We start from the raw sequence: 144179 nt of genomic DNA on the forward strand, positions 1-144179 counted from the left end.
TAGATTCAAAGAACTGCAACATATCTTTGAACACTGACTCTATTTCAATTGTTATGAGCTCTCTTGCAGGAACATGTAGTTTATTCATTCCTGGGCCTCTGCTCTTTGTCCTCCTTACCTGTTATCTTCTGTTATTATTATCTTTTCTCTTTATCCTCTATTTTGTGGTGGTGGGAGATGTTCAATAAAATCCTTGAGTATGGTTCATCTCTTCTAGTTTTATTGAATCATATTAGATACAGAACAGATATGGGTGAAAGAGATTCTCACAGGCAATATTCAAAATAATAGTATATTTTTATGCTTTATGTCCTCCAGCTGAGAGAAAAATAAATAAAAGGAAAACAAAACAAAACAAACAAAAAACCAGCCCAACAACAGTAGCAGTCTAGAGCAACAATGGAAGACAGTGTGCCACATACAAGCTGGAGAGCCAGCCCAAATTTCCTTTTCCTTCTTTTCTAAGAGTTGTGACTGGTTTCATATTTTGTATGGTTCTATTTCATTAATTTCCTGTCTCGGAATATCATGTATACTTTTTTGTTTAATTCTTTCAGCGGTTGCCACAGGATTTACAATATATATTATTAAATAATCTAAGTGTACCTTCAAAGTACACTCCACAGTTTCTTGTTTGGTACGGTTACCTTAAAACAGAGTATTCCGGAATCTTCCCTCCTGTCTCTTGTGATACTACTTTTGTTTGCTTCACTCATCCACATGATTTAATCCCCCAAGGCACTGTTACCAGTGTCATTGTGAACAAACTGCTATATTTTAGACCAATTAAGAAGAATAAAAATATTTTTAACCTTCATCAATTCCTTCTTTGATGCCCTTCCTCTTTTTTTAAATAGTCAAGTTTCCAAGCTATATTATTTATCTCCTGCCTGAAGAACTTCTTTTAACATTTCTCATAAGGTTGGTTTCCTAGTAATGAATTTGTTTGCCAGAGAAACCCTTTATTTATCCTTTACTTTTTAAAGACAGTATCACTGGGCATAGATTTCTAGGTTGGCAAGTTTTTTGTTTTTTTCTTTCAACACTTTAAAGATTTTACTCCACTCTTCTCTCGCTTGCATGGTTTCTGATGAGAAGTCTGCTGTAATCCTTACCCTTGTTCTCTATAGAGAAGGTATTTTTTCCCCTTTTGCTTCCTTCAAGACTTTATCTTTGATTCTCTACAATTTGAACCTGATATGCCAAGGTGGGGATTTTTCTTTTGTGTTTACCTTGCTTATTGTTCTCTGAGCTTCCTGGATTTGTGGTTTTATGTGTGTCATTAATTTGTAAAGTTCTCAGTTTTTATTACCTCAAATATTTCTTTGCCCAATTTCTCTTTTTTCTCCTGTTGGTATCCCAATTAGGTGTATTTCATATACATATACCTGATAATGTCCCACTATTCTTAAATGTTTTGTTCTGGGATTTTTTCCTTCTCTTTTTCTCTTTGCATTTCACAGTTTGAGAAGTTTCCATTGACCTATTTTCAATCCTTTCCTGAGTCTACTGATAATTCGAACATCTATCTAGGTCTGTTTGATTTCTTTTTCTCTTCAGATTGTATTTTTTTCTTGCCTTTTGAAATCCTTTGTAATTTTCTGTTGAAAGCAGGACATTTGTGTCTTTAATAGCTACTGAGGTTAAACAGGCCTTTTGTGTGAGGATTTCGTTAATCTGGCCAGGAATTGGGCTGTGTTTGATGTTTGTTTGACTATAGGCTTGAAATTCCTCTAATGACCTTGTTTTTTTCTCCCACATTGGCTGTGGGGCTTCCCTTCATTCTGCTCCTCTGAGAGAGCCTTTGTCTTGCAGCTCTTTCAGCTAGACTCCACTGTTATTACACTGGAGACTGGTTTGCATGGTGGTGGAGTGTAACAGAAGGGAAGCTTTCTATAATCTGATTAAGTCTCAGTATTTAAGTGGGCCTGTGTCTCCGAGTGAGGCCTTTCCAAGTGTTTCTGTCCCTCTCTAGAACTATACCTCTTTCCTGCTGACCTGCTTCTCCATTCCCTGGTTACCACTGCTCCAAATCTATTTCTTTGAAATCCTGTACCCTGTTGATGTTTGTAACCACTTAGGTGAGGCAAGAAGTCTGGAACCACCTCCAGCAGGGCAGTAATCTCTTCCCTTATACACTCCCCGAGCTGGGATAAAGTATCGGTATTGCCCTCTGGTGAATTAGTTTTCCCTATAGAATAAGCCTTGGTTATGGAGAAGAAACGGGGAAGATTACACAGTGGCTACTTTTCCTTTCCTTGTGCCAAGATGGTGAGGGGATTTTTTCTTGAATCCTCAGCCTGAGAACCTGGTAGCCTTCATGGTGAAAAAGCACATCAAAGTATGAGATCCCCCCAGGATTTTCTTCAGTGGTGCCTCACTTTCCAAGAAGTCCACACTCAGCCTCCAGCAGTTCTCCAAATAACTACTGGTTCTACCATTTATAACAAGGAGGATCACCTGTTGCTCAAGGGAAACAGATGTGTCTCACTGGATATGCCTGTCCCTCCAGATTTCAGGGTGGTGGTTTGTCCTGCAAATTCACTTCTCTGATGGGTCCAAGAACAGGCACTGACTGTCCATTTTTCCAGCTTTCCTTTGTTGTGAGGATGGGCGTGATGAACTCCAAGATCTCTACCTGTTGGAGCCGAAACTGGTAATGGAATGATTGGTTTCATATCATTTGGCTAATTTTACAGCTTTATTTCACTTTTTCTAGGATTGCAGGCTTCCCAGCAACAGTAAACAGTACAATGAAGTACAATCTGGAAATATGAATGTTCCACAAAACATTTGACTACCAAAAAGTATCAAAATTGTCCAGAAAATTAAGCTGTGTCAACCATTTTAAGAACTGATAAGAGAAAGGGAATTTTGATTTTATTTTTTATGGATCATACATACTGGAAGTAATGCTTGAAAACACAGTATTTAGTTAAGAAAGTTGATTCCATTTTAGCACTGTAGATTCTGTAAGAAATTGTCAACTTCCATCATTAATTCAACTTTTTGCAGAAATTAGGCTCCTAATTGACTGAAATAAGGGTTTAAATTCCAGTTTGAGGTTTTAGTTTTCATTTTGATACTTCTTTATTTCAACCAACTCATTTTCAAATCTTCATTCATTTTCTTCTTTCACATCGTGAAGGACACCAGTCTTCTGAAATGCTTCCTTATCCCTTCATCCTTCATTAGATCCTTCTTAGGAGTATATTCTTCTTGAGTTTTCCAGATGGTATTCCCAGATTCTTTGGTTGCACTCTTTTGTTTGCTTCATAGTCTCTATGTTTCTTTCTTTGTTTTTGCTATTGTTTTCTTTAATTAGCCTCAAACAAAGCAAGATTCATTTAGATACAGAGGGCACTTATTCCACAGAGGGTTTTGGAACACTTTGGCTTTGCCCTCTGCCCAGTTATAGAATAGTAGGATCATTGTTTCACACCTCAGCTCTGAGAACATGTCTGGGGTCAGACTGCGTGGATCTGAGTCCTAGATGCTGTAGTGTGTCCTGGGTAAGTTCCATAATGCAGGTGTGCCTCACTTTCCTCAACTGTAAAAGGAAGATAATAATTGGCCCTATACCTAAGGTTGTTTACAGGATGATATGAGATAATGTATGCTAAACACTTAGAACCATGCCTGGCACACAGTAAGTACTCAAAAAATGTTAGCTATTATTATTATCTAGCAACCAAAGCCAGGACTGTTGGAGCAGACTGTGCCAGATATGCAGGTGATAAGAGGTGTCTGCACCCTGTGCTGACCACCCCTACTCCTGGTGTGACCCACTCATGCAGGAAATGGATAGAGGGATGAGTCTAATCCTCTTTTTCTAACAAGCTTTCACCTTCTACATCTGTGTTGCACTAAGGGGGTACGCCTCCTTCCCCGTTACCTGGCTTTGACTGATACTCCCCACATATAGAATAACTAAAAAACTGGTATTTTCACATTTACATCTACCAAAAATATTGCTATCTCTGTCTCATGTATGAAGGTTTTACTGTGCAGGCTATAACTGTCTACCTTCTCCCAATTTTCCCACTTCTATGATTTTAAAAGTAGTTTCCTTTCTTCCTTTCCTCAGATGTTCTCAGACTTGTCATTTTTTTCTCAAGTCAGTTCAGTTCAGATCTATCTGCTTCATAGCAAGTAGGAATTTTGCCCATATTCTGCAATAAACTTATACTTGGGCCCTTGATCTAGGTGTGGTTATGTGTTTTCACTTCGTTGTTATGGTTATTCATTTGGAGATATTTTAGTGGAAGTTGGAAAAGCCTGCACTGCCATATGCCTTTAAAAGCAGAATTTTAACTTATATTTTTTAAAAACAGTATAAAGAAAATATAAAAATTTAAAGTAATTTCTCTGTACATGCTCTTAATATATTTCAATAATTCAGGTATTGGAAATGAAAGAATTTTTTCCAGAACTTTTACGTGATCTGTTAAAAAATAATTCCTAGAACTCAATCAGTTACGGCACTAAGACTACTCCTATACATTTTTCATTGTGTTATAAGGGTTTCCAGTGTTTATTTGTATCTTTTTAAGCCTAAAATTAGACTTTGTATTTTATTCTCAAATTATCCTACAGATGAGAAATATAGGAGGTTAAGTAACCTTTCCAAAGGTTACACATAACCAGTTAAAGGCAAAGTCAGAACTAAAACCCAGGTCTCCTTGAGTCACTTTTATTAGAACTTGCTGAAATCCAATTATATATACTAATTTTAATTTAATATTTTCTTTTGATCTTATATCACTCTATGAGTCCCATAAAAGGAAAATTAGCATTTGTTCTATGTACTTTGAATTCTCAGCTTCTTTATGCTCAATCTTAAATTCTGATTTCACACTGGAAGACCTAATTTGTGCTAATATAGTTCTGTTTGCAGGACAAGCTAACCTAACCCGTGGAAACCATCTGGTTCTAATGGTATCACCTGCCTCGTTTATCCCAGATAAGATTCAGGATTCCCAGCTATCAAGTGTAGACCCTCTACCCCCACCTTCCTCTCAGATGAGAACCTGAAGGCCAGTACCAGTCTCGACATGACTGGTATGGAATGAAATTTCTGCTCATTATATTTTATTTCTCCCCTCATTTTAATGTAAATTACCCTGCATTCAGAATGAACTCCCAAAAGATGCTTCCTTGTGACTGTCTATATTCGTATAATGGATCCTAAGTTATCATCCACTAACGCATTGAGCTTTGAAGATGGAGACAAGAGTGCATATATCCAATAATAAGTTGGAAAAAAATTCTATTGCCCTTCTGTGAGATAAGTTTAAAGCTCACAAGTGCAAGAGTAAGAATATACAAAGGTAAAATATGTCCTCCCACTAGCTAGATGAAACGCAAGGGCCCATTAAACTCAGAGCCATAAGAAGGAAAATGCAAAGGGTCCTTTCTGTCTTCTTTTATTTTGGCAGCTTCAGCAACATGATGTTTGCTGGCATATTTAGTACCAGCTGACTCACTCTCATTCGAACTTCCTCTTTATATCTTACTTTTAACTGACACCTACTCCAGTTTCCTAGTAAGAAATGTTTTGGTGTGTTTAGAGTAAATTAATAAGATGATTAACTTACTAATGAAATAAAACTACAAATATCAGTAGTTTCTGAGATCGGGCTTTGAAATCACGTTTTTGAGGGATTAGACTGCTCTAATAGAGTATGAAATGGAATAAAAATAATGTGTGTCATAAAAAGTGTTAGCATACACCGTAGAAAGAGGCTGTTGGATTGATTTGTTGGGGCTGTAGTTACCTCAAGCTGGGAAATAAAACCAAATGGGTCAATACCACTCAAGCACACTGGGCCAAACAACTGGCAATGACAAAAACAGGTCCTTCATATTCAGAGAGCCATTTAAATCAGGTAACCCATCGTGTGAAATATTCCATGTTATTGGGTTGGCCAAAAAGTACCTTCAGTTTTTAAGTAAAATAAAAGACACATTTTTCTTTTTCACCAAGAACTTTATTGAAAAACGTATTCACCCTTTTGTTCCACTACCTTCTGCCATTTTTCAGGCAACTTCGTAATTCCACCTTCCCAAAACTTTTTATCTTTTTTGAGCAAAGAACTGTTCTAGGTGCCTTTTACCGTCTTCCAGGAATTGAAATTTTTTCCATTAAGAGAATTTTGTAAAGACCCAAATAAATGGAAATCTGAAGATGCAATGTCTGGTGAATACGGCAGATGAATCAGAACTTCCCAGACAGGCTGTAACAGTTTTTGCCTGGCCATCAAAGAAACATGCAGTCTTGCATTACCCTGATGGAAGAGTATGCATTTTCTGTTGACTAATTCTGGACGCTTTTCGCCGAGTGCTGCTTTCAGTTGGTCTAATTGGGAGCAGTACTTGCTGGAATTAATAGTTTCGTTTTCCGGAAGGAGCTCATAATAGAGGACTCCCTTCTAATCCCACCATATACACAACATCACCTTCTTTGGATGACGACTGGCCTTTGGTGTGTTTGGTGGTGGTTCATTTCACTTGCCCCATGACCTCTTCCATTCCACATTATTGTACAGTATCCACTTTTTACCACGTATCACAATTTGTTTTAAAAACGTAACTTTTTCACTATGTTTAAGTAGAGAATCACAGGTGGAAATACGGTCAAGAAGGTTTTTTCCCCTTATGTGTAACCCAAACATCAAAGCGATTAACATAACCAAGATGGTGCAAATGATTTTCAACGCTTGATTTGGATATTTTAAGTATGTAGGCTATCTCCTGCGTGGTATTACATTGACTGTTCTCAGTTAATGTCTTGATTTGATCTCTATCAACTTCAACTGGTCTACCAGACTGTGGAGCAACGTCCAGCAAGAAATCTCCAACACAAAACTTCGCAAACAACTTTTGACACATTCAATCAGTCACAGCACCTTCTCCATCCACTGCACAAACCTTTTTGTGTGTTTCAGTTGCATTTTTACCTTTCTTGAAATAATAAAGTATAATATGCCAAAAATGTTGCTTTTTTTCTTCCATCTTCAATACTAAAATGGCTACACAATTCACCAATTTTGATGTCTTTTTAAAAACGCACCCTGATATGACAGCTGTCACATACAGTCTAACAAAATTGCTTTGAATGAAGTTAAAGACAACTGAATGCTACTAGAGCCATCTTACGGAAAAAAATGAACAAAACTTTTGGCCAACCCAATAGTATTTTATCTAACTGAAAGAAAATTTCTTGACCCTAAAAAGTACTATCAATAGGTGTAATATTCATTGCACAAGCAATATCTATCCCCTCCTCTCCCTTCCAGCAAACCCCAGACTGTTGCTTTGGAAAGTCATCTCTCTCCATAGGAACTACAACTATGTGGTCTGACAGGATATTTACCCTACGTACCCCTTTCTCCAGGTGTGAACGAATCCTCCTTGTCACAGTGATAGGATCAGAGACAGGAACTTAACCAGGCCTGGGTTAATTAGCACAATGCATTTATCCTAGGTTAACAGACACAAAAATCTCTTGTCCCATGTTTGGAAGAAGAAAATATTTCTTTTTCTCTTGCTTTTATAGATTAGTATATATAAGGTAGGGACATTTTGCTACCAAGAGGGTAAAGCCGTCACATGGAGAAAGTAACTGATAAACTACAGCAGAAAAATGGAACTGAAGTCCTTATCAAACTATCCTTGAAGCCTGTCCTTCCAGTGGAGTCCTTCCAATTACATTTCCATATAATTTAAGGTAGTTTGTATTTGGTTTTCTCTTATTTGTAACTAAAAACTTCTTACCTGATACAATGAGGCAAATAAAAATGAAAAAAATAAAGAATGAAGTTAAATACATGAGATCTGTTTTTTTAGTGTCTCTTTGTACCATGATTATAAAGGAAAGTTATCTGGTGTCTAATAGCATTTTCAATGTAAACCATTACATTTGAAGTGAAGAGTATTTTGTTAATGCAGAGAAAATCCACTATAAAATTAAGTTTAAGAAAACAATAAGGGAGTAAGAAAACTTGCAATTTCTAAGCTCACTGAAGGGAAAGTAATATCCATTTCCATTTTCTCAATTTTTCCTCATTATATTTGATTTGTTAGCAATGGAGGAGGCTCCATTTTTCAACCGCTGTGCAAGCTTTATGCCACTACATGGCGTATATGGAAGTTAGTATTCTGATGTTGGTAATAAAATGTTTGCAACCCACAAGAACACCTATGTAATAGTTAAATTGCCCTGACATTATGAAATTTCTTTTCTGCTGGGTGCTAAGTTCAGATATCACATTCGTCAAATGGCATAATCATCTTCTCGCCTGAAGACAAGAGCCCAGGGAACTTCACAAATGCCATCCAGCACTTAGCCAGCAAAACCTGCTGAAGGTTAAGGTGGCCAAAAGTCAGGCCCCGTGGAAGAAATATGAGCAATCATTCTTTTTTTAAATTAGCTGAAAAACTCAAATGTTTTGGTTCATCAGCATAAAGAGACAGTTGGATTTATAGCCTAATTTGAAAACTTCCTCAAAATGAAGAAAGCAGAGTCTTGGATTGAAATGTGTAAGCCTTTCAAACTTGAGCAAGTAGTTAATCTCCTTAGACCTCTTTTTTTTTTTTTAATCTGTAAAACTGGGATATTAGTATCTACCCCATAGAGTAGTTATGAGGATAAAATAAAATCTTATAATGTGTTTCTAAAATAAGGAAAGCTTATCTGAAACTTCAATATAGATCTATGGTTAAAACATTTCACATGAACAGGAAACTACATTTATTACAACTCTTCTAGATAGAACATAATGTTCTAGGAAGAAGGTAGATTGTTCATTGTTTATTCTCAGTATTGTCAAGACTCTTGGGTTTTTTGTTTGTTTGCTTTTTGAGGTCCATCTTTTGCATCTTTTGGACATTTTGTTGCCTGTGAGAAGGAAGTTCAGAGAGAGAAGTTAAGGCAGCAACAGCTACCTCTATCCAAGCCCCAGGCCCCTGGCTGAGGCCTGATATGTGCTGAATGTCATCTCTGTTGCTGACAACCTGAGCTCCTAAGTCTATGAACATTAGGCCTATATTTCTAGTAATCAGCTCTGTCGACCTGTGCTGGAGAACCACTTGGGATTATCCACAGCTAAACCCCAAATCACCTCTGAATACAGACTGACTGACTCACCAAGTTTTCCTTTTTCCCACAGGTCCTTCAGACTCAGCCAATAATCCTTTCCTCTTTCATGCTTCCAGTACTCACTCTACTCCTTGGAGCTTGTGAAAGATATGGCAGCGCTCACCAAAGATTCCTCCACTGTCCTACATTCCCAGGCCTTGTGGCTGGGTAGCCACATGTGACTAGTTCTGATCACTGGCTCAGGGGAGGTGATGACACGTGTCACTTCCAGTTCAGAGCACTGAACTGATGGTACATGACTCCTACATTCCCATTCCTCCACTGTGGCTGCCAGCTACATTCCAGATGGTACAATCTCCACCAGCCTGGGCTCCTAAGTAATTACATAGAGCAGAGCCCCCAACAAACTTACAACGGGCATGCAGCCTAAGTGAGGAAAAAATGTTTATGTTTTAGATGAGTGGCATATTGAGATTTGTTATTCCAGCATAATCTAACCTATTGTAATTAATTCAGGGCTTTTCATTTGAAATGTGAGAAACTATTATCCAAGACATCCTCTTCTTAACTGCTCCCAAAAGCAGATACAGAGGCTATTTTCATTTTAGGGAATATAATACTAATCATTATATAAGTAATAATTAAATATTGGTTAAGTTGAACTACAGAGATAGAAAAGCACTGGATGAATATAGGAAATCTAAAATAATAGATATAATTTGCAAGAAGAGGAATAAATGTTTCTCTCTGGGGTTCAACGAAGAGAACCACAAAAAAGGGAGGGAAGTTGGAAGAAACAGGGAAGTGCTGGAGGAGATAACTAAACTAAGACCAGATTATGATTAGCCTTGAGTGTCAGAGTAAAGAGCTAGCCTTGGTAATACATTCATGCATTATGAGGCCATTTGACATTAAGCAACAGAAGGCTGAGGCTACAATGGATTAACGAAATAGGAATGTATTATTTTTCATATGATAAGAATTCTTCAAGCAGTTAGTTCACGTCTTGTGCAGTTAGTTCATGTCTAGCTTCTCAAAGACATCAGTAAGGACCCAGGCTCCTTTTGTTTTTCTGTTCTGTCATCCTGACCATGTATCTTTTGTCCTCATGCTCTCAAGACAGCTGCTACTCTCCAGACAGCCAATCCTCAAGCCAGCCTGAGACTTTATTGTTTTTGTTTTATAAATCAATATTCACTTGTATTTACCTAAATATTTATATTTTCTGTGGCTCTTCATCATTTCCTGCATTTCTGTGGATTCATCAGCGTACAGTCATCCTGAATGAAAGATTCCTTTTAGTATTTCTTTTAGTATAGGTCTCTTTACAATGATTTCTCTCAATTTTGGTCTGTCTAAAGATTTCAACTAAATTTTTAAAGGCTATTTTTTTTCTAGGTAGAAAATTCTTAGTTGCCATAATTTTCCTTTAGTACTTTAAATATTTAATTCCATTTTCTTCTGGCTTCCACAGTTTCTGCTGAAAAATCAACTATCAATCTTACTTTTGTTTCATCAAAGTTTTGTTTTTTTTTAATCTCCAACTGCCTTGTCTACTTATAAGACTTTTTTCTTTGTTTTTGGTTTTCAGCAGTTTGACTATGATATGCCTAAGTGTGACGGCATTCTTTGCGTTTCTCTTGTTTGAGGTTTGCAGCACTTCTTGAATCTATAATCTCAGCCATTTCTAATATTACTTCTGTCACATTTTTTTCCTCTCTTCTGAGACTCCACTAACTGTGTTAGATCTTTTTACAGTGTCTCATAAAACTCTTACACATTTTCTGTATTGTTCATCCTTTTTGTTCTCCATATTTCTATTAACCTGCCTTCGGGTTCACTTATCCCATCTTATTCTGTGTCAAAGTCTGATCATAAACCCGTATGTTGAGTTCTTGAGTTATTGCATTATTCATTTCTAAAATTTCAAACTGATTTTTTAAAAAAATACCAATTCTTTGGTGAATTCTTCATCCTCACCTCTCTACATATTTCCCCACAAATTAATCATAAGAATTTTAAAATCCTTCTCTCTTTGATGAGCTATTCTAACACTATAAAAACTGAACACTAAATATATCTTCATATAATATCAAATTTCTACCATGTAATAACAAATTCATATTTCTTAAGAATCAGAAATAAGAGATCATTTTTCTTGAAAATCTCCATTGTTAAACCCATATCTAATAGGTTATATTTCTTTTTTAATGCTTACATCAATATTTTTCCTTTCCTTTTATTCTTTTTACAAAGAAGATAACTTTTATTAAACTATAAGAGGCTCTGCAGCAACAGGGAAGAATAAAAAGCAGTAGTTTAGAGGATCATTTAACAAAAGCATTCCAACTTTTAAAATAATCCATATAAAACTGACATAAATGTCAAGGAAGCTGACATTAGTTCTTTTAAGGCAGACTTAGAGCATTTAAACTAAACCTTAATATATACAATTTTATTTTCTCTGTTAATACAATGTTTAAGTATCTATGACACAATTTGTGGTTTTCATACTGCAATCTGTATATTTTACAACTTTTCTGAGTGTAGAAAAAGCTCAAATACTAAAAAATAAGGAAGAAAATAAAGGTCCCGGTAAAGATTGACTTGGTTTTTGAAAGAAAGATTGTAGTTTCTTTATTACTTCCAATAATTTTTTAACTGATTAGTAAAAATGAATCATTTTCACATTTCAAGTAACTGAAAATGAATCATCAACTAAAAGGAGAACAGCAAAGATTTTCCTTTCCATCATGACTTCAAGGACACAAGCTCCTGTCCACTGAGATTCTAGTGAGACCTCCGAAGATCTGGGAGGGGGGCTCATCAATGTTAATGACTACTCTGCAACCAAATAATACATGCACAAGGCACGAATAAGCTATTCTATTAGTGTAATTTGGCACTCAGCCCTATAATCAGTTTAGCACAAACAAGTAGTTCTTTTAAGTCAGTCATACAGTCAGATTCCCTGGGACAGTAATAAGAAAGAATAGTTCTAATTCCAAATGACCACTGGGTAATCAAAAAAGAAATAACAAGCCCAAGTGGAGTCATCTGTCCCCCACAACAGCACAACAAGACTTAATTGCAGTTTCAATCTCTCCCAGAAATGTGACCTTTGAAACAGTCAATCAGAAATATCCTGATCCACACTAATGAGGTAATTTGTATGATAAAGACCGCCCCCCAACACCTTTCCCTCAGACGATGGCCTGGCCTGAAACAACCCTTTCTTTTGCTGATACCTTCTTGCCCTACCCTTTTTTTTTTTTTTTTTTTTTTAGGTATGCAAGCCTCTCACTGTTGTGACCTCTCCCGTTGTGGAGCACAGGCTCCGGACATCCAAGCTCAGTGGCCATGGCTCACGGGCCCAGCCGCTCCGCGGCATGTGAGATCTTCCCGGACCGGGGGCACGAACCTGTGTCCCCTGCATCGGCAGGCGGACTCTCAACCACTGTGCCACCAGGGAAGCCCGCCCTACCCTTTTACTGCCTATAAAACCCTTCCATTTTGTACAACCCCTCAGAGTGCCCTTCTAGTAGCTAGATCAGACACTGCCTTAATCATGAATCTTTCAATAAACCAATTAGATCTTCAAATTTCCTCCACTGAATTTTGTTTTTTAACATAACTTACCATCCTCTCTATTGCTTCATCTACAGAAATCTTTGGTAACTAGAATAAATAATTGTGTTATTATTTATGATGTTTTAAAATGCTTTTAAAATGACTATGAATCAAAAGAAATGTGATTTTGAAATGTTTCACTAAACTCTTTTCAAAGTGTTTTCCATTGTGTTACTGCTAAACAGAGACCATGAAATGATTCAATATTATCTCACAGGGGATTCTGTGTATTATTGAAAAACGTAACTTGAAACCTGTTCAGTATAAGAAAACAAAAATTAACACAATTACTTTAATTGTATATAATGTCTTCTCAGGTTCAGTCTCACAATTATAATATTTATGTATTTTGAGTTCTACTTTATTTTACTTAACAATTTATCATAATTACTTCCACTGTCATCATAATCATTCCTTTTAGTGAATGGGTAACTCCATTGAATTGATGTACCAGATTGACATTAGCAGTTCCCTTTGTTGGAATCAAAATTATTCACATATTTGTATAAATGTTCTTCCGATGCTTATTTTCATGTACAGAGCTTCCCTCAAACCTGTAGGGTAGAGCTCCCAAAGGATCAGTCTTTAGTTCTTTTCTCTTTCCTATTTACATTTACTCCCTTGATGAGCTCATCTCATCTCACGCCTTTTAACGCCAATGTGTGTCAATAACTTCCAAATTTGCATCACCAGCCAAAGATCCAACTCCCAAACTCCATGCTTTTATACCCAACTGCCTATTCATGTCTCCATTTAGATATCTAAAAAAATCTCAAACCCAGTGTATCCAAAACAGAACTCCTGGCTGCCGCTTGAGAAAACTTCTCCACATGCAAATTTTTTCATCTCAGCTGGTGCAAAATCATTTCAGACAACAATTTTGGAGCTATCCTTGACTCTTTCCTTTATTTCACATCCCACTTTTGATCTGACTGAAAATCCTATTTATTCTACATTTTAAAACATATTCAAAAATGCAGTTCTTCTTACCATCTCCATTTTATCATTCTTATGTGAACTAACATCATCTCTTTCCTGGATAACAGCAATAGCTTCCTATACTAGTTTCCTCTGTCTGCTGTAACAAATTACCACAAACTTGGTGGCTTAGAACAACAGAAGTGTATGTGAGGCAGCAGACAGATGGGGCCCCAGGGCAAATGGTTTGAGTTCATTCCTTGTGGACTGATACTCTGAGACAAAAATAATGAGACAGTTGAGAGAGGAGGTTGGGTCCTGCCCAGATAGAAGCTAAGAGACAACATATTCCTCATTCTCGAAGTCAGGAGACCTTCCCGACTACACATGTGCAGAAAGGCTTCTTGGAGGTCAAAAGGGGAGTGACGCCAAGTGGCCAAACCTACCCATAGGCCTCTTCAGTAGAATCCATGTTGGCTAAGACATGCGCGCACACATGGGAAAATCCTGAGATACACCAAATATGGACTCTGAACCAGGCAAATCAAAATGATTGGTCAAAGGAAACACAGAAGAAATGCCCCATATAAGTGATTTAAACTGCCAGAGGGCACGATTGTCTCTCTGAGCCCGCCCATGTGTCTATCCACACGTACTGTACTACTTTTTTCTCCTAATAAATACTTGTTTCACTACTTTCTGTCTTTGTGGGATTTCTTTTTCTGCAAAGCTGTAGGGCCAGGACCTTGTCACCGACCACTGATGTAGTGGCTAGGATTCAGTGCTCTCACCGCCGCAACCCGACCTCAATCACTGGCCGGGAACCAAAACCCTGCTTCAAGCCGCTGCAGGCTGAGGCCACCCGAGATCACATTCTCTTATAGTTCTGGAGCCCATTCATCCAAAATCAGTATCATTTAGCCAAAATCAAGGCATTGGCAGGGCCATACTCTCCAGCGGCTGTAGGGAAGAACCCATTTCCTTATCTTTCCTGTTTCCTTGCCATTTCCAGCAACTAGAGCTGCACTCCTTGTATTCCTTAGCCCATGGCTTCTTCTTCCATCTTCGAAACCAGTGTTGTAGCATCTTTCTCTGACTCTCTTTCCATCACATGGACTTCTTCTTGTCTGTGGTCAAGTCTCTCCCTGCCTGCCTCTCAGAAGAATATATGTGGTTGCATTTAAAGGTCCCACCAGAATAATCCAGACAATCTCCCCATCACAAGATGTGTAATTTCATCACATCTGCAGTATGTTTTTGCCATACAAGGCAACACTTGCAGGTTTCAGGGATTAGGATCTTTGAGGGAGTCATTATTCAGCCCACCACTCTTCCTAACTGGTCACTTGACCTCAATCATTTCCTCCTTATGGGCTATTCTCAACACAGCAACAAGAATGATCCTTTTAAATGTCAGATCATTCCATAATTTTTTTCTCAGAACCTTGCAATGGATCTTCATTTCATTCAGCATAAGAGCCAAATTCCTTACAAGGTCATCACAGCTCTACATGATCTGGCCTCCCATTTCTGCCAAATTTCACCTTCCACTCTTTTCTTCTTTGCTCACTCCACTGCCTCCAACTGGCCTCTCAGCTCTTTCCAGAACATGCTAAGCACTTCCCTACCTTAGGACTATTGCATATGCTGTTCTATCATCCTCTCACAGATAATCGTGTGGTAACCCTCTCTCTTCAATGCTTATACAGGACGTTCTCAATAAAGTCTACCCCAAAGCCCCATTTAAATTTTTTTACCTGAATTCCATATTCTTAATCCTTACTGTTCTTCTTTATTTTTCCAAAGCACTCATACACCTAATATCCTGTATAATTTAATCATTTATAATTACTATATTTATTATTAATCTGTCACTCTCTTTTAGAAAAGAAGTCCCATTTTGTTCAGTGATATAGGTCAAGCATCTACATCAGTGCCTGGCATATAGAAAGTACCCAATAACTGTTCGTTGAATAAACGAATGGCATTTTCTGTTGAGAAACTATTTTCTTAGAATAAAACTTTTATTAGTATAGTGGTAAGGCCAGAAAGCTTAAATACTTTTATGGATCCTGAAAGATCTTCATTTCACTCAGCATAAGAGCCAAATTCCTTACAAAGAGCCATATTGCTGTAAATGAGAGAACAAAATGTTCACATTACCTTATATTTTCCCTAGTAATATGAGTTTACCTGTTTCACCATCATCTCATCAGAACTAAATCTGTATTACTTCTCTTTGAAACAAATTACAAATGCAATGCTTTGGACCAATATGGTACAGATCTACTTCCAAGATAGTCAACAGACATATACTGAGCATCTACTAATATGACGGATTAGTCTATGTATTCATAAGGGAGGTATAGGATAATAATATTTTTAAAAGCATCATCTCTGTCTTCAACAAGGTCACAATTAATCCAGAAGAGAGGGGACACATAAATGAGTAACTAACTGGCATGGCAAAGGGTGAATAAACATTATCAAAAATTTCACAGAGGGTACTATTAAAGTTCAAGTTGAATTACTGTATGTTGTAATTTGATACACTTAGATAAAGCTCAACTGAGAAAAGAGGTCCTTCTTCTTATTCTGTTTCTACAGGGGCATTTTATTCTGCTATTAATTTCCTGACATAAGACACAAGTGGTGCTTCAAGGAACCTCTCTCTAGTCCCTAAGGGTATAATTAAATAACAGAGTAATGTGTAGCAACTGCACTTTTATTCAAAAGAGAAATATTTTTTTAACTGCAAAGGCTCATGCACTATTTCTCCAAGATTTCAAATTCAATAAAAACAGACCCAGAGTTTGAACTGAGCATGGGAAGATCCCAATCAGACTTGTCTAGCTTTGCCACGACTCCAGCCAAGTCTTCCTGGGAGAAAATCGGGTCTGTAACCAGCAAATAGAGTTCATTAGGGTGACAATTCCCTGACGAGCTGAACTAGAGTCACTTTAAAAAAGACAATTTTTGAGAATTTTACTTTAAAGAAAACATGGAGCATTTTAAAGCAATCCTCTCTTTCCTATCATTCTACTCCATTAATTTCTAAATTTCACATTTATACGTAAGAAACTTGAAAGAACACACTGCTTATTGCTCATCTCTTAAAAACTACAAAAATGTAAAATATACTGTGAGTCTTTGAAGCATACTTGTAGTAGTTAAAAATGTATAAGTATCTTGGCAAAAACCTTGAAGTTGGAGTCAGAAAGCTCGAGTTTGTGTCCAAGACACTCATGCTTTGTATAACTCTGAAAACACTTAATTTCTTAAAAATAAAGGGTTTAAATAGTAGCTACTTCAATATTTATTATAGAGATTAAGCAAGATCGTATATGCAAATAGGTTTTGCAACTATAAACAGCCATTCACAGATAAGGAACTGCCATTATTGATAGCTTACCTTATTCATTTATTTAGTTTAGTTAGTTTATTACATAACTAAATAAATAAGTAGCAGCCATCTAACAAACTATTTCAAATCTTCGGTCGTATGTTAAGACTGTTCTGGTTTTCAAAGACAAAATCCAATTCAAGCTTAAGCAGAAAAAAGAAAACATAACGGCTGGCATAGTCTGAAAAGCTCAAGGGACAGAGGGATGCTTTCTGATGGCTTAATCAAGGCATTAAGATATACCTCGCACCCACGTGCTCTGACTGTGCATGGAAGCCCCATGTAGGCTTTACTCTCAGTCTAGCCACCCTGTTGTAGAAAGACAGCTCAGCACGTCCAGCCTCACTCCACGCTCAATACAGAAGAAGTGAAAGCTTCCTGTGGTAGTTAATGGGGTTGTGTGTTTCCCACAGGGAAAAGAAGTCACTGAGACGACAGAAGAGTAGAAACGCTGACTGTCATAAGATCCCAGAGCTGGGGATGGGAGTCAGTGCTGCCCAAATCACATGGATAAACCTGCGGGAGAGTTGATACCCCAGCGGGGCGCTGGGGATGCAGTTACTACGAGAAGGGTAAATGAATACTAGATGCCCAAAACAGTGACCACTGACAGTCCTCTTCAAATTTTTTGTTTCATCAAGCAAGTTGAATGACAGGCATCCTTGTTGGACCCTAAGAAAATATGGCAGTACCTAGTACGTCTCAGGATTCCTATAGGACCTGCCGACCATGTTTCCCCTGAAGGGGGAAAATGTATCTGGTTTTTATCTCACCGTCCTTTGTCCTCAGTTCTCTAAGCTCCTACGATCTTATGTTTCAATCCTCTTCTATATATGTTCAATGTTATTTGCATTCTTAAACTGCTTTTCTTTATTTGTTGAAGCAATATTCCTTCCTGAATATTCACCGCTCTTCAATGCCCACTGTAACTAAATGTTGATGAGCAGCATCCTCTATATGAAATCCTCCTTTAGACTAGAAAACAAGGAAAAGGAAAACGATATATACCAAGAGCCCTTTAAATACAAGTACAGGAGGAGTATTAATCTGTGGCACATCGATCTTCCTATGTGCCCATTTTTCCAGCCTCCTTTCCTGCCACTGACCCCACGCCGTGTCACACATGGCAACACCGAACTGCCTGGAGTCCCCACGCTCACCAAGTGTGGGGTGAGGCCAAGGACTCCTCTCCTACCTTTCTTTACCTGGCTAAATATTCTTGCTTCTTCCACTTGACTCAGGTTCCAGTACCTCAAGGTAGCTTATCTTGAACTCATCTCTTTGCTTCCCTGCCCCCTTATGCAAATCTCTCTCAGCAATTACCTATTCTGTTGACATTTTTGGTTCGTAGGTCAGTCTCTACTACTGGTCCACACAATCCTTGAGAACAGAAACTGTCATATGTATCTCTTAGCACAATGACTGACAGGGAGTAAGCAGTTATTAGTGTCACTGGTTGAAATATGTATTTATTGATTAATTTGCTGTTGCCATTTTAGCCTATAAACTTCGTGAAGGTACATTCTCCCTGAGTCTAGCATTGCAGACTATATCTATAACCTATCAATGTACAGTAAATAACTGCTGGTGATGTTTTCTTCTTCGAAAACACATTCATGAGTGATTTACAGAGAGAAGATTTAATAATAAACATAGGCTTTTTAATATTCAGCCTTATCTTTAAAATATATTAAGGGAAAGAAGAAAACAGTGAGATAGAGGAAGATGCAACCAGAGAAAGAGGAAATAAGGGAAAGGGGGAGAAAGGATGAAAAAAGAAATGATATGAGAGGAGACAAAAAAATCTGAGATAGGATTATTTGAAAAATTGATTTTTAGAATGGCTGTACACATTTTTAATGCTGTTTACTTGAAAGAAAAACTGAAATGAAATTATCTCAAAAATGACAAATGAGAACCATAAATTATCAACATTTCCAACAGTCAGAACATCATCCTGAGTGTCTGCAAGTGATTTGTATGCCGTATGGCAAGCACGCTCCATTGGGTACAATTATATGATTGTTTATTGAATAATTGCTTTCCTTGTCAAATGTTTGATTGAATATTTGCCTGCTCCCTGTAATATTTTCACTGAGTAATTGTCTGCTGTGGGTAATACCTTCACTCAGTAATTGCTTGTTCTAAATAATACTTTCACTGAATCATCTCCCATTCAGCATATTTTATCAAATGATTTTCTTGTTGTGAGTCATGTTACTATAAGTTCACTGAGAATTACTTGCTGAATTACATATTTCCTTTGCATTACTTGGCAATTACATCTGAGTCCTTGTCCTGCACCTTCCCCAGGCTGTTGAGAGATTTTATAACAACTTTCTAAGTTGTTTTCCTGTAGTGCGGAACTCTGGAACTCAACTCTGTGCCTCAAGTCAAATACAATAAAAGTCCTGCTTTTATGGGAGCAAATAACTTATTTTAGGGAAAAAAGAGAGAAAGTTAATGAATCTTAGTGAGATAGGTAAAGATTGATATGAAATATGGGTAAGCTGTCTCAGAGACTCATGTGGAGGTTTCTGGAATCAATTTTAATGAGACTGTAATAGTGACCAATTTAACAAAGTACCAATAGATCTATATAACTCCAAATTCAATGTTTTTTGTACTAAACCCTGCTTTCTCATGTCAGTTATACTTATTTCTAGTTAACATTCAGTCATATAGATATTTTTCCTATTGGTACCATCTTTGGATTTTTTAAAACACATTCTTGTATCTTTACCTTTTACTATGCATGAATTCAAGATTATATGGGTGGAGCACATCATCACTGATTCTTCTTTTAAGTAGATTAAAATACAGATGGTCCCACCAAGATAGCCATACATTTTGATGGTATAGAAACCCAAACTTATGCCCTCAAGAGTATCATAATTCCTCTAGTTTAGATTGGTGCCTGGGTTTGGTTCAACATGAAGCTCATCCTAGACTTCCATTAACTACTGCAGTGTGGTAGTCACGAGTGCTATTTACCAAATACTTCTGATTCTCCTTCAAGGCAGATAGTAGTGTTCCTCTTTGAAGACAGGTGTGGCCATTTGACTGTCCAATAAAATATGAATAGAAGTAACGTGAATTTTTCTGGGTAAAAGCTTTAAGAGCCAGTATCAGATCCAGTAGCAGGTAAGATGGAGTAAGCATGCTGCCCCCAGCTCTCATACCTGATACAATCATAAAACCAGACAGAAATCATGGAGCAGCTATTTGAGGTCTCTGCAAAGTTAACTGCACCAGGAACATTGGGGTAAAACACAAGAATCTGAAGTACCATCAAACTAGCAATGAACCTACCATTTTTTTCCTCCAATACCAGCCAGCCTAGATAAGACAGAAGTAAGCACCGTGGCACAAAGAGAGCTCCAGGAGAAAACCTCTAGTTCTGGCTTGAAGAACAGAAAGGGGGAACTCCTAAAACTCAGAGACAACAAAGAAATCCCCCTTTTACTCCTCTCTCCCTTTTTCCATTCTTTCACAGTCCATCCCTCTCCCCACCACCAAACAGGCAATCCCCCTGCGGTGGCGGCAGTGACCAGTAAGGGGACCAGCAGGAGCCAGATCAGCATAACCTAACCTATCTTAGCCGGTAGAGCTAAGTATTCTGAAGTTTATGACATAATAATATCCTTTATGTGTTTGCACCCTGGAAGTGGAAAATTGGGACCAAGATTTACTCCTTGTTAAATCTTCAGATAAATTCCATAACTCTTCCAAGATAATCATCTAATTGCTGATCAAGCCTCTCCTTAAGAGATACCTCCAATACATACTGCTTCTAGATCTCTTATTTAAGTAGATAACTTTTTCCTTTGGTGGTGTCTACAGTGAAAGCAAACCAAGAGTTGTCTGAATTTCCAGCTTTAGTAATCATAATGATGTGCCAACCAAGATTATTTTGAACCTTGGTAAAGAATCCGTAAAAAAAATTATGTAATACTATACATTTAAAATAAATTCAATTAACTACAGTTTAATGTAATGCACTCTCTCCTTGCCAGGTAAAATTGCACTTTTTGTTTTTATACACCTGAGAAATATATTATTTTAAAGCCATTAATGAACCTTTCCTGTTAGACATTCACCCAAAAAATTGACTTAAAGGGTGGTTATCACTGCAAGAAAGCAGTAACAAGGTAGACTACATGAGAAACAGCAGATAAAATATTTTTGCATACTGTTTTCCAGGTTCTAGAAACATGTACTCTATAAAACAAAGTGGAGTTTTAACCTAACTGAACTTACATTGTACTTACATAATAAACTCAAAGCATAATCTTACTTGCTTTAATTGAGTTTTAAAAAGACTTGGGTATGATATTTAACCTAATTATCCATGTTCACTTATTTACTTAAATACTGTTTCTAAAAATTCTGAAAATTCAATGGCCAAGAGTTGCTACAACCCAGCTTATGTAATGTCTGGAATGACTGCTTTCAAGCATGTCAATGCAATGTCTATTTTAAGTCACATGATAACCAGGTTAGAGTTATGTTTTAAAATTAGTGGCCCGATTATTCATCCCTTTGTCATTTATTTTAATAACTTGATAGAATGAAGTTGACTCATGAATTACTTAAACCAAAAGAGTATAATGTAATTGTCATGCACCATCAGTAAGTTCTATTTTCCCTCTCAGGCAGATTAGGCTTTATTTATGAATTCTCCCTCTTAAGCAGGGAAGACAAATTATTCTTTCTCCACCCTCCACATCCTCTACTTATGTTTCCAATACTTATTCCAATAAGATTTACATGGGGATATTAACAATGGGAAGTCTTATAAGAGTTCTTTTAAAAATTCCTCACTCCATTATTATCATGAATAGGTAGGAAAATAGAGCTGTTTGGGACATTACTCACTACACTTCACATCTTTAAGTTGTTTACGCCAGAAGTAGGTATCATCATCGCATCTCTCAGTAACCTTTATTTTAATCCATACAGCTTAAATCAGGTTGAACAAAAGCTTTCATTTTATAATATTCATCAGTAAAAATAATCATAATTTTTCAAAAATAGTTTTATCAATGGAAGTCACATGCTGTTAGGGAGTTACGAAGGAAAATCATGGTTTGCAAATGGAATTTATTCAGTTATCTGATAAAAGTCACCATGATTTCTTCCCCTCTCTGTGCTTCCTGGTCTGTAAGTAAGGTGTTACTGAAGAAGATGCGAGGAATTTTGAAAGACTCCTTAAAAAGAAAATGGATTGGTGCAAAAAGCAAGGAGTTATTCAACCAGAAAGAAACCTTCTAGGATTGAAACGAACTGGTCACATGGAATTATGTCTGAGAGTAGAGACAAGGTTCTAAGACCAAGTCTATCTATTCCAACCAAATGCACAAAACCGTCAGGGAAGACAGAAGTACCTAATAAGAAGATTAGAAGGAACAATTAATGCTATCATAATTACCGTGAAATGGAGTTTAGGCATATAAAAGGAATAAATAGTAAACTATTGGGAACCAAACCAGGGAGGGATAATTCCCATCTGACTTGCAATACCAGATCCTGGGCATTTAGATGAGCCCACCTTGAAGAGGACGCTTCTATAAACTCGAAGATCCCACAGAAGAACAAAGCCAGGCACCCCAGCTATTCCAAACAATTGATAGATTTAAAATGGATATTTTTCACTCAGTGATTTTTTATGTTCGGTAAATTTCATGTGCCATAAAATGGTCTCTGAACTTTGTTTACAGTTTTAAGAAACTTCATGGTTTTTTTTCCAAAAACTCTATTACTTTGTTATTTGAATATTTGTGTACTCTTTTTTTTCACTTTTCAGACAGTTTTTTTAAATTTATAACTTGTTCGTCAACAGTTATGCATGCTCCACTCATTTGGCAATGACTTCATGAATTTTAATTATTTTTCTTCACATTTTAGTCAATGTTAATGTATTGGTAACTCTCTGGACTTTGGATTGCTTTTATAATTTATAAAACATTTTTAGAATGTAGTTTACTTTCTATTTTACATTTTCATTTTAAATTCATTTTCATCCAGTAATGCCAAATTTAACTATTTAGCAATGTTTTTGCCATTTTTAGTATGTTTCATTTGTATCTAAACAGCATTCCTCATAAAAAAGCTACCACTTGTAGTAAGGAAAATGGTTATTTTTACTGGATTTTCCTAAAAAGGTAATAAGATTTTAAATGCTACTATTTTACATGAGAATGTTAAATAAAATGATGAGAATCTGTCCAGATCCTCAAAATTCTTCTACTCAGATGCATCATTATATCTTACATCTTATTTACACTAACATGTTGTCAGTGTTATTTCCAAAATTTGACAGAGAATACTTTATGAAGTGAACAAGGGATCACAGACTGAGAGGATGCAAAATGAGTGACTTAAAATACTACCCATGTGTTATCAATTGAATTTTTACAAATCTACTTTTTAACCTTTCAGCAATTTTCTTCAGACTGCCATTGTCCCATAATCAGCAATGTCCATACAGGGTTTAATGATTTTAAAAAACTGCAGAAAGAAGAAGCTTGCATGATCACAGCAGTGAAGCCACAATGACCAGACAGCATGTTATAAACAAAAAGTATTATTAAAAAAATGTATAAAGGCTTTATATTAGACAGCTTTGGGTCTGATCTCTGCTCTGTTCCATACCAGCTACATGGCCTTGGATAAATTTCCTTCCTCTATAAAATGAGAGAAAAGGATATCTGTTAGCACTGATTAAATAATATGTGTAAAAATACTAATACACAATATCCTATTAAGGCCAATTTCTTTTCCTTCTCTTACTCACATTCAAGAAATACATATATTAAGCACTACACAATTAAAACACCGTGGTTGGTACCCTGAGAGATACAAATGTGAATAAGATGTGATTGAAAGAAGTTTACAGGCCAAATGAGGAAGTTAAAAATATACACCATCTTTTTAAAAGACAAATAAACCATTTGGTTTAAAGACATGCAATAAATGCTTGTTCCCTGCTGAATTGGTCAAGTTGGCCAGCTAGTTAATGGAAAGGTCTTACTTTCCACTTTACAACAGCTCTGCCCTGTAGGTGGAAGGCAGGCTAGGACTGGGCCTGGCAGGGGGCAGGGATGGGAGTGAAAGGCAAAAGAGACCTGGTGGGATCACCTAGGTGAAGGAGGTGAGGGAAGCTGAACATCAAGTCTCTGTGAACAAATGTACACAAAACCAGAAATTAAAAGGAAGGATTGGTACCAGAAAGCTAGCCCCAAGGAACTAGCTCTGAGGGGATCCTGGAAGAAATTCAAGGACAAAGGAGTCCCTCAAGGAAGACTAATGAGCCCATGGTTCAGGAGTAGCTGCCCTTACAGGTGCAAGGATCTTTGGATGAATTCATTCATGAGTTGCAGCAAAGCAATTCCCCAAATTAACTAGAAGTGATTGACTCTGAGAACCCTGATGTGTTACTGCTGTTCAGCTTGTTCCATTTTGTAAGAGGATTTACTCACTGATAGAAAAGAGAGGTCTGACAAAAGCTCTAAAATACATCCCCACCAACTTACACGCTGATGTCACTGGAGGACGGGGTTGGGCAAAGTTTTACTCAGAAGAGCCCAATTTTCAAATCTACTCATAAATACTAGGGCTGGCATGATATTAGCAAGACATAACCGGGAGAAAGCTCCTTTATCCAAGCTAAACACTGTTCCCACCTGAATACATTAAAGCTTGCTTGCCCTTAATCATAGCTCTATTCCAGATAGATAGCGTTAGTGTTCAGCATAGCTGAAACAGACAAAGCTACATTAGCTTTTCTATATGTCTACCTTTCCTCCAAGATACAAGGATACAGCAGGTGAGGGAGGTGCCAAATATAACCAAAAAAAAAAAAAACTGATGGAGATTATATAAATTTTATATGCTAAGGGGATGAACACAGTTGTCTTCCTAAAATCAAATATGGTTTATAATTTCTATCCATTGGAGATTCCAGTGTACACAAAATCCATTAACTACTAGATCAGGCTGACCTGAGATGTGAGAAACGAGAAGCGAGCTTCAGAATCCACATGAAAAAGAACACGGTACAAGATTGCTAAAGGAAAGAATGTCAGTAGATGAAGAGATGGTTTCTCCTACTTTCGTGTTTGCCCTGCAACACTACAAGAAAGAAAAACATAGACACTACAAACTGTGTGTCCCCGAAGTGCTGGGCAATCAACATTAATTAATTGATTCCCTGGTCATTTAAATGAGGAAAATAGAGGGCTTCAAAGGCTAAATAATTTCCTCCTAAATTACAGACCTTACACATAGCACATTGTGTGCTGAAACCCTGATTTTTCAAACTCCAAAACTTCCATTTTTCATCATTTTACCAATCTTCTTTTCCCATTTCCCTACTTCTTACTGGTCCCTTTCACTACCTCTCCTAGTATTTGTTAGACAGTACGTAGGAATGCCATGTACCTAGAACAATTCACAGAGGGTAAACAGGAATGTCACATACCTAGAACCTTTAAAACCACAAAACTCAGTTCACAAATGTGGAGGTCTTCTTCTACATAAATTCCCAATTATTTAAGTTCTTATTTTTGAGCGTAAAGATGAGCCACTGGCTTTCAACTGGACAGAGGATAGGAACAAGAGAGGTGATTACATTAAGATCTCCTAAGGAATATGGTCAAATGTTTCAAAATCCAAGGCGCAGTGCCAAGTTACTGGGTGGGCACAGTGGGCAGGGAGTATGTTTATGAGAGTAATTTTAAGAGATCCTGTATTCATTACATATTGCTATATATCTCAGTTACTTAACAAAACATGCATTTATTATCCTATAATTTATGCAGGTTATGTATTGGGGCACAGCTTACCTGAGTTCTCTGCTTCAGGGTTTCTCTCAGGACTGTGATTAAGGTGCCAGCCAGGGCTGGTCCAGATCGCATCCAAGCAGAGGGGTTCACAGAGATGTAGGTACCAGGAGGTGGGAATCACTGTGAGCCACACCAGAAGCTGCCTATCACATCCCCCAAGGACCCTCTTTCTGGTCCCCTTCCTTATCTTTGGTTTCTTTTCTTTCTAAATGACAGGCTGGTTCATTGCCTGCTGAAAACTTGACTGAAACTACTTGGGAATACCTGTATGCAGAAAACTATAGGACACTGATGAAAGAAATCAAAGAAGACACAAACAGATGGAGAGATATACCATGTTCTTGGATTGGAAGAACCAATATTGTGAAAATGACTATACTACCCAAAGCTATCTACAGATTCAATGCAGTCCCTATCAAATTACCAGTGGCATTTTTCAGAGAACTAGAACAGAAAATTTTACAATTTGTATGGAAACACAAAAGACCCCAAATAGCCAAAGCAATCTTAAGAAAAACGGAGCTGGAGGAATCAGGTTCCCTGACTTCAGACTATACTACAAAGCTTCAGTAATCAAAACACTATGGTACTGGCACAAAAACAGAAATATAGACCAATGGAACAGGATAGAAAACCCAGAGATAAATCCACGCACCTATGGTCACCTAATCTATGACAAAGGAGGCAAGAATATACAATGGAGAAAAGACAGCTTCTTCAATAACTGGTGCTGGGAAAACTGGACAGCTACATGTAAAAAAATGAAATTAGAACACTCCCTAACACCATACACAAAAATAAACTAAAAATGGATTAAAGACCTAAATGTAAGACCAGACAATATAAAACTCTAGAGGAAAACATAGGGAGAACACTCTATGACATAAATCACAGCAAGATCCTTTTTGACCCACCTCCTAGTGAAATGGAAATAAAATCAAAAGGAAACAAATGGGACCTAATGAAATTTAAAAGCTTTTGCACAGCAAAGGAGACCATAAACACGACGAAAAGACAACCCTCAGAATGGGAGAAAATATTTGCAAATGAAGCAACTTACAAAGGATTAATCACAAAAATATACAAACAGCTCATGCAGCTCAATATCAAAAAAACAAACAACACAATCCAAAAATGGGCAGAAGACCTAAACAGACATTTCTCCAAAGAAGACATACAGATGGCCAACAAACACATCAAAGGATGCTCAGCATCACTAATTATTAGACAAATGCAAATAAAAACTACAATGAGGTATCACCTCACATGGGTCAGAATGGCTATCATTAAAAAATCTACAAATAATAAATGCTGGAGAGGGTGTGGAGAAAAGGGAACCCTCTTGCACTGTTGGTGGGAATGTAAATTGATACAGCCACCATGGAGAATAGTACGGAGGTTCCTTAAAAAACTAAAAATAAAACTACCATATGAACCAGCAATCCCACTACTGGGCATATACCCTGAGAAAACCATAATTCAAAAAGACACATACACCCCAATGTTCCTCGCAGCACTATTTACAATAGCCAGGACATGGAAGCAACCTAAATGTCCATCAACAGATGAATGGATAAAGAAGATTTGCTACATATATACAATGGAATATTACTCAGCCATGAAAAGGAACGAAATTAGGTCATTTGCAGAGACGTGGATGAGACTGTCATACAGAGTAAAGTAAGTCAGAAAGAAAAAACAAATATTGTATATTAAAGCATATATGTAGAATCTAGAAAAATGGTATAGATGATCTTACTTGCAAAGCAGAAATAGAGACACAGACGTAGATAACAAATGTATGGACACCAAGTTGGGAAAGGGGAACAGGATGTGAATTGGGAGACTGGAATTGACATATATACACTATTGATACTATGTGTGAAATAGATAACTAATGAGAACCTACTGTATAGCTCAGGGAACTCTACTCAATGCTCTGTGGTGACCTAAATGGGAAGGAAATCCAAAAAAAGAGGGGATATATGTATACGTATAGCTGATTCACTTTGCTGTACAGTAGAAACTAATACAACATTGTAAAGCAACTAAAATTAATTTAAAAAAAAAAAAAAGAAAACTTGAATCAGCCAGTCTAGGATTGGTTTGTGCAGCAGGCAAAAGGTTTGGTGGTTTTGCTTATGTTCTTTGTTCTGAGGACGGGAAGAAATAACAGGAGGGAAGGGAATTTGAATGAGAGTGAAGATGTGGTTTTAATTCATTTATCCATGCCATTCCATTTGTCTACTGACAGAGTTTATTAAGAGCTGGACATGTACTAAATAAATCTGAATATACCTGGTCATTAACAGAAACTCGTGGTCATTCTGTTCGATTGACCTTTCATCAGAGACTATAAAAAGCCATAGTGTCCTGGCCAGTTAGACTGTGTGTAAACCACCTGAAGTCAGTATGAATAATACCTGAGTTACTCTTTTAAAATGCCCACTAATTATTTTTGTATTTTGGTTTCCATAGTTACAAATCTTTACTTGAGCTGTTCATAATAAACTGATGCATAAGGGAGTTTTTGCACTGGTGTATACATTGTGAGCAATTCTGGAATCTGGATGATTATGAAAAAGAAATGCCTTTCTTCAGGGTTAGCAGGTCGTGGCTGCTGCCATTGTTCCCAAACCACCTTTAATATCTGAGTAATTTTTAATGAAAAATCTCAACAGAAATGTGTAGCAAATCAGATGTTAACACGGAAGAAATACTTTTCACAAACACCAGAATAATTTTTAACACCATTTGACTCAGCACCCAGCTCTTATCAATGTTGCTTTGCTTATAGTGACACTACAGATTCTGAAGGAGAAATTCCACAATATGTTAAAGTTTTTATATATTCTTTGCTGGAACCAAATGAATGAAGTTCCTTCTTTGATCTCCATGCCCAGCAGGGAGTAGCAGAGGGCACTGGACTCAAGCTCACAGAATTCTGTGGTGGCAGAGGACTGGAGACCTCACTCGGCCAGGCAACCCAGCTAAGGATTCTGCAAACTCAGAAAGCCCCAGGCACTTGAGGAGAGCCTGGGCCAGCCCAGTGTCAGTTCCTGGAACTTGCTGGGCTTCTGGGAGCTCACCTCAGGCTATAATCCACACCACGATTCTAAGTATCGTACAAGTGCTTCCACAGATTCAACCACACTTGAAACCCAATGTCTTACCCCAGCTCAGAGGGCTCTGCCTGCGTCTCAAGCCCCCTCCCTGCCACTCCCAGTAAGTACCTGACCTGTTGGCTTTTTTTTGTTCTCTGGATGCCAGCCCTTGCCTGACTCAAAGTCTCACACTGCCGTTCTCTCCACCCGGAATCTCTTTCCTAGAACTTTTGACATTCCTTCTTTCAGGCCCCAACTTAACTGCCACCCACTTAAGGGGAAGTTCCCTGAACACCCAATATCAAACTCCTTATTTTCTATTACAGAAGCTAGCTTATTTCATTCATAACTCTAAATCTATTCTTTAAATTATTTGCTCATTTAGTGTCTGACTTCTCCAGTAGAACATAAGCTCGAGGACAGCGGCACATCTGTCTTGTTCATTATTTTCTATCCGCATTGCCCAGCACAGAGCCTGGTGCATAGGAGTCACTCAGTAACTATGTACTGAATCTTGGGTCATTCTAACATTCACAGTGATTCTAACTCATTTTGGAAGTTCAATATAGTCTGAGTGTGTGTATTTTATATGAAAATTTCAAAGACAGAAAGTACTGAGGTTGAATCTGAAAAGGACTATATTTATGTAATCATGAAAAGGTTTAAAGTGTATTAAATGACAATGTGTACACAGTATAGTCTTATTTATTTGTTCAAACTGGCATGAATAGACCTACCATGTAGGAGGACAGTATGGATAAGGAAGGGGCTTGTTTGTGTTTTAATGGTGTGTGTATGAAAGTCTGTGTAAATTACAAAACATATTTTAAGGAAATATCATTACTGCTATGAGTGTAATCCAAGGCTGGCATCTAGGTGATATTGCTGGAATTCCAGTACAGGGAGCACACAGAAATGCAATTTCACTTCCAGTAAATCCCTGAATCCTATTAAATGGGATATATACTAATGAAGTAGAAACAGTTTCATGTACTGCTAATATTGATATTTATCATTTATTTCTCCTTTTATCTAGCACTTCCTGAGAACAAAAAAAGGATCTATGGGGAGGGCAGGGGGACAGTGAATCAAACTTAAAATGTTCTGAGTTCAAATTCTGGCTTAGCCACTTAGTAGCCATATGAACTTTTCTGGACTCACAGTTTCCTTACACACAAAACGTTTTGGTAAAGACCATATAAGATAAAGAATAGAAAGAGTTTTGTAAATTACACAGTGATGTAGAGAAATAAGGTGTTTTGTTCTTTGGGGACAATGGAAAAAACCTTTGCCACTTTTATTAAAGGTCTTGTCAAAAATGTTCATTTGTTTGGCCCTTTTAGATTTAACAAATTCCATTTGCTTCAGCACTGTATCTATTCTTTCTCCATATATAGGATTTATGAGGTGCTATTTAGATTTAGATCTGCCTGTCGTGGCTCACTCTGAAACAGAACACTTACATTTCAGAATCTTCTTGGTTCATTTTATGTAGCTGAAACTTATATTTGGCTTTGTACTAAATACTGTTTAGAATCTTACAAATTCATCATGGATGTTGTCCTTTTTTCCCCAAATTTAGCATCATCTCAGTCTATCCAGGAACATTTATTTTGTCATAAACTTTTGTTTATCATGGCTTTCACATAGTACAGAATAGAAGAGCATGTAAACTTCAATTCTCGGAGTTGTCTTTTAGTTCTTATTTCTAGAATGCATAAAATTTTTTAAAAGGCTCTGTTCAGAGATTTTTCTGGAAGAAAGAAAGATGTGCAAAAACTCAACCAAATTACTTAGCAACCAAACCCTATCAAGTCTTCTTTATAATGTTTCTCATACATATCACTTTGAAACCACTTGCCTGGTGGGCTGCCACTGCCATCTCATGTATGGGTTTTTGGAACCTTTGGTCAACATCCCGTCAGCCTTCCAGCTGCTACTGTCTTGTCTTCTGCTCCTCTTTTAATGTATTAGAGGAATCCAGTATGACTCTTAATGTCTGCTACCTTCACTGTCCTTGGTAAGGGGAATCACCAATCACCAAGTAATCCAATCCAATCACCAAGACCACCGCTGGCTTGACCAGTGATGGCATCTGACCTAAGAACAGCTAGGTTATCGACCCATTGAGTGTATTTACCAGACAGTCCTGCCAACTTTCTATAATATTGACTGTGCGAACTGGAGTCTTTCATAGACATTCAGAAGAGCTAAGAAGCAACCCTTCCTGAGGCAACAACTATTACAGTTCTTATTGAGTGCCTAGTATTGCTGTCAGCTTAGTAAACGTATGGCTGTATTCCTGTTTTCCTTTCCATCTATCCTTAAAAGAAGGCTCCCATTGCCAGAGGTTACCGAATGTGTCTCCTTCCTTGCACTGGATAAAAACAAACTTTCCAATCTAATGTCGTCTATTACTATGATCACACTCACACCTTGTAAACTGATTTCGGTAACTGACCCCCTGTCTTGGTGCTTTACACAGTATTAGAGTCTTAGAGTACTACACTCCTATCTTGTTCTCTCCAGTATCCCAAGGACAGAATTCTATCTCCTAAATCCTGATATTATGGCTGGCTTCTCACTACTTTTGCCAGATTTTTCTACTGCCAGTGGTTTGCTGGACTCTACCTATTATCTGCTTCCAAGTTCTCTGAATTCTTGTTTTCCATCCACTTGAAATCAGGCCTCCCAGATGGTGACGTGTAGGATAGCCTGTAGGTGGATCACCACAAGATGATGCATTTATCACATGTCACCTATTCGTTACCTTCCCAGATCGCCTGCTGCACCCTGCCATCTTCCATTTCTGACCCACCCTGGGTTTGACCTACCTAGATAATCAGCGTAACCCTACACTGTCTGTCTGTGATACTGTCTGTTACACTGCTTATTTGAGGTGAGTTCTCTTCCACCTTATGCCAAGTAACTGTAATAACTGCTTAACTGGTCTGATATCCTGGATCACTCATCCCTTCAATACACCCTATAAATCACCTTTTTAGTCTTTAAATGAAATTTTGGGGATTTACCCATATAATAAAATCACTAACTAAAATACTAAGTGTGGATTTCTTTTCCAGGTGTTCAAGATCCTTTCCAATCTGGCAATCATCTAACTCCCCGTCAGCCTATGTGAACCCTCTGGCCTAGCTAGGAGTCTTGCTAACCACTTTCTAAAATTGCTTTAGATATTCCTTTTGCTTTGCCCTTGAGTATTACATTCTGCTAAATTACATTATCCCCTGAATCCTTTCTAACAATTGGAATCCTACCTAAGTATCATGTAATTCATTAATGCAACCAACAGACAGTTTTGAGTGGCTGCCACTTGCTAGACACAATATCAGTTGATAGTTATTCAAAGAGATACATGACTGCTTGCTCTTAACGAGTTTAGAGTCTGAGCGGGAGGGTCAAACATGAAGCAGAGAAATTATTGGAGCATATACAATAGGGAGACCACCAAAAGGTCTACCCAGCATCAGGACGAAAGTAAGCAGGAATATCTTTAAGGGCAAACACTTCATCTAAATGTTTATTTAATGATAAATAAATGTTTGAAAATTCATAGGGATGGAGAAGACATTGTAGGCAAAAGAAGCTACAGGAGCAAAAGTGTAGATGTTAAAAAGCATGTTGTGTGAATACAGAAAAGCAAATGTCAGAAAGGAAGTCACAGTGCAACGTGGAGATGGAAGGACAAAAATCATGTCATTGTGTCTTATAAATAGAAAATGAGTCTGGAGCACTGGAAGGGTTGCCCAAGTCCCTCCTATCTGTCTCCTTGTTGCTACAATTCTTGCTTCTTCCTCTGATGTCAATTACGTGGATATCAGAAAATTCAAACTCTTCCATATTATCGTCAAGCTGCTTCCTCATCCTTATCCCTATTTTCCAACCACATTTTTTAGTATTTCATTATGTCTTGTCCCTGTTTTGTTGGAAGCAACTCTCTTTAAAAATTGTAACAGTTAAGGGCTTCCCTGGTGGCACAGTGGTTAAAAATCTGCCTGCCAATGCAGGGGATAAGGGTTTAAGCCCTGGTCCAGGAAGATCCCACATGCCGCGGAGCAACTAAGCCAGTGCGCCACAACTACTGAGCCTGCGCTTTAGAGTCCGTGAGCCACAACTACTGAGCCCACGGGCCATAACTACTGAAGCCCGTGCGCCTGGAGCCCATGCTCCGCAACAAGAGAAGCCACCGCAATGAGAAGCCTGCGCACCGGAACAAAGACTAGCCTCCAATCGCCGCAACTAGAGAAAGCCCACGCACAGCAATGAAGACCCACTGCAAACATTAATTAATTAATTTAAAAAAATTGTAACAGTTAATACATTCAACAAATGTTTATTTGTAGTGGATGCTGTGGTACAAATGTTCAGTTGCGGTAGATAGTGTAGTGTGCCACCTAGGCACCATTCCCTTAGCTTCCAGAAATGCTGGCAGCTGAGGACTCACAACTATTACCAGAAATCTAATTCTGCAGAAGGAAGCTGCCTTTCCCAACATTTGCTTCCTTTCCAGGAGCAGTTGGCATCACTGTTTGTCTGCACTCAGGACAAGGCTGAAGACCCATGCCAGCTCCAGAGCAGCCTGGAGAATCAGTTAAGATGCAGTTTACTGAAGCACCTCAGTTCACCTTCTCCTGCCCAAACAAACTCCCAAATAAACTTCCTGAATGCAACTCTCTGAATCTCAGAGGCTATTTCGCAGAGAATCCAACCAACAACATTATTCAATGTCAACCATCGTTCCGGAAGGAGAGCTCTGAAGAAATTGTATTTATTATTAAGATCTACTAGGCACATCCAATATGTCAAGAGCAGTATCATGTCTGGAGATGTTGCAACAAACAGGACATGACCTGGGTAAGGGCAGCTCATCCTCCCAGTTCTGGAGGGAGGAGAGCCTGCCAAGGAGGAGGTCTGCTGGTTCTCCATTCTGCTGAACCACTGTCCCCAGGATTAAGATGGAATGATCTTGTTTTACCCAGTCCAGTAATTTATAGATTCAGAAAATTGTAAAATCTCTTTTTCTCTGATGCTTTAAAAACAAAATTAATTTCCTGATACCAAAGTGGTGACTGTGATCCTTTATAGAAGTAAAAGAACAGACTAGATGATGTCTCAAAGTTCTTTCCAGGCAAAAATTAATGTCAATATTAAAATTGATGCACAGTTTGAAATAGACGCCATTTCAGTCTTGATCAAGAATGCATTAAGGTCCTAAAAATTTGCTTGGGGTACTTCTCACTATGAGGACTATTTATTGTGGGCAGGCGTCGTCTCCCATATATCTTAAACCTACATCTTGGCACTATTTTTAATACTGTGTTCTGTCTAATTAGACCGTGTAGTGCAATAATCAATTATAACCCTGTGTTGAAGCTACAGATCTGTTACTTAAGAAGAAGAGTTACTTAGAAATGGCCATCAGTATTTTTATTAAAAGAGATGATAATGGTTTTTCCCCTGACAAAAAAGCCTGCTGTATCATCCTGGACTACTTTTAAATGGATGTGGGTTTGCAGCTCCAAGGGATAAAATTAAAACATTCACATTCTCTTGCACCAGCATTATTTATCAAAATGACAGTGTGGCCATTTTTCGTACTGTTTAAAATGGCACATGATAATTACTTTAATCTATTTTTTAGTACAGCATAAGATGCTTAAATTGCTGATGTAATTTTGAAGTCAATCTTTATTTATAGCCATAAGTATTCCACAGTGTAAGGATTGGTCATTCATAAAAAGTCATGTAGAATATCTATTCATAGACTGTGCCAATGAGGAGAAAACAGTCAATTTAGAAGGTAGAAGTGAAATAGGAAATAGAATTTGTTAATTCCTTCTCAAGCTTCTCATGCTATGTCTTAGATTAACCTTCATGTAAATAGAGTCATTCTTTCTATTAGCCTAGAAGAATAAGTAAGTCTCCAGACTTACTAACTCTATCTGGGTACAAGAAAAAGTCATTCAATTCGGTCAACAAATATTTATCTTGTATGTTTTATGAGCCAGCATTGCTGCAAAGACTATAAAAAATATAAAGAACATGAAAGTAAAGAACCTACAGTATAGATTCCATTTGAGCAATGACCTCGGCTGCTCTCTTCATTGCTCTATGCCAGTGATAGGAAAGTAGTCATTCTACAATTACTTATTGAGTGAATAAGCAAGACGTCGTCTCTGACTTCAGCAAATTTATGACCTGATAGGAAAGTTACCACTTACTGCGTTTTTAATATGTGAAGGAGCCTGATTTCCAAGTTGTCACTTAGAAGGTGACACAAGACTCCTGTGTGATCTTAGATCAATAACCTATGTTTGAGTTCTCTCATTCTCTCCAACTCCACCCAAGGTGGGGTGAGAGCAGATCCCCTTCTCTGGGACACTGACCAGTGTCCACTTAAAAGTCTACCTCTCTGACTTTCCTCTGTTTTTTTTCTAAGCCAGGAAATGGGTAACTATCCTGAACAAGAGTAGAGAATATTGGCTCAGAAAATTTCTTTCAAAGCTATTGTAAATTCAGGGACCACTGCCTGAATGGACTCTTTTCTCTCTTTCTTTGCATTTTTGCTGTAACAACTCTACTCTGAGGCACTGGAAGCCTAATATCTAGGAGGAAGAATGATGTGATTTAAAAAATGAATTTGTATTTGCACAGGAATAAAAAACAAATCCTTTATTACTTCAAGTGCTAATCCAGACACTGTACTATTTCTATTTCATAGATGAGAACACTGAGTCCTACTGAGGCTAAGCAACTTGTTCATATTTACACAGTTCATTAAGAGTAGATTCAGTACTCTAATCTATGTTTACCTTCCCCAAATTCTTGCTCTTAATTACCACATTTATCCCCATTTTTAGAGATAAGAAACCTTAGCTTAAAGAGAGAAACTGACTTATTCAAAATCACACCATTAACATACTGCAGAACCAGGATTACAACCCAGATTTTCTACACTACAGTGTACTTTATACTCCACTGGTATTTCCACACTGCCTACACATTGTTTCACACCTTAGACTTCCCATTCACCTAAAGAAAATGGCAGTCTTGGAACTGAGTCATGGAATCAATGGAGTTACTATTTCCAGTTAGAGAAAACTTTCATTATTTGACATTGCCATGAAACAGTAATTGTATTTCCACAGAAATCACACATATTCAGTTACAATTTTCTCCTACCAGTTTCAAAACAGATTTAAGGGCTAGGCATTAATAATACAATAACAATAGTGATTATATAACATAATCTCGAACAATGCTACATGTAGATTTGAAGGTTAATGAATATTTCTATGGCTATCACAATAGAAAAACAATGTATCAACATAGAAAATGTCCTAACACTGATATTATGAAAGAGCTAGCAAACCTCCCAAAGTGCTTACCAGTTTTCTGGGAATATTTCTCTCCGTAGCTGGGTCTGGCCCCTGGAGCTGCCAGAGAAAATCCCTTGTGGATTTTCTGTATGAAAATAATTAACCTAAGGAGAGTAAACAAGGAAAAGGGAGATTTCCCTTGGCAGACACAAACATTCACATTTGACTCATGGTAACGAGGTAGTAGCAATAGTCTAACTCTATTGAAAGAAAATCTTTTATATTTGCAGCTCATACGCACCTGCTGCTTATTTCCCAACCCCATTCAAAATTCACCGTTTAGTTTTGAAAAAAAAAAAACCCAGAAATCTCCATAGCAACAACCATAGTATCAAAACAACATTATAGCTTTGAGTTTGGGAATTTGTAGGGTGAGCTCTCCAGTTTTCTTGGGCTTTAGTTTCGTGTGAAAATACTGTGTGGGCAATATTATATAAGCCTAATCGTGGCTGAAAACTACATGTTAAATCTTTTTTTGATGACCCATAAATAAATGTGTATACAAATAATATTTTAACTCGAATAATTTCTCATATTAAAAAAAAAAAAAAAACTAAAAGCAGCAAAGGGTGCAGTTCCACAAACCAGACTGAGCAATTTGTATTGAGGCTATGACCTTCTGGTCAGTGTCAGCACTTCACTCTTGCAGTCTTATAATGTGCTCCTTTAGGGTGTTTTTGCTCCAATTAAATAAAAATCTATAACACTACTGAATTGATTTTCAAGAATATCAGCCAATAAGTTAATGCTTTGTCTTCACCCTCTTATGGGATATCAGAGTGGTATCTAAGGCACTTAGTCAAAGAATATTCTCTCAGAGACTTCAGAAAAGAAATTTCAATTCCAGTGACAAACAGCCCATATGCCCAAAATATAAAAATAACTTAACATGCTTAATAATATATTGAAAACATATTTTTAAGTGACTTCCTGGGAGAACAAGAAAGTAAAGAATATTCAGAAGCTGAAAACAGAGAAACAAGACACTTGGGAAATTTATAAAGGCCTGAAGCCAGCTTTTTCCAGGAAGCATCTGCTTAACCATGATAATTTCAGTTTCTGTTTTGACAGCAGCAGAGACCATGGGAAGTAGGTAACAAAATCAAGGACTATCCAAAGTGAATGGTCTAATAGAAGATCCCCACATAAAATTGAGTTTCAGAGGGTAACCGGGAATAAATCTACCAAAGTGAAGGGTCAGCAAGTAAGCCTGCTTCTCTAAGGTTCCCTGATAATCTGTAAGGACAATTTTGCTCTAAAAATCTACATTTTTCAGCCTGGATTCATGCTATCTATATGGTCAACAAAGATTTTCAAGTAGTCCCAAATTGGCAATGATATCAGGTAACTAGAAGCCAACAAAAATGCTCTCCAGAGGAATGCAATCACATCCAGGCTTCAAAGAATTCCCACAGCTGAAGTTCTAAGGACTATGAACTCAACATGAACAGCCATGAACTATGTGAACAAATAAGGTGAAATTAGTGACAGCCAGCAAAAACAAGATGCTAGCAAATATTTCAGGCATTGGAATTTATCAGAAAGAGAATATGAAATGAGTACTTTTCATATGTTTGAATAAATAAAGCATTTCTTAAAGTTATAAGCAAAGGACAAGAGAGTATATAAATTAAACAGCAAGAATTGAAATAAATGAAACATATTTTCAAATGAAAAATAAAATAAAATTTAAAAATTGGTTGATAGATTGAAGGGAAAATTAGATGCAGCTGAAGAAAAATTTAGTAAACTAGAAGATAGATACAAAGATGTTATCCTGAAAGAAGCCCAAAGATACAAAATACAGAAAATAGAAAAGAGGTTAGGAAGGAGTAAGAAGGTCTAACATGTGTCTAATCAGAGAACCAAAAAGATACTGATACAAAAATCACAATAAGGCAATAATTAAAGGAATAAAAACAAATAATTTTACTGAATTATAAAAAGACACAAAACTTCAGATCCTCAAAACCCACTAGTTATCTTAAATAACAAATACATATATAATCTATACTTATATAATTAGTCATCAGTATTTTTGATGAAACTGTAGAACACTAAATGCAAGTGTGATATATAAAGAAGCCTGAATTAAACTGAAAGCTATAATAGAAAACAGAAGCAATGGAAGATTATTGAATGTCTTCTGTTCAATAAGTATTAATAAGTATTAGGAAAAAAAGTATTAATCTAGAATTTTAAACAAGCAAAGCTATATTTCAAGTATAATAATAAAATTTTGTTTTCAGCTAAACAAAAACTGAAAGTTTACTACAGACTTTCACTAAAGAAAATTCTAAAAGTTCTGCTTCTCTCAAAAAGAAAACTATCATAGAGCTTGAGATGCAAATAAGAAACGGTGGGCAGTGGTCTTGGTAAATCTATAAAACATTGTTTTTAAAATAGTAATAATGATAATGTCTAATATATGGCATTAAAACATAGAGTAGGTAAAAGCAATAGCCAAAAATAGATTTTAATTTATTGGAGGAGTTGTAATTAGAGTTAAAGCATCTTAAGGTCCAATATATTTCAAGTAGTGGATAAAGATATTAACCAACTTCAGACATTGTTTAAATATGCCTTTGAAACTATCTAGGATAGTCATTTAAAAAAAAAATAAAGAGTAATTTCCACAACAGTAGGGTATAATAATGAAGAGCCTATGAGAAAAATAAATCAACAAAAATGCAACACATTTTTTAAAAAGCAAATAAAACAAACCAATGAAGACAAGAAAGGAAGCAAAACATGAAACCAAAAAAGTCAAAAAACGGAAAGTAAAAATTAAGATGTACTTTAAGATCCAAATATATCTAAAGTAATTATAAAAGAGATAAACTTTTCTGTTAAAAAACAAGATGTTTCACCACGTTTTTTAAAAATCTAGCTATCGGTCATTTACAAAGGACACTGTTAAACACATATATATAGACACAGAAAGTTTATATAAAAAAGGATGGAAAATATATGTACCAGGTTCAAACCAAAAGAACCTGGTGTCACATTATAAATATTGTATAAAATAGATTTTGATATAAAGTATTACTAGATCTAAGAAAAATAACTGCTTAAAGTTCAATTTATTAGAAAAAATTTTAAAACAATTCTAAATCTTTATGCATTTAATAACAAAACCTCAAATTATATCATTCCAAATGGAAAGCTCTGCAAGAGAGAGACAAATTCCAATGTCATAATGGAAAATAGTTACACACGTCTCAGGAATTGCTAGATTAGGCTGACCAAAAAATAGCAGTAAAATCTGTAACAGTTGAACACTATAACTGAAGTTACAAGCAAGGGACAGTGTTACTCTAACGTTACTCTAAGAAACATATAGTACATTACATACAACAAATAGAGAGTACAATTCTTTTCTTTTTAATTTATTTTGGCTGTGCCAGGTCTTATTTGAGGCATGTGGGATCTTCAGTTGCAACATGCGGACTTCTTAGTTGCAGCATGCATGTGGGATCTATTTCCCTAACCGGGGATCGAACCCCGGGCCCCCTGCATTGGGAGCTCAGTGTCTTACCCACTGGACCACCAGGGAAGTCCCTGAGACTACAATTCTTTTCTAAGCACACAACAATTATTTATTAAAATTTACCCAATGCCAGGCCAGAAAACAAACCTCAACAAATTAGTGATAGGCACCATCACAATACAATTAAATTAGAAATCAATAAAAAAGAAAAAAAAACTAGAAAATTTTCTTACGTATGAATTTTCAAAGCTTACTTTTATAAATTAATGTGCCAAAACATACCATAACTATTAGCAAACTGAAACAAACAATGTATAAAAAATATCCAATAAAGCATGAATAACTTAAGTTTGTCTAGAAATGCAAAGTTGGTTTAACATGAAAAATTCAACTAATGAATATCACCACGATAGTCAATTCCAGATTAGAAAGTCAATTATAATCTCAACAGATACAAGAAATGCATCCTATAAAATTCAATAGCAATTCATGATACTAAACAAATCTAATGATTTAAGAATAGAAGGAAACTTCCTTAGCATAACAAATCCTCAGCAAACATTATCTTAAACGGAGACACTGGAAGCATTTCCATTATAATGCAGAACCCTGGAAGAATGCATACCATCACCATTTGTTTTCAATAGCTACTGACATTTCTACACTGCAGTAGAACAAGAAAAGAAATGAGGTGTAAGGATTTAAAAGGAAGAAATCAGGCTGTGATTTTAGCAGGAAACAAGAGTGTCTACTATCCAAAAGACTATCCAATAGGATCTACAGATTATCATTACAACAGTTATGCACAAATTTTTACATTTATGACACATTTGGCATTATAAAGAGTGCTGCAGGATGCAAAAGCCTGGTCGTTTAATCAAATCAATGAAAGCAGAGGAGGCACTGGGGGATATTAGTTTCATCTCTTTAAATAGTGTAATGGTCCCCATGTATATATACCCTTCTACAAATGTTCCAAATACTTTTCCTGGAACATCACCTTTGCATCATAGTCCTCAGATCTCCCTTCCTAAAATCCCTATAAACATCAGAAATATTGGTGTTATTCTGCTCAGCCCTTTATCCTTTCAGTCATTCATTCAAACCCTGTGACAGATAACATGGAAAGCATCAATGAATAAGATGAAGCCCTTGCCTTCACAAGGTTCACAGTCTAGTGGGACAGTCAGTAACATAAATAAAGCAATGAGATGATAAAAATGTCCCTGAATATCCCAAGGTTATTGGTCTATATGTATTAGTGATATGAAATGATAAGAGACATATCACAAATGCTACAAATACATGTGTTATGAAACAAACCCCCAATGCCTCTAGAATCCCAGCCATTTAATAACACTAAAATGTTCTTTAAAATGTTGCCTTACTTCCCTTATTCTAATTTGTGCATTCTAATAAATGTGGAATTTTAATTTTTTACTAGACTTGCTTTAATATATTATTTTTAAAAATACAAGCATTTTTAAGAAATAACAGGGGGAGTACACATCTTCTAGCTTACCATTCAACTAATACTGCCTGTGGGCTCAGACCTCTATGAACATGACTCTCCTTTCTTTAGAATGAGAAAAGGTGGATGATAACTCACCAGAACACGGTGTGTGAAATGGCTGATTGGATAATCTTCAGTCTCAGGATGCTGGTGCTCATAAACTCTTGTGGGAATTTTCCAGAAGCTTCCCCGGACACTAAGGGCAGGTTGCCATTATGCAGAACCATAGTTCTGTGCTTTTCCTGGCTTCTGAAACCTGGACGCTCAGCATAGCCAAGATTGTCTCAGCCTGGTCATCATTCCTGTGGTCCCTGCAGCTTTTGCTCCCAGTGTCTCTTAACAGAAGCTCAGCTAGATCCACCTCAAGGAGACGTGATACCCCTGTCTCACAGCATTGTAGACAGAACAGCCCTGAGCACATCCTAAGTGGCTTCTTGGTATCCAGGATAGGCCCAAGTACATCGTAATTGCCATATACAAAAATAAGAGAAGGTAGAAATAGGCTTCTTCAAGGTCAGTTACCTTGTGAATGGTCAGTGTAAGAACTAGAATATTCAGCCTTATTTCCACCATTCTCTACCCGAAGAGCTCAGGGATGGGTGAGGTATAAGGACAGAGGTGGAAGAGGGCAGTCAGCCACATGGGAATGAAAAGCATCACAGGCTAGTGCTTGAGGCCTTGGCCACAGAAGCCAGACTGCCTGAGTTCAGAATCCTGGTTTTTGCCACTAATAGCCCTGTGACCTTTGACAAGTTACTTATTCTTTCTGGGCCTTGGCATCCTCATCTGTCAAATGGGGAGAACCTTACCTCACAGGGTTGTGGAAACTGCAGTTCTTGAGACAATGGTAGAACTTTAATAAATATTAGCCATTTGCTAGATTTCCTAAATACAGTCAGCCCTCCATAGCTGTGGGTTCTGCATCCACAGATTTGACCAACCTCAGATGGAAAACATTTGGGAAAAAAATTCCAGAAAGTTTCCAAAAGCAAAACTTGAATTTGCCGTGCACACGCAGCTATCTACATACCATTTATGTTTACAACCCTTTACATAGCACTTACATTGTATTAGGTATTATAAGTAATCTAGAGATGATTTAAATTATACAGGAGGATGTGTGTAGCTTATATGCAAATACTACACCATTTTATATAAAGGACTTGAGCACCCATTTTAGTATCACAGGGGTCCTGGAACAAATCTCCCTCAGGTACCAAGAGATGACTGTATCTAACATTTTCAAGAGTACTATTGTACCTCTGTCTGAAATAAATACAATTCCCAAAAAAAAAGTTCTAAGTTCTACATAACAAAAGAAGTGGAAACATGAAAAGTTCTGTCAACCAACTATTTTAACCACATGCTTTTTCCAGAGAACAGATGGACTTCTCTAAGACCAACTTGAAGGTGAATAAATAGACTCACTATTTTGGCAAGAGGCAATTAAGTCGTGGACACAAAAGGGTCTTATGCTCCTTTTTCGTTTGTTTTAAGGATTGTTATTTATATTATCCATGGAGTAATCTCTGCCATAAAAAAACGAATTGCTGTCTCAACTTGAAGACAATTTATGCTGTCTCAACTTGAAGACATTTATGATGAGCATCTTTCTAGCTCTGCACCGTACAATACAGTAGCCAGTAAGCTATTTAAATGTGGCTACTTAAATTTAAATTAATTAAAATTAAATAAATTTAAAATTCTGTTCCTAGTCACACTGATCACACATCAAGTGCTCAATAGCCATATGTGACTAATGGATGGAGAACATTTATTTCACCACAGAAGTTTCTATTGGATAGTACTGCAGATTATAAACTGGAGTGTCTGGTACCACTTCCCAGCTAATCTTATCTGATTAGTATAGACCATTATAAAGTCACTGGTGAAATCAATCTTCAATTTAGAGTCTAGTGTAATAATTAAGAAACCTTATTTTACAATTATTTATATTCATTTTTCCCAGGCACATCTGTATTTTTCAATTCTAATATCAGGAAATTACATAGTACCGTATGTTCTAAGGACAGTTGGTAATTTGAAATGCACAGAGGAGATTTCCCAAGCCATCATTTCTTAGCATAATCATTTATTAACTGTGCAAATGACACTGTCCAGACTCCCCAAGTAAAGTCTACACAGCAAAAATGGCATTAAGTCAAACTGTTGTTCAGGAGATTTCTGCTGTGAACGCAGCTAATCTAAACTGGTAAAACTGTAAAACCGATACCTTATTCTAGATTTTTAATATATTTTCCTGATGTCTAAATGTATTACTTTAACATATAATTCTTTCCTTGACTTCAGCTCATTGTACCTGAGTTACCTGCTCTTTCAATATTTTAGTTTCATTACAAATATCCTGGCTGCAAATCAGGCAGCTGTAGGTGACACACATCTCCCAGGTCTGGTCCCCTGGAGGACTTGCTGGATTAGCACATCAGCTTTCACAGCCTCTAAGGAACCCAACTTGCTCCCAGGATCTGCCCTAACACTATTTATATCTCCTAATTTCATTGTGAATTCCTTGGAGATGGGGAGGTGGTCACATGAGTTATAATGAGCCCTATGTAATTTGGCATGGAAAAGAATATCAAGAAAATTAAAATGTCTCCTGTTAAAAAGAACGGGGATGGGAAGGAAGGATGGTGGTCATTTTTAGGGTTTGAGATATCCTAAGGGGTATTGTGGGGTAGTGGTGGGGAAGTTGGAAGAAATTTAAGAATTAGAATTTGGAGTTGAAAGAAGCTGTTTAGAGATTGTCTAGATCAGCTTTCCATTTAACAGATGAATAAAATGAAGCTCAGAGAGGGCATGTGACAGTACAGGATAGTGATTAAGACCATGGACTTTTGAAGTCAGATGATCAAATGCTGGCTCTGCTACTTAGTGGTTAAGTGAAGTTGAACCAGTTATTCAATTTGAGTCTCAATTTCCTCATTTATAAAACAGAGATTATAATACCGATAACTACCACATAGTCATTTGCAAAAATTAAATGAAATAATATGTTTCAAGTGTAAAAGCAGAGACTGACAAACCTACGTTCTCGATTCATGGGGCAACGATGACGATGGTGATGATGATGATCATGATAATGTGGTTGCCCAAAGCCTACCTGCAAGGTAATAGAAACAAGAAAATGAATGCAAGTTTGTGACTTCTAGTCTGATGCTCTAATCAATGTTTCCTGCACTAGTTTAACAATAAATACAACTTGCTACCAGTTTACTTTTTAGATCAGTAGACATGAGTCTCATCAAAGACTCCAGAAATGAACTTCTCTAAGACTGTCAGAAGGTACACAGGATGATGTCACCAAACTTCATAATTTCTCCTTGCTATGGATCTATTATTGTGTACTAATTTATCAACAGCTTGTTTTCAAGATGAGGTTATAAAGAACATGGTTCTTTATTCTGGATGAAGCTGAAGTCCCCAAAGGCTACTTGGCTTGTGCCAGGGGCACACACTTTGTTTTTCTGTTCGAAGCTATTATTTCCTTGTTTTATTTGGTTTTGAGTTCTGCTATACTACGTCCATGTGTTGCTTCCTCTGCCCTCTCAGAGTCCTGCCATCCCAGCTCACCAGACAGCAGCTGCTTGTCTCCTGCAGGTATTCATTTTGGCATGTGCTCAAACTAGTGTCACAGTAACTCATTTCCATGTAGGATACTGGCTATTTCCCAGGGCTTCATTGTTTTAAGTGTCCTTCAATGTCTGGACTTTCTACCTCAAGAGATCCCAGTTTCTAGCCTGGAGAATTTGCAGTGAATATCCTGAAGTGCCAATGTGAAAAAAGCAAGGACATCTCTTCCCACTTTTATAGTCATTCCACATATAAGGTCATCAACCTAATGTATCCACTAAATGGAACTTATGCCTCCGTTCACACTTATGTGGAAATTTACACTTTTCTTGAATTTTGAGATATTCTCTTGGAAAGCTTCCTCTTTTAAACAAAACAAAACAAACAAAAAAAAACTATCCATTTCTCTATTCCCCATTCTTGTTCAGGAATCTGGATTTACAATGTCACATGCAATATTGGAAAAGTATTCTACTAACTGATCATATGCCATATGCTTATGAACAGTAATTAGCAGCTCCCTTTTCCACCCCAAGAACATCTGTCTCAGCTTACTGCCAGTCTATTTAGAGCCATAGCATCATTATTACCTAGATCTTGATCCTCTCTTTCACCATTAACATTTATTTAAAATCTACAATTTAAAATGTATAGATAAAGCTCTGAACATTTCTGCAGAGACAGCTCAGAAGAAAAGTCTAGATGCCCATGCTGATTCTAGATTATTTTACTGGTCAGTCTACCCAAATATCAAATTGCTAAATTTTCACACTGTCCTTCCCATGGCAACTTGATTCACAGAAAGCTCCTAGCTTGCAAGAAGCTAGGAGCATCAGCATCTTAAAAAAAACACACTTTCTATTCAAGAGAGAATTAGTAAAACGAAAGCAGAATTGGCGTTATTTTTGCCAGTTTATCTACCTTTGATGTCAAAGGAGGAATGTCCATTTTCCCTAGAAGTCATGGGGCATGTCTTCTTATCATGATTCTTGTGAACAGAAGCAGGCCATTTTGGAACAGTGGAGCTAATTCTTCACCCTGATGATGTTAAAATAAATAAAACTTTTTTGTGCTTTTCAGATTATAAAGACCTCAGCAAACTTAAAGGATTCACGTAGACTCTGAACATGAAAGGTAAAAATGCTATAGAATTCAAGAAATTATGTTTCACAAATTGGAAACTGGATAGAAATTGTCAATTGCCAAAAACAAGTTTTGCTTCAAGAAAGACAGTAAGTAATACATTGGTTCATGCTTATACTTAGTACATCCTTGGACAAGAAAGAGACAATTTGTTGTTTATACCAATAAAAATGTTTCAACAACAAGCTCCCTTCACCTCTGTAACATCTATGCATCCGAGGTCATTCCTCATGCACCACTAATTATTTAGAATTACTAATTATTCAGAATGCTCTGAATTTAGCCATGTATCTATTACCTATGATATGTTTTTGTTTTTTCAAATCATTCAAGGAATTGTATACCTACATAAAATTTTTACTGCCACTTGGCACTCCTGTGAAACTCAGTCAACTATTATTAGAATTCATTTCCTAAAAGATCCATGGAAGCCTTGGAGTGAATAGTACTTTGAAATAAGAAAGAAAAACTCATTTGTGCGACCTCTAACTTATTACATGATCCTTAATGAAGACCATGGCATAATTTATCACTAGTGATCAAGATTGTTTTCTACCATATATCATGACAAAATTACTTTCCTATATAGTATTCACTGTATAGTATTTTCACACACAAATCTATACAAAATGCAGAGTGAGAAATGGAAAATAATGAGTGGTAAGATAGCATCAGAGTGGTACATGTCTATCCCACCTGCCAACAGCTGCAACTTCAATATCTATTCCACTCCATTGTCCTGCAATTTTCACTCTTTTTCACATCATATGATTTGTTGTAGTTATGTGAGAATAGAAAAATTAATCATGAACATTTCTAATTTTTTATTAGAAAGAGAAAATATCATTGAAATAAATATTTCCTGACTTAGAGCCCAAGCTCTCCTATACTATTGGATTCAATATTTATACTGGCTGCTAGGTTGTGAAGTTTACCAACTGAAGTTCCTACTTACCAAGCAACTGGGTAAAGGCAAGTCCAATAGGTTAATTTCTGTGTTCATAAAGCAAGTCAACTACGCTGATTTCTAATTTGTTTTCAAAAGTATCAACCACGTGAAAGTATAGGAACATCAAAGCAAATAGAAATTCAACGCAACACATGAACTGTCCATGAATCGATGCTTAAATCTGAAGACTAGAAAGGACTGTATAAGGTAATGGTTTTCCAGTTTGGTTCAAGGAGCGGTAGGGATTCTAAAGAAGTGTCTCGGGGACTGCCTTTGCTGTGTGCAGTGGTAAGTGAAACATTTCAACCAGATTCAGGCACAATCTCTCAGCTCTAATCTGAGCTACATATTAGGCTTCAGTGAATTCATTAAAGAAAGGTGTTTTGCAGATATTTCACTCTGGACCTACATCGTGCATCAGTTTAGACTGGTCAGAGCTTAAGGCAAAAGGCAGGAAGGCAAAGGTTTGGGTCTTGCTCTTCAGCTCGTGGTTATTAAAATGTACGCTTTAAGGGTCTTCTCAGGGGAGTACCATCCATCCTTCAGAGAAGACTACTGGTTGGCATATCTGCTAAACATTTTCACCACTTCCTTGAAAACACCACAGTGTGTAAGAGACTATGATTTATGAAATGTCAATACATATGCCAGTCAGTGACAATAAACTTAAAATAAACTTACATTGACAATAAACGTAAAAGGTAGATATTATTACCCTGGGATTCAGAGAGGTCGAGTAACCTCCCCATATGCTCAGAAACAGATTCAGGCCTTATGTGGCTTCCAAGCCATATTCACTCTAAAATGCTGCTTTCCATAAAGCATGCATTTTTAACAGAATCATTATCTCCCCCAATGGGGCAAAAATTGGTTTGGGAGGCAAAAATATCCTAGCTATTACAGTAGTTTGTGGCCCTGCAAAGGGTCACAGTACATGAACAGAATATAGTATATCTGTGGTTTTATGACTTCAAGGGGAGTGAGGACAAATAGAAAAAAAAGTCTAAAAAGGCTCCTTGGTTGGGTTTGGAGGGTAATAATAAAAAAGAGGCTGAGCTATATTTACGTAAAGACACTACATTTAATATTTCCCTTTTAGCCCATTTGGATTTTATTTACTAATGCCATTGTCTACATTCATCAATCTCTATTGAACTATCAAGGATACAACAGTGACCTAAAGGAATATAATCTCTGCCTCACAGCACTATATCCTAGTACTCACCTGTCTGACTTTTTTCTGTATTTGGTTTATTTAATTATATTCTCCCTCTAGCAATTTCATGTCATGTTTAATTTCATTAATTAGAATTTTTCTTACCCCCTATCTTTTTCCTACTAATTTTATTGCCTTTTGTTACTTTATTTGCCTTTTTTCTTATCAGAGGAACAAATTGAAACTCATAGATTTTTATCACTATGCTTAAGCAAGGTAGGCCAAGGTCAATGTTTAAATTGGGAAAAATTCAGAATCACATACATATCACCTACTTAATTACCTTTTATTCAGGAATCCTACTGGCTTGGTCTTTTGAGACACAGTCCATATAAATATATTTGGAAGTGGCTTCTTTTTGTGTTCCAAATAAGGTAAATGAAAGATATAAGTAGATTTCCTTATTGATACACAGCCTTCCCTTGGGGAATATCCCCCATCCTTTGTCTTAAAAGTATCTCAACAGCCTTCACAGAGGTTTGGCTCAAGGGTATGAACAAAACCCTTCTATTTGCCTTTTAATCCATGAAAAAAGCAATGCCAGCTCTGGAGCCCATATCAGGCATAAGGAAGGCTAGAAGCTTTAGAGATAATAACTACAATGGGAGTGGAAAGGATATTACACTTAACAGGAACTATAAGTTTTGCAAAACTCTTTTTATTATTATTATTATTTATATCTTTATTGGAGTATAATTGCTTTACAATGTTGTGTTAGTTTCTGCTGTACAACAAAGTGAATCAGCTATATGTATACATATATCCCCATATCCCCTCCCTCTTGAGCCTCCATCCCACCCTCCCTATCCCACCCCTCTAGGTCATCACAAAGGATCGAGCTGATCTCACCATGCTATTGGTAGTGTATATATGTCAATGCTACTCTCTCACTTCGTCCCAGCTTCCCCATCCCCACTGTGTCCTCAAGTCCGTTCTCTGCGTCTGCGTCTTTATTCCTGCCCGGACTCTAGGTTCATCGGTACCATGCAAAACTCTTTTAACTGTTTCGGTCTCTAAATATCCTAAAATGTCAGTCTCTTTGCAATTAAGAAATTCAAAACATGTTCTAGCCAAAACATGGGATTGAAAGTATTGGCAGACTCAGGAATTGACAAACTGTAAAATATTATTATGCCATCAATTTATCCATCTATGAAGTATATACACCCTTTTTAATTTGCCTTCGCAGAACAGAACAGGTAGTGTTTGGCCATCCCTTGGGAAGATAACCCATGGCCTAATCAGGCAAGGATTTTCCCTCCGTTTGTTCTACAAAGATCCTCCATTTACTCAGAAGATGATTTCCTGATACTTACACAATCCAGTGGTACCACAGGCCAAAGTTCTCCTGAAGAGTAACAGTAAATTCACTTTTTGCATCAATCGATTTGAATTATTGGAATGATGCTATTATCTCATCCCTCATGCATTATATCTATTTATCATAACCAAGTCAGTCACTTCTTTCAACAAAACATTACTGAAGGCCTACTGCATAGGCTATGTGAACAGCCCCCTACAACACAAGATACAGAAGACGATCTCCTTCAAATATTTAACTTTAACAATTGCTCATGAATTTTCCAAACGCCCTCAGTGAGAATTCTTAGGAGACACAATGGCTGGTCCTTAATTGGGCAAATGAAGTCTATTTTCTCAAGACTATTTGCTAAAAAAAGAAAATCAAAAAAAAAATCAAAAAAAAAAATCAAAAAAAAATCAAAAAAAATAAAAATAAAAAAAGAAAATCCTTTTAATGTAAAGACAGGATTTTAGGAGCACTCTGTTTAGACAGCAGGTCTTTCTATCTCTTTTCTCAGATAATAAGCCCAAGTTTAGGTTGACTGGGCTCACCTCAAGAATGAGTCTCAGACTGGAAGTTACTCTTCGTTTGTTGAATGGCAGAACCTTATTCATCAGCTCTGGTCTATCTAATATTTCAGAGCTGAATTTAAAAAAGAAAGAAAGAAAGAAAGAAAAAAAGGCAAAAGCCTCATTCTTGGATTTTACAGAGAGAAATCCAGCAAAGGAATTTTCTACTGTACTGAAGATCGCTAATCCCTGCTTCCCTTCTGTAAAGGCTTGGGTCTTTGTAGTGAAATCTAAATAGCACAGAAGAGGCTAGCTCACCAATAAACTGAAGGTAGGATTCATGGAGTATGCAAATCCCTCTTCCAGAGAGAGCCTGGGGAATGCACTTCTGCTCTATTGTGACAGCCTTCTGCCCTCCTACAGTCTGGGTGCCTCACAATTAGTCCTAATGACCCAACTGCCTGGTGTGGTAATGGTCTTGTCACAGATTTAGCTACAGACAACGTGGTCAGGAAGAAGTCTTTCCCCACAGACCAGTTTTCTAGGACTTTCTGTGTGAAACCAAGAAGAAAACATTTTGTCAAACTTATGTGCATATATAATCGAGTAATGCTGAATGCCCATGGGATGTATCTGATTTATAAATACCTGAAGCATTTCCATGAAACCTGGGTCTCGTTTTGGATCTATAATGAAAACCCAAATCACATGCTTTCAAATTCTCCAGGAATTCTTTTTATGTCCTAGATTTTAGGATGCCAAAAAAAAAAAACAAAAACAGATTTGTGTTATTTTATTTCAATTGTCCTTCAACTGATCCTGATACATATTTTCAATATATTCTTTTAAAAAGAGTATCTAGCATAATTTTCAGGATGAGAAGACATACAACATTTGTCTCACTTTCATTTTATAGACTTTTTAAAAAAATTTATTTATGGCTGCGTTGGGTCTTCGTTGCTGTGCGCAGGCTTTCTCTAGTTACGGCGAGCGGGGGCTACTCTGTTGTGGTGCACAGGCTTCTCATCGCGGTGGCTTCTCTTGTTGCGGAGCACGGGCTCTAGACATGCGGGCTTCAGTAGCTGTGGCTCACAGGCTTTAGAGCGCAGGCTCAGTAGTTGTGGCTCCCAGGCTCTAGAGCGCAGGCTCAGTAGTTGTGGCGCATGGGCTTAGTTGCTCCGCAGCATGTGGGATCTTCCAGACCAGGGATTGAACCCGTGTCCCCTGCATTGCAAGTGGATTCTTAACCACTGAGCCACCAGGGAAGTCCCTGTAGCCTTAATAAGTATATTTATCATTATAATAAAACTAAAATATATCAACAGTGTATATGACAATGCGAGTACAATTTGAGGAACTAATGAATTCATTTCACCTTTCATATAGCACTAGCTACATAATTCAAAGCATCTGAGAAGATAAAAATAAAGGGTTTTTTCCCCCTCTAAGTGACATTGAGTTCATTTAGGAGAAAAAGAGTTAAATTCTTTGCCTACATAAGCAGCAGCAATTTAGGTGCATTTAGAATCTAAAGAAGAAAACACTTTATAGCTATTAACTTAACAATGATAAACTTGTTCCTAAAACTGATTGAATAGAAATCACTGGCCCATAGGAAATAAAGAAACAGCCGACCTTGGTTGCCTTCCCACTTCCTCCTTCCTCATAGACCCAGTCACCTGTAGCTCTTCAGCCTTCCCTTTTCCCCAGAAACCCCACATGCCTGGAGAAGCCTCCTCTCCCCCAGCTCTTGAGTGGGTTTAGTAGCTACAGGTAATCCCAGACCTCTTGCCAATAATCTAGTCAGGAATGGGGATGTGACTCACATTGAACAAGTGGTACCTGAGGAGTGGCTTAAAGGGATCTGCTAGGAAAATTCTGACCCTTCAAGACATTTTCTAAAACAACCTCTGCTCTCTCTTCCTGACCACTGCTATGCATAGATGGGAAGCCATGATGTCTACAGACATTTTACCAGCCTGAGGAGGAACGCATGGAGGAGAATTGAGAAAAAAGACTTCCAGGAAACAGAAATGAAGCCAAGATTATGGGAAGCCTGATCAATACCCTATACCCAGACATCCCATTAAGTGAGCTAATACTTTTTGTATTATTTGAGTTGGGTTTCTATTACAACTGAAAGAATGCTATCAGATATGAAAGTCTAAGGCAAGGTACATTTTCTCACAACTACTGAAATACGCACTATTAAAATCATTGATTTTTGTTAAAATATTGACTTCAAAGAGCTCATGCTTAAATTGAATACTTAGGCATATTAAGGCCTATCTCTTAGACTAAAATCTTAGTATGTTATCACTGGCACCTACTAGCAAGAACTCACTTATCAGATTAGTTAGTTATCGCCTAGAGAAAGGGATAATTTCATTACTTAAACATAAATATATTGAGTGCCTACAGTGTGCCAATACTACTCCAGGCAATGGAGATACAGTAGTGAACCACACAGACAAAAATTTCTGCACTCATGGAGCTTATATTCTGGAGGGGGAAACAAATGATAAAGCAATACATTTGTAAAATATGTAATATGCCAGATGGTGCTAAGTGTTAAGAAGTAAAATCATACAGGCACAGAAATAGAGTCTGAGCATGAAAAAGATGTTATAATTTTGAAAAGAAAGTAGGGAAAGCCTCACTTCTCATTAACATTTGAACAGAAACCTAACTAAGTAAGGGAGCAATAGGGTGGCCAGGGGAGGTGAGGAGGGAGACAGCTACAAGCAAAGGAAAGAGTGTGTACAAAATCCTGGAGGTGGAAACCTTCCTGCCTTTCCGTGTTCCAGGAATAGTAAGGAATGCAACATGGCTAGGCTGCAGTGAGGAGGGGAGGGGAGAAAGCAGATCAGAGAGGGAACGTGAGGCCACTTGTACTTGCAAGAGTCTAAGCCAGGGTCAAGAGCAGTAATATGAAAGTTGTTAGGAGAAGTCTGGTTATAGGTATATTTAGAATGCCAACAAGATAGTTGATGGATTGGATGTGAGTAGGAGTCAAAGATAGCTCTCAGGTCTTTGGCCTGAGCAGCTAGGACAGAGGTGGCATTAACTGAGATGAAGATTATGGCAGAACAAACTTCTCTGGAGGGGTGGGGGAGTTAGAGTTGGTTTGGGACTTACTGAATGTGAGCTGCCTATTAGAAGCCCAAGTGGAGACGTCAGGAAATCAGCTGATTCTAGGAGACAGGATCTGGAATTCATCTCCAGGCTGGAGATGTAAATTTAGAAATTGTCAGTGTATAGTTAGTATTTAGAGTCATGAAATTATCTGGAGAGTAGCAGTAGATTGTAAAAATAAGAGATCCAGGAACTGAGCCCTGAGAAGATGTGACAAGTATATTAGAAAAGAGAAGCTTAGATAAAGCTGTTGTGACAGAGAAAGGACCCCAATTTCCAACCAGCCCAAAGACTTGGAAACAGGGATAAAGGAGATCGGACACATGCCTAAATGATTGTCTTTATGACTTTAATTCTCCCACCCATAGAGCATCTTAACACAGGATGAAGATTCAATGAGATTTTGATTTTTGTGGATGGAGCCATTAGCCACAAGTATCAGAAAGCCTAGATTCAAATTGGAATAAATGGTAAGAGGACTATCCCATATGACAATAAACCTACAGGAAGAGCAGACCCAGGGCAGGGAACAGGGCTCACCGCAGCCTCCCTATGGTTCTCTTCCCTCTGCTCTCTCTCCCCAGCATTGATTTAGACTTCGGGAAACTACCAAGATGGTCGCAGCTTCTCCTGACCTCACAGCCAGACTATATTCAGGGACAGAAAAACAGATCACCTCTTCTAGTGTCTCAGAATATAAAATAGCGAGGAGCCAGAGAGATTTATTTCAGTGAATGGGTGACACAGAAATTGATAACATAATCAAGAAGGAAGTGATTCAGAAGAGATGTCCAGTGATGCCCTTGAGCTCTTAAACAAAGAAAAATTTTCAAGTACTTCCTAATTGCCTTCTTTTTTCTTCTACTGTTTGCCTTAATACAACCAATCTTTCAAGGACATTACCAAATTCCTTCAAATCTTTTTTCTTAGTTTCCTCCCTATGGACTTCCATCGCTTGCTCAAATTTATACCAATCATTTTCTGAGCCTACTGCAGAGCTACCATTATGGGAATGAACTTTATTATTCCCCTGGGCATATTTTCTGGATCCCATAAGGAGCTCTTTCCTAGAAAGCTCCAATAAGACATCCCTTCTTATTTCATTGGCCAAAACTAGATCCTATGCTCACTCCAAAACCAACCAATGGCAAACAGATAGTAAAATCATCACTAGACTAATAAGGTTTATTTATGATCTAGAGATAGGATGCCTCTCTGAGGAGCTAATGTTTGAGAAAATCAATATCTGGTTGTCAGAAAGAAGGAGAGAATTGGATGCTAGGTAGGCAGTCAACAGTATCTGATATGATAAGGATTAAAAAGCCCTATTTAAAGCCAAAAAAAGGATTAATGAATTATATAAAGAAGAAAGTATAATTGCAAAAATTAAACAGCCATCTATTTTATTCCAAAAGTTCTAACCTCGTGAAATATGAAATGACTGAAAGATTGATTTGGATTTTTAAAATCACTTCTAGCACTAACGTTTTCCCTTCAATAGTATTTTGATAAAAGAAAAAAAAAACAACCTTGTGAATTATATAAAACACCATAAAATATAACTGCTCTACTTTAGAGAAATCTTAGTATTTAATGGTAATAATTTTAGGACATAAGCTGACTGAAGTACTATTTTAAACATTACACCGCTGATTCCAGGTAAATGTAAGATCAAGTTTCAACTGATAGCAATCTGATAGGTTTCAGGCCATAAATTACTTTATTACTAAATTACTTTTTAGATTTATACCAGAAAACAGTGACCACCTGACTCTTAAAATGCAATTTAATGGAGCTACTGTTGAAGTTAGAGTACAGACAAAGCCAGATTAATAGTAGATTAGATAAATGTTGGTGATGTCATTCCCAAAAGTTTGCAATTTATCTTGCCTATTTTTCTCTCTTTCAGTGTGATAACTCTAAATTGGTGCTTATAAAAGCCATAACTCATCCTTCAAAATCTCTTCTATTTTCTCATCAACCATGTATCCTAGGTCCTGTAGATTCTGACCTTCACTTTACTTCATTTGCTTCTAATTGGGTCTCTGTCACATTAATTGCATTTAAGAAGGTTATTTGAAGAAGGTGAAAAAACACCACATTATACATGTGCAGAATTGTCATCCGAACAGAAAAACTCTTTTCTCATAGAAAAGTCGTATTTCTAAAAAGAAATATATGGAACAATTTACTTTTTCTGTCTCTGGCTAAATGATGACTAAATATGATCCCTCATCCTTTTATAACTGATAGACATTCGGCCTAAATATATCACTGCCATCAATTTTCTTTTGTACAAGGGTAATAGTGTGTTTGTTCTTATGTGCTTTCGATTTCTATATGGTGTTTATTTCTCTGTTTTTTATTAGTGTTGTTTCTGTTAATGAAAAGTCATTCAGTAAATAAGATTATCACTATTTATGCCAGCTATCAGGTTTCTCTAGTAACGAGGCTATCAGGTAATACAGGAGAGTTCTTTCTCTCATACAAAATATTTCTCACTCATTTTAACTTAGACTTGAAACATTAATCTTTTCTCAATTCTTTAAAGATAATTCCAAATTAATTATTAGACTGCACCAAGTAGAAGTAATGCAAATACTTTAAAGGGAGAAAAATGGATAAACTAATTGATACTTCATGAACTAGTCACCTGAACCTTTTCTTTCAGATTTAAAATAGCCTTCTCAAAGTCAGAGTTGATATACTTCATAAGAATTATTATATCATTTTTCTTTGGAAGTTTAAGATATAGAGAATGAAACCAGTATCTGAGAGAAGGTGTTATCACCTGACAAAATAACTTAGGGGGCAATGATGAAGAAAATACTAATTAAAGTTCCCAGATTATGCATATCTAGCCATCTTTCCTGAACCTTCCTGACTTCAAACAGGTTATATGTTATTGATTGTCTGATAATGGAGGAGTCATCATTAGACCCTATGATGTTCCCATGTGGAGAGCTCCACTTATGGCATCCCACACTGAATGTGTTCTTTGATATGATGATTCACTTTCCATTTATGAAGAAATACTTTATCATTATTTAGAGCCCAAATCCACTGGCACACACATAGTCCAAAATTTTTAGCTTAATGAAAATTTAATCAAACTACAGGTTTAAAATAATGCATGCGGCTAACAAGATCACAGTGTGATAGTGGAAGTGTGTGCTGGTTGCAGGAGATACGGTATCCTGTCTAGACACAGCACATGCAAAAACACTCGTCTAAAAAAAGACTCACCTCATTATGATGACAGATTCTGCCCTTTGCGATGCAAACAGTTGTCTGGTGTGGGTTAGAAAAGTTGCTCCTTCCTGAACAAACATTAACCAGTTTGTCACTGGTAACTGCCTGTTAACTGGCATTTCTCTTCACCACCCCGTCAGTTTTGTTTCATCTTAGCTCTCACGCTGTCGGCTGCTGCAGCTGTTACACAGTGACCTTGGCCCATCTCAGTTTGAGTGCAGGGCAAGGAACATAGATATGAACAACGCACCCCCAGCCCATTCCCAGAGTGCACAAAAGTGAAGAGCTGGAGAGCTTTATTTCAGAGAATGTGCCAGAGAGAAGTTGACAACATAATCAAGAGAGAACTGATAGACAAGAAAAAGACCCAGTGTTGGCCTTGGACCAACAGGGCACTGAGTATGTTTTTCAAGTTTTTCCTAATTGCCTTTCCTTTTTCCTTATATCATCTGCCTTAACACATCCAGTCTCTCAAGAGCATTACCAAACTTCTCTAAACTCTTTTTCTTAGTTTCTTCCCTTCTGGTCCTCTGTCCTCTTGCTCAGCCTGAACTGATGGCTCTCGGGGTCTACAGCCCCGCTGTCACCATGGGACTGTGCTTCATTACCCTCCTGAGCGAGATCAACTGGCTGCCATAAGTTGTTCTTGATTTGCTCCTTATTTTGCTCTTATCCATCTTTAAATAACTTCTTAAGTACAACTTAGGATGTATGGAAGGTAAACTTTCTAAGTCTTTAACTACCTGAAAATATTGTTATCTTATTACAGACATATCTCATTTTATTGTGCTTTGCTTCATTGTTCTTTGCAGATATTGAATTTTTTTAATAAACTGAAGGTTTGTGGCAACCTGCATTGAGCAAGTCTGTCGGCGCCATTTTTTCAACAGCATCTGCTCACTTCATATCCCTGTGCCACATTTTGGTAATTCTCACAATATTTTAGACTTTTTCATTATTATTATATTTGTTGGGGATCTTTGATGTTACTACTATGACTCGCTAAAGGCTCAGATGATGGTTAGCATCTTTTGCCAATAAAGTATTTTTTAATTAAGGTAGGTACATTGTTTTTTAAGACACCATGCTAGTGCACACTCCATAAACTACTATAGTGTAAACATAAACTTTATATGGCCTGGGAACCAAAAAATTTGTGTGACTTCACTTTATTGCAATGTTCACTTTATTGTGGTGCTCTGGAATGGAACCTGCGGTATCTCTAAGGTACAGGTCTGCCTGTACAGAGCTTGATTTAAAATTTAACTGGGCATAGAATTCTACTTACCTCCTCCTTGCATAAGAATCACAAGCTGGGATGAAAAACTAACTTCAAACAATCCTAACAATTTCTAATCCCCTTTCCAAGATTGTATTAGAATGAGTTAGCTTCTGATTTACACAATGACACCATCACAGAAACTTATCATGGCATCTCCTTGGCACTAAAGAAATTCAAGAAATTGCTGAATTGCATTCTCAAAATAATGTGTTGTGAGCAAAAGTGTTGTTCACCCAAGTATCTGGCTTTATATGGTGTTTCCTAAAACAAGTATCAAACACTTACATAACACTCACTGTATATTAAAAAGTGTTCTAAAGGCTTTACAAATATTCACACATGGGATCCTCATAAGAAGCCTGTGAGAACGGTACTATTATTATCTTCATTGTAAAGATGAGAAGACTGAGACATAGAGGCATTAACCTATCCATGAAGAACACACACTGGTAAGTGGCTGATTCGGGATTTCAGGATTTGCACACCCAGGAACTCTTGTTCGGGAGATCATGAGCACTAAGCTATGTTGCCTCTCAAGAGCCAAACATGTCAGACTCCTTAAACATTCCCTTGCACTGTGGATATACAATTAGCCTTTGAACATTACAGACGAATAAAGAGCCCTACAGGAAAATGTGATACTGTTTATACTCCCTCCCGGCTCAAACTGTTCCTTCCTAAATTGTCTAAGTTCTTACCTACTTACCATTCGATACATTTGGAGCCTTCAATAAGTGTTAAGTGGATGCTGTGCTGCTGACACTGCTATAATCCTTGAAGAGTAATGAGGCCCTCAGAAGAAAACGAACCACTTATTTCATTAGTTAACTCAAAACATCTCTCCCTCTGTTTTACAAATAGATCAAATAAGTATAAATGCTCAAAACTATAAAATTTCCAAAATTTCAAGATGCTGGGTGCCCTTTTCAATCATAATAGTGTATGGATTGACTAATATTTTATTCTGAACCTTGCCCCTTTTTACTGGATTTTCGTTTTAAATAATGAAAAACAAACTTAACCGAGGGAATACTCTGAAGTATCACTTTTTAAATCTTCATGTCCACTTTCACTGTCATTCAACGCAGTTGCACCTTTTTTTTAAATTAAATTATTACTACAAATTTATTTTATTTATTTATTTTTAGCTGCGTTGGGTCTTCATTGCTGTGCACGGGCTTTCTCTAGTTGCATCGAGCTGGGGCTACTCTTAATTGTGGCGTGCGGGCTTCTCATTGCAGTGGCTTCTCTTGTTGTGGAGCACGGGCTGTAGGCGTGCGGGCTCCAGTAGTTGCAGCATGTGGGCTCAGTAGTTGTGGCGCACAGGCTTAGGTGCGCGGCAGGTGGGATCTTCCCGGACCAGGGCTTGAACCTGTGTCCCCTGCCTTGGCAGGCGGATTCTTAACCACTGTGCCACTGGGGAAGCCCTGCAGTTGCACCTTTTATTTTTTGTCTGCTCCATCCCAGAGCCAATGCCTACCCTAGACCTATGTGGTGGTGACTTTAGCCCATATGACCTAAGTTCCAATCCTACTTCTGACACTTAGTAGCCAGGAGACCTGACACTAATGTCCACCCTCTCTGAAACTCAGTTTCCTCATTTATAAAGGAGTAATAATAATTCCACCCTTGCAATTTTGCTATGAAAATAAGAAGCAACACACATGAAGAATTTGATCCGTAATATGTATCCAATAAATAGAACTTGTCTTAAGAAAAAGAAAGCGTAAGGTGTCTTTAAATGCAAATGGCCTAAGTGCAATTTTGCAATAAAGTACTTCTTCCAAAGTTTGAAAAAAATTAAGAGATGATTCCTGGAGTAATGGTTTTATTTTCCAAGCTATGAAAATGAGTTTAACTTTTCAAAAATGAGATTTGTTAAATTGCTCATTTGGGATAAAATCGAGCAAAGTGTAATATTAAGCAAATTTTAAAGATTTCTTCCCAAAAGCAGATCTCTCATCATAATTATTGACCATGTCCTTTTCTTGCCTTGTCCATACTAACAACCACATCTTAGAAAATTCCCTCAAACCCTTGCTAGTCAACTATACACGTTCAGAATTCTCTTTTTAGAAAGACCTTCAGGGCTTCAGTCATTCTATGAACAGTTAAACTATTCTGAAGGTCTCTGGGTGATGGGCATTCTCCAAGTTGTTAATTAAGAAAATGTATAAGATATACCAAAAACTAGGGCTTCCCTGGTGGTGCAGTGGTTGAGAGTCCGCCTGTCAGTGCAGGGGACGCGGGTTTGTGCCCCGGTCCGGGAGGATCCCACATGCTGCAGAGCGGCTGGGCCTGTGAGTCATGGCTGCTGGGCCTGCGAGTCCGGAACCTGTGCTCCACAGTGGGAGAGGCCACAACGGTGAGAGGCCCGAGTACCGCAAAAAAAAAAAAAAAAAAAAGATATACCAAAAACTATTTAAGTATACTACTGTGAAAGATCTGATTTTTCTAAGTTTGGTCTTGCTTTCAAGTATCTTAAGAGAGAGAGTCTGAATTGTTATAAATGAGGTGTTCTGGGCTTTGAGATTCTTCACGCAATCAACATGAAGCTAATGGCACCTATAGGTCTGAATTCAAGACAGAAAAATGGTGTCTTCTCACATGGTAAAAACAATGCCCAGCAAATGAGTCTTTTTCCCCTACACAGTCATACACTTGTGTCCCATGCTTTCTGCAGCATTACTGGTAAGCCACCATTCCCAGTTAGGTCAATGGGACCAAATACTAAGGAACTGAACGTATTCAAGTCTTCCTACCAATGAACCCTCCCTACTCCTGTGCACACACATAAATGCATTCCGTAATTTCTTTCACATGAAAGAAAGAAATGTCTGATTTAATGCTAACATCAAAAAGGAATATTAGCAGACAGCATTTAGGCCTCAATACACATGTTATGAAAGGTAGTGATGCTAGAAGTGTCTGTTGCGTGTCATCTTTTTTTCTGTGTGTGTGTGTGTGGTGGTAGTGTTGGTATTGTGGTGTTATAAGACAAATTTATAAACACTAATACTCTAAACTAGCCTTTATATATGTGTACATACAGCTGATTCACTTCATTGTACAGCAGAAACTAACACAACACTGTAAAGCAATTATACTCTAATAAAAAAATAATAAAAAATAAAGTAGCCTTTAAAAATTGCCTGTATAAACTCTTTTAGTTTCACAACATATTGCCTAATTTAGAGTTTGCTTTAGATTTAGTTTTACTAAATACTCTCAATTGTAAAATTATCTAAACATAAACATATATGTGAGATACATAATATTGAATCATCAAAATATAAAACCTCTGACCAAATATTTCTTTTTGTAACAATTACACTAAGGGATTAATCCAAACTGAGCCCAAACAAATAAAAACACAATGTAAATTGATACAGCCACTATGGAGAACAATATGGAGGTTCCTTAAAAAAGTACAAATAGAACTACCATACGACCCAGCAATCCCACTACTGGGCATATACCCTGAGAAAGCCATAATTCAAAAAGAGTCATGTACCAAAATGTTCATTGCAGCTGTATTTACAATAGCCAGGACATGGAATCAACCTAAGTGTCCATCAACAGATGAATGGATAAAGAAGATGTGGTACATATATACAATGGAATATTACTCAGCCATAAAAAGAAACGAAATTGAGTTATTTGTAGTGAGGTGGATGGACCTAGAGCCTGTCATACAGAGTGAAGTAAGTCAGAAAGAGAAAAACAAATAGCATTATGCTAACATATACATATGGAATCTAAGAAAAAAGAAAAAAAAGGTCATGAAGAACCCTAGGGGTAAGACGGGAATAAAGACACAGACCTACTAGAGCATGGACCTGAGGATATGGGGAGGGGGAAGGGTAACCTGTGACAAAGTGAGAGAGTGGCATGGACATATATACACTAACAAACGTAAACTAGATAGCTAGTGGGAAGTAGCCACATAGCACAGGGAGATCAGCTAGGTGGTTTGTAACCACCTAGAGGGGTGGGATAGGGAGGGTGGGAGGGAGGGAGATGCAAGAGGGAAGAGATATGGGAACCTATGTATATGTATAACTGATTCACTTTGTTATAAAGCAGAAACTAACACACCATTGTAAAGCAATTATACTCCAATAAAGATGTTAAAAAATAAATAAATAAAAAATAAAAACACAATGTTCATCATCACATAAAATATAATATTGAAAACTCAGGTATATTTACTTATGCATATCATTTAAATTAGTCAAGGTAAACCTTTGATATGATGGAATATTATATAGCAATAAAAATTTTTATACTGTTTCCAAAAAATATTATTGCTATAAGGAAATGTTAATAACAAGTAATATATATATATATAACAATATTATAGCATGGTTCAAATTATATATTTTATGTGTGTATTTGTACATATCTACAGTATACAATATATATATTTATTCATTTATGTATATAAGGGCATAAATACATGTGAAATTCCAAAAGGATATATACCAATGTCAGTAGTGTTACTTCTGGACAGTGCAATTAGAGAACATGTTTAATGTCCTTATTTTTATGTCACTGTACATTCCATGAGCTGTACAATGAATCTGTATATTTTTAATACAAAAATATTGTTTCATTTACGAAAAAACCCTCAATTGGACATGGAAATCATAAATCCTCAGAAGCACTTGTGCCAGTGGCTTTGGTAGTTATGATAAAGATAGCTACTTGCCTTCTGACCTCCTTTCTCTGTCTTTGCTAGCAGCAGAGTAGTAGAGGGTCCTGCCTGCTGCCTGGAATTAAGTTCTGCATCTCCTAGCTCCCCTTGTTGCTGGGCGGAGCCATGTGGCTAAGTCTATGCCAATGAAATGTGAGTAGAAACGCTGTATGCAGCCTCTTGGAAACCTCTTTAATGGAAGCCAATGGGATAGGAGAAGCCTATTTTGGTCTTTCTGCATTTCCTCCTGCTCATGGCCCACAACAACATGACCTTGAAGATGGAGGCCGACTAAAATGACAGAGCTTAGCCCCAGAGGAAAATTAGATCCCTATTGGCCATGAAGCCACTGTACCAGCCCTAGATTACTTCTATGAGAGAGAGAAATAAACCTGTATCTTGTTTCAGCTTTCTTATTTGGGGATTTTTCTCTTCTGTGTACCTGCTATAAACTCAACCCACCAACACTGACCCAGGGAGACATCAGCAATTACACCAAAGGGCAGTAGCAGCAGTAAAAATTTCTTTAGCAAACATCAGAAAAATCGATGTCTTATTTGGCCGTAAAGAACTAGAGCAGAAAAGAAAAAAAGCAGCAGGCCCCGCATTGCAGCAAGACCTGGAGCTACTTGTAAGAAATTTGAAGGCAGCTGGCATTCCCACCTAGCAGGTAGCCATTATTAACTGGTAATATTCTTCCTACAGCTCACTAAACCTTTAATGGCATGGTTCCATCCATCAGTTTATTCTTCCTGACAGATAAGTAAAAATCCATAAGGATTCTTTTCCTTCAAACTTTCTGCATAACTGTAATATAAAATTAATAGTTTTTGTGACCTGAGCATTTCTTGGCAGATTTCAGTTTCCTTCTTGCAAGCTATACTATTTCATGTTTAATTACTGCTTTACAGTATTTTTAAATTACAAAAATTTTATTAAGCCCTAATGAAATTTCAGAAGTGAAATCTATACTAGATTTAATTTTTGATTATTTAATTGTATGACTACTTCCTCTGGGGTTTTGGGTTTCATTTGTCTGATAGTTTGAGTCTAAAGTTTTTAAAACACAATGCAACATTTTTAGTATCTTCTTCCAAATGACAGCACAATTCAGCATTTCCTCCTATTTCCATTCTATCAAACTTTGCCCCTCTGTCCCAAACTTACCATATTTATCAAGTTTTATCAAAGACCTGACTTTGATTTCTTTTTCAAAGCCATAAGATGAAAATTCCAGGTCAATAAGAGGAAGAAATAATCCAAAGTTTTCTCAGTCCCTTTTCTCCTACCAAATAAAATGTTAAGCAATATCCAGGCATTTGTTTGAACATGGTTATCTTTAATTGTACAAATCATGCCCAGAATTGTTCACTTGATACCTTGGAGGAGAATGACAGAGGAGTGTTCCCACACATACTTACACACAAGCCCACAGCTTAAAACTTCAGGGAGCACTAAGTGAATGTTCCAGGAGTGTTCTGATCTTTTTTATTATTTTCTCTGGGTCAAAGTTTGGGGCCCATAGTAAAATCCAATTATAGGATTCACTTGTCTAAGAATCAAAGGGACAAATTCCACTCCTCTGATCAATCTACTTAGAGACATTGGATTCCCAAAAACTCATTAGAATAAGCAAGTAGAATTTCTAAACAGAAGGCCTTTGAGTAAAGAATATGCAGATGTTACTCCTTCTCCTTCCATGTAGGTGTGCATTTTTGTATACTAGAAAAGGGCACATTGATCTTGCCACACTTTGCTTAAGAAAACTGGTTAAAATCTATCGTAATCTTGGGTTCCTATAAGAGTAAAAAATTGCTACAGTGTGGTTCCAAAAGTGTCAAATCCATCTGAGGAATTTGCTAAGGATTTCCCGCAACAGTAGTTAAGTATATTTTTTGGAAGTGCCAGGAAGAGGTTCAAGCCAATGAACCATAATCATTGCCTGCTTCTTTATTCATCAGATAAAATGTCCCAGTGGTGCCAGAGGAATTTGTCATACTAGGACAACACTTACACCGCATAAAATTAGCCAGAATCGTGAACATCTCTGTAGTTTTTTCTTTACGGTGCCAAATAAGCAGATAATTTACTTTTGTCTTAAACATTTCTATTGCTTGGGTAAGTATTTCACAGTATAAAAAGAAGTGACTGCAAAGTAATGAAATATATTTCTGTGCCAGGATAACACATGGAAGATCACAAAGAAATAAGGAAAAGTTTTGCTGCTGTTGTTGTTTCCGCTTAGTTTTCTCTTTCGATTGTAGGAAATAATCTATTCTCAAATTTTAGTCCATTCTCATTCCTAATATCTTAGATTACTCATTTACACCTTTGTAGCTGTTCTCAAACCTTCAACACTTCTTCCCCCATTCTCACTCTCACATGATATCTGGTTACCTCAGGCACTCAGAATATGAAAGCAAATCACAAAAGAACCTCCACAAGTTCCCACCATCACATCTTCCAGTATCAGTGCCTCTACACTCTGCTTTCCCTCCTGTTTCTAGAGATAAATTCTCCATGCTCCAAGCGAAGGCCAGTCCCTTCACATGAGCACTAGATCCCAACCCTTTGGCTCCTTACTGGGAAAAGTCCTCAAGAGTTATCTAAACTCACAGCCTCCAACTTCTCTTCTCCCTTCTTTCTCTCTTGAACCCACTCCCCAGTCAAGCATTGGCCACCATTATTCCAATGAAACTGCACTTCTTGAGTCACCAATGACACCATGTGGAAAATCCAATGGTGAATTTCTACAGGACTTTCTTTCTTCTAAGACTATATAGGAAGGTAGGAAACCCTAATGTACGTGAAGAGACTATGGACAGCCAAATCAGATAGAGAAAGTCACAAGACAGCATTGCTCACACACGCCAACAATAAGGAAAAGCTGGATAATCTATAAAATCATTAACTTTACTGCAGCCCATTAGAGAGCTGACGTTGCAGGGCAAACGAGGTGAACTGAGTTCCAGAGTGAAGAGCCTCTGTGAGGAGAGATGAGATTATGAAGTGGTGCACAAGAGGAGAGCCGCCATCATCAGAGCAGGCTAGAAGAAAAAGCTAAAATTATAGCAAATTCTTAAAGACTGAGCACAGGCTAGCATCACTCATATCCTCAGGCACAAGTTGAGACCGCACTCACTGCAAGCTCTTTTATTCTGGCCTCCACTGATGCTCACAAGAAAAATTAGAGGCAGAGAGGTTTTCTGGTGATGCACAGAAAAAAAACCCACCTTCTTTCCTAGACCTTTCTTTCTTAGGTGCTAATAGCTTTAAATTGCTGGAGGAAGGGCAGAAAACTCTCCCACTCCAAGGGCCCACGCAAAGGTAAACTGCAATTAGTCAAGGAATGGAAACAAAAACTATCTGCCTCTTGTGGGGGAAAGAGGGTGGAAATCCCCCAGCTCTTCACCCACCACCTGCCATGCACCTGGTCACAAGCAAAAGCAGTGGGGAAACAGAAAGCTCTTTAGCCACCTGTCCCAAGCAAAGGTACATTGCTTCTGAGGGAAGAGTAGAAGCAAAGCACATTATTCCTAAGGAAGAGGCGGGAAATCTGCTTGGGCCCAGGTTCTTGCAGAGGTCTGCTCGAGCTCTTTCCTGCCTAAGACCAAGAACCACCCCCTCCAACCCCATAGATACAAGCAGGGTGTCATTGTCATGGTGAGGAAGCACAGAAATACTGAGAAACTTTCACGTGTGAAGCAAAGGAGCATATAGCCTGCCTAAGGGTAATGCTGGAACAAGGGAATCAAAAGCATCTATTTGCTTCCATGACAAGCCCAATACTGAGCAGCATGCAAATCAGGATACTGCTGGGCAAAGGGCAAAGGGCAAGAGTGTAGAGAGTCCTCCTCTGCTTCTCAGGAATTTAACAACTACTGAAACAATGGAGCTGAAAGAACACTGAGAAAATCCATCCAGCACCTTAGGCTGTTCTTCTCACACACCATATCCAGTAGCCAATCAAAATGTAGGAACACACAAAAAAGAAGAGAAAATGACCCACTGTCAAGACATAAGGTAGTCAACAGAAATGGACACAGAGGTGACCTCTATGTTGGAACTGGAAGACAGAAACGTTAAAATGGTGATGATAAGTATGTCAAAGGATCTAGTGGAAAAGACGGACAATGTGTGTGAACAGAGGGGAAACACGGAAATTATTAAACAGAATCAAATTTAAAACTAAAAAAACCCCATCATAATAGAGATGAAGAATTTGTTGGATGAACTTATCAGTAGACTAGACACAGCAGAAGCAAGACTCAGTTAACTTAAATAGTAATACAAAATAAAAACCTGAAGGATTAAGTGAGAAAAAGAATGAAGAAAGCAGAATAGAATATACAACTGCCATGAGACTATCAAATACTCTAACATATTATAATTTAAAACTCATAAACAGAAAAAAGAGAAAAGAGAGAAGCAGAAATAAGTGAAAGATAATAGCAGAGAAAATTAACTACAAATTTGGGATAAGCTTATCAAATGATGATAAGCTGGATAAATAATAATGTACACAGAGCAAGCACAAACACACTTTCCAAGACACATCATAATCAAACTGTTGAAAACAAAGAGAAAATCTTGAAAAGAGCCATGGGGTGAGGGACAACAGTACATGCAAGGAAACAAACACAAGTTTTAGAAAATACTTTTCTACAGAAATTATACAAGCTAAAAGACAAATCACTGACACCTTAAAAGACTAAAAGAAGATTTTCAGACTAGAATTCTACACCAAGCAAAAATATATTTCAAAAATGAAGGTTAAAAATACAGACCAGCAAAAGCTTAGATCTGCAATAAAAGGAAGTTTAAAGGAATTTCTTCAGACAGGAGTATAACCTTAGATGAAAATTTTGATCTACACAAAGAAATAAAGAGGGCCACAATACTAAAAGTGGGAGTGAACACAAAAGATTTATTTTTCTTTTTTTAAAAATCTCTTTATAAGGTAGTTGACAATTGAGAGCAAAAAAACTAAAAGTTCATTTCAGGATTAATAATGTATGTGGAGGTAAAGTATATGACAATGATAATACAAAGGATAGAAGGAAGGAAATGGAAATATACAACTATAAGTTTCCCACACTAACTGTGAGGTAGTAGAATATTATTTGAAGGTAGACTATTAAAAGTTGAAGATGTATATCAAAACTCGAGAGCAACTGTTAAATAAAATAAAAAGAAGGGATGGCTAATAAGCTAGCAATGGAGATAAACTGGAATCATAGAAATCCACAAACATAAAAGAATTCAGTATTCCTCTTTCAGTAAGTGATAGAACAAATAGGAGAAACACTCAGTATGAATGTAGATCTGAGCAATATTATCATCCAACTTTACCTAACAATCTCCTAATCAACAGCAGAGTATACATTGTTTGCAAGTACACACACCAATATAAACCATACTTTGAGCCATAAAACAAATTTCAACAAATTTTAAAAATCTAAAGTTATACAAAGTAGGCTCACTGAAAGCATGGAATTAAAAAACTTGAAATCAATAACAGAATAATATCTCAAAACTCCATAAATGTTTGGAAACATGCTTTTAACTAAGCCATGGATCTAAGAAAACAATCACAAGGAAAATATAAAATGTTTTGAAAGAATTTAAAATGATAATATAGCATATCAAGATATGATGACTCGAACTAAGCTAGTGCTTAGAAAGAAATGTTCATATATATAAAAAAAAAGGTCTTAAATCAATGATCTAAGCTTCCTAAGAAACTGTAAAAAGAAGAGCAAACTAAACCTAAAGCAAGAAGAATAAATAAAAATAAATCAGAAGTCACTTAAATAGAAAATAGAGGACTCCGGAGAAAAATCAAAGAAAATAAAAGCTAATTCTTTGATATAAATATAATTGATAAATCTATAGTAAGACTGTTCAAGTTAAACAAAGGACACTAATTACCAACATATGTAGTGGAAAAATGAATAACACTACAGATAAAACAGATATTAAAAGAATAATAAGGAATTTTACAAATAATTCCATGCCAATAAATTTTATAAATTAGATTAAATGGACTAATTCACTGAAATATGCAAACTACCAAAACGTGAACAAAAAACAGATTACCTCGACATTCCTGTATCTGTTAAAAAATTTACTTCATAGTTTAAATCTTTCCACAAAGAAAACACTAAGATGGCTTTGCTGGTGAATTCTAATAGACAGTTAAAGATGATATGACAAAATATTAATTCTACATGTATAGTTTCAGAAAAAAGAAGAGGACAAAATACTTCCCAACTTATCTACTGAGGTAAGCAATAACCTGACACTAAACCCAAACAAATACATTACTAATGAACAAATGAAAGAAAGAAAGGGAGGGAGGGGGAAGGGAGAAAGGGAGGAAGGGAGGAAGGAAGGAAGGAAGGAAGGAAGGAAAGGAGAAAGAGAGAAAGAAAGAGGAAACAAAGGAGGGAGGAAGGAAGGAAGGGAAAGAAATAAAGAAAAGAAATCTACAGACCATCTGTCATGAAAATAGATGCAAACATCTCAACTAATTACTGCATATAATACAACAATATACAAAAAGTATAATACATAGTCACCGGGTAATTTTATCCTAAGATGCAAGGTTCAACATTAAAAAATCAATGTGGTACACCATGTCAACAGAATAAAAAATTAAAAACTATACGATCGTCTCAGTAGATGCAGAAGAAGGTTTTGAAAAAATACAACACTTATTCATGATAAAATCTCTTGGCAAGCTAGAAATAAAAGAGAACTGCCTCAACCTGATAAGGACATCTTTGAATAAACTACAGCTAACATAATACTTAATGATATAATCCGAATACTCCCACCCTGTACAAAGTTAGGAATAAGACAAGGATATCTGACAAAGATATTCTGTTCTAACCATTTCTATTCAACATAGGACTGGAGGTCCTAGTCAGTGTAATTAGGAAAGAAAGAGGAATTGAAAGGCATACAAATTGGAAAGAACAAAACAAAATCATCTTTTTCACAGACTATAATATTGTCTACTTAGAAAATCTCAAAGTTAACAAAAAATAACATATATAGCAACAAGCAATTGGAAGTTGAAAAAGTACACTATTCATAATACCTTCAGAAACATGAAATAATTAGGTATAAATCTGACAAAATATGTGTAAGATCTGTATTCTGAAAACTAGAAAACGCTGCTGAAAGAAATAAAAATATATCTAAATAAATGGTGAAATATACCATGTTCATGGTGTGATATACTCAATAAAATTAAGATGTCAGTTCTCTCCTAACTTATCTAGAGATAAAATACAATTCTACTCCAAATCTGAGCAGATTTCTAGAAGAAAATTAAAAGCTAATTGTATTACATATTTGAAAGAGCAAAAGAGCTGAAAGAGACAAGCAATTTTGAAAAAAAATAAAGTTGGAGGACTCATACTAATTGATTTTAAGACTAAGTAAAAAGGAGTAATCAAAAGCAATATGGTATAGAAAAAAGATAAATATATAGATCAATGCAACAGAAGAGAGAGTCCAGAAATATATATCACACTTAACTTGCTTTCCCTCCTCACCTCCCACTGGTTATTGCTAATCTTCTTTGCTGGTTTTATCACCAACCTCTTAATATTGAAGTGTTCCCAGAGCACAGTCCTGGGACTTTTCTATTAATAACCATTTCTTTAGTGATCTCACTCTATCTCATGTTTTAAATACCCGCTGCGTGCTTCTGATTCTCAAATTTATAACTCAATCCTGGATCTCTCCCCTGAACTTTAGAATTCTATATTCAATGACCTATCCAACATCTCCACTTGGTTATCTAATAGTTATCTCAAACTTAGTATCTCCTAAAACAAATGACTGATCTCCCCAAAACCTGCATGACTTCCCCATTTCAGTTAATAGAAGCTTCTTTCTTCCACTTGCCAATATCAATTAATTTAGAGTAATCCCTTATTCTTCTCTTATTCTCACAGGCCACATGCAATCTACCAAGCTGTTCTATTGAGTCCACCTTGAAAATACAAAACCCACAATCCAGCTCCTTCTCACATCCTCTACTGCTATTGCATCTCAAAAGGGCCCTCATTCCGGTTCCCTTTTTTTCTCTCTTGCTCCAACCCTGTTCATATGTTCCCTACACGGAGCTAGAATCATCCTGTTAAAACATAATTCAGAGCATTTCTTTCTGCCGATCATTACCCTCCAATGACTGTTCATCCCATTCAGCGCAAAAGACAAGGTCCTTAATATGACCTTCCATTTCCTACCCAAGTTAGCTGGCTATTTACCTCCTTGAACTTATTTATTAGTACTCTTGTGCCGGCACTCACTGCTCCAGTCATTCTGACTTGCTGTTCTGGGAACAAGTCAAGCACCTTCTCTCCCCAGGCCTTCATATTGTGGTTCCCTATGCATGGAATACTCTGCTCCAAGATATGGTTCACTCCCTCAACTCCTAATGTCTATTTAAATATTATCTTTGCAGTGAAGTCTTCGCAGACCTCCACACATTTCCCACTCCCATTCTGTCTTAGTCCATCCAGGCTGCTAAAACAAAATACTACAGACTGGATGGCACAAAAACAGAAATTTACTTCTAATGGTTCTGGAGATGGAGAAGTCCAAGATCAAGGTGCTGACTGACTCAGTTCCTGGGGAGAACCTCTTACTGGCTTGAAGCCACCCACCTTCTTCTTGCTGTGTCCTCCTGTAACCAAGAGAGATGTCGGGGGGTGGGAGCTCTGGTCTATCTTCCTCTTCCTATAAGGACACTAATCTCTTCATGGGGACCCCATCCTCATGACCTCATGTAAACATAACAACCTCCCAAAGGCTATTTGGGAGTTAGAGCTTCAACATATGAATTTTGGGGGACACAAACATTCCCTCCTTTTTTATGCTCATAATACTCTGTTTCATTTATAAATAAACATATAATAAATTATATGGTTCTTTTATAAATAAATATACATGTACACACATACATGCAATACACACACATGCATGTTTATTTATTGTTCTCACCTCAATCAGTATGCTGTGTAAGTACTGTGTACACTCTATGTGGGCAGGGATATTTTATCTATTTTATTTATTGTATATCTCCAACCACTAGAAAAGTGATTGGTTGTGAAAAAATATTTGTAGAATAGATGACTAAATGATTCGAACACTTTTTTCTCTATTTGTTCTGAAAGCATTTGTGGAGACACACCAAATGGAGTAGAAAACATAGTCTTCTACTTAAGTATGTAAGAAACATCTACTGTTTTAAAACTCAGTTTGTTTCTACAATACAAATGTGACTGATTTTTCCCTCACCTTCTCCCTCACAAGTTTCTAATTCAAAGAAACAAGTCCCTAATTGTTACTTTTCCTCCAACATAACACAACATGTATACAAATTTGACTGAATCAAGTTTTCTTTCACAATTTTTGGCAATACTAAATTCATACTAGCTCTGGGGGTGGGGGAAGCACTTCCTTCAAACAACTAAGAAAGCCTCAAGGTTTCACTGTCATCTGTTTTGGTTAGTTTATATTAAAAGATGATACAATTTGAGAGGAAAATACATAATTAATGTCATAGTGAAATATGGGGAACTGCTCATATGTAGCATGCCACAGATTTGTTGATAATTTACACTTTTATTTCTATTCATCATCTCATTTCACTTCTCTTATTGGAAATGTAATCCTCCTGCCTTTATTTTTATAAGGTTATCTTTAATGTTAAAGGACTAAAACTGCCATTTAAAATCTACAGTTTAAAAATCAAATAATAAAACCCATGAGGATTTATGCTTATAAGAGACTTTTATCAATTTTATCATTCCTCAAAGAGTTGAGCTGGATCTATAATAGGCCAGAAATCTTATTAATTCTGTCAGATTTTTTTCTTGTCAACAGGAATAATATAAAAATGAATCTTTATGCTTGAGGTTACTAACCAGAACTTACTAAAATGTACCTCATGTGTGACAGTGAGGCCATCTAAATTAGGCTAGGTCACAATTACGTATCCAGTTATCTCATCCTGAATTCTGGATTTACAGCATAATAATTCATTAAAACATTCTAAATGTGTGCTCATACAGGATGATCTTGAAATTTAAAAGAGCAACTTATAAATACAAAAGGTAAAAGAAAACAACTGGAACCTATACCCCCCAAAAAAGTACATTTTTAAACCCTAAAACGACTTTCTATTTTAACTTACTTTTAAAGAAGAAGAGAATTTTTAAAACGTTCGACTTTCAAGTAACTGGTAGCTTTAAGCACAATTTAACAATAAAAAGGTATATTAAAAGATACCACTATTTTGAGAATTTATCTAAATACTATCCATCCTTATGAATTCTGATCAGGAAAATGTTTTTGGAAAATTTATTAGGTAATTTTAAAGTTTATTTTAATGGAAAAATGACAAATTACTTTTTTAACATCTTTATTGGAGTAGAATTCCTTTACAGTGGAATTGTGTTAGTTTCTGCTGTATAACAAAGTGAATCAGCTATGTGCATACGTATATCCCCATATCCCTTCCCTCCTGCAGCTCCCTCGCACCCTCCTTACCAACCCATCTAGGTGGTCACAAAGCACCGAGCTGATCTCCCTGTGCTATGCGGCTGATTCCCACTAGCTATCTATTTTACATCTGGTAGTGTATATATGTCAGTACTACTCTCTCACTTCGTCCCAGCTTACCCTTCTCCCTCTCCAAGTCCTCAAGTCCATCCTCTATGTCTGTGTCTTTACTCCTGTCCTGCCCTTAGGTTCGTTAGAACCACTTTTATTTTTAGATTCCATATGTATGTGTTACCATACGGTATTTGTTTTTCTCTTTCTGGCTTACTTCACTCAGTATGACAGACTCTAGATCCATCCACCTCACTACAAATAACGCAATTCCGTTTCTTTTTATGGCTGAGTAATATTCCATTGTATATATGTGCCACATCTTCTTTATCCATTCATCTGTCGATGGACACTTAGGTTGTTTCCATGTCCTGGCTATTGTAAACAGTGCTGCAATGAACATTGTGGTACATGACTCTTCTTGAATTACAGTTTTCTCAGGGTGTATGCCCAGTAGTGGGATTGCTGGGTCATATGGTACTTCTATTTTTAGTTTTTTAAGGAACCTCCATACTGTTCTCCATAGTGGCTGTATCAATTTACATTCACACCAACAGTGCAAGAGGGGTTTTTTTGTTCTTTTTTCTGTAATTGCTTTAGGTATAAGGTTAGGTTGTTTATTTGAGATGTTTCTTGTTTCTTCAGGTAGGAGTGTATTGCTATAAACTTCCCTCTTAGGACTGCTTTTGCTCCATCCCATAGGTTTTGAGTCGTCGTGTTTTCTTTTTTGTGGTACGCAGGCCTCTCACTGTTGCGGCCTCTCCCGTTGCAGAGCACAGGCTCCGGACGTGCAGGCTCAGTGGACATGGCTCACGGGCCCAGCCGCTCCACGGCATGTGGGATCTTCCCGGACTGGGGCACGAACCCGTGTCCCCTGCATCGGCAGGCGGACTCTCAACCACTGTGCCACCAGGGAAGCCCGTCGTGTTTTCTTTATCATTTATTTCTAGGTATTTTTTGATTTCCTCTTTGATTTCTTCAGTGATCTCTTGGTTATTTAGGAGTGTATTCTTTAGCCTCCATGTGTGTGTATTTTTTACAGATTTTTTCCTGTAATTGATATCTAGTCTCATAGCCTTGTGGTCAGAAAAGATACTTGATATGATTTCAATTTTCTTAAATTTACCAAGGCTTGATTTGTGACCCAAGATATGATCTATCCTGGAGAATGTTCCATGAGCACTTGAAAAGAAAGTGTATTCTGTTGTTTTGAGATGGAATGTCCTATAAATATCAATTAAGTCCATCTTGTTTAATGTATCATCTAAAGCTTGTGTTTCCTTATTGATTTTCATTTTGGATGATCTGTCCTTTGGTGAAAGTGGGGTGTTAAAGTCCCCTACTATGATTGTGCTACTATCGATTTCCCCTTTTATGGCTGTTAGCGTTTGCTAAGTGAGTGAGTCCCCAGAAGATGCTACTGACTCCCTAGAACAATCTGTCACTGAGCCTTGCTAGGTCCTCTATATTGCTGGAGGATTTCCTCCTTCTCCAATAACTAGTTTCCCTGTGTCCCGAGCTAGGGTAGCCTTCAGATCTACACTGTCAGCTATAATGTAAATGCTGGCTAAAATGTAACCAAATAAGATTAATGTACAGGCAAACCTGGAAGAAAGAAAAGGAAATCTCCAGGTGCCAGAAATAAAAGGAGAACTCAAAGACCGAACAATCAGTTTGTGCCCTGATCCTGTGCAGGCCTTGACTCCTGGGTAAAACGCATGGCCCGGAGGCCTTGGGAGGCACGTAGATGGCGCTTAGACCCCCACATATAGTCAGGGCCCTGGAGTGGGTTACCCACTCTATGAAGAGGGCTTAGAAGCCCTCTTACTCATCATTCTCCAGGGAAACATCAAAAATTGCTCCTCGGGGCTCTGAGTATCAACTCTATTATCAGAAACAGAACTCCAAATCTGCAATTTATGTAAGTATCAGGGAATATTTAGCTATGTAGGTGGCATAACATTCCGAAGTTCAAATATTAACACAAATACTGCTACTAATTTAATGAGAACTCCTTGAAACCTTAGCAGAAGCAAAGGCAATACTATTCTTGAGAAGCAGTTCCATAATCCAGGACACACTGAGTCCTACAGTTAAGCAAATGACACTAAAGAGCAGTTTTCAATTTAAAAAGAAAGGTATAAAACACACAGGAAAATGAACAATGAAACACAGACAACAACAAAAAAAGATTATAATCTTTTATAATCAACAACAAAAAAAGATTATAATCCTCAACAATTTGATACAATAGGGCAATCTGAAAGTTTAAAATGTTTAAAAAATTAACAACACTATAAAAAATTGATTAAACAATAATGTAAAAAATGGAATGATATGGGCTTCCCTGGTGGCGCAGTGGATAAGAATCTGCCTGCCAATGCAGGGGACACAGGTTCGATCCCTGGTCCAGGAAGATCCCACATGCCACGGAACAACTAAGCCCATGCGCCACAGCTACTGAAGCCCGGGTGCCTAGAGCCCATGCTCCACGACAAGAGAAGCCACTGCAATGAGAAGCCTACGCACCGCAACGAAGAGTAGCCCCCGCTCGCTGCAACTAGAGAAAGCCCGTGCACAGCAATGAAGACCCAATGCAGCCAAAAATAAATAAATAAATTAAAAATTTTCCAAAAATGCAATGATAATAAGAGGTAGCCAAAAATTCTATGTTTAAAAATGAAAAACACATCTTGAAGTAATTTGTAGATCAAAGAAAATAATCTTAATATAAACTAGAATCTACTGAGAATTAAATAACCATGAGAACACTATGTATCAAAATTGTCGAGTGCAGCAAAAGTAGTACTTAGAATAAGATATGTTGCTTAAATGCATATATTACGGGAGAAATGAACTAAACATTCAACTCAAAAAGCCAGATAATAACAACAAAATAAAGCTTAAGGAGACGGAAGTAAGAAAATTAGCAGGTTTTAATGAAATAGAAAATCACAAAATGGTTTGAAATTTTAAGTTTTGAAATAAAAAGACTAAGAAAAATAGACAAACTTTTAAGATGTCTATCAACATAAAGGGAGAGGAGGAACAAATAAATAATATTAGCAGTGAACCTGGGGACAGATAAAATTTAAATAAAAATTCATTACACACTATAAGGAACAACTTTATTCTAATAACTATGAAAAGTTGGAAATCTAGAGATTTTTTCCAAAAAAATATAAAAATAGCAAAATTATCTCATGCAGAAATAGAAAGTGAAAATAGTTGTAACCACTAAGGAATTTGAAGCTTACCCAAACAATTCAAAATGAATTTGAATTTTACCCACCAGAAGATCACTGGTCAAGGCAGTTTGACAGAGGAGATTGTATGAATAATCCAGAAAAAGATAATGCCAATAATATGCATAAACTGTTCTGGGAAATATAAACTGAGAGATGACTCACAACTCAATTCCTGAAGTAATTTGGACTTCAGCCAAAAGACAGACAACCCAATCATGAAAAAGAGAAAATATAGGCCAAACCTACTTTTAAAACATAAATGCAAAAATCTTAAATAAAACATTAGCAAATCAAATCAAGCAATATATGTGAGAAGAAGTTTACAGTAACTAACTAGAGTTTATCCCAGAAGTGAAAGAATATATTAGAAAGATAAGACATTAGGAAAACTTATTAGTGTAAATCACCACATTAGTAGATAAAAAGGGATAACCTATTTCATCATTTGATATAATACAGAAAAAGCAGTCAATAAAATTCAACAAACATTCATAATAAAAATGCTTAGATAACTAGGAATAAAAAGAACACATGTTTAAAAAGGTGTCTACAAAAGACGTATAGCAAACAACAAACTTAATAGTAAAAACTGGAAGCATTTTCCCCTAAATTTAAGAAAAAGACAATACTTGCTATTATTTCTTCTATCAAAATGCTACTGAAGACATGGTACTATGTATATAAATGATTAAAATTTGACTGTGTATTACAGAAAACATATATAATAGTGTCTTAAACAAGATAGTAGTTTTTTTTCCCTTGCTTAAAAGAAATCCTGATGTCATCAGTGCTGACCTAAAATTGCAATTCCATGAATACATCAGAGCCCAAGTTCCGTCTTACATTCTGTTCCACCATTCTCAACATTTGTTTGCATTCTTAGAGGTACTTCATGATCCCAAAATGGAGACTGGAGCCCTAAACATCATATCCATTTTCTATGCATCAGAAAGGAAAACAAGATAAAAGCAGAAGGATGCAGTTATAACAGGAGTCATTTTGTCCCTTAAAGAGCTTTCTTGAAGTTCAACCTAACTACTTCTGTTCTTGAAGTTCAACCTAAGTACTTCTACATTGATTTACATATCAATGGTCATGCCTATATATAAGATAGGCTGCAAAATGTAGTGTTTTAGCTAGGAATATCCTATCCTCATTTTTAAGAAAAAAGGGATGAATGCATTGTGCAGATAGCAGTTTCTAACAGACCAATAAACAACAACAAAAAGAAAATTAGAAGCATAAGTGGAAAAGAAGAAATATATTTGTTATAATTTGTCAAGGACATGGTTTTCTACAAAGAAAACCCAAGAGAATCTGTAGGTAAACCTATAATTAGTAAAAGAAATCAACAAGGTTGATGAACATTGACAAAAGAAAAATGAAGAGTTCCTATAGACCAGACACTTTCATCTAGAAAATGTAGTTTTACAGCAGTATTATGCACATACACACACATAGTAATAGGAAGAATCCAATAAAAGATGTATAAAGTATTATAAAATGTTAAAGACATAAAAGACCTAATTAAATAATGAAGTAAACTATTCCTAGATGGAAAAACTCAATATTTTAAACATATCAATCCTCCCAAAAATTAATCTATAAAATCCATAAAAATCCAATCAAAATTCTAAAATCATGTTTTAAAGAACTTTATATGGTGATAATAAAATGTATGTGGAAGAACAAAATGCCCATTACAGGCAAGAAAGTTATTAAGAGGAAACTAAGATAGACAGACCTGCTGTAACAAATACCAACATATTATAAAGCTGTAGTCATTATGATAGTGTTGTAGGAGTACAAGAATAACCAAATAGAGAAATAAAACAGAGGGTCCAGAAACAAACCCCACTCATATTTGAAAAGTTGACTTAAGATAGAGACAGCATTGCATAGTGTGGAAGCAATGGACCATTTAATAAATCATGTCAGGATAATGGTTAGCTATACAAGGAATAAATAAACTTAGATTTCTACATCACAGCATGAAAAAATAAATTTTTTTAAAAGAAAATATTGAATATAGCTATTACCTCAGGATAGTGAAATATATTTTAAACAAGACACAAAAGACATAAACTTCCTGCGCGTCCGGAGGCTGTGCTCCGCAACGGGAGAGGCCACAACAGTGAGAGGCCCGTGTACCGAAAAAAAAAAACCCAACAGGATAAGAGCAAATGACCTAACAGAATAATGGGCAAGGTGACAATTCACATCAAAGTAAATCTTAAAGTCTAATAAACAGGGAAAAGCAAATAAAAACACATAAAAGATTTTTAAAATATTTATCCAATTTGGCAAATATTTAAAAGTCTAATATCAAGTGTTAAGAATGTAGGGAAATAGTAGTTCATGTATTCAGCTGTTGGGAGTCTAAATTGGAGAATAATTTGGTAAAATGAAAGATGTAGATATCTTCAACCCAGTGATGCCACTTCTAGGTTTATCCTAGAGAGATTCTCCAATTTGTAATCCAGGAAAAGAGAAATCAAATGCTTTATCTCCAAAGAATAACTGAAAATATCTAAGCAAATGAGACAAAAAGTTAGCATGCAAAGTGTCATACAGATACAAAAATGCCTGTTATTTTATATCATTCTCTTTACTTTTGTATGTTTTAAATATTTACTTTAAAGAGAAAGTGAGTGAAAAAGAAAAACACTTGCTAGTGGTAAAAACTTGGAAATACATGAAATAACCATTAAGAAGAAAATGATCACTTGGTGTTTTGCTATATTTCCTTCCAGGCAATTTCTATGACTCTTTTACACAGTTAAGAATATATTTTATTATCACTTTTCTATTCTGTTTTTTGTTTCCATAATACAATAGCACAAGCATTCTGCATGTTGTCGTAATGGTGGCACAACCTGCACTGAATGGTTGTGCGGTAATTTGACCAGCCAGTCTCTATTTTGGAGCATTTAACTTCTCTAATTTCTCTTGATTATGAAAAAAATCAATGTTAAAAATGTCTTTGTAGTAGCTTTTGTATTTCTGATTACTCTGAAGGATTTTCTAACTTTACAAGAAGCTTTAAAACCTGTGAGAACTTAAAAGTTAACCTTGGTAAACATGGCAGAGCTTCAAAACAAAGCTTAATTTAAACAAGTATGGAAATGTACAATTCTGGACAACAATCAAAGTAGTTCCTTGCAAAGGGAACAATTTGTGGGCTGTAGGACCTGTATCTGCTTTGTCACTTCTGAAACTCACTCTAAGTAGTGCACTGATTACCAGCTGATTAAAAATAAACAGCTGGAAAATCTTTTTCTCTCCATAGGGGAATCTGGCAATGACGTGGGTCCCCCTGGACACCAATTCCCTCTGCAGGACCAACTGCACATACCCCAGGAGGGATCCCCCAGGGGTGCTGTGATGCCAGACAGGTGAACCAATGTTGTGACTATGAAATGCTAACATGAAAGATTAGAAGAGATCCAGGAAATGCAAGAAATAAATCTCACAAAAAGCAGGCACATAGGCCAATGAGAAGAAAATCAGTATTATCATTTAATATTATTTAGTATGTAGTATTTAAAAACAAAAAAATCTCCAGCATGAGAATCATATAATGCACTGAAATTCTAAATGTTGTTCCTATGTGCTGAAAGAAAATTCAGTAACTACTTTAGCTAAATAAATAAATAAACAACATTTTAAAAAACTCTTTTCCCTTTGAATATAGGTCTGTTGTAGACATGGCTGGAAATTTTTATCAGTTCACAATTACATTTTTCTTAGCCAACTTATTAACAAATATATGTCCTACAATTCAATACATGAATATAAATAAGTATGTGGCTCCCTTTAAGCTTATAGTACAGAAAATAAAGATAAAATAATAAAACACAGGCCCCTAATTTTTAAGAGCAACATATTTTTGGACTTTTTATGTATTTCTATGATTATTATTGTTTCTTTTGTAATGAAATACAGATGCTGCCCAAATTCATTAGAGCAAACTCTACTGGTAAGTGGGTAAAAGTCTTTGAAGAATCTTCCTTTTATAGCTTTGCAGGTTTTTATTATGTCCAAAGACTGACTTAGCAAAGCCAGGAGAATCGAATGGAAAAGTTTTTGGGGAGCAGGGATATAGAACTCTTCAGGGGTTCCTCATTACCCCAGAGGCACACCCTGGCAGTCAAACCCCAGCAGACACCTCAGCAGGCTGTCAGGCAGCCACCCACGCCCTCCTACGGTAAGGTAATCGTTAGCTTTTCATCTCAAGAGCACTTTACAAACATTAACCAATTAGCAGGAGTTCACAGACATAAATACCAATAAGCAAGCAGAGCAGGCATACAGTTACATAAAAGCTGTAGCTCAGACGTGTTTACACATTTGGAATTTACAATCTAAATTCAGCAAATGCCATACTCTGGAACAAAATTTAAAGGTCATAGCTATTAATGACATTAAGTTCCTTTATTATTAAAGAGTAGGTACTTGATGAAACTTACTACGTACTAAATGGAACTTACAGGAAATTCATTCTCTGTCCTCCTCAAAAGGAAAGAAAGAAAATAAAAAACATTGTTTATGTGAACCCTATTTTTTAGCCCCAAACAGGTGGAAATCCTTGAAAGGGCACTCTTCTAAAACCTCAGAGTCTTCCCAGCTAAGATCTATGGAAGCAATGTGGTAGGGAATAAACTAGCTGTTCATTTTGATCCTGTTATGTATGATGTATATTGTAACTGGGTTCATTCATTTTGCATTGTTATTTATTTTTAGCAAGGTAATTTATACTTAATAGATGCCATGAATAAAGACAATACTACCTGCTTGGTTACTGTGGGCAAAATTAGTTTGATCATCAGCCTGAGAAGAAAATAAACCTCAAACGAAAAAGTTATGCATCTTAAAATATTTTAACTCCTCTGCATCTATTTATCAAGACGAAATTTTGGTCCTTTCCATTGCCACAGTAACCAGACATTCTGAGTGATACACAAGGTAAAGGTACAAGAAAAAAAGGTGAACACCTTACCTAAGTCTTTCACTTGTACTTTCTAAAGCACCTGGGTACTCTTCTAAGAGGATGTTACTGAAATGGAGCTTTAACTGATTTTAGAGTAAGCATATTATCATTAAAATTAGTTTAATGTGCTAATTATGCTGTATATGGAAAAATAGGCATTGCTACTCCAGACTTATCTGCGCTGCTCTTCTCAAAACTCTCACAGAATAAGAATAAGAAAAGGGGCATGCGACTATACAATCCACCTGAAACAGGAGGAAAACTTATCTTTAGCATCTCCTGCAAGGTATGTACCTTTACTTGCCTGTACTGAGTAGATTTTCTTCTTAGTGTATCACATTTCTCATAACCAGTATTGGAAAAGACGAAGATTAACTTGCAAATATTCTGGAGAGATAATTACAGGGATGATCTGAAAAAACCTTAAACCAGCAATAACCTAGTTTAATAAGTAGAATATCTAGCCCCAAAGTAAAAGACTTAGCATAAGAACTATGTGGTAAAGGGAAAGGATATATACTTTGGGATCAGATAAATTTGACTGCAAATCTTGGCTTCAGGTTTGAGAACCTGAATCCAACTCTTTCTTACACTCAGTTTCTTCATGTGTAAAGTAGTGGTATTACAAGTCTTTAAGAATTAATTATGTGAAAGAGTTAAATAAAGTATATGGCACACAGAGGCCAGGGAATATATAGGAGTGGAGGGATGGTTGGATGGATGGTTAAAAGATAAATAATGGACAGATGGATAGATATAGATAGATAGACAGATAACCTCCCTATATTAACCACCTTCTTGTGACAAGTTAACACCATCATATCCTCACAGTTGTTTATCATCATCAACAATTGTGGGTAACTTTATCCAAAATAGGTCCCCAATACCAGTAACCTTAGAAGATTTGAGGCCGGGAACAAGGAGGAATAAAGGCAACCACAGAAAAATCACTTCCCTCCCCCCTGCTGGTTATGGCAGGTAGAACATTACCGGTCTCCAAAGGCCCTGACTTCCAAGTGCTATTCTCATCTCTGACTAGTAGATAAACATCATGTTATTTCTCTAGCATAAGAAATTCACTCTCCCTGGCTATTACAGTATGCTACTGGTATTGAGAGATGACACAGTGGAATAGTTAAGTCTGGGCCCATAGCCACACAGCCTGGGTTTAAATCTTGGTTCTGCTACCTGTGAACTCACCTTAGGCAGGTTGCCACTTACCACCTGTGTGACCTTATGTAATTTACATAACCTCTCTGTGCCTCAGTTTCCTCATTTGTACAATGGGGTTTGCCATAGTCTTATTTCATAGGATTGTTAGGACAGCGCAAGACCAAGTAAGTCAATATATTTAAAACCCTATAAAAAATAAAACCCTATAAATAATAAAAGTTATTATTATCCTTTCCTACATGAAAAGTTTTCAAGCTCAGTAGAAAGGTATAGATTGAGTACTTTTAGACTTTTCCAGGGATGTTACAGAAAAATTTTATTTTATTGCCCATAAAATTTCAGCAAAATTAGAAATATCTTACCCTATCTTCAAAAAAAATTAGCCTCTGGGTCTCACAAATCTTGCACAGGGTCAGTGGGGATATCTATGGTATTCACAGGTGTTAGGGGAAAGAAAGCAAAGGAATTAGTTGCTGGAAAAATACAAAAAGCACGAGGATATTATACTCGGGGTTCTGTACAAGAAGAGGGGGTTTAGAAAGGTAATAAAAAGAAAGACTCAGGGATCAAACCTCTTCTGCACTTGACCTGAGTCTCTAGTCCTTAGACCAGTGCCATCCTTGGAGTCCTGCTGGACTCCTCTTTCTACTCACTTGCCTTGGCTACCAAATCTCTTTCAAATTTCTGATCATCAGCCATTGCCCTTGCTTTGTTTAGACCCTCATCGTTTCTCTTCTCAGTTACGACATCTTGACTGGTCTTTTTCGTAGTCTCTCTCTCTCCAATCCACCTTCCACAAAGCTACTAAACAGATCTTTTTTAAAGAAGTATTCTGGTCATGCTGCTCCTCTGTCTAGTATCCATCAGTTATGCCTCATGGTTCTTATAATAAGTCTAAACTTCCCAGCAAGAAATATAAAGTCATCATCACCTCCCCCACCCTGCCCTGGGACTTATCCAGCCTAATCCCTCACCCACCTCCTCCTCTCAGCCTGAACTTCCGCTCTCATCCTCCAAGCGACTTCCAGTCCACTGAACATGCCATGCATTTTCTGGCCCATTATTCCAAAGTATCTGGAGTTCCAATCCTCCTGAAGGGTGGTGTGGTGATAGATAAGGTAAATTTTCTCTTGCCTTGAAAATTGCAATTCATCTTTTCCATGTAATTCCCTTATTTTAGGCAATAAAAGAACAGCTTGTGGGAAAATTTCACAGCAGCAAAATGTTCACTGAATTACTCTGAGGTTTATTTAGACATGTTCTTATGTATCCCTAGAACTATTTTCTAATCATTCCTGAAAATTATTTCCTAAACTATGACACTCCTTTTGAGTTAAATGGAGTGTGTATATTTGTATAAACGGCAACGTACGGAATCTACATTTTATGCTATTGAGATGACTATAATAGCTGTCTCCTGCACTGAAACAAAATGTTCTTACAATTATGATACAAAAGAACTGGTAGAAGGAACTTGAGAACTGTAACGAGGGCTCACCATACCTTTAATTATGTGCTCAGTTATCTAGTGCATTATCTCACAGTTTAAAAAGTTAATTTCCTTTCTCTATAAGTGCTCTGAATAGAATAGTGTTATTTTGCCTTGATTTTCTGCTTACTTTATGCTAAAAATTTAATAAAATGTAGCTTTCACTTTGGGCCCAAGAGAAGGGACTTAGGTTATTTTTCAAAGAACAGACACGTACCAGAAGCAACTCTTGCTGACTTCTCCAGCTCCCAAACAAGTGACAGGTCTGCTAAAGAACACTAGGGTTATGACTAAAGCCAACAAGTGTATTCACTCTAACTTTGGGGTTGGCACTCAGTGGAGAGCACTGGACAGTTCTCACATACACACACACACACACACACACACACACACACACACACACACACTTACACCCACAAACTCGCTCACCAAAGGACACTTCTTGCTTGACCCTTGTCACCACTTGGCTTTACACTGACTGCAACTCTGTACATCCTCTCTATTCCTCTGTGCAAGACTCTCTCCCCTTCTGAGATCCACTATGTGACCAACGATCCCTCACATCTTCCACCTCCTCCCCACTTCCCTCTTGGCTTAATCGAATCTTAGCTGTCCCTGGGTGCACTGCTTCCCCTAGACCTTCTGAAACGGAGGTTGTTTTTTCTCGCCACATTCATGATTGGGAGGGGAGTCAGTGTCTCCTTTTCTCCCCACTGCTTCTTCCAGGCCATTACTCGCCCCCTCCAGTGCAAAATCCCTGCAATACTGAACTTACCATTTGGCAACATCACCTCTTGGTTTTCAAAGCAGTTTATTGAGCTCCTGGCCATTCTCCCTCATTCACTGAAGGCTTCAGCTCTTTCCATCATCCTAGGCAACCTCATGTCCACACAGATGACATTCCTAACACTCTTACCTCAAGTCTTTGACCTCTGTTTCCAGTTACATGTTCTTCTGCTTTACCTCAGCAATCCACTTCCAAGCAAGATTCCAACAGGAACTCATCACAGCCACACCCCGTCCACAATGAATAGTCTGACCAGCGCCTCCTTTTTTTCCTGCCTCTCCCTCAGGAGTCCTCAGCCACATGGACACCTTCACTTTCTCTGAGCAGCCCCTCCAGCCATCCTTTCTCTCCTTATTCAGCGTGGATGGCAGGCATCCTTTCAGCCTCTCACCTTCTTGCCCTTTCCTCCATCGTTTCAGCCGTAGGCCCCTCCTGCCTTGTTCAGAAGTTGACTTCTTTAGTCTGCATTTTCTTCTTCTCTTGCTGGTACCCCCTTCTCAATCTTCCCCGCCAATCTCTCCTTCTTTAGCTTGCTACCCAATTCCAACTCATTCTCCACACAACAGCCAGAGTGATTATATACTACATCTACTCCCCTGGCTCAAAAGCCAACAGTGCCCTTTCAATGTCTATTACATTTATAATAACATATAAAATTCTTAACATGGGCTTCTATGGCCCTGCATCACATGGTCCCTGCCTGCATCTGAAGCCTCACCTTTCCTCTATGCTATGACCCCCTTCATCCATCACATCTTTTCTCAGATATCAACATTATAAAGAAGACTTTCCCTCCTCTCCACCCAAATGTCATCTCTGTTAGCCTTTCATGCCTCCCTGACTTTTTTTTAGAACAATTATCTCCATGTTTAATTATAGGTTTTATTGCTATGATAATTTGCTTAATATCTCTAAGCTCTCTGAGGCAGAGGCTATGTCTATTTTGTTTATTGCTATATCTTCAGTACCCAGAACACAGTAGATGCTCAATAATGCCATGAATGAAGGAATAGTAATGATGTTTAGAACATGGTCAGTGACACTGGCAGTAGCCAAACCACTTCCACAGTTTAAGGAACATGAAAACAGTTTGCATTAAAATAGTTTACGTTAAAAGTATTATTGATGTTTTCTCCTCTATACACGACATGAGAAAAAAAAGCTCAGAAATTTTAATAGGTTGTGTATAGCAGGGTGTTAAGTACAGACTTTGAAGTCAAACGCATCTACTTAGTATTCCTGTTTCCAGAGACTAGTTATGTGACCCCAGGCAAATTCCGTAACATCTCTGAGGCCCAGTTTCCTCATTTGAAAAATTAGGGGCAACAATATTAGTTTCAAGAGTTGTTATACAGAAAATGAGAAATAATTCAGATAATAGCCCACTGCCTAGCATTTAATAGGTGCCCTACAGAGGTTAGTTTCTGCCTGATCCCAGTTTCTACATCGTTTATGTTAATATTGCCATTTTTGTATGTGCCATGAGATTGTTCCATTAAGCTAATGAAATAAACTCATATCCACTATTACAGGGCTTCAAAATAATTCCAAACATTCTTCATCTTCCAGTTATTTTAGGGAGTTTCCAGGAGGTGTCTCATATGTGTTCAGGAAGAGTAATCAATCCTTCATTACTCATGTTCTCCTCTCTCTCTTGGGTTTGGGTCCCTGTTTCTGACAGTGACAACCAAGGCTTCCCCTGTGGCAGCCATCCCACTGGTTCTGGTTGATCTCCAGCTGGTACCAACAGAAGATGCACTGTGCTAAGCGCAAGTGCATGGAGGAGATTCCAATGTACCAAGACATGATGCCGTGCCATTCCCTGGTGCTGCCCCTGGTGCCCTGCCCCCAGTGACCCTTGGGGTCATTTTTGGTTCCGAAGCTGCTCTGACTAGACAGTGAGTAATTCTTCACATCCCAATTGTCATGCTGCTCTCTGTTAGCTTATGTTAGAGATTTCTGTAAATATAGCTCTTTTCTTTTACAAAAACTCCTTTTTCTCTAGGGTTTAATCACAAACCAGTTAGAGCCTTTGTTATGAACTGAATGCTTGTGTCCCCCAAAATTCATGTGCTGAGATCCTAACTCCCAAAGTGATGGTATTATGAAGTGAGACACTTGGAAGGTGATTAGATCACAAGGGTAGAGTTCTCATGAATGGGATTAGAAACCCCAGAGAGCCCTCTCATCCCTTCTGTTACATGAGGACACAGCAAGATGACTGCCATCTATAAACCAGGAAGCAAGTCCTCGTAAGACTTCAAATCTACTGATACCTTGATTTTGGATTTCCCAGTCTCCAGAACTATGAGAAATAAATGCTTGCTAATTAAGCCACCCAGTCCGTGATACTTCTGTTATAGCAGTTTGAATGGACCAAGACAGCCTTTTATTAGTCTGCTGGAGCTGCCAAAATAAAATGTTCAGACTGGGTGGTTTGAACAACAGAAATTTATTTTTCCATAGTTCTGGGGTCTAGAAGTTCAAGATCACGGTGGCAGCAGAGTTGGTTTCTGTTGAGATCTCTCACCTCATTATGTCCTCCCATGGCCTCACCTCTGTTTGCGCCACTCTTATAAGAATACCAGTCCTGTGGGATTAGGGTCCCACCCTTATGACCTCATTTAACCTTAATTACCTCCGTAAATGCATTTTGTGCATTCAGTATCACAAAGATAAACACCCAAGGTGAAAATAATCCAGGGTCTCTCTGGCTCCTGAATATCTCCCAGGTGCTACTGAAAATGAGAGCATTACAAAGAATCAATAGCTATCTGAATTTTTAGATGTTCATTTCGTGCATTTATTTCATCAAGTGGCCTAAAAAGATTGCTTTGGGTAGCAATTCACTACCCAAAGACCTAATTTTTACAGAAGAACAATTTAAGCCATGGGAAAAGTGAAACATGTCAACTGCCAACCCCTCTGATAACATAAAACAGTTATTTTTTTCTACTGGTAATTTAGCTCTTAAATTAGGAGTACTCACTGCATAAAAAGGAAAGATGTAGCTTTACACACACATAAATTTGTGTCTGATCCTGTTAGCTGAAGTGGTTAGATTCTGGTGCTAATGAGGGAAAATACAGAACTTCAATCCTCAGAGATCAGTTATACTCATACAAAGAAAAGCTTTGTTCTCTAGCTTACAACCTTGTTTTCACATAAATCTGTGGTACTGGTCATAAAGGGAACTAAGATAAAACATCTAGATGGTGATTTATTCAGCAATCATGATTGAGCTTCTTCTGTGTCCCAAGCTCAGTGCCACATAGGGGAGATACAAGTATAAATAAACCATAACTCCCATCCTCAAAAGTCTTGCAGTCTACTCAATAGCCACTGAAATTTATTAGCATTACTGAAAAATAATGATCCTCCTAATATGGCTTGTCCTGAACATGATACACTTACTTTTGTAAAGAATTTTGCAAGTTAGCAAGCATTTTCATGTATCTCACTTCATCCTCCCAGTAATACCCTTTATAGGTGGTATTAACCCCAATTTGGAGATTTTTGAAAACTCAGCATTAAAAAGTTTAAATGAATTATCCAAGGTCACACAGCAAGTGTGTAAACTCAGGCCTTCTCTCAAAGTCGAGTCCTGTGTCATCAAAAAAACGTATAAGCCTGTGGCTAACTTATATTCAGAATGGTCTTTAAGGCTTCTATTGCTTCATCTAACTATATATTTTTCTTTATAATTTTATAAACTAAAATTATCTGCCAATAATTATAACTGTCAAAGGGTTTTTTTAATGACAAAGCTTCTAATCACTTCAACAATGACCAAAAAATAGAAACATAGTGCTGATACTTAAATAAATTCAAGTTATAACAAGTTTGCCCATACTATTGATAGCACGGTTCTCCATAAAATAGTCTAAATATTCATAGAAGTTTATTTTGGGGTCCTGGGTCATATCATAATGTTTCAACATAAACCAAAAAGACATTTTGGAAAATAAGAGTATTTTTTTTACTTCTTCATTATACCAGTGTGCAAATTCAGCTCCAATAATTAATTCTTAGGTTTGCACTAAGTGACACATGGAGAAATTTCTACTCTTTGTTAAACTCACATGCATCAAAATGTCTGTTGAAAGTTTGATGATGAGAGATCTATATGTGCACAGTGCTTTATTTCTCATTTCACACAAGCAAGGGTTTGCTTCCAGGAAGGGGTTAAAGGAGATCTGGTGGAAACCAGCCCTAGTGCCCAGGCAGCTTATCACGATCATTGTACCAAGTGCATCCAGCCGCCAGTCAAAAGACTTGAAGGCAGGGTTTCTTACATTTGGCTGTTTAACAGAATCTCCTGGGAAGCTTTAAAAATTCTGATGCCAGGTCCCACCCTCCAGAATTGTGATTTAACTAGTCTGGGATGCAGTCAGTTATTTGGGATTTCTGAAAGTTCTCCAAGTGGTTGAAGGTGCAGTCAAGCTTGAAAACCATTGCCTACACAGTCAAAGGATGGTTCCTGGACCCACACATACTGGGAACTTATAAAAACATAAATTGGAGTCCCTACTCCAAACTTATTGTATCAGAACTCTGGGAGTGGACCCAAGGTAAAGTTTGGGAAGCACTGTCCTTAAGGGACAAGAGGATAGTAACAGGTTATTTATAGACTGTAGGTATCAAAGTACTTCTGTAAACAAACAATAGGTTTTAGTGAATTTCAGGGATTGGAGAAGAGTAACTATTTGGGGTAAATGTTATATTATTTGCCATCCCTTAGCAATAAGCAACACTCTGAAAGAGGAGTCCCCCTGCCCTGATCCCTTTCCATTGCAAGTGCAATAGGGAAGCAGAAGTTGGGTACTGGAGGGCAAGCCCTGGAAAATGTGGGTAAGGAATCAATGTTTCCTGAATGTCTTTAGAAAAGGGTGGACACTGCACACATCTCATGAATAGAAGGTGTCTATCTGCTACCATGCCCACAGTTTTCCTCGGTTAACATTTTTGGCCAATGACTGAAATGGCTTACTCAAACAGAGAGGAAGTGAATATCGTGGGAGTAATAATCTTCTTACTATATCCACCTTAGGTTGTAAATATCAATTGTCTTGAATTTTTCAAGACAAACGCTACAAAAGATTTTGAAGGGTTTTTTTTTTTTCCATATTGGGTAGTGCCTTCGTTATGGTCTATTGACCCAACCCACTGGTCTCCTCAGACAGTTTCCAAGCAATTACATCACAATAAATACAATAAGCCCTTGTTGCCATTTTGCTGATTCATGTGAAAGAACTCTGTTATCTAATGAAAGAAAGTCTTTTAAAATACTCAGAATTTTTTCCTTCTGTTGAAAGAAAAGAAAAATAAAATCCCTATATCTGTTATGCCAATAGTTGAGATGAAAATCCCACCTGTATATTTTTCCAGATACTTATATCTTTTCCAGGAAGTGCCTGAGGAATTAAGAATCCCTCTCATCAGATACCTACCCACTATTGTCCTGATCCATTTGTGCTAAGTATATCCTTAGCAGCTCCTCAAAAGGATCGAACAATTCAGCTCTCTGAGACACTTTCTTTAAAGAGCTTGGACTTTCCAAAATGTCTAAGGATGCACAACAACACAACTTTTAAAGATATATTTTAACAAAAGATACCATTTTAAAACTCACTTTATTGGCTTCCAGTCTCAGAATATGGTTACCCGAAGTTAACACAGACCTACACTCCTCCTAAGATCAGAGAGCAACACTAGATTTAAGAAAATAATGATAATGAATATTATACACACATAGCTGAGCTGAAAGGAAGAGAGGACTTGTCTTTAATTCTTTTGTTTTTTCTCATAGCCCATATCGAACCCATCAGGAAACCACACTGCCTGTGCCTTCTTGCCTCTTCCACTGCCCCCGTGCTGGCTGGGTTCCATCATCCTGTTCCTGGATTACCACAGTACCCTTCCAGCATATCTCCCTACAGCCTCTTCTCAACACATGGCCAAAGTGATCTTTTTGAACGTAGGTCAGATAATGTCACTACTCTCTTCAAAGCTCAGACTAAAGCCAAAGTCTTCACAGCTACCCTCTCCTTTTGTCTCTCTGGCCTTAAGTAATCAGCTCCAGCCACACTGGCCTCCCTGCTACTTCTAGGATGCGTGAAGCACATTCACATATGGGAGACTTTTCTTTTTATCTGTCTGCAACACTTTTCCCCTAGAAAGCTGCTTGGCTCACACCTTCCTTTCTTTTAAGCCTTTGCTCAAATTTCACCTTTCCCTGAAGCCTACCCTGTAAACATTACTTCATACTCCAGCTTGCCTCCCTTCCTCCACTATTCCTGATCCTTTTATTTGGTTCTCTCCCCCAACCCCGTATCACTTATTGCTTTTTAGGACTCTACGTAATTTACTTTTTTATTATATATTTACTTTTTATCTGTCTGCTGCTGGAATATAAACTGCTAAAGATGGAAATATTGGTCTATTTATTCATAGATATAACCCAAGAACAATACCTGATGTATTATAGGTGATCAATAAAAATCTGTTAAATAAGTGAATAAAATCCCCAAGTACCAGAAATGAAGAGTAACTTAAAGTCAGAGTTGTAAAGTTATCAGAGAGAACTTGGATAGCTTGGAAGGGATATCAGACCATGACACAGGCCTTAGTGGGCTTTTTAACACCACACTAAAAAAAGAAGACAATTGCCTTGAAGCTATAAAATAAGCTGTGACTGATATCCTCCACCAAAAGCCTGTATTTCCGAAAAGCTAGTCCCTCAGAGACTAGAAAACCCTATCACCCAAAGAAATGAAACTCTTCCAAGACTCTGGGCAAACACAAGATTGCTCTGGAGAAACACTTTCACAACCTTCAGGATCTGATTAAAATAATAACCTCAGTTGGAAAATTCACAATGCATAAACTACTCAAGAAAATGATTTACTATGAGAGAGACTTAGCAGATACAACAAACAAGAGGATTAATACAACCAAGAAGTTGACATCATATACTAATCTTGGAAACACTATAAAATAATTATGTTTAAAATAAAATAATGACATTAAAGATAGAATCAAAATATAATTAAAGAGGCATGCTCTTTAAAAAGTATATAGATTTTAGAAAATTTGTCATTAAAACTAGAGTGGTTAAACAGCAGATACTACTTAAAAGGAATCAGATTGATAAAGCACATCAAGTCATGGTAGAATAAATTTACTAAATCTATACCTAAAGAGAGCCCTACATAGAGGAGGTAAAACTATAAACCTCTTAGAATAAAATATAGGGTAAATCTTTATGATCTTGGATTTGACAACAGATTCTTAGATATGACACCAAAAGTGCAAGAAATAAACAAAAATCAGTAAATTGTATTTCATCAAAATTTTAAAACTTTGTGCATCAAAGGACACTGTTAATGAAGTGAAAAGACAACCTACAAAACGGGAGAAAATATTTGCAAATCATATATCTGATTAGGGTCTAGTATCCAGTATATATCAAGACAAACAACCCAAATGAAAACTGGGCAAAGAACTTGAAAAGACATTTCTCCAAAGATGTACAAATGGCCAAGCACATGAACAGATGCTCAACATCATTAGCCAGTAGGGAAATGCAAATCAAAACCACAATGAGAGGGCTTCCCTGGTGGCGCAGTGGTTGAGAATCTGCCTGCTAATGCAGGGGACACGGGTTTGAGCCCTGGTCCGGAAAGATCCCACATGCTGCAGAGCAGCTAGGCCTGTGAGCCACAACTACTGAGCCTGCGCATCTGGAGCCTGTGCTCTGCAAAAAGAGAGGCCGCGATAGTGAGAGGCCCATGCACCGCGATGAAGAGTGGCCCCCACTTGCCACAACTAGAGAAAGCCCTGGCACAGAAATGAAGATCCAACACAGCAAAAATAAATTAATTAATTAATAAACTCCTACTCCCAACATCTTCTTTAAAAAAAAACAAAAACAAAATACAATGAGATATCATTTTCCATCCACCCGGTACAGTGCAGTTTTTTTTAATGGAAACTAACAAGTGTTAATGAGAACGTAAAAAAATTGGAAGCTGCCTACATTGCTGCCAGAAATGTACAATAGTGTAGCCACTGTTCAAAATAGTTTGGTAGTTCCTCAAAAAGTCAAACATAGAATTATCATATGACCCCACAATTCCACTCCTAGGTGTATACTCAAAAGAACTGAAAACAGATCTCAAAAAAATGCTCATACACAAATGTTCATAGCATCACTATTCACAATACCCAAAAGGTGGAAACATGCCAAATGTCAAACAGGATGAGTGGACAAGCAAAATGTGGTATATATATAAAAAGGAATATTATCCAGCCATAGAAAGAAACACAGTGCTGATACATGCTACGACATGGATGAACCTAAAAATATGCTAAGTGAAAGCAGCAAAACACAAAAAGTCACATATTATATGATCCCATTTACATGAAATATCCAGAATAGGTAAACCCACAGAGACAGAAAACAGATATGTGGTTGCCAGGGCATGGGGTGGTGGGAAAATGGAGGGTGACTTCTTAATGGATATGGGGTTTTCTTTCAGGGCAATGAAAATGTTTTAGAACTTAATAAAGGCAATGCTTGCACAACACTGTGAAAGTATACTTTTAAATGGTTAATTTTATGTCGGGTGAATTGCATCTCAATTTTAAAAAATCAGCACACCAAAATAAACAGAATTGTTGTATATTAGAGACATGTAATTAGAAAATATAATTCTTAAAAATTCCCACTCACTGTTAACAAATATTGTCAGACAATTACAAATAAATTCTACAAAAGATATTCCAGACCTTTATGGAACACAAAAATATTATAAAATTTTATTAAAGGGAAAAAACCAAATAAATAAATAAATGGATAAATAAACCAAGGTCATAGGTACGAAGATTCTATATAATAATTCCTCCAGAATTAAATAATAAAATTAGTGTAATCTCTATCCAGACCATGGCAGGGTTTTTCATTGATTTTGAAAAGATAATCCTGAAATTCATATTAAAAATAAGATGCCAAGAATAGTCAAGATAATTTTAAAGATGATAAGGAAGGAAACTTGCCTTACCAGAGAGCGTAACACATTGAAAAGTTAAAATTATTGAAAAACAAAAAGCCTTTGGTGGACAGATCTATAAATAAACCAACAGAACTGAATCAAGAGCTGGAATCAGAACCACATTTAAATGGAAATTTGGTGTATGACATGTGGCTTTCAAATTAGCGAGAGGAGCATGGCATTGTTTAAAAAAAAGTGCTATCTGTATGGGAAAAAATTAAAGTAGATCTTTACTTCATTCCATGCTGAAAATTAGTTTCAGATTAATAAAAGGCACAAGTATGAAAAGCAAAATTTTAAAAGTTCTGGAAGACAATATGCAGTGTCTCAGTGTTTGAAGTGTCAAAGGATATCTTAAATCACAAAAATCCTACAAAGAAAAACACTAAGAAATTTAGCTACATTAAATCTCTATCTGACAAAAGACTTATTAAAGCTAAAATACAAACTACAGACTGGTAAATATGTTTCCAACTCATGTAACTGACAATAGATTTGGATCAAGAATATATAAATAGATAAATACCTAGAACTCAATAGAAAAATGGATAAAGGTCATGAACAGGCAATTCACAGAGAAGGAAGCATGAATGTATAATAAGCAAATGAAAAGATTTTCAGTCTCACTAGTTATCAACAAGATGTTTCACACCTGTCACATTGACAAAAATTTAGTCTGACAACACCAAAAATAGGTGCGATGGAAAAATAGGAATGTTATACACTGCTCGTGGTGGTGTAACTTGTACACCACATTGGAGAAATAATGATATAATTAGATGTAAAAATTCCAGAAATTTCCATTTATATTAATATATCCTAGAAAAACTTACATATGTACTCAACAAGATTTGTACCAGGGTGTTTACTGCTGCCTGGTTCATAACTGGGAAAATTTTAAAACAACCTTAATATGTCTGTCAGTAATGGAATGGACGAGCCATGAGGGACTCACACAACAGAATACAGCAATTAACATGAATGAATTAGACCCACATGCATCAATAGAGATGAATACTGAAAACAAAATATTAATAAAGTAAGCTGGGAAAGGACTTAAAAGAATTTCACACATAAAATTTTAAATCATTTTGAACAATATTATTTTTATGGGTACACCCAGGCATGTGAGTAAAGTTGTAAAAGTATGTGTCAGGAATGGCACAACCTACTTCAGGATAGTGGTTATCTCTGTGGAATGAGTAAGTGGAATTGGGATGCAGGGGACAGCCTTAGTTATAGCTATAAAGTTTTGATTCTTTAAAAATAAAATCACCTGAAGCAAATATGAAAAACTAATATTTAGTAAATATGAGTAGTAGATGTCTGTCATATCATTTTTGGACTTTTCTTTTTGAAAGTTTGCTACTTAAAAATAGTCAGGTAAATGGATAAAACACATTTTCCCCTGCATTCAAGACAGACTCTGTGCACAAGTAAATAAGGCACTGTCCTTGCTACTGTAGAATTCAAAGTTGATGGGCAATGGATAAATAAACAAATATTTGAATGTGTGCTGGTGGCAAATATAGATAATAGACACATAGAGAAGAGTCTGCAAGTACACAAAGGGGGGATGATCAATTCTACCCGAGGTTGGGGGAGTTCTGAAGGTCTTTGGAAAGTGATTACAAGTGGTTTCTCCATGAGTGGAAAGAATTCAACTCAAATGCATTGCTTCACATTTTAGCACATCCACAATTATATTAGCATCTGGACAAGAAAACTGAGCCACGATGCTTGGAATCAGGATCTGCCTCTGTAATTTTAAAGCCCTGTGCCTTGAAAAAACATGGGTAAATAAATCCTTGTGGAAGGGCCTGACTCTGGCCCCCTAGATATAACAATAGGACCTAAACGAGTTGCTTGAGTATAAATTGGTGAAAGAGGATCATGGAAAGTCAGATTCAGGTTGATACTTAAGCTGCATACTTGTCTCAGCTGGACAAACCAAGGTCAATTGCTCTGAACTCTGTGAATCCCAGCCAACTCTATGATTGTATCAGGACACCACTTTCTCATGTTGTATAACTGATTATTTCTTAAAAGTTCAATCCGGGTACAGCCACTATGGAGAACAGTATGGAGATTCCTTAAAAAACTACAAATAGAACTACCATATAACCCAGGAATTCCACTACTGGGCATATACCCTGAGAAAACCATAATTCAAAAAGAGTCATGTACCAAAATGTTCATTGCAGCTCTATTTACAATAGCCCAGAGATGGAAACAACCCAAGTGTCCATCATCAGATGAATGGATAAAGAAGATGTGGCACATATGTACAATGGAATATTACTCAACCATAAAAAGAAACGAAATTGAGCTATTTGTAATGAGGTGGATAGACCTAGAGTCTGTCATACAGAGTGAAGTAAGTCAGAAAGAGAAAGACAAATACCGTATGCTAACACATATATATGGAATTTTTTAAAAAAATGTCATGAAGAACCTAGGGGTAAGACAGGAATAAAGACACAGACCTACTAGAGAATGGACTTGAGGATATGGGGAGGGGGAAGGGTGAGCTATGACAAAGCAAGAGAGAGGCATGGACATATATACACTACCAAACGTAAGGTAGATAGCTAGTGGGAAGCAGACGCATAGCACAGGGAGATCAGCTCGGTGCTCTGTGACTGCCTGGAGGGGTGGGACAGGGAGGGTGGGAGGGAGGGAGACACAAGAGGGAAGAGATATGGGAATATATATATAACTGATTCACTTTGTTATAAAGCAGAAACTAACACACCATTGTAAAACAATTATACTCCAATAAAGATGTAAAAAAAAAAAAGTTCAATCCGTATAAAGCTCCTGGAGGAAGATTTCTTTCCTTCATAATTGTTCCAGGAACACTCCAAGCTACAGGCTCAAAATTTTCCCCATATACTCCCCATATATGTATATGATCTAGCAGTACCCAGGATGTAATTTATTGTTTTAAAGAGCCACCCCTTTTGTCCACAAATTAAAGACATAATGGTTATTTCAAATGTATGGCAACTGTCATCAATAAATTGGGAGCTTGGTTTCTCAGGTTAGTATTTGACACAAGGCACAAGCACATCACTATTTACCAATGACCATCGTTAAAAATAGTATATGATTACAGCTTCTATCAACTTCTTGGCATTGACTCCAAAGAATCAGGTAAGAGTAGTGTGATCATATAATTTATCATTCAAGCCAGGACACATTGTTGTGTGTGTGTGTGCCAGAAGTTATACTTTTACTTAACATTTAGAGGATTAACATACAGTTATCAATATAAGCCTTCCCATGGAAGTATTTTATTTGGTTTAATTCCACCTTCAGAAATAAATGGACAATTCCAGGACTTTTACAATGGCAAAGGCTCTACACAATACTTTGAAATGCCATCAAAGTTTAATATTGATGTAACACATGCACATACATACATTAAAATGTTCAACATCATGTTAAAATTAAAATTTGGGGTTTTTTTCTTCGGAACCAATGGAGGAAGCACCACAGTGCCTGTGTGTGGTCACGTCTGCTGGAGACAAGCGCTCCCGGTCTGTGCCCCAAAGTCTGAGGAGGGCCTGTGGGGTGCTCGTCCAGGAAGGTTTTTTCTTAAATAGCACAGAGCCTTGCTTTTCTGGATGCTCCCCCGGTGGTTTACTCCCTAATTTTCAGTATGCAGGATATCAGAGACACCCACCAGAGGACACCTGGAGTCTACGCCAAACCAAAGCCTGGTACAAGCAGGGACCCTTTGAGCCTCACCTATTTCTTGGTATCCGTCAGGTGCTTTGGACACACTCTACATGCTCCAGCAAGGCGTCAGGGCTGTGCCACTGAGTGGGGAGAGCGAAGTTCAGGACACTGGTCCACAAGAGACCTCCCAGCTCCACATAATATCAAACGGTGAAAATCTCCAAGAGATCTCCATCTAAACGCCAAAACCCAGCTCCACTCAATGACCAGCAAGCTACAGTGCAGGACACCCTATGCCAAACAATTAGCAAGACAGGAAAACAAACCCAACCATTAGCACAGAGGCTGCCTAAAATCATAATAAGGCCACAGACACCCCAAAACACACCACCAAACGTGGACCTGCCCACCAGAAAGACAAGATCCAGCCTCATCCACCAGAACACAGGCACTCGTCCCCTCCAACAGGAAGCCTACACAACCCACTGAACCAACCTTAGCCACTGGGGACAGACACCAAAAACAATGGAAACTATGAACCTGCAGCCTGCAAAAACTAGACCCCAAACACAGTACATTAACTAAAATGAGAAGACAGAGAAGTACACAGCAGATGAAGGAGCAAGGCAAAAACCCACCAGACCTAACAAATGAAGAAAAAATAGGCAGTCTACCTGAAAAAGAATTCAGAATAATGACAGTAAAGATGATCCAAAATCTTGGAAATAGAATGGAGAAAATACAAGAAACTTTAAACAAGGACCTAGAAGAACTAAAGAGCAAACAAAAAGTGATGAACAACACAATAAATGAAATTAAAAATTCTCTAGAAGGGATCAATAGCAGAATAACTGAGGCAGAAGAACAGATAAGTGACCTGGAAGATAAAATAGTGGAAATAACTACTGCAGAGCACAATAAAGAACAAAGAATGAAAAGAATTGAGGACAGTCTCAGAGAACTCTGGGACAACATTAAACACACCAACATTCGAATTATAGGGGTTCCAGAAGAAGAAGAGAAAAAGAAAGGGACTGAGAAAATATTTGAAGAGATTATAGTTGAAAACTTCCCTAATATGGGAAAGGAAATAGTTAATCAAGTCCAGGAAGCACAGAGAGTCCCATACAGGATAAATCCAAGGAGAAACATGCCAAGACATATTAATCAAACTATCAAAAATTAAATACAAAGTACACTATTAAAAGCAGCAAGGGAAAAACAACAAATAACACATAAGGGAATCCAAATAAGATTAACAGCTGATCTTTCAGCAGAAACTCTGCAAGCCAGAAGGGAGTGGCAGGACATATTTAAAGTGATGAGGAGAAAAACCTGCAACCAAGATTACTCTACCCAGCAAGGATCTCATTCAGACGTGACTGAATTGAAAGCTTTACAGACAAGCAAAAGCTAAGACAATTCAGCACCAACAAACCAGCTTTACAACAAATGCGAAAGGAACTTCTTTAGGCAAGAAACACAAGAGAAGGAAAAGACCTACAATAACAAACCCAAAACAACTGAGAAAATGGAATAGGAACATACATATCAATAATTACCTTAAATGTAAATGGATTAAAAGCTCCAATCAAAAGACATAGACTGGCTGAATGGATACAAAAACAAGACCCATATATATGCTGTCTACAAGAGACCCACTTCAGATCTAGGGACACATACAGACTGAAAGTGAAGGGATGGAAAAAGATATTCCATGCAAATGGAAATCAAAAGAAAGCTGGAGTAGCAATTCTCATATCAGACAAAATAGACTTTAAAACAAAGACTATTACAAGAGACACAGAAGGACACTACATAATGATCAAGGGATCAATCCAAGAAGAAGATATAACAATTGTAAATATCTATGCACCCAACATAGGAGCACCTCAATACATAAGGAAAATACTAACAGCCATAAAAGAGGAAATCGACAGTAACACAATAATAGTAGGGGACTTTAACACCCCACTTTCACCAATGGACAGATCATCCAAAATGAAAATCAATAAGGAAACACAGCTTTAAATGATACATTAAACAAGATGGACTTAATTGATATTTATAGGACATTCCATCCAAAAACAACAAAATACACTTTCTTCTCAAGTGCTCATGGAACATTCTCCAGGTTAGATCCTATCTTGGGTCACAAATCAAGCCTTGGTAAATTTAAGAAAATTGAGATCGTATCAAGTATCTTTTCCGACCACAACGCTATGAGACTAGATATCAATTACAGGAAAAGATCTGTAAAAAATACAAACACATGGAGGCTAAACAATACACTACTTAATAACGAAGTGATCACAGAAGAAATCAAAGCGGAAATCAAAAAATACCTGGAAACAAATGACAATGGAGACACGATGACCCAACACCTATGGGATGCAGCAAAAGCAGTTCTAAGGGAAGTTAATAGCAATACAATCCTACCTTAAGAAACAGGAAACATCTCAAATAAACAACGTAACCTTGCATGTAAAGAAATTAGAGAAAGAAGAACAAGAAATCCCCAAAGTTAGCAGAAGGAAAGAAATCATAAAGATCAGATCAGAAATAAATGAAAAAGAAATGAAGGAAACGAGAGCAAAGATCAATAAAACTAAAAGCTGGTTCTTTGAGAAGATAAACAAAATTGATAAACCATTCACCAGACTCATCAAGAAAAAAAGGGAGAAGACTCAAATCAATAGAATTAGAAAAGAAAAAGGAGAAGTAACAACTTACACTGCAGAAATACAAAGGATCATGAGAGATTACTACAAGAAACTCTATGCCAATAAAATGTACAACCTCAGGCTTCCCTGGTGGCGCAGTGGTAGAGAGTCCGCCTGCCGATGCAGGGGACACGGGTTCGTGCCCCCGTCTGGGAAGATCCCACATGTCGCGGAGCGGCTGGGCCCGTGAGCCATGGCCGCTAAGCCTGCGCATCCGGAGCCTGTGCTCCACAACGGGAGAGGCCACAACAGTGAGAGGCCTACGTACTGCAAAAAAAAAAAAAAAAGAAAAAAAAAGAAAAAAAAGCACAACCTGGAAGACATGGACAAATTCTTAGAAATACACAATGGGCCAAGACTGAACCAGGAAGAAATAGAAAATACGAACAGACCAATCACAAGCACTGAAATTGAAACTGTGATTAAAAATCTTCCAACTAACAAAAGCCAAGGACCAGATGGCTTCACAGGTGAATTCTATCAAACATTTAGAGAAGAGCTAACACCTATCCTTCTCAAACTCTTTCAAAATATAGCAGACGGAGGAACACTCCCAAACTCATTCTACAAAGCCACCACCACCCTGATACCAAAACGAGACAGAGATGTCACAAAGAAAGAAAACTACAGGCCAGTATCACTGATGAACATAGATGCAAAAATCCTCAACAAAATGCTAGCAAACGGAATCCAACAGCACATTAAAAGGATCATACACCATGATCAAGTGGGGTTTATTCCAGGAATGTAAGGATTCTTCAATATACGCAAATCAATCAGTGTGCTAAACCATATTAACAAGTTGAAGGAGAAAAACCATATGATCATCTCAATCGATGCAGAGAAAGCTTTCAACAAAATTCAACACCCATTTATGATAAAAACCCTGCAGAAAGTAGGCATAGAGGGAATTTTCCTCAACATAATAAAGGTCATATATGACAAACCCACAGCCAACATCGACCTCAATGGTGAAAAACTGAAACCATTTCCACTAAGATCAGGAACAAGACAAGGTTGCCCACTCTCACCACTATTATTCAACATAGTTTGGGAAGTTTTAGCCACAGCAATCAGAGAAGAAAAAGAAATAAAAGGAATTCAAATTGGAAAAGAAGAAGTAAAGCTGTCACTATTTGCAGATGACATGATACTATACATAGAGAATCCTAAAGATGCTACCAGAAAACTACTAGAGCTAATCAATGAATTTGGTAAAGTAGAAGGATACAAAATTAATGCACAGAAATCTCTGGCATTCTTATACACTAATGATGAAAAATCTGAAAGTGAAATTAAGAATACATTCCCAATTCCCACTGCAACAAAAAGAATAAAATATCTAGGAATAAGCCTACCTAAGGAGACAAAAGACCTTTATGCAGAAAATTATAAGACACTGATGAAAGAAATGAAAGATGATACAAACAGATGGAGAGATATACCATGTCCTTGGATTGGAAGAATCAACACTGTGAAACTTACTCTACTACCCAAAGCAATCTACAGATTCAATGCAATTCCTATCAAAGTACCACTGGCATTTTTCACAGAGCTAGAAACAAAAAATTTTACAATTTGTATGGAAACACAAAAGACCCTGAATAGCCAAAGCAATCTTGAGAACAAAAAATGGAGCTGGAGGACTCAGGCTCCCTGACTTCAGACTACACTACAAAGCTACAGTCATCAAGACAGTATGGTACTGGCACAAAAACAGAAAGATAGATCAATGGAACAGGATAGAAAGTCCAGAGATAAACCCACACACATATGGTCACCTTATCTTTGATAAAGGAGGCAAGAATATACAGTGGAGAGAAGACAGCCTCTTCAATAAGTGGTGCTGGGAAAACTGGACAGCTCCATGTAAAAGAATGAAATTAGAACACTCCCTAACACCATACACAAAAATAAACTCAAAATGGATTAAAGACCTAAATGTAAGGCCAGACACCGTCAAACCCTTAGTGGAAAACATAGGCAGGACACTCTATGACATAAATCACAGCAAGATCCTTTTTGACCCACCTCCTAGAGAAATCGAAATAAAAAGAAAAATAAACAAATGGGACCTAATGAAACTTCAAAGCTTTTGCACAGCAAAGGAAACCATAAACAAGACGCAAAGACAACCTTCAGAATGGGAGAAAATATTTGCAAATGAAGCAATTGACAAAGGATTAATCTCCAAAACATTCAAGCAACTCATACAGCTCAATATCAAAAAAACGAACCACCCATTCCAAAAATGGGCAGAAGACCTAAATAGACATTTCTGCAAAAAGATATACACATTGCCAAACAGATGAAAGAATGCTCAACATCATTAATCATTAGAGAAATGCAAATCAAAACTACAATGAGATATCATCTCACACCAGTCAGAATGGCCATCATCAACAAATCTACAAATAATAAATGCTGGAGAGGGTGTGGAGAAAAGGGAACCCTCTTGCACTGTTAGTGTGAATGTAAATTGATACAGCCACTATGGAGAACAGTATGGAGGTGCCTTAAAAAACTAAAAATAGAACTATACCATACGACCCAGCAATCCCACTACTGTGCATATACCCTGTGAAAAGCATAATTCAAAAAGAGTCATGGTTCAAAATGTTCACTGTAGCTCTATTTACAATAGTCAGGACATGGAAGCAACCTAAATGTCCATCAACAGATGAATGGATAAAGAAGATGTGGCACATATATGCAATGGAATATTACTGAGCCATAAAAAGGAACAAAACTGAGTTATTTGTAGTGAGGTGGATGGACCTAGAGACTGTCATACAGAGTGAAGTAAGCCATAAAGCGGAAAACAAATACCATATGCTAACACATATATATGGAATCTAAAAAAAGAAAAAAATCATCAGAAGAACCTAGGGGCAAGACGGGAATAAAGATACAGACCTACTAGAGAATGGACTTGAGGATACAGGGAGGGGGAAGGGTAAGCTGGGACAAAGTGAGAGAGAGGCATGGACATATATAAACACTACCAAACATAAAATAGATAGCTAGTGGGAATCAGCCGCATAGCACAGGGAAATCAGCTCGATGCTTTGTGACCACCTAGAGGGGTGGGATAGGGAGGGTGGGAGGGAGGGAGATGCAAGAGGGAAGAGATATGGGGATATATGTATATGTATAACTGATTCACTTTGTTATGAAGCAGAAACTAACACATCATTGTAAAGCAATTATAGTATAATAAAGATGTTTAAAAAAAGAAAAAAAATTGGATTTTTAAAGGTTTTTTTAATGTTCATATTTGTTTCTTCATGTCCTCAAATGCAGGAGGCAGAACCAATAAGAAGCATGAAAGCAAAATACCTGGAAAAAATACTTAACATTAGCATAACATTTTCAGTAATCATCTTGTACAATTAGAAATGTTTCCAAAAGGTATTAGTGGAGCTGAACACTATGACAATAAAGGAGGTAGTATTAACAATCATGCCACAACAACAGGTATTATCTAGGACTATCCAAGCCACCAGGACATACAGTTGTCATAGGTACATCCCGTATGGATCTATTCATGGTTATATATGGTCGCACCTCATTCAGGCATTAAGGAATTATTTTGTAATCATTTTACCTTGGCGCATTCTGTAGGAAATTACATTGCTTAGAGTTCAGTGTTCTGTGGACCCCTTCCTGAGGTTTATTTTTATGGCCATGGTGGACATTTGTTAACACCCACTTTGAAATTGTTCCAAACGAAAATTCTTGTGGCCATGCTTTGGGGGCCTCGGTCGCCCATCTGTTCATATGCTGGAATAAACTCAAAATTATTTTTAGGGAAAATCTTGGCTTACTCCTCAGTACTTGCTAAGCCCATCACTGTGGAGCTGGAGTGGCCTCCTACATAATTCTACATGGAAAAATACATTATCAAAAAAGACAAAGTATCATTATTAGACTGGAGAAAACACGTGCAGAGGAAAATACAAGAGCTCCCACAAAAAGTGTGGCAAGCCTTTCCCCAGTTCAGAGAACTTCAATGAGTATGGGTGTGTAGGTCTGCATTTAACCAGAGCACAGACTACCTGCTTCCCCAAACACTTATTTGAGAGGATAATGTCAAACTCACTGCTACTAGACACTTTTAGTTAAAAGCTTGATTGAGAGAAAAACGCATTTTACAGAATTGCCTGAATTATATGTTGTCTATTTACTCCTATAAAATTTGATTCATCCTTAAGTTAAGAAGACCATGGGACACCCTCACACCTGGCCTGCATTGCTTCAGCTGCTCATATAATTCTCCTACTCAACTGTGCTGATGAGGTATGTTCTACCAACAGCCTGCACAGAGTGATGGTAAAGATGAAGCTTGTGGTATTTACTTGTTGAAGATATTGTTTATTTTATTAACAGTCCTTTCACTATGAGGTCCTTTAGAATAAATTTTCTCAGGGCTCACAACCACGAGTAATTGTGCATGCTTTGAAAAATCGGTGTTACATCTCATGGTCACTGTGGCTCATGTTTCCCTCTTAGTGTCAGCTGCTAGAAATCTGAGACCCACATCTGTGGTCCTCTAATGGTGTGTGGAAACTCAGACGTGCATTGTGTGTTCTAAATTCACCTGTCCTTATAACCAATCATTCCATCCTTTATTTTTTCTTCACCATAATTTCCTCACTGATAAAAGGCCTATGATACTGTACTTGTGTTTGTGGGTTTCAGGAAACAAGGTAAGGTATGTATAGCTACAAAAATACATACATTCAAAAGAAAGAAGGAAAGTTTATAAAACCACCTGGGCTCCTTCTCTCATCTGTGAAATGAGATGAGTAGGTACTGTCTCTCCTGATCTCTCCAGTGCTAATGGCATGTAATTCTAGAGTTTGGTTTCTCAAACTGGCTCAGTCACTGATTTCTCTGAACACCTTGAAGCAGATCCTACTCCTCAATTTCACCATCTGTGAAATCGCAGTCATATTTTATTTTATCCATATTCCTTACAGCTCCATAAAACAATATGGTCTCTAAAACAGACCTACTTACTTTTCCATAACTTATTACATGTGCCAGGAGCACATATGAATCGTACTGCAATGCTCTAGAACATCACTTTGAATCACTTCCTTTCTGACGGGCTGCCATCCTCCCCATCACACACACACACACACACACACACACACACACACACAAACACAGCTCTGACTTCATAGTAACCTAAAGAAATCTATTTCTTACAAGACACCTTCCAAACCAGTCATAAAATTTTCATTCTGGTGTTCTTCGCATCAAAAGCATAACAGAAGGAAAACATCTTTACTTTTTAATAGATGAACCAATACTATTTCAGTTTTGCTATACTAATTCAATTGAAAAGACTATGAGACAAAATGCAAAATTGCCACATTCCAAGCAGTGACTGAGAAGCAGTATAGCCTAGTGGTTACAAGCACAGACTGGGGAGTCAGACCACCCAATCCCAGCTCTGCCACTTAGTAGTCCTGACTTCAGCCAAGTTACCCAACATCTCTGTGCCTCTATTTTCTCATCTACGAAATGGGAGTAAGTTGACACAGGATCAAATGAATTAATACAAGCAAGCAATGGAAGATGCCTAGTACCTAGAAGCACACAATATTGACTATTATCATCACTCGGTCACAAAATCTATAGAATTTAATAGATTAATAAGTAACATCCACAATGAACTGAGCTATGATTGTTCATAATAGAAATACAAATGCATCAGATTTCTTTTTAAATAGGCATTTTGTTTCCTTTTTGGACAGTAATCAGTAAGGAATATAGAATATAAGATTGCGAAAAAGTCATTTCACTTACATGCCTGTTTTCTCCTGGTAAAATAGAAAGGACCACAAGTCACTAATATATTAAAAGATTTATGGAAATATATGCATAACAATTATGTTAGGATTTTCCTATCTTCATTTTTTAAATATTTGCACTGTCTCTTGGAGGTTAAATAAAACAAATGCAATGAATAGAGGAAGATCAAGGTTTTTAAGACACTCTAAGGACAGTAAATAAATATGTCTAAAGTGGCCATGTGGTAAATCAATTCCCAATTCTTGGCCCAATTCACCGACATTTACATTTCACCAGTGCATACCCAGACTGCAGCAGTAGTGACACACGTGGAGCTTCTTATGAACTATGCTTCATAATTGACATAACTTGTGTATTTTTTTTTAAATTAACTTAATTCATTAAGTAAAGCTAACCATAACCTTTTGACGTTGAACAGCACTTAACTTCCCTTTTCTCAGGAATGTTGAACTGGCTATTATGTTTAGAGGGAGTGATTCTTCTCTTTATTTTAGGCTCGTGTTACAGCTTTAGTTTTATGTGCCAATTTTGGAAAACAATTCTAAAAGTCACATCATGAACCGTGAGGTATGTGCCCACGGAGAATTGTTTAAATTTCCTGAGGGAGCTTAGAGTCACCCACGCCATCTGGAGAGCAGTTCCCAGTCCCAACCGCGGCACACCTACCTGCACAGGGTTCGTTTGGGTCTAACTTCAGCCTCCTCAAGTGGTTTCAAAGCTGATAACTGCTCAGTGATATCACTTTTTAGTCTTTGTACCATTCATTAAAGTGTTAAATCTGTTACATCATCCAGGCTTAACTCTTTCTTTTGGAAGTCAGAATGACTAATATAAAAAACAGACATCAAACGCTTGACTAAAGGAGGCTATATTTGGAGGCATCTCCCAACTAGTCACCATCTCCCTATGGAACAGTTCATTTCCTCTAAGTCACTTCCAGAATCTCTTGGGGTGTCACGCTTTAACAGCAGGACCTCATTTTATGTCATACTTTCAACTTACTATGTACTATAGCTAACTATTGTATAGATTTATTTTTCTTAATACCTCTCACCAGCATCTGAAGAGGTCAATCTTTGCTCTAGGGTTCATAGAAAGGTCAAGATACCTTACCTTTCTGCTATAACCAACAAAATAATTTTTCTTACTGAAAAAATAATTCAATTTAAAAAAAATGTTTTTAATAAAATAACTTTTCTTTCGTCATTTATTTTGACCTATTTAGTTATTTCAACCAGTGTAACTCTTGGAGGCCATCCAGTCATTACTCAAATTCTTCCAAGTTGTATCGTATCACACTGGAGCCACCCCCAGGGACCAGCTCACCTCTGTGAGATGGCACTCCTCTGCCTATCTGCAGACTTCACTATCAGATTTGCAGCCAGGAAAAATATTGTTCAATAACATACAGCTCATCACAATTGCTTTTTTACCATTTGCCATTCTGGCTTTTCCTGATCTGGGTTAAACTCAGGTAATTGTCTTATGAGGTTAATATATCATCTATTTTATTTGCATTACCCTCTCTGACCTTTCTCTTTCTCCTCCCTGAAGAGTAAACCAGAATAGTTACACAGAATATCTCAAGAAACTGAAGCAAAAGCAGTTCCCTTTTCACTAGCTTTAAAATGAAACATTTCTATCATTTACTCAGTCACTCAAAACTACTGCATGTCTACTTCATGCCAAACACTATTCTAAGTGCTGGGAATGTAGCTGTGAACAGCTCAAGCTGTGTACATACGTATGGTCCTATGTATGGTCCATTCGAGTGTGTGAGGTTGCGGGGTGGAGATAGACACTAAACAATCATGGACACAGCACACAACACATCAGGCGGTTATAGGGCCTGGAAGGAAAATAAAGCAGAGTGAAGGAAAAGTCCATGTAGAGTGTGTCACAGGTGTGGGAGAGTTGCTGTTTAAACTAAGCACAACATTCTGGGTAACATATACATTGTATAGAATACTTGCTAAACACATCACTCCAGAGCCAGGCCACTTGGGTCAAATCCACTTGGGTTGTACATGTAACAGCTGTGTGAATGTTCTGCTTATCTGTTGCTGCATAACAAACTACCCCAACATTCTGTGGCTTAAAACAATAATGATTTATTTCACTCATGAATCTGTGCGTCGGGAATTCTGACGGTACAGAAGAAACTGCTCATCTGTGTACATGATGTCTGGGGCCTTCCCCGCGTGACCTGAACAGCTGGGAGCTAGAGCCATGACAACTGGGGCTCGCTGAGCATCAGTCCTTCTACATGTGGCCCCTCCACCTGGCTCCCTTCAGCCTCCTCCCAGCATGATGACCTCAAGGTGTCTCAGAGCTCTAAGAGCAAGCATTTTAAGAGACAGGAAATGGAAATTGCCAAACCCTTGAGAACTGGATCCAAACACCGGCAAAGCATCACTTCTGCCATATTCTATTAGTCAAAGTAGACAGGTCTACTGGGAGATGACTCCTTTCACTGGGAGAGTGTCAAACAATCTGTAGACATTTTTACTCTGCCAGAATGTCCTTCGACCAGCTCCATGATTTCTCCACACCTCCATTTCCTCAACTGTTAATATGGATAATAACAGGACCTACCTCATAGATTTGTTAGAAAACTTAATTAGTTAATAAAAGTAAAGAGTCTGGAAAACAACTAGCATTCAGTAAGTATTCACTGTTTTATTGTTTTCAAGCTATTTTTAATATTCTTTAGTATGGGCACTGAATTTAAAACAGCATTTTCCTCTTAGACCAACTGGACTTTTAAAAATATGTGATGGCAAAGAATCTGCCATCAGGTATTTCTTTTGGAAATGTACAAACTTTGTCTAGTTTTATAATGAATGACAATGGCTACTGCCCCCTCAAGTTCCCCATTCCCTCAAACACACACACACCAAGTCCCATACTTTTTCACTCTCTACCCCAGGAATGAGTTGGCAAACAAAGGTTCTTGGTCGGTTGGAAAGGGGTTGGAGGAAAGAAAATGAGGACGATGGTGTTTTGTTATTAGTAATGGGGTTCTCACTTTGGTTGCAGGAGGTGAGCTTATGAAAGAATAGATGTACCATAGGAAACGTAGTTTTACATGGTCCTGAGTGATTCTGTAAGAACATCCAAACAATGCCAGGCTGCAGCAGAACAGAGCCCAAGCACCAGGGAAGCTGGGAGGCCAGCGCTCAAGCCTTCTCACCTACAGCTGACTGGGACCTAAGTCAAGACCACTTTCCTTCCCACTTGCTCCTTTGTCAAGTGTCACATCTTCAGCCGCAGGCCTTCTAGTTTGGCCACACCTCCACCCCCTGTGCTCTGTTAGTGACCCCTTGGAGTCTCTTGATGCCAATACTGAGTGCATGGGACAATGTCACCACTGTCCCTCACTAACATATGAGGAAAGAAGCCAGCTTCCTCTTGTCTCATTTCAACAATTTGTTCCTCACACTTCCCCTTGAAATGCATTATAATGTGCTTCTTCGGTTTACCCATCGGAGTGCCCTTCAAATTTGAAACACGGCCTACGAATTTAGTTACCCATCCAGAAGCAGCGACGACTATGTCTGAGACATCCTTGGTCACTCATCTTGTGTCCTTTGAGATGACAGGTGCTCCACGTGTGAGGTGAGATTAGAGTTATGGGTCCAGCTGAAAGTCAGGGACCAGTGGACACTAACTTGCTCATAGGGCTGAACTCAGGACCTTGCCCATGTCAGCTGTGATTTAACTGAACACAGGCACTACTTTTATCAGTATTTTTAAGGCCAGTTCGAAGCATAACCTTCGAGGAACCCCAAAACACGGACTAACCGAGCTAGAGAAAATACTAATCACCTGACCTTAGGCAAATAAATAACAACAAAAATAAATATATCTTCTCACTACAGCCCAGAAGTAAATAAATGAAGGTACATTATACAAGGGAATTGCAATGTGTGGATCTTACATTTATCATGGTCTTATATATCAGCATCATAAAAATCTTCTTAAAGACTAAGCTAAAATAAAACTGCTGCTCTGATCTGTGAATTTGCCAACATGGAAAATAAATCAAACACAAGATCTGTGTCTCCCTCTTATACTGATGGTTTGTTACTCTACTGAGAAGGACAAAAAATAAACTTTGATTAGCAAGAATTTCTTGAAAAGGAAGAGCAAACAAAAGTTATTTCAAAACAAAAAGTAAGGTAAGTATAAAATCCAGTCAAATTTGTTTTTAAATGGACGCATTGATTTATATTCTGTTTAACGTTGCCTTTTTTTCCCCCACCAACTGTGGAAACCTCATTTGGTATATGAGAAAACAGTGTGTTGAATCAATCAATGTTGATTAAATTACATTTAACATCTGCTGAAGATTCAGAAATGTGAAGATTTGAGGGAGATTTTGGTATCTTCATTCTCATCTCAACTTGGAGCCAGGATGTGCACACAATCTGCCAGACGGTCAGGATTAGTCAGCACAGAAGGATGGATGAGGTGTTCTTTTGGTGGGAGGTAGTTATGTGCTTGTCAGATTGTCGTGAAATAGAGATAGCTTAAATGTGCATTTCCCCAAAGTGAAAGCATTATTTCAGAGGGTGATTTGTCGCCATATGCTTTCTCGCCTATTCAAGTTCTTTCCCCCCCACTATTTACAATTAACTGGAGAACAAAAGATTGGGGAGGATCCCAGAGATGACGTCATTCAGTATGTCCATTATGTGCTACTGCATAATAAGCCACCTCAAATTCAGTGGCTTACAACAGCGATGTATTACGCTCCCGATTCTGCGCTCATGTGGGCAGTTCTCTGCTCTCTGTGGTATGGCTGAAGCCCCTCAGGAGGTTTATTCAACTGGGAGCTTAGCCTCTCTCAAATAGCCTGTCATCATTGAGTCGTCTAGACCAAGCTTCTTTTTAGCACAACACCTTGCTTCCAAGAGGGAGAGTTCCCAACATATAAGCACTCATCAAGCCTCGACTTGGGTCATGCTTGCTAATGAACCATTGGCTGCAGCAAGTCACATGGTTGAGCTCAGTGTCAAAAATCAAGATGATTGCCAAAACTACAATGAGGTATCACCTCACACGGGTCAGAATGGCCATCAACAAAAAATCTACAAATAATAAATGCTAGAGACGGTGTGGAGAAAAGGGAACGCTCTTACACTGCTGGTGGGAATGTAAATTGATACAGCTACTATCGAGAACAGTATGGAGGTTCCTTAAAAAACTAAAAATAGAACTACCATATGACCCAGGAATCCCACTCCTGGACATACACCCAGAGAAAACCATAAATCAAACAGATACATGCAAAAAAAAAAAAAAGATACATGCACCCTAATGTTCATTGCAGCACTATTTACAGTAGCCAGGACATGGAAGCAACCTAAATGTCCATCAACAGAGGAATGGATAAAGAAGATGTGGTACATATATACTGTGCAATGGAATATTACTCAGCCATAAAAAGGAATGAAATAGTGCCACTTGCAGAGACGTGGAGGGACCTAGAGATTGTCATACAGAGTGATGTAAGTCAGAAAGACAAATATTGCATAATATTTATTATATGTGGAACCTAGAAAAACGGTATAGATGAACTTATTTGCAAAGCAGAAATAAAGACACAGACATAGAGAACAAACATATGGATACCCATGGGGGGGGTGGGATGAATTGGGAGATTGGGATTGACATATATACACTACTACGTATAAAATAGATAGTTAATGAGAACCTGCTGTGTAGCACAGGGAACTCTGCTCAGTGCTCTGTGGTGAGCTAGATGGGAGGGAAATCCAGGAAAGAGGGGATATGTGTGTATACATGTGGTTGATTCACTCTGCTGTACAGCAGAGGCTAATGCAACATTATAAAGCAACTATTCTCCAATAAAATTAATTTTTTAAAAAAGCAAGATGATTGCACAGGGTGTAAACACCGGGAGGGGTGGTGTTACCCCCATTTGTTGGGGAGCACCAATGTAGCAATCTACCCCATCCAGTTCTCCATCCAAGGGAAAGTATCTTAAGTACATACCTCAGTTATCGTTGAACATTTTAATAAGGTGGAACTCATTACCTAGCAAGACGCACCATTTCAATTTGAGACAATATTTATTAGAATTATTTATTTAATATTTATTAGAGGCTTCCTCTGCCTCCAACTTCCACTTCCATTAGTCCTATTCCTGCTCTCTTGAGAAACACAGAAAAAACACATTTGCTCTTTCTAAAGATAACACCTAAAAAAGAATGTAAAGAAGTTCCCATGTTTCTCCAAGTTCTTCCAAGTCCCCATATCTTTACCTTTCTGGACCCAGCATTCTCAGTTCCTTTTTATCAGTCTGGTCAAATCCGCAATGACAATGGTAAATTAGATCTATTTAAGATAAACTTGAATATTCTCTTAAATTTCACACAGTAGGAATGCTAGCTCATTCAGAACAGGTGGACTAATTTTTAAAGCAATGACTAATAAGAGTCTTGCAAGACAATTATAAAAGACTCAAATTAAAACACAGAGAAAAGGAAAAAGAGAAGGAGCTCAAAATGGGAAGTTGGCAATGAAAGGTACATTGTTACCTTACGTAGGTTTGAGAACAAAACTAGCCTGAACCCTTGCTCTACATCATGTGGGGGTCATTCAAATCACCTTTTTACAGGATATAAGAACCCTTCAATGGTTCAGTTGGTCATATATTATCTTGAGGCAAACCACAAAAACAAGCCTAGGGAACTGGAACTTTCTAGTGATGGATCCAGAGGAATCCAGCCTGCAAGAAATGGTCTAAGTATGATTCTGATCCTATTCAGACATTCCTCCCAGGAACACTCTAGAATAACTGAGATTTCAAGTCTTCTGTAACAAACTCCAAAGGCTAGAGCAAACTACAACCACTCCTGCCCACCTCAGAATATCTCAGGATATCCTCAAACTCAAATATGGACATTACTTCTTGAGAACTTTCTGGATCTGGGTAATCACTCAATTAAATTGATTTGCCGGAGCAACTACAGGTCAGATATTTAGGTACCCTCACACTGAAACCAGAGAAACAGGAACACAAAGGACAGGCAGAACTTCTAATCCACTCTACAGCCAAAACAGTAAGGCCCTGCCCATGAAGTCAAGTCCCTGCTGTGGCATTAGCAACTGTGGGCAATTTATTGATGGCACCTGGGCCTCTTCATCAAGGGTAAGGAAGTACTTGGTAATCTGCAAGTTGTCTTTAGCCTCAAGTCTTGTTCAAGTCTCTATCAGTTCAGAGCATCTCTCCTCTCTTCTAATTTGCTATTGTCATAAATTGGGCTCCATGCAAATGGACTCTGAGACAAACATAAACATGTAAGAAATTTACTGGGAAAATTATTCAGCTCAAGGGAAGAGGAGGGAACAAAGCAGGATTTGGTAAAAGCGGAAGTTGGCTTCAACAAAGCCAAAGTCAACTCAGCTGATCCCCCAGGGAACTCGGAAGCTGGAATGACCCTTGTCCTGAGTTGAAATGAGAAGGCCAGGTCTTTATGCCCCTGCCTTGACATTCACAGGATGCAGGCTTCTCCAGAAAGGGACGGGACAAGGGCAGGCAGATCTCCTCTGCCAAGGCACTTCCCAAAGAGAGCTAAGAGGCATCTGCTAGTAACACTTCCAGCAGCTGGGGAATAAGTCCTTCATTCCTGAAGGAAAATTTGGGCAACTTATCCAGATCCCATTCTTTATATTTAATGCAATATTCTTTCCATGGCCACACGATGTGATACATAGCTTCCCAAGACAAGGTTTGAACTTTATCTTACACAATTTGACTCATATTCTGTTCAGCCACAGTTTGAGACCAAGGTCTAACTGAGAATTCAGAGACCTTGAATTTCAAACTGACTAGGTTGCTTCATATCAAAAATCCATCAAAAATCACCAATCCATAAGATGCTCGTTCCTTTCTTCCTTCCTTCTGAATTCATAATGCAATTGTCCTTGGCGCAGATATGTAACAGAAATATCATTGTCACATCCTTGCATCTACTGAATAAGTCTATATACTGAAAAATTAACAAACTCAAAGAATATTGATTTTGAAACTGCCTAACTGCCTGGTTTTTACCATAATTTCATTAAATTGCAACATAAAAATAGGGTATAAATTCCCTATTGTGTCCTTATCACATAGGACACATAGGTATATGTGTATATATTCCCTATTGTGTCCTTATCACATATAAACAAATAAACAAAAAAATTTTTCATTGTCAGCTTAGTCTGCCAAACCAATCAGAACAATTGTTTTGACACCAAGAAGAGTTTGTCTTCCTATCAGTTTATTTAAATATTTCACCCCAAATTGTATCTACTGGAAAAACAGAAATTAAAATAGTACATGCACACCCCCCCACACACACCCCTCACTCACTGGCAATACAATAGCTTCCCTGCTTAAAATTAGCATTATCTAAAATCTGGAATTTAATTATTTCAAACTACCTTGATACCCTGTACTTAACATATCAGAGCACCAGATTAAAGTCTCTCAATTTCTTTGAAATTCAAAACCTGCATTACACAGGCAATCTGTGAGTTATCTGGGGAGGAGCGTTGACTTATATGATTGTTTCTCCAGCATGCGGTCCATTTTTATTTCATTCAGTTCAATTCAACAAATCCTTATTGAAGAGCTACTGTGGCCAAGATGTGAGAGATTCAGAAGTTAACCCAATACAGATTCTACTTCGCAGATGTACATGAATGTGTGTGTATTCAGAATTTTATAAATTAATTATAGTAAGTTGAAGCACCTGAAAGTGAACTTTTTTATGTACAAAAAAACAGCAATCACATTTGGTTCAACCTAATAGAACTTAGAGGACAATGCAATTCTTTTTTATAACAGAATGACAAACAAAGTATTATAGGAACCAGGAGAAGAAAATGTTAATTCTAATTAGGGGAATTAGAGAAGATTCATGAAAGATTAAAAACTTGTCTTGATGGGTCGGTTTCAGCAGATGACCAGAGATGGTTGGTGATAGTACAAAGGACCAGCTCGTGTAAACACTTAGAGATAAGTTTGGAGCTTAGTCTGGAAGGACTGGAAAACAACAGGCTCTTATTTTATCTGGAAGTTCCAAAAGCTCTCTCTCTGGAAGTTTGTTGCAACAAAAGTATTTGAAGTTTGTTTGTTTTATTTTCGTTTCGGTTTTTTTTTTTTTTTTTTTTTTTTGATGGGAAAGAGTGGAGCCTCCTAGAATCAGACATACATGTATATGTGCTCTCTGCCATTATGGAGGGAAGAGTTTTAGACCTTTGAACAGCTATGGAAATAAAATCCTGCAGCAGCTGTCTAGAGGGACTGAGATTTTTCCTTTTTAGCTACCTGGAAAATGTAGAGTTGCTATTTCAGAAAAACAGATGATGAATCTCATGAAGTATATCTTTCATTTAGTCAATAAAAATGCCCACTCACCTATTCCACCCACACTAAACAATTGATAGGAATGAAATTTTGGCCTACACAGACTGAAAATAGGGCCAAAGCAAAGAAAGATACTAGAGAAGGATTAGCTGTAAGCTCTTAATTTCATTTAGAAAGTTTTCCTTATGCAAAAGCATTTGTATAAGCATTTTCAGACAAAATTAAGATGACTGAGTATGCCCATTCATTCCTAAGATATAAAGCTGAGCTTACTCATTACTAACTGTTTACTTAAGGAATGAATGTTGGTCAGAGCTCCTTGTTCATTATTTGTGGGTTTATGCTCAGTCTCTCCATTAGGGAATGTTTCTCCAGGCATCACAGACCACATCTGTGGGGATATAATCAAGTGTTGCAAAGATATATGATGTTGTTCTCAGGGAAAACAAGCAAAGCATATGTACATGAAGTTGCTTAGATTCATCACAACTCTTGAGAATACAACCCCACTCCATTACCCAAACTAATAGTGGGTCAGTATAATGCACAGTAGAAAAGGTGGCAGTGCAGGTTTAGGTCTATACTGTCCAATATGGTAGTCACTAACCACAAACGGCTATTAAGCATCTGAAATGTGCATAGTCTGAGCTGTAAATTACACACTGGATTTTGAAGGCTTAGTAAGAAAGTAGAATGTTTAATATCTCATTAATAATTTTTAAATTAATTACATGCAGAAATGATAACATTTTGACATATTGGGTTAAATGAAATATATTGTTAAAATTAATCTCACCTGTTTCTTTTTACTTTGTTTACTGTGGCAACTAGAATATTTAAAATTACATACGTGGTTTGAATTACATTTCTGTGGGACAGCACTGATCTAACAGTCACAACTCAACTTCTCTAAGCCTCAGTTTCCACTGCTGTAAAAAGGAGAAAATAACTATTGCCCTGTCTCATTGATCTACTGTCAAGATAAAAGAATTAATGTATAGGAAAGCCTCTTGTAAACTATTACACACTATATAAATATAAGCGACTATCAAGAACAATTCCTTATGAAAAAGGCTGCATATTAAATAAAGGTGGTAAATACAAGTTGCAGCTACTCTAGCATAGCATTTTCATGTGCCAAAGAAAACTAAGAAATGTGGACTTGCCCTCCAAACCTTTCAATTCTTTCAGTTTACATAAATTTGAAACACTAAGCACACCAAACCATCTGACAGGCACCATGATGGGTGAACCCCTCCAAGAGCAGGGTGATATTCCACGAGCACACTCAAGGGATGAAAAACTATCATCCTACTCTCAGAAGTCAGCCTGGCTTGGAATTCGAAAGGCTGTGGGATTAACATCTTCCTAGGTAGTAGGCTTATCAATGCAGCACTGACTGTAAACAGCCAGCCATTTGGACCCAGGGCTTGTGACCACTGTTGACTGTCAAAACATTGGAATTTTCTAACCTACCACAAAAATATAAAAACTGAGCCTAAATTGGAAAAAGCTAATATTCCTCACCTAGAAACTGCTTCCTATTTTCAACCTTTTTTTTAAAATTGCGTCTGACTTTCCTGGAAGTACAAGGTAAGGGTATAAGAAATCTCAAGGACTGTGAGGCTGAGATAAATGAAGAATGAAAGCATGAATTCCACCTACACTTAAAATAAAGGTGCTTTGAGATTCTCTCACCAGGCAGCACAATGTTCCGTCGATGGGCAGAGCTCCAAGCGAACAAATTCAAAGTCCCCAAATACAGACCCAGGGGACAAGAAGTCAACCAATTTTATCTACCATCCAGCCCCATATTCTGACATATTATCTCACCTTTGACAGTTTGCACTGATAATATCAAAACAGTTTAATTCTCCAAGCACATCAAGCCTCAGAACCTGTATATGTGCTAATCTGCTGGAATGTGTTTGCACTGCCCCCAGCGCTGTTTCCCTGGCAACCTCCTACTCCTTCCTTAAGAATCAGCTAGTGTAACCTCCTTTGGGAATCTACCTCTGACACAAGCAAGCTACAACACTCGGACCTGCATTATAAACCTATCCTCCCTAAAATGCAAGCCAGTACATATGAAAAACAGCATGGAGGTTCCTCAAGAAGTTACAAATTGAACTACCCCCATGATCCAGCAATCCTACCTCTGGGTATACACCCAAAGGAAACAAAATCGTTACCTTGAAAAGATATCTGCACTCCCATATTCATTGCAGCATCACTCACAATTGCCAACATACGGAAACAACCCAAGTGTTCATCAACAGATGAATGGACAAAGAAGATGTGGTATGCATACACAATGGAATATTACTTAGACTTTAAAAAGAAGGAAATCCTGTCATTTTTGACAACATGAATGAAGCCGAAGGGCATTATGCTAAGTCGAAATAAGCCAGATACAGAATGACAAATGCCACATGGTATCACTTACATGTGGAATTGAAAAAAAAAGAAAAAGAACTCACAGAAACAGAGAGTAGAAAAGTGGTTGCCAAGGGATTGGGCAGGGGTGAGAAGTTAGTAAAAGGGTACAAACTTTCAGCTATAAGGTGAACAAGCTCTAAGGATCTAATGTATAACATGGTGACTATAGTTGATAACACTGTACTGTATAGTTGAAATTTGCTGAAAGTAGAACCTAAAGGTTCTTACTAAATAAATAAATAAGCTGAGGCACATGTTAACTCGATGGGGGAAATTCTTTCATAATGTCTACGAATATAAAATCATCACATTGTACATTTTAAATACCTTACAATTTTGTCAATTATACCTCAATAAAACTGGGGGAAAATCCTATCCTCCCTATGTTTCTGTATGCAGCTTTCTATTTTCCTGAGATCTTTTAACCACATCTTGTAATCTAGTCTAACGTGTTGCCAAAAACCTTTGCTCCTTGCTCCTTATGTGTCCGTGCAGGGGGACATCCACGAGAGTGACAACTCTTGGCCCCCCTCCACCACTCCTCACCCCTCTGCTCTTGACTGGCAGGTGAGTTAGAATAAACCAGCCACGCTCAGCCCTAGTTTCCTGGGGATGCCTGTTGCATTGGTGTCTTAGCAAACTCCTTTGACTGACCTTGGCCACAGTCTCCATATAACTTTATAGTTGTTATAAAACATTATTTTATCTCCCACTATCAGACCCAGACCCCCATGTCCATATCAGTTGGTTGCAGACACAGGTGGGGAAAAGGAGTATTATTTATTAGTCTCCTAAAACTCCTAATAGTCCTTGTACATTTAATAAATAAATGAATCTTGATGCAATACTACAGCCATAGGTGAAAAATAAAAAAGTCAAGCTAGGGAAGCACAAGCAGCTTAACACAGAACACCTGGAAAATACACGAAGCCTGATGTCATGCCAACAAAGTCCTCCTTGAAGACAAGGGGTTAAACAATGACAATAACTTTTGTTATTGATTATAGGCCTGGCCCCTCACCTCCCTCTCTTTACGGCAAGGGCTGGGTGTTACCCATTTTTTGTGTCCCCAAAATTAGTACCTAAATAGCAGGCATGCAAATAGTTGTTTAATTAATAGTTAAACTAAAGCAAATCATTATGCTGTATACCTGAAACTGATATAATATTACAAGTCAATTATATTTCAACGTTAAAAAGTAAAAAAGTATAATAATAAGTGCTAGCCTACACATATTTATGGGTTCATCCTGGGAGGAGGAGAGCATAGATAAAGTTAGAGTTGGCTCATGATCGCCAGGCTCCGAGCTCAGGTATAAGATGATGTATGGAACAAGCCAGGCAAAATGACATCCTATGAAAGAAGGTCCTGACTAAGCCTTGACAACGGTGGTGAGAAAGGGGCTTCTAAACTTCTAAAACCCTCAAGGCAAAGGGGTCATTAATATTTGAGATATTATAGAACAGTAATTAAGATGTGGGTTGAGCAGTTGAACTGACTGCCTCAAATCCTTCTAAGCCTTGGTTTCCTCATCTATGAAAGGAGAATAATGAAACTACTGACTTCGCAGGATTTTTGCAAGAATCAAAGAACTTAATTCATGTCAAGGCATTCAGTAGTTCACACCTGTGACACAGGAAGTGCTGAACTCCTTGTAGGAGCTAGAGCAGCAACAGCAGCAGTAACAACAGAAGTAGCTTAATTTGGACATTCACAATTAGGAGAACACAGATGTAGCATGAAAAAAGATTGCAAGGGAAAGAGAAGGAAGAGATAATTTAATGTGATAGAGGTAGATCTCTCAATTAGCTAGATGGAAAAGTTGTCATTTTTACCATACCACGGAGTAAGTTGATACGTTTCACAATTTACGTAGCTTAGTTTGTATATTTTTGATATATCTATCACAATTCTGACAATTTCAGTTCTCCCCCATCAGGAACACTTGACATTAAATTAGGAGCATCCTAGAGCCACCATCTTCTATAATGTACCCTTTCCTCTTGATTCTAACCTCCGGTCAGAAATGTGCAGGTCTGCTAAGTTGGGTTGTCTTGCGCTGACTGTAACTAAATATTAAATTTTAATTCTCACTCATCCCCATTACCTATTTACAAAAAACGAGACTCACAAACTAAGATTTTCCTAACTTTCTCCTCTCTTTCACATTCCACACATAATTATCAAATTGACTTAGGGTTTCCACAAAAAGAATTCCACATGCAGAGTTCTGTTATTCTTAAACTCAAAATGAAGAATGCTCAGTTTTTAAATCTATCCTGGACTAAATGTATCTAAACATTTTTAGATTTGCTGGAAGGAAAATCACAATTCCCTTTCCCAAAGCCAATATTTGAGTTGGTAGCCTGTAGCTTGCAAAGCAGTCACCCACACTTAAAAGTTCTGCAAGCTGCTATCCTTAAGCTGTTTCCTTAAATTGTAAACACCTGTCTTCTTAATCCCCCTTCCTCATATCCCCTAGGCAACTTGTAGAGAAAAAATTTAAGAGTTAGTAAAATAAACACTTGCTTCCAAATTTACATTCTATCTTCCCACACATCTAAGATAAAAGTAATAAAGGTTTCATATTTGATGAGCTAAAGCTGGCATCTTAACCAAATACTTGCCCATCTACACTCTAAAAGAGAGAAGATGCCAAAATTTCAAGTTCTTAAACATTTCAAACTATTCTGAAAGATCGACCAATGTATGCAATATATCTACACTAACACAAGTTTAGTAAAATTACTGAAAAAGAAGTAGTGTAGTAGAAACTAGTTCACATAGGATTGCTCTCCTCTGACCATTTTCAAAGTTTGGGATGACTTCCTCTATCCTCATCAGTTTCCTTCTGCTATTTGCCAATGTACACACATAACTAAAACTTTTAAGGACACCTCATAAATGGGCCAAAACATCTGTGCTTAGTGTAGCAAACTATTGTTGCAATTCATTATAGTTTCTACTACATTTCTCTAATTTGCCATTAAGAATCCATTAGAGTAGACTGCACTGTCATTGATTGAAATCTCTTACCACACACTGAAAACCTAAAGGCATAACCAACTTTACTAATAATTCCTCTACAAACCCAAAAACTTAAAGGTCAGGTGTATTTTATTTTCTCCAACCTGGTCTCGTAAAAATAAATCACAGATATATTCCCCTTCTGCAATTTAATTACCCTCTGGAGATGGGGGGTTAGAGTTGGAGGGTGTCATTTAGCAGCCTCTGGGGAACTGGAACCTCTTTCATTTGCATTGCTTCTTTGTAACAAGAATTCAGACAGACTGCCTTTTTTTCTCAGAAAAAGGTCACAGTCTATCATTAGGAGCTTGACTGAGAAATGGTAACATGGATATTTTTAATGATAAAAGTTAGAGACATTGGAAACCAATAACTATTGACATTTAAAGTACTCATTTTTAAAACAGAGCGCACTATGGTGTGTCATTAGCACGTTCCTCATTATTGGGTTTTCATCCATTTACAGAATCTCTGGGCCAGAAGAGGCAATAAAGGTCATTGTGTCCAACTACCACCTGATGCCTCGAAAATTTTCCTTCCTCTGTGGTACAGTCTGACCTGTATTCTAATAAATTACTTTTATAATCAGTGAAGAGCCAAGTCTTTACAATTTATATCAAATCTTCAACTTTATGCATTGGCCTTATCACCTTTGTTTTATTTAAACCCTAGAAAATAGTATTTTTAAAACTTCATAATTTTCACTTTGAATTCCTTTAACTCCTTTCTCCACTGGGCATTAATTTCTGGTTATTTTTAAAACGTCTTTAATATCTTGAAATGTAATTAAGTCAAAAAAGCATATGTTTTATTTCCTTGTTTATTAGAGAACTGATTAAAATATGCACCATTCAGATCTTTCATTAACATGTTTTCAAGAATAAATGTTTTCTTTGTGTCCACAAAAAAGAATATCTCAATAACGTGTATATAAAATGTGAGTAACATTCTGATGACAATAATTACTGTGAAATTCACTGCAATGATGATTACAGATTCAGTTCATATAAAGTCTTATCCTGAGTTCACCTGCCTTTCTTCTTCTATTATCTTTAATCATGTTTCCCTTCTCTTTATGGTTCTCCATTTACCTCCAGATGTAAGCAATTGATTAGTGTGGTGAGTGATTTTAAACAGAAACCATTTTTGCCAGGGGATGAAATGGCAATAATTCTAGGATTAGAGAGGTTTTCCTACACTTAAAATGCACCTAAATAATCCAGAGCCTCCCAAACACAGACCATTTATGCCTTAGTGTGAGCTCATCATCACCAGTATCCTCAGAAGCTGAGAGCATCTTAGGTTTTTCATTGATTTGACAAATATTTGCTTTGATTCCACTCAGTTCCAGATGCTGTGCTAGGTATTTGGTTTACCAAGAGAAATTAAACATAGAATCCAACATCAAAGAGCTCTTTCAAATGGAGGAAGACAGACATGCTTAGTAAAGAAAATAATAGTGGTGTGCATAGGTGACTACGGGGGCAGGGAGCAGCTGTACCCACCCCCAACGGGGAGTAATTAGAGGAGCCAACCCCACTGAGTTTGAAAGGACAAACTTGAGGCAGTAAAGATAAGTGAGGGAGGAGAGGGGGTCTCATCTTATCTGGCAACTGTGGGTCCCTTTTAGACCTGGAAATAACATTTGATATCATCTAGTTCAACCAACCTCTTCATTTTGCAGATGGGAAATTCAGTATTTTGGGGAGCCATTAATCTTTACAATGTTTTTTAGAGACTGTTAGAAGGCAAACATTATGTCCATTTTTACAGAAAAGAATATTAAGCAAGCGTATAGGAAGTGTCACCTACAAACTGCCACTTGCCATCTACCTCTGCAAGGATCACATTATGAGCCGCTGTGGCTGCTGACCTTCAAACTCCCTGAAAGGAGGTCAGGGTGGAGATCACTGTGCTGATTTCCCAGGCACTCTGTGCTCTGGGAAAAACTGGCAGAACAGGCCACCAGATAGTTAGATATTTTCAGGAGACGATTTTATGAGCCCAAATCTTGCATCTTCTCATACCTAGAAAAGCATTAAAATCCTTCATGGTGACGTCTGCTCCTCATGACTAGCAGTAACCTTCACAAGACAAGCAGAAACTTTCTGCAAAAAAATATGTGCTTGATTGCATGTACTCCCCCTTCACCAAAATCACATATATACTGACCTTCGCCCCCACCTCTTTAGAGCAGTTTCTCAGAGCTATCTGAAATGCTGTCCCCCAGGCTATAGTGCGCATTTTAACCCAAAGAAAATTTAACTTATGACTCTCACATTATGCTTTTTTTTCAGTAGACAGAAATAACTTACCAAAGGCCCCACAAAAATATTTGATGAATGTGAACACATATCTCAAGTCAGATATCTCTCACTCAACTAGTTATGATAGGAGAAAGGACATTATTTCTATGCCCAAAAAACAGAGCACTGGGCTGAGAATTGAGAGCCCTGAGACTAATAGTTCTGTGACTTTGAACAGGCTCTTTACGTTTCCTCACTTATGAAATGAGTTGGTGGCACGAAACAGCCTAAAATTCTAGGGCCATGTTGTCAGACTGCCCCAGTTCACAACACTGTGCACCAAAATATCTGTTGCTTGAAAATATAAAGTTTCTAGAGTCTCCCCCACATCATCTGAGATTAAATGTCCCCTTTCATTAAGTTTTTGGTCCCTAAAATTTTTAATTCCATGCTTCCTCTTTATCCAGACTTATATGTATTTCTTTCTTTTTTTTTTCCAAAATCTCCTAAATTGCCCGAGCTATGATTAAGCATTTAGAAGATTCTCAACAAATTTATCCCATAATGAAAAAGCACTCTGAACAAACTTGTAGCTGTGGAACTTAAAAGCACTAAAACTGCAATATTTACAATATTTCAAACTCGAAACCATAACAATCCACCATCAGAGGGAAGTAAAAGCAGCCCAAATGTGAAGGAAAATGGTTAAATATTAATATGATGAGGTTCAAATTACAGTTCTGAAAATTCACCTGAGAAATTTTTCTTCTCAGTTCATAGAAAAGTCAAAGCCATGTTAAGACAGATTATCTCTATCAAACCCTAATTTCACACATTATTTCCTGTTTTTTAACTACCTCCTCCTTTTCCTATTTATTTACTAAATATCCTTTAAGTTTCCATGTTCAAAACCCAATGGCAAAATAAAACAGAAAAAGTTAACAGTTACTTGTTTGTTTTGTTCTTTATCTATTTGATCGGGTGGGTGGGTAGGTAGGAGGTTTGGGGTTGTTTGTTCATATACAGAAATTTTTTTCTCTAATATTACAATAGAGGGTTCAAGATATAAGAAAAGGCTAAATTTGATGAGATCTTTAATTCCTCCTGGTATGCCAGCATTAAATTAATGCCCAGTTCTTTAATATGTTTAATGTGTTCTCAGTCAATTCAGTTTTCAATATAGTGATTGATATTGACTTAAAGTACTAAACTTTTCTGTATTTGTTTCACCTACTGTATAAGACCTTATTTTCCTTGGAATATCTTTGAGATTGTGTCCCACAAAAATCAATACTGTAATGAAATTATTCTATAAATTTATTTTACGTTCATGTTATCCCTGAAAACAATTACATTCAAGTCTATGGAAGGTTTAATGTGGGTGTAAAATCAATCCCTGAAAACCTTAATAGTAAAGAGACTTCCATATATTGAATCACTGCTATAAGAAGCTTATTCATTAGAACTAGTATTACAATATTATGTATCGATTGCATTTGTTTTATTTAGTTCCATTTATATAATCTTCACCATCCATCAACATAAAAATGTCTGTTTCAACTTCCCTTTTAATTCTTTCTGCTTTAGAATCTCTGCTCATCCCACTATTCCACATTTTATCAAATAGAACCTATACATTTTTCACCCATTTCACTATTTACATTCACTTACATTTATTTCCAATATATTTCAATACCACTTCACTATATATAATATTTAAAAAAAAATAGTAAAAGCAATGCACTACAAGCTCACTGTCCTTCAAGAATATACAAAGTACCTGAAGAGGCAGGGCATAAATTAATGAGATAGTTACTGCATTAAAAAGTAGCAAATGAAAACCTTTAAAAGGAATGTGACAGGAGTTCTGGTTTCAGATACTGACATAGGAGACTTGTGAACTTACCTCCTCCCATGGACCCACCGAATCTTCAGCTGCATATGGAACAATTCCCTCTGAAAGAAATCGAAAAACCCATTAAGTGTCATCTACACATGGGGCAAATGAGAAAACAACGCACACTGAAACACGTAGGAGGGACTGAAACACAACCTTGCCACAAACCTCACCCCAGCACAGCGACAAACAACAGGGAGGGAACTCCCCACTCCCAGCTGCCCCCTGAGGAGCGGAGGGTTTGGGCCCCACACCTGGTACCCCAACTTTTACGTCCTGTTCTCCCTGCTTCCACGATCACCAATTTAGATTCAGGACACTGTAGCCTCCTTGTTCACTGTCACTACTTCTAGTCTCTGTTCCTTTGCCATCACTGTTATTTTTCTTGTTTTGAAGCCTATATTGTCATCTTAAGTCCTTCTGTACCCTGGCTTAATCAGTGGACCCTAGAAATCTTTCCTCACACCCTGAATTAGATACCTTTATTGGATTCTTGAAGGACTTCATATCTACCATTATTTTGCACTTAAAAGACCTCTTAATCATTGTCTATTCACCTGTATGACTCCTCCTTCAGTCTCAATGACTTGAAGGTAAGGACTGCGTCTTCTTCTCCTCTGTATTCTTGACACATAATATATTTCCTGACTTAGGACATTGAAGATACTCATAAATATTTGCTAAATGAATGAGTCACTGAATCCTGTACCACTGTCTTCCCATTCTCATCACAGGTGATAGGGTTCAGGACAAGCTGCCCCAAAATATGGCACTTTGGCATACTGAACATTTCAAGCTGAAAGAATCTGAGAAACAACCAGCGTAGGAAGGATTCTCTGACCTTCTCCTGAGGCAGGTCATAAGATGCTCAAGTGAGAAGTGCCCTCCCTACACCCAGAGGAAAGGAGCGTCCTTATCTCTGGAGACAGAGGGACACCAAGAGCAACCGGAATAAACAGGCCTTGCTGTTCCCCCTGTTCACTGCCTTTAGCTTGTACCCTTTTTCAGCCCATCACGTTTTTCCACAGCTCTTCATCAAACCTCACACAAAAACACTCAGATTTAACGACTTATTTGGTTCCTCATTTCCTTATGAAGGCTCCCAGGTCACATAAAACTTACATTAAATAAATGTGTATGCTTTCCTCTTGTTTATCAGGGGCCTCAGCCGAGGATTCAGAAGAGTAAAGGAAAGATATTTCCACACATACACACAGGCGTTCTCCAACTTCCCTCCTTCCTCAGGAACTTGAGCACCTGAATATCAATGCTCTTTACTCCACCCACTCCCTCATCACTTTGCCTTTACAAAACACCTTTTCTCACCTGGATTTATTTAAGCCTCTCTTAATTTTCTCCACTACATCCCTTCTTCTCCAAAGCACCTGGCCCAGTGTCATGAACTTAAGAGGCGCTTGGGAAGTACATATGCTAATGAGCAGAACAGCATCAGGCTCCAGAGGTAACAGTCTTCAGAGGTGTGGGGCTGACCTGGTTGTGCATCACACCTCAGTAAGTCATCTCTGCTGCCATGAATGCAAGTCTCTTCACCAGTTAGAACTCTCTCATTGAATATCCATTCTTTCTTCTCCCTTCTTATACCCCTTTTCCTTGGGATTTCCAGGGAACTAAGCAAACAACAGCCAAATCCCAGTATCCCTAGAAACAGCACTGATGCACAGTTATAAACTTTGTGGCTTCACTTTCTTTGTGTCTTCAGAAAGCTTAACACTCAGTCACTACATGTACTGGGTGGCATTATTTGCTCAAGTTTTCACCCCTCCACATCCTTATCATGGTTCACTGTTGGGTAAACCACAGCAAATACTACAATGCCCCAGTGCAGGTGGGCTTGGCCATGTGACTTGCTTTCACTGAGAGAAAGTGAGTGAAAGCAAAACTATGTCAATTCTCAGCTACAAGCATCACGTGTTTCTGTTTTTCCCTGCGAATTTATGGCATCCTCCACAAGAAGAACAAGCTTCAGATAGCCACTGACCTCAAAACAAAAGACCTTTGCAGCCGACCTGAGCTCAACACACAGCCTGAGACAGAACCCCATTAGCTGACCAGCAGAACAATGACCCAGAAATAAATCAGTTATTTTAAACCAATGAGATTTAGGGTTTGGTTGTTAGGTTGCATTACTGCTAAACCAGACTGATACACCTTGCTTGAGGTATGTTCTGATTTATAAACCACTGGGCTTTAGCCAGTAAACTACAGTATAAGAGCAGAATCCTGTTTTTAAAACAGATGTTCAATCTAATAAAGATATTAGAAATATCTCAAAAAAGGAGAGGTCCATATTTTACAACTCACTGGAGTTTTATGATGCTTTGGATTGGTTATTGTTCCTGCTGCTTACCAGGGTTGGTACCGATCATTCTCTTCTATTAATTGATACGGCTAAGGTCCTATCGGCCCTCTTTCTCTTCCTGAATGCATTTAGTCATAGTCATGATTAGAGCCTTCTTTATGTGGATGCTCAGCTCAAATGGTACCCATAAACTTCAGCTGCATTATATCTTCACTGTTGAAGTAAAGCTTTTTAAGATTTGTGAAGAGCCATAAAGAATATGATTGGCATATACATGATGTATAGTGATGAACTGAATATGGAAAAATACCCACATTTTTAGGCAAAGAAGGTATAAAATTGACTAAAAACATTTTGAGGTTAAAGAAAAAGCTTAAGGTCCTAATCCCTGACATCATTAAAGCTGGTTTTTTCTTTCTTATTTTTATTCCAAATATAGGTTCACATTCCACATAAAATTAGGACTCAGGTAGCCTGGGAATTAATAAACAGATGGGAAACTCAGAGTCCAAAATTGGAATCCTTATTCAGCCTCTGCTACTGTATCATACTTAAAATTTTGCTCTTTCATCTCTACAATGAGTTGATTTGGCAAAACATTCCAGTCGCAATGTTTAAGCTATTTTAGAGCCAGCTTTTACATATCTCAGAGGTAGTTGAAAAACTCTCAAAATATTGAACAAAAAGCTATCTTTACTTCAATTTAATTTATGATTTAAGCATTAAAACATATAAAAATTTTAGGGACTTCCCTGGTAGCACAGCACATAAGACTCCACACTCCCAATGCAGAGGGCCCAGGTTCAATCCCCTGTCAGGGAACTAGATCCCACATGCATGCCACAACTAAGAGTTTGCATGCCACAGCTGAAAGTTCACATGCCACAACTAAGGAGCCCGCCTGCCACAACTAACACCCAGTACAACCAAATAAATAAATAAATATTTTTAAAAAAAACATCAAAATTTTTGAAAGGTTGATTGTATGTGATACAGTAAATCTTAGTAGGAACAACCCAAATTTTAGAAACAGTCATGAATTTCCTCCTACTTCAAAGCTGAATAACATCTGGAAAGGTACTCAACATTTTCAAGCCTTGGTTTCTTCATCTGGGAAACATAATAACAAAAGTACCTGAGGACTCTGTGAAGATGGAAGCAGAAGACACACATGTACATTGTATCAAAGCACCAGTTTCTGGCACAGCTACAGCCCAACAAATGAAAACTAGTATTTATTAATAGTGGAGCAAAATCACAAAACAACAATAAGGTATCCAAAATTTGAAGCTTACGTGTTGTGAGAAATGGAGCTACTTAACGAGGTAAATAAATAAGATTTACGTGGCTTCTGGGATTGATTGCTCTCATATAATCATTGAGTTTATCTTTGTTATAGCTGGGGAACAGGAGAGCAGATAGACAGAAGGGCCCTGTTTGAAACACCTTCTTAAGGAATCAAGAAGAACAAAATAAAACACACAGGGTCTCCAATTCCAAATGCATTACAAGCACTGGTGTCATCACAAACCAAAGTTATCAGGATCGTCTGACCTGTTCAACAATCACCTCCTTATTCAACCACATGCTCCAAGCCCAGCTCCACCTAATTCTCATCGCCAAACTGAAAGAACGGTCATCTTTCTCATAACATTAATAATCGTAACCTTCAACATTGAACACCTACTCTGTGCCGGGTACCAGGCTACCTACCTGACATATTTTTAGATCTCTCAACCAAGCTGAAGCTAGAATTCCAATTTTAAAGAGGAAGAAATAGGCCATCAGAAAGGTAAAGGTTCCCCAGTGTTACACAGAAAATAAAGAACAGAGCAGGGATTAAAACCCAAGTTAATCTGACTCCCCGATTCATGTTTGTTCTAAAGTCTGTGACATTAATGGTACCGTCACAGTATGCTACAGTCTGGGGCTGGAAGGAAGCTGAGACCTCATCTGATCCAAGCTGCTTTTTATAGATCTAAATTCCAGATCAGAACACCCAAGTGACTTATCCAAGTTCACAAAATAGGAAGGGACAAAACCAAGGTTAGAATTCTTTCCACGTTATCCTTCTGCCTCCTTCAGTAAAATTCTACTATAAAGGCACACATTCGCAAGCCAAGCTATGCTATGTTTCCATGACTCCCAGGCTTCAGGTCTGCCTCTCTCTCTCCCTCTCTTCCTTTCTCTCTGTTGCGCGCGCGCGCGCACACACACACACACACACACACACACACACACACACACACACACACAATGTGGGGAGAACTGAACTCTGCTACTGCCAGGTTACGCCACTGAAACCTTGTGAATAAAGTCAAAAATTGGCTATAAAATTTCTCATATGGTACTGAGATGACTATTTTTTGAAAAACTGCATTTACTTATTCAGTGGACTGTGACGAAATTTCAGGCAGTTAGCACAGTTTTTATAAACTCCTGCTTGGAAGACGGGAGGACGAGCTCCTGGGTCTCTATCAACTAGGTTCTTTATATGAAGGCTACCAAAAAGGGAGAGCAAGCTTTCAGCTTTTTTGCATGATGTTTCAAAAGACATTTTTCCCCAACAGGATGAGCACATACCATAAATTCTAGACTAAAACCCAGATACTGAGCAAACTGAAACAAAGGCAACGTGAAAAAGTGGTTCTAATAGTAAAGGCTTGATGCACCTTCAAATGAATTTGTTCTGAATAATACATCAAGTATCTAAGAACTCATATCTTAAGCTATTTTTAAAAATACATTGTAAAGTGCAAAGCATCAAGAAAAGCAGTGATGTTCCCTGACATTTAAAGAGGCTATCAAAAAAAAAAAGTTGCAAAATTTTTGGACAAATACAGAAGAGAATCCCTGACAAGAACTTTCTTGCTGTCAGATGTCTGAAGTTCAAAGACATAAGCCTGTGCCAGTAGTACCATGGCTGAGATGGCCACCACAAAAGTACCTCTGAGAGAATTGTACCCAGAAGTAAGTATGTAAGAGAAAAACGAAAGCACAGTCAACTGACAGACTACAGGCCCTGACATATACATGAATAGCTCCAACCACCCCTCTGAGCAATGGTAGAGACATATCAATATTGTAACTGGGATTTAGAAAGAGCTACCTGTTGCTTGAAGGAAATTATTCACTGGTCTTAAAACAGCTCAGAAAAAGAATCAAAAGAATTTACAGCTTCTAAAGCAGAAATTGGTAGCTCAGAATACAGAAAGCTGAAGGGACTTTAGCCCATGATTTGACAGAGATTTATAGAGTTCCATAAAATGGTCTGGGTATACAGGAATATATACTCCTAAGGAAATATGCAATATCATATGAAATCATTTTTAACGTTATAAGAAGACAGCGTCCATTAAAGATTCAGTCGTGAGCAAGAGACCCTTTCTAGGGTCCCTTCAAATGATGCACATCTTACCAAAGTTTTTCTTAATATACCTTTGCCTGTCAGTATACCCCCGTGTCACAAAGTGCTCCTTGTGTGCTTTTGGTCTCCTGTCTCTTACTATAGTTGTCTAAGGGTAAAACTACACTATGAACTTCCTGAGTGAAGAGAATGTGTCTTAGACATCTCTCTCTCCCCAAGGCTAAATAATGCTCCTGGCACATAATATATGGTAATTAACATTTGCTAAACTTTAAAAATGGCTCTCACATAGCAAAGTCTGTTGAAAACATCAATAGATCTTTGATTTTCTTCTCACACTATCAAATGAAATCACAAGTTGAGTCTACAGAGTTCATGGAATGGGTAGCACCATGAAAGGGGCCAAGATTCCTTTTCAGACACCTATAATTTATTCCCAAGAATGGCTGAGTGCTACAAAATGTCTCTGTGTTATTGACTTCAAGTGACTAATTAGAGGCAATTGCTTATGAGGTCATCTGTATAGAGTAATTCCCATAAATTCAATTCTATCACCCTCTATCCATGTGGCACTAAGTGCCTGGATAGAGCTAGCACAGACAATGATGACTCAGAGGCACCATCAAAATAAATCCCTGCAATAAAGGTAATTTCCCAGGGCCTCTATCAAAGCAAACGCCAAAAAAATCACTGAACATAAAGGGGAAAACTGACAAATTAGACTACATCAAAAGCGCCACTAAGAGAGTAAAAGGGCAAGCCACAGGGTGGGGGAAAATATCTGCAACATATATAATATAAAAATAATTCTATAAATAGTTTCCATAAGTCAATAAAAAAAAACAAGCAGCCAAGTAGAAAAATGAGCAAAAGACTTGAATGGGAGATTAACGATAGATAGATATATAGATCCAAATGACCAATAAGCATATGAACAGGTACATTAGTCATCAACCAAATTCAAATTAAAACCACAAAGAGATACCACCACAACCTGAAAGAATGGCTAAAAAGAAAATGATAGGCAACTCCAAAAACTGAGGGGATGTGGAGCAGATGAATTTCGCATATACTGCTGGTAAACCAGGATGGAAAACCACCTGACAATATCTACTAAGATGGAAGGTACGTATAACCCAGATGCAGCAATTTCTCTCCTAGGTATATATATATCTTCTGCATTCCAGTTTAAACTACATCAATATTCCTGGTTGCTTGCAAAGATATAAAAGTGAGTTCTTCTAACATAAAAATTTCCAGGGTAGGGGCACTGAGGTTGAGGACCTTCTAAAGCAACAACTTGGTTTGCCAATATTCAACATCACTCTTAAAGAGACAAGCAGTCTTTACTGTTTCAGATGTGGTGAGAGTGACTTAGGTACAGGCTTGACCTGAGATGAGGAGTCCTCAAGAGTCTTATGATGAGAACAAACTAAATCCGTGGTCAAGAAGCAGGGGTGGAATCCTTTGATTCTGATAAGTGCAAAGATTTGTTGGTTGGGGCATTTTTCATTCTTCAGATGACTTTGTTGTTAACTAAGAGGAGTCTTGCAGCTAAACACAGTTCTGTTCCCAAAAGATGAGGGTCAATGATCAGAAACAGTGGAGGACATAAGCCACTGACTAGCCTGCACTAGCACATATCAATGACTGCTACTAGCAAGTCTAACTGCAGAGAACACCACAGTCGGAAATTCTGCTAAACCTGTTCAAAGAAAGACGTAGGTGAGTGGTACAACCTGGTGTGTGCTCATCCTGGTTAAAGGCTACAAAGTAAATAAGTTCTATTAATGAAATTTTAGGCATCAGTAACCTAAGCAGCTGCAACCCTCAAATACTTTGGATGGGGGCTAGAATACATCTAGGTACCACTGAAATCACCACTACACCTGTACTTCGCTGAATCTCAGCAACCATTGTCTGTAAACCACACCATTATTTTATGTCCTGCTAGAAAAGAGGGGAAAATATTGCCAGTTAAACAATAATAGACCATCTGTTGTCAGACCGATTCCAATTTAGAGATGATAAAAATGTGGAGGGGAAATGTGTTTTAGAATCATGAAACATGGTAAGTTTCCCAGTTTACCAGGTTCCAGCATGTCCCCTACCTCACCTCCTAAGAGCTGGGAATTCTATTTGCCTTTCCAGTGTCTGCATAAAACAAGGATTTAGCTACATCTGTTTCTACGAAACCACTATTGTTTATCTTCTGTATTGCTTTTCCCTGAAGAAACTTATTCTCTCCTTTCTTTGTTGTTGTTCCCCATGTTCCCAATTATTCTAAACTCCCTTACAGATATCACATTGTGTTCTTTGAACAAAGAGATTATGTAAAAACAACAAGGTAAATAACATGTGTGTCATTTTAAGTTAAATATTTTAACTTATTTAAATACTTTTGAGAAAAGTTTTTTAAATGGTTGCCAAAATAGTAAGAGTACAGAGACAATATTAATCTTGAGTACGATAAACCAGCTACAATTCAGAAACGTGGGTTGCTCCTTAGAGCTTTCTCTTAATCCTCAGAAATATCATACACAGAACTTAAAAATGCAAAACACAAAATTCATTCTTTGGGAATGTCCTCAGGATTGATTTCACCCAATTCAGATTTTATGTATGCTGAATGATAAAAGTATCATTATTAGTCGCCTAAAAACCAAGATGAAGTATTCATTAGTTGCTTTATGTTGTACCTATGCTATGCCTTCTGCAGCTTTTGCTTAGAAAGGAAAAACTGAGTATGATAAAAATGAAAAACAAAGAAGGAAAGAGAGGCAGAGAGAGAAAGGAAGTGGAAAGGAGAAAAGGAAAGGAAAGAAAGAAAAAGAGAGAAGAGGAAAGGAGAGGAAATAAAACCAAAAAAAAAAAAAAGAGAGAGAAGAGAAGAGACTGTTTTGGTGAAATAGCTTGATAGATTCTCCTGGAACTTTAATTTTTCAGGGTTTGCATTTCTACTTGTATATAATAAAAGAATTTTACAGTTTGTACATCTGAAATCCCCACTGGATTGCCAGCAGAGGCTGTCTCCTTATCTGTGTTTGCCCAGCCTTGGCATTGTGCACAAGGGGACATTTGGACTCATTAGTGATGATTCATTGGTAAGTGCATACAATTTCTGTTAGGCTTCTTCTTATATCTTATTTATGAAAACAAACTTGTTAAATGTTTGTTTAGTCATTATTTTTTTTTTAGTGTTTTTCAAATATTCATGAACATTTTTGTTTTTGAAAACAGGAATAAAATAGTAAAATAGGCAGAGAACATTTGAAAAGAAAAGGAGAAATGAGGTCTGAACTGCAAGAGGGATGGCGTTAATATGAAGGAATTAGTCCTCACAGTGTGCAAAGAAAGGTATCAAATCAGCAGTTAAGGCTTTATTCTGAAAAGAAGGTAGGTATAAGCTGAAGGACACTAGAGCAATGAAAAGTGCTTGGGAAAATAAGTAAGTTGAAGAAAGATAAAGGAACCAATATTAGGTGAAATTGATATTAGAACAACTTTTAAAATCTAAGAATTCCAGAGCTGGAAGGGCTCGGAACATTGTTCAAACCTTTCATGTCTAGGAAAGGAAATGAACTGCCTGCTCTCCCTGCACAGGTGCCATCAGATGCTCTGCAGCTTGGGAGTCGTAGCCCCTATGTCAGCAGAATGTCCCTGAGGAGCGGAGAAGTATCTGGAGCAGAGCTTCCCAACCTTTACTGTGTGTACAAACCACTAGAGATATTTTTAAAACGCAGGTTCTGGCTCAGTAGGTCTAAGATGGAGCCTGAGATTCTGCATTTCTAACAAGCTGCCATGGGAGGCTGAGGCTGCTGGTCCAAGGACCACAGTTTAAGTAGTAAAGTCTAGGACAGTGTTTCTCAGAGTGGGGTCCAAGGACATATGAGTTACAATTATTGCGGCGGCGCTTGTAAAATTCTGTATTCCTGAGCTCCACCACAAGCCTGTAGAAATGCTGAAGCAATTAACGGCTATATTCCAAATTCTCTTAAAATATCATGTATTACATTAAAAGCACCCCCAACACATAACCTATTTATTTTTTATAAATAAATAAAATCTATTCTTATTCCTTTTTTTAGCCTGAAACTTATTTCCAATTTTATCAATTTTTCTTTGAATAATCACTCTGAGAAGTTTAGAGCTAAAAAACAAATGATAATAACAAAAATAAAACTACACTCTCCCCTTGTCAGTTAACAACTTAAGTCCTTGTAATTCTTCCACATGTCCCATCCTTGCCACTTTCACCATTTGTCAGAAGCAAGCCACCTTGTTTTCTGTCTCAAAATGCACTATCCCCAGGATGGTGATGAAGGGTGAAATTCCAGGTTCTAAGATACCCAACCCCAAATTCCCCACCAGATTTCAATTCCCTGAACCACTAATAGCCATCTTACCTTGGTATCTTGATACCCCTATAAATCTTGCTGCACCGTAAAACAAAGCACTCCTCCCAACCCTTTTATGTTCCTTATGATTACTAATATTTTTATTACTGTTGTTCATATCATTTTAGCTAATATTGAATTCTTGCTGTGTGCCAAGCACAGTGCTAAAAAGTTTACGTGCATTGTCTTAGTTCTTGACCCATGATGGAAAAAAAAAACTTAATCTATTTTTATTTTATAGATGAAGAAAGTTAAGCAGCTTACTCAAGTATCACACAGCTAGTAGTCAGATAAGCCTAGATTTGAACTCAGATTTGTTTGACCCAAAAGTATCAACTAGTCACTTCTGTTATAATTGCCATCATTACCCCAACACTGAATTAAATTTCTTAAAGCATTTATTTTTTTAATTTATATTTAAAAGTATTGCTTGTTTTCAGAAGTTGATCACTCTAGTCTCAACAGCCCTCTAAATGTTATCTACTATTTATATTCTTCTTTGTTACTATGTTATATTTAAATGAACATGTAGATTAAAATCAAAAGTCCTCATCTCTCTGCACACTGACGCAGAGCTCCGAGGGCATGCTCATACTGATTTGTTCAGATTGGGAGGTCAGTAAGCCACTCCAATGTGTTTCAGTTTTCAAATATTTCCAAAAATAATGTAAAAGAGTGATGCAATATTGTCACTGTTTCAAGGAGAAAAAATACAGATGCTTAGTGTACGGGTGTGGGTGTGTAATAATGTTCACTATTAACCTATCACTTGATAAACTGGTCTTGAATAGTTCTCCAGATAGGCCCGTGCATTAAATGGATGTTTGAACTCTGTTGGTGGTTTTTATTAGTACCCATCCAGCAAACACGAGATCTTTATGTTTCTTAGATTGTCAGCTCTGATTACAGGATGAAAGCTGAACAGCCCCTTTGACCAAGTTGCATCTTAGCAGTTACAGCTGTGATCCACTTTCCACTGATTATTTCAAAATCCATTAAAATGAAGAAAATCAAGAGGGTGATGTTCATCTGAGACTGTGGACACAAAATCATTTCTTGCTCTTAGATATACTGACACTATGTTTACAAAGACAAATGTACAGTAATAAGATTCATGCCATGAACAAGACAGTATGTTTCCCAAATAAATGGTAACTTTGTTCATGACTTGCATGAAATCGTAGTTCTCTCATCTGTATTTTCTTATTTTTAGTTGAAAATGTAACTAGCTAACAAAGGATTTGTCAAGCTTTAATTTCCCTTGGGTAGAGAACTAGATTGATCAATTCTTGCATTATATTTGCCTTTGAAATATTTTTTCCATCTTTAAAAGTAAATCCTGCACAGATATCTCAAAAGATGTATATCTGCCACCCTTTCAAGAATGATAAACGCCTGTGGTTAACTGAGTAATGAAACACATTCTTTTAAAAACTACTTGCAGGGGCTTCCCTGGCGGTGCAGTGGTTGAGAGTCCGCCTGCCAATGCAGGGGACACGGGTTCGTGCCCCACTCCAGGAAGATCCCACATGTCGTGGAGCGGCTAGGCCCGTGAGCCATGGCCACTGAGCCTGTGCGTCCGGAGCCTGTGCTCCGCAACGGGAGAGGCCACAACAGTGAGAGGCCCGCGTAGCGCAAAAAAAAAAAAACTACTTGCACCCTATGTAAAGAAACACTTTTAAAAATTTGAAGGAGAAAATTCAGAAATTAAATATTTCTGCAATCGGGTACCTGATGTCCATAATTTCAATAGAAAAAAAGACAAAATATATCCACTTATATTTGGTCACTAGATTTTATTTAAATTTATTTTTCATTATTTTCACCCAGATCAAATAAATTCATGAGTTTTTATTTATTTATTAATATAAGACTATTCCTATACTTTCATTTAAAGGCAATAAAATATAAATTAGGGGCCATGGAAACAGGTAATTATAAAATATATTGAAACGTCATACCTAAAAAATATGCTTGAGGGAAGATACAATCTTAGACTGCAGTATCCCCCGAAGAGTAGTGAATGAGAGAGAATTAGAAGTGCCTTTTAGCAACTTTTTAAATTCTCTTGAATGTGAAAATCTAATGGTGTGATTTTTCTTCAATGTGAAAAAAAATGACCTGCTTTCTTGTTTCCTTGTTGAAAGGAAACAAGAAGCTACAAAAGAGCATTAAGAACTATAGTCATATATATTTTATGTGGAATTTGTTATCTATAAAGTTTGGATGCAGACATCCTTTAAAGTAAGAAAAGTTGATCAAAGACAAACTAAAAAGCAATAACCTCAGCATGTGGGCAGATTCCTAGGATGGGTTTAGATTAGAGATACGAGAATTTACAACCACACGGTTGCTGGAATTTAATCCAATGTTATTTTACTCCATCTATATGACACAAAACTTTTGGATAAAAAGTGAAACAAACAGGTAAATGTTTTATCTACACAATGTCTAATACCTGAATGGTTGCAAATCCATCCTATCAAAATTTGTTTCATCCATTTACATGAGCTAAATACATTGTTCCACCTTACTGTTAATATTTCCTAAGTAATTTTTGCTAAATTGCATTTCAGATAAAAAGAGTACAGCCATGTCTGCATTATTGATACTAGGATAGTTATAAGGACAATTGGCAGATGATATACTGTAGAAAAAAATGATCAAGTTGCAGGCAGTAGATCAAGTTAGAAAATCAAGCCAGAAGACCAGGGCTCAGTAAAGTCAAAGTTGAAAGTTGGCATCTCAATGTGTCCAATATATAACACCTCTCTCTTTCTTGCACAAGTTCTAAACCCATTAAGAGGTAAACAAATGCAAATCAAAATATCACTTTTATCACAGACACAAATACTTGGAGAATGTGGTTTAGGGCTGAGATCAAAAATGCCTCGCCAACACTCTCTGCAAGTCGAAAACTTGAGAAAGCCACTAGAGCGGAAAGTTTAGGTGCACAGACCACAAAGGCCTAGACTGGGGAAGAAACAGAAGAGAAAACAGGATCCACAGTAACAGATCAGGTATGTCCAATCAAGAATGTTACACCCATGATTGTCAGTCACTTATCAGGAACCTCCCTCCTGTTCCATGGGGCAAAATGTCAGGAGAGTTACCCTAGAGAAGTCCCTCCACATGAGACCTATGAAGTTGAGCAGTTTTTCCCCTTAATAATCCACAGCTGTTTGTTCTATTAACCCACTGGTTTAACTATCAAGCTTATGGTCAACCAGGAGAGTATTATTCCTTTCTGACAGGAGAGCAGAAATCTGTCTTGGCAGTTCTGGTCCACCTTCATGAGCCCTCTCCCCTAATACAAGCTATGGTTGTCTTGTGGATTCTCCAGATAATGCTGGCAAATAGCACTGAATTTGTCCCTGAAAGGTTCTGAAAATAGTCACCAATTAAATTAACGCTAAGGCCATGTCTAAATTTCTTATTCTGAGTTATGTCTGGCCACATCCAACATAGGTTATTAAAGGTTTTGCAAAGAAACTGAATAACAACATCAAGATATGCCATTTTAAAAAATGCCAACACATATAGGAGCCATAAATTTGAATACAAATTACCTTCCATTGTAATTTCCTAAAGAGACATTAATGTCCCCAAATTAAATTCCCTTACGAGTCCACAGGATTTAAAGTCTAAAGTAATTCAATCCAAAATCAAATTGTCTTACGTCTGTGAGTTTAATGTCCAAAGTCATTATAGTACAAAATAAAATTTTCTTGTCCTTGCCAGTAAAAGTTCAAAGAAACTAAAATCCAAAATTCTAAAGTTAAAGCCCTGTAATCATTATTATCATTATTTCAAAAGCTTTTCTCCTTCTCAGTCGCAGAGAGAGATGTCTTATTCTGAGCCTGAGAATATTTGGGTTTCTTCAGCAGCTACTGCCTGGGTTATTATCTTCCATGAGAATGTGTGTAGTTCCTTAGGACCTCAGAATTAAAATCAGTGTCCTGTGTGTCCCACTTTTAAAAATATCCAAAAAGTTGATAGACATAGAAGATTATATGCTCCACACACAATACCCACTGAATTTAGAAAAGACAGCAATCTCTACCCTCAGAGAGTAGTTAACCCAGGCAGCATTATGTTCCCAGAACCCGACCTTTGATGTTTCAAAACCCACTGCTGACACTCATTGGACCTGAGGGCAGGAAGGTAAATGAAGAACATTTCTCCTTTCAGTCTCACCAGGATGCCAAACTTTTCTAGAATCCATGAGCAGAGGGCAAACTCACTTAGAAGAAAGTGCCAGCAGGAGGTTATGATGATGCCATGATTTCTTTATTTGGGAGGAACATGCACCTATGCCTGCAATCTCCTCTGTCAGATCACTTCATTAAGACATCGCTGCTTTTTTTTGCCAACTATGCAAATTTACAATATTAGCAGCACCACTCTCCCAGGCATATTTGTGATCATCTTTCCATCTACCATTTTTAAAACCTCTTAAAACACAGTTCCCCTTTGAGTCTGGTGTTCCTGAGTACTGTATTTACGATGGACTTCACCATGTCTTTTGAAAAGGTATTTTCAGTTTTGCACCACTCAGGCTGCTTCCATGGCTTCTTATGATGGAGATGCTCAGGCCTACAAAACACACCTCCTAGGGCAGGTTTCACTTTCATTCCCACATTTACTTCAAATGGAAAATCACCCTTAGAAGACTCCTGAACCAAAACCTCTATTGATGTTTCTGAATCTAGTGCTTCTAGGGGCCTTGTGAGGATCCACAGTTCTGCAATGTGATCAAGACAACACCCTCCCTCAGGACTGAATGTTCTGAGTTGTGCATAGCATTTCTTTTTTACTATATATTTTCCACAGTAGTGGGATATATCTCCAGTGTTTTGTCTTCTTCATTCAGCAACTTCTTTTAGGTAGATTTAGTTTCACCTCCTGCTCAGATAATCCCTTTCTGTCTCTACTACATGTGGGGCTAGTACTGTTCTCTGGATCCAAGAGCCTCCTTTCTCTTACCTTCCCTTTTCTTTCATGTCCAGGCATTTGGTCTTTTGTGTATGTGTTTTTGTTCTCGTTTTTTTTTTTTAAATATTGTCTTAGGTTAGGTTATCCCAGAAAAATCCTGAGTCAAGAGTTTGAACACAAGTGATTTATGAATCAAGTGCTCCCAGGACAGAAAGGTTAAGGAAAGTAGGACAGAGAAGGGGGAAAAGGCCAAGAAAAGATATGATAAAGTTTCAGATAGAGTTCCAGCCTCAGCCTGAACCCTCAGTCAGTTTGCAAATATAAATTGCACCTTGGTGTCTGGCAAAAGAGGACTGGGCAGTGGACTTCTGTAACTCACAGGCATTGCCAGTTCCCCCTCCAGGTAAGGCAGTCCGAGCAGCCCCGGGGCAGTCCTCCAAGGAAGGTGGCAACTGCAAGCCTGGAAGCTGATTGAGCACAACCTGCAAAGTATGCTTTTCAGTTTAATATCCTGGCCTGTAAATCTGGCCGAAAACCTGAGTAAAAGCAGTAAAATTTGTTCTGTATCCTAACACTCAAAAAGCCTATTTACAGAAAGATTCTTTTTGCCCTTTACTTGAAACGTTACTTCAGGTTTGCAGGCTTACCAAAACGTCCGACTGACAGCATTTGTTAAGGGCCCTGTAACAAGAGTTTACTAAACTCCACACCATTAAGAAACAGCCACTTTCCTGACAAAGCCTCCATAAGCTGCTGTGTTAGTTCTCAAAGCTACTAGCTGATGCATCAAAATTTGAGGTTTTATTAAGGCTTGATTTTTCCCCACCTGAGCTTGGAACCAGTTGAAAGATAGATGAAGGGATCAGCCAGTAAGATTAAAGTATCTCCATTCATAGTCATAATGCCCTTTGGAGAATGCATATGCACCAGTTTGATTGAACTTGCTCCCGACTTTGCTGCAGCAACAGTGTCTTCTCCACTAAGCTTCCTACAGGGTGAACAGCCAGTCAAGAATGACCTCTCCACAGGCAGGCAGATCCGAAACAAGCAAAGAGAAGGGGCTAAGCCACTCATGTCCAGGTGCTTCCTCCACACCTGCCAGTCAGGGAGGTCATTCACTGTCCCTGGGAAGGAGCGGAGAGGAGATAGGGAAATCAGGGGGTATTAAATCTAGGTGTTTTTCCATGCTCATGAAACATCAAGAGGGGGGAATAGTGTTCTCTTCTAACAGTAGAACAACCAATAGGGAGATACAGGCTCACAGAGTGAGAACTCAGAACTCAAAGCCTGCAGTCAATGATCTAGAATAGATTGCGATTGACAAACTCTCTTAAAGGGACAGATAGTAAATATTTTAGGCTTGTGGGTCTTATGGTCTCTATTGCAACTACTCAACTCTGCTGGTATAGCCTGAAAGCAATCACAGGTAAGATCTAAACAAATGGGCATGGCCATGGGCCTACAAACTTTATTTTTAAAAACAAGTGGCTACTTAGGCTGTAGTTTGTTGACCCTGTGTGGGCTCTGGATGTTACCTCCATGCTGACTTAGAATACATGGAAGATTTTCTCATTAAGAACACAGATAGCAGAAGATCATACATATGCAATGCACAACCAAGACAAGAGATGCTGGACCAGACTGAGAATTTAACCTAATGGCGAGATCCAGAAGCGTACTTGAAGGTCAGTGACCACAAGTTGTTAAGAATGATCTTTAATTAGTAAAAGTTTTGTGAGTATGCGGACTATTGTCTGTTTGGTTCACTGCTATGTCCCCACCATATCACCAGTACCTAGATATATGTCCAGAATATTGAAAATGCTCAGGTTCTATTGTACCAATGAATTGGGAGTCATTTCAAACAACCAAAGTGAATAAGACAAAGCACCTAGGATGGTGCCAGGGGTTAAAATAAAAACATGCATCTAAATGGCAAATCAGAGAGACCTTCAAGATGGAGGAGGAGTAAGACGTGGAGATCACCTTTCTCCCCACAAACACATCAAAAATACATCTACATGTGGAACAACTCCTACAGAACACCTACTGAACGCTGGCAGGAGACCTCAGACCTCCCAAAAGGCAAGAAACCCCCCATGTACTTGGGTAGGGCAAAAGAAAAAAGAAAAAACAGAGACAAAAGAATACGGATGGGACCTGCACCAGTGGGAGGGAGCTGTGAAGGAGGATAGGTTTCCACACACTAGAAGCCCCTTCGTGGGCAGAGACTGCGGGTGGCGGAGGTGGGGAGCTTCGGGGCCATGGAGGAGAGTGCAGCAACAGGGGTGCAGAGGGCAAAGCAGAGAGATTCCTGCACAGAGGACCGGTGCTGACCAGCACTCACCAGCCTGAGAGGCTTCTCTGCTCACCCACCGGGGCGGGCAGGGGATGGGAGCTGAGGCTCGGGCTTCGGTCGGATCCCAGGGAGAGGACTGGGGTTGGCTGCGTGAACACAGTCTGAAGGGGGCTAGTGTGCCACAGCTAGTCAGGAGGGAGTCCAGACCTGCCTAAGAGGCAAGAGACCATTGTTTCAGTGTGCACAAGGAGAGGGGATTCACAGCACCGCCTAAACAAGCTCCAGAGACGGGTGCAAGCTGTGGCTATCAGCGCGGACCCCAGAGACGGGCATGGGACCCTCAGGCTGCTGCTGCAGCCACCAAGAAGCCTGTGAGCAAACACAGGTCACCACCTCCCCTCCCAGGAGCCTGTGCAGCCCACCATTTCCAGGGTCCTGTGATCCAGGGACAACTTCCGCGGGAGAACGCACGGTGCACCTCAGGCTGGTGCAACATCACACTTGCCTCTGCCGCTGCAGGCTAGCCCTGCATTCCATACCCCTCCCTCCACCCCCCAGCCCTGCCCCGGCCTGAGTGAGCCAGAGCCCCTGAATCAGCTGCTACTTTAACCCTGTCCTGTCTGGGCAGGGAACAGACGCCAGAGGGTGACCTACAGGCAGAGGCGGGGCCAAATCCAAAGCTGAACCCCAGGAGCTGTGTGAACTAAGAGAAAGGGAAATCCCTCCCAGCAGCCTCAGGAACAGAGGATTAAATCTCCACAATCAACTTGATGTACCCTACATCTGTGAAATACCTGAATAGACAATAAATCCTCCCAAAATTGACATGGTGGACTTTGGGAGCAATGATATATATATTTTTTTTTTCCTTTTTCTCTTGTCTGTGAGTGTGTGTGTATACTTCTTTCTGTGATTTTGTCTGTATAGCCTTGCTCTTACCATTGTCCTAGCGTTCTGTCTGTCCATTTTTTTGTTTGTTTTTTTTTTTAGTATAGTTTTTACTGCTTGTTATCATTGGTGGATTTGTTTTTTGGTATGGTGGCTCTCTTCTTTCTTCCCTTTCTTTTTTTTATTACTTTTTAATTTATTTTTAATAATTTTTTATTTTAATAACTTTATTTTATTTTATTTTACTTTTTCTTTCCTTCATTCATTTTTTCTCCCTTTTCCTCTGAGCCGTGTGGCCGACAGTGTCTTGGTGCTCCAGCCGGGTGTCAGAACTGTGCCTCTGAGATGGGAGAGCTGAGTTCACGACATTGGTCCACCAGAGACCTCCCGGCTCCATGTAATATCAAACGGAGAAAGCTCTCCCAGAAATCTGCATCTCAGTGCTAACATCAGATTCACACAAGGACGAGCAAGGTACAGTGCTGGACACCCTATGCCAAACAACTAGCAACACAGGAACACAGCACCACCCATTAGCAGAGAGGCTGCCCAAAATCATAAGGTCACAGACACCTCAAAGCACACCACCAGATGCGGTCCTGCCCACCAGAAAGACAATAATCAGTCTCATCCACCAGAACACAGGCACTACCAGGAAGTTTACACAACCCACTGAACCAACCCTAGCCACTGGGGGCAGGCACCAAAAAAAAAACAGAAACTACAAACATTCAGCCTGCAAAAAGGATACCACAAACACAGTAAGTTAAGCAAACTGAGAAGACAGAGAAACACACAGCAGATGAAGGAGCAAGGTAGAAACCCACCAGACCAAACAAATGAAGAGGAAATAGGCAGTCTACCTGAAAAAGAATTCAGAGTAATGATAGTAA

The sequence above is a fragment of the Globicephala melas genome, chromosome 13 (genome assembly GCF_963455315.2).
Source record: "Globicephala melas chromosome 13, mGloMel1.2, whole genome shotgun sequence".
Lineage (NCBI taxonomy): Eukaryota > Metazoa > Chordata > Mammalia > Artiodactyla > Delphinidae > Globicephala > Globicephala melas.